The 142,029-nt window shown below is 49.7% G+C and overlaps 4 protein-coding genes across 4 annotated transcripts; 1 reads left to right on the top strand and 3 right to left on the bottom strand.

Moving 5' to 3' along the window:
* Nucleotides 1–20,689: 20,689 nt before the first annotated feature.
* OGDHL (oxoglutarate dehydrogenase L) lies at nucleotides 20,690–45,330 on the top strand. The gene is made up of 23 exons (XM_068548941.1): nucleotides 20,690–20,757; nucleotides 21,969–22,173; nucleotides 23,953–24,123; nucleotides 28,060–28,162; nucleotides 28,592–28,707; nucleotides 28,854–29,008; nucleotides 29,719–29,865; nucleotides 31,597–31,687; nucleotides 34,137–34,316; nucleotides 34,461–34,589; nucleotides 35,479–35,658; nucleotides 35,934–36,086; nucleotides 36,657–36,759; nucleotides 37,299–37,427; nucleotides 38,490–38,640; nucleotides 39,699–39,826; nucleotides 40,783–40,961; nucleotides 42,383–42,454; nucleotides 42,567–42,692; nucleotides 42,798–42,870; nucleotides 44,244–44,407; nucleotides 44,591–44,745; nucleotides 45,207–45,330. Exons 2-23 carry the CDS (start codon nucleotides 21,970–21,972, stop codon nucleotides 45,328–45,330), a joined length of 3,033 nt encoding a protein of 1,010 aa, XP_068405042.1. The 5' UTR covers nucleotides 20,690–20,757; nucleotide 21,969.
* A 20,229-nt stretch (nucleotides 45,331–65,559) lies between these two features.
* C7H10orf53 (chromosome 7 C10orf53 homolog) lies at nucleotides 65,560–74,851 on the bottom strand. Its single transcript, XM_068549121.1, is given in 3 exon segments — nucleotides 65,560–65,624; nucleotides 66,277–66,396; nucleotides 74,755–74,851. Coding segments are annotated over 3 exon segments (282 nt in total).
* Nucleotides 74,852–83,905: 9,054 nt separating this feature from the next.
* Nucleotides 83,906–133,689, bottom strand: CHAT (choline O-acetyltransferase). Its single transcript, XM_068548940.1, has 15 exons — nucleotides 133,540–133,689; nucleotides 130,936–131,038; nucleotides 127,824–128,015; nucleotides 126,929–127,047; nucleotides 125,343–125,396; nucleotides 121,601–121,781; nucleotides 119,526–119,703; nucleotides 102,572–102,741; nucleotides 98,306–98,406; nucleotides 97,300–97,428; nucleotides 94,258–94,380; nucleotides 91,150–91,291; nucleotides 90,934–90,996; nucleotides 85,922–86,059; nucleotides 83,906–84,175 (listed from the first exon to the last, which is right to left on the bottom strand). The coding sequence occupies exons 2-15, from the start codon at nucleotides 130,999–131,001 to the stop codon at nucleotides 83,906–83,908; spliced, it is 1,926 nt and encodes a 641-aa protein (XP_068405041.1). The 5' UTR covers nucleotides 131,002–131,038; nucleotides 133,540–133,689.
* A 2,027-nt stretch (nucleotides 133,690–135,716) lies between these two features.
* Nucleotides 135,717–137,303, bottom strand: SLC18A3 (solute carrier family 18 member A3). The gene has a single exon (XM_068548939.1). The coding sequence runs from the start codon at nucleotides 137,301–137,303 to the stop codon at nucleotides 135,717–135,719; it is 1,587 nt and encodes a 528-aa protein (XP_068405040.1).
* Nucleotides 137,304–142,029: the final 4,726 nt, after the last annotated feature.

Below are 142,029 nucleotides of genomic sequence, written 5' to 3'. Positions count from 1 at the left end.
AGGGAAAAACCTACAACCAAGAATCCTCTATCCAGCAAGGCTCTTGTTCAAATTTGACAGAGAAATCAAAAGTTTTACAGGCAAGAAAAAGCTAAAAGAATTCAGCACCACCATACCAGCTTTACAACAAATGGTAAAGGAACTTCTCTAGGCAGAATAGAAAAGGCCACAACTAGAAACAAGAAAATTACGAAATGGGAAAGCTCACTGGTAAAGGCAAACATAGAGTAAAGGTAGGAAATCACATCCACACATAAATATGATATCAAAGCCGGTAATTGTGAAAGGAAGCGAGTACAAATGCAGGACACTTAAAATGCATTTGAAATTAGGAGATCAGCAAGTTAAAACAATCATGTTTACATATAGACTGCTATATCAAAACCTCATGGTAACCACAAGGGAAAAATCTACAATAGATATACACACAAAAAAGAAAAAGGAATCCAAGCACAACACTAAAGATAGTCATCAAATCACAAGAGAACAAAAGAGGAAAGAAAAAAGACCTACAAAAAAAAAAAACAAAAACAAAACAATCAACAAAATGGCATACATATCTATAATTACCTTAAATGTAAATGGATTAAATGCTCCAACCAAATGACACAGATGGACTGAATGGATACAAAAACAGACCTGTATATATGCTGTCTACAAGAGACATACACAGACTGAAAGTGAGGGGATGGAAAAAGGTACTCCATGCAAATGGAAATCAAAAGAAAGCTGGAGTAGCAATACTCATATCAGACAAAATAGACTTTAAACAAAGATTGTTACAAAAGACAAAGAAGGACACTACATAACTATCTAGGGATCAATCCAAGAAGAAGACATAATAATTGTAAATATATATGCACCCAACACAGAAGCTCGTCAATATATAAGGCAAATGTTAACAGCCATAAAAGGAGAAATTGACAGTAACACAAAATAATGGAGGACTTTAACACCCCAGTTACATCAATGGACAGATCAACCAGACTGAAAATCTATAAGGAAACACAGGCCTTAAATGACACACTAGACCAGATGGACTTCATTGATATTTACAGAGCATTCCATCTAACAGCAGCATATACACTTTCTTTTCAAGTGCACATGGAACATTCTCCAGGATAGCTCACATGATGCAGGGCCACAAAGCGAGCCTCAGTAAATTTAAGAAAACTGAAATTGGGCTTCCCTGGTGGTGCAGTGGTTGGGAGTCTGCCTGCCAATGCAGGGGACACGGGTTCGAGCCCTGGTCTGGGAAGATCCCACATGCCGCAGAGCAACTGGGCCCGTGAGCCACAATTACTGAGCCTGCGCGTCTGTAGCCTGTGCTCCGCAACAAGAGAGGCCGCGATAGTGAGAGGCCCGCGCACCGCGATGAAGAGTGGCCCCCGCTTGCCGCAACTGGAGAAAGCCCTCGCACAGAAACGAAGACCCAACACAGCCAAAAATAAATAAATAAATAAAATTCAAAGTATGTTTAAGAAAACTGAAATCATATCAAGTATCCTTTCCAACCACAATCCTATGAGATCAGAAGTCAACCACAAGAAAAAAACTGCAAAAATCACAAACACATGGAGACTAAACAATATGCTACTAAACAACCAATGGATCACTGAAGAAATTAAAGAGGAAATGAAAAAATATACCTAGAGACAAATGAAAATGAAAACACGATGATCCAAAACCTATGGGACATGGCAAAGGCAGTTCTAAGAGGGAAGTTGATAGCAATACAAGCTTACCTCAAGAAACAAGAAAAATCTTATATAAACAAGCTAACCTTACACCAAAAGCAACTAAAGAAAGAAGAATGAATAAAACGCAAAGTTAGTAGAAAGAAATCAAAAAGATCAGAATAGAAAATAAAGACTAAGAAAACAATAGAAAAGATCAATGAAACTAAAAGTTGGTACTTTGAAAAGATAAGCAAAACTGATAAACCTTTAGGCAGACTCATCAAGAAAAAGAAAGGGAGGACTTCCCTGGTGGCGCAGTGGATAAGAATCTGCCTGCCAGTGCAGGGGACACGGGTTCGATCCTTGGTCCGGGAAGATCCCACATGCTGCAGAGCAAATAAGCCCATGTGCCACAACTCCTGAGACTGTGCTCTAGAGCTCAAAGCCACAACTACTGAAGCCCGTGTGCCTAGAGTCCATGCTCCGCAACAAGAGAAGCCACCACAATGAAAAGCCTGTGCACCGCAATGAAGAGTAGCTCCCGCTTGCCACAACTAGAGAAAGCCTGTGTGCAGCTTTTAATTTAATTTTTTTAAAAAGCCCAAATCAATAAAAGTAGAGATGAAAAAGAAGTTACATCTGACACCACAGAAATACAAAGGACCATAAGAGACTACTACAACCAACTATATGCCAATAAAATGGACAATCTAGAAGAAATGGACAAATTCTTAGAAAGGTACAATCTCCCAAAACTGAACTAGGAAGAAATAGAAAATATGAACCGATCAATTACAGGTACTGAAATTGAATCTGTCATTACAAAACTCCCAACAAACAAAAGTCCAGGACCAGATGCATTCACAGGCAAATTCTATCAAATGTTTAGAGAAGAGTAAACACCTATCCTTCTGAAACTATTCCAAAAAATTGCAGAGGAAGGAACACTTCCAAACTCACTCTATGACGCCACCATCACCCTGATACAAAAACCAGACAAAGGTACCACAGAAAAGGAAAATTACAGGCCAATATCACTGATAAACATAGATCCAAAAATCTTCAACAAAATACTAGCAAACCGAATCCGACAATACATTAGAAGGATCATACACCATGATCAAGTGGGATTTATCCCAGGGATACAAGGATTTTTCAATATCCACCAATCAATCAGCGTGATACACCACATTAACAAACTGAAGAATAAAAACCATATGCTCATCTCAATAGATGCAGAAAGCTTTTGAAAAAATCCAACCTCCATTTATGATAAAAACTCTCCAGAAAGTCAGCACAGAGGGAACATATCTCAACATAATAAAGGCCACATATGACAAACCCACAGCTAACATCATTCTCAACTGTGAAAAGCTGAAAGCATTTCCTCTAAGATCAGGAAAAAGACAAGGATGTCCACTCTCGCCACTTTTATTCAACATAGTTTTGGAAGTTCTAGCCATACCAGTCAGAGAAGAAAAAGAAACAAGAGGAATCCAAATTGGAAAAGAAGAAGTAAAACTGTCACTGTTTGCAGACGACATGATACTATAGAAAATACATAGAAAATCCTAAAGACGCTACCAGAAAACTACTAGGCCTCATCAATGAATTCAGTAAAGGTACAGGATACAAAATTAATACACAGAAATCTGTTGCATTTCTATACATTAACAACAAAAGATCAGAAAGAGAAATTAAGGAAACAATCCCACTTACTTTCCCTTTAAAAAGAATAAAATACCTAAGAATAAACCTACGTAAGGAGACAAAAGACCTGTACTCTGAAAACTATGAGACACTGATGAAAAAAATAAAAAATGACACAGATGGAAAGACACACCATGTTCTTGGATTAGAAGAATTAATTTTGTCAAAATGACTATACTACCCAAGGCAATCCACAGACTCAGTGTAATCCCTATCAAATTATCAATGGCATTTTTCACAGAACTAGAACACAGAATATTATAATTTATATGGAAACACAGAAGATCCCGAATAGCAAAGCAATCTTGAGAAAGATAAACGGAGCTGGAGGAATCAGGCTCCCTGACTTCAGACTATACTATAAACAACTACAGTCATAAAAACACCCTGGTACTGGCACAAAAACAGACATATAGATCAATGGAACAGGATAGAAAGCCCAGAAATAAACCCATGCACCTATGGTCAATTAATCTGTGACAAAGGAGGCAAGAATATACAGTGGAGAAAAGACAGTCTCTTCAATAAGTGGTGCTGGGAAAACGGGACAGCTACACATAAAAGAATGAAATTAGAACACTCTCTAACACCATACAAAAAAATATACCCAAAATGGATTAAAGACCTAAATGTAAGACCAAATACTATAAAACTCCTAGAGGAAAACATTGGCAGAATACTCTGACATAAATCGCAGCAATATCTTTTTGGATCTGTCTCCTAGAGTAATGGAAATAAAAACAAAAATAAATGAGACCTAATTAAACTTAAAAGCTTTTGCACAGCAAAGGAAACCATAAACAAAATGGAAAAAGATAGGGCTTCCCTGGTGGCGCAGTGGTTGAGAGTCTGCCTGCCAATGCAGAGGACACGGGTTCGAGCCCTGGTCTGGGAAGATCCCACGTGCTGCGGAGCAGCTGCGCCCGTGAGCCACAATTACTGAGCCTGCGCGTCTGGAGCCTGTGCTCCGCAAGGAGAGGCCGCGATAGTGAGAGGCCCGCGCACCGCGATGAAGAGTGGTCCCCGCTTGCCACAACTAGAGAAAGCCCTCGCACAGAAACGAAGACCCAACACAGCCATAAGTAAATAAAAAAACAAATACTTAAAAAGAAAAAGTAAAAGTCTATTAATTAAAAAAAAAAAATGGAAAAAGATAACCTACAGAATCGGAGAAAATATTTGTGAATGATGAGACCAACAAGGGATTAATCTCCAAAATATACAAACAGCTCTTACAGCTCAATATAAAAAAAAAAAAACCCAATCAAACAATTGTCAGAAGATCTAAATAGACATGTCTCCAGAGAAGACATACAGCTGGCCAAGAGGTACATGAAAAGATGCTCCACATCACAAATTATTAGAGAAATGCAAATCAAAATCACAATGAGGTATCACCTCACACTGGTCTGAAAGGCCATCATAAAAAGTCTACAACTAATAAATGTTGGAGAGGGTGTATAGAAAAAGGAACCCTCCTACACTGTTGGTGGGAATGTAAACTGGTGCAGCCACTATGGAGAACAGTGGAGGTCCCTTAAAAAACTAAAAAATAGAGCTACCATATGATTCTGCAATCCCACTCCTGGGCATATACCCAGAGAAAACCATAATTCGAAAAGATACTTGCACCCCAATGTTCACTGCAGCACTATTTACAATAGCCAAGACATGGAAGCAACCTAAATGTCCATCAACAGATGAATGTATAAAGAATACCTCTTTATCCAATATTCCATCGTATATATGAATGAAATAATGCCATCTGCAGCAACATGGATGGACCTAGAGATTATCATACTAAGTGAAGTAAGCTAGACAGGGAAAGACAAATATCATATGACATCGCTTATATGTGGAATCTAAAAACATACATACAAATGAACCTACAGACAAAACAGAAATAGACCCACAGACATAGAAAACACACTTATGGTTACCAAAGGAGAATGGGGGAAGGGGGTGCGGAGGGATAAATTAGGGGTCTCGGATTAACAGATACACACTACTATATATAAAATAGATAACCAACAAGGACCTCCTGTATAGCACAGGGAAGTATACTCAACATTTTGTAATAATCTATAAGGGAAAAGGATTTGAAAAAAAAAAAGATATATGTATATGTACGTATAACTCAATCACTTTGCTGTACACCCAAAACTAGCACAACACTGTATATCAACTATACTTCAATTAAAAAAAAAAGTTAAGCCACAAAGTTGGTCCCCTTTAAACATCCTTTTTATTAACAGCCTTACCCAGGGTCTAATTTTTCTGAAGGATTCTAAATGTTACAGAGAGCAGTGCTTCTCAAATTGAATGTGCATATCACCTGGGGATTCTTTAAATACAGATTCTGATTCAGTAGATCTGGGTAGGGGATGCTAATAAGCTCCCAGGTGATGCCAATAAGCTCCCAGGTGGTGCCAATGCTTCTGGTTTGTAGACCCCACCCTGCAGAGCAAGGACACAGGCAATGATGGAGCCCAATTCCTGGAAGATGTTGAACACTTGTGCTCCTGGGTCTCTGAGCTCAAAACATAAGGCCTGTTCCTAAGGTTTCCTTAAAGGTCAGCAGAGCCCCTCTTTCTAGCTGTGATTCACAGTGTGAATAATGACAAATACCTCCTTCCCTCTCCTGGGTCAACCGCTGAGAGTATGCTGCAAACTCTTTTTTTTTGGTGGAGTTTAAATAATGAGACAATGTCTCTATCCAACCATGTCTCAATAGCTCAGTTCTTCCTTATGAGATCAACCTGAACACAACCTAGAATGGCACTGATTATTCCCTAGGGTCACCATCTCTAAACCACACACTTCATATAATACAGGACACCATCCCAATCTTATTAACTAACCTCAGCCCATACTTCATCCTTGCTTCCACTGGAAGTTATTTTTACTGCTGTAGTTTCTAAGTCACTGTGCTTAGAGTTGCCCAAATCTTTTCCAGGAAAAAAAACAAGGGTTAATGAGCATTTGGAAGCCAGGTTTCTTAACTTCTGTTATAATGCAAAACACAAGTAAACCAAGTGGCATTGCATTCATAATTTGTAGATTTACTGGAGTTTAGGGGTCTGGGATTAGGCTGAACCTGGCAGGCCAGGACTGGGGTGACTTGTTCAACCCTGTGATATTTAAGGTGACCTTGGAAAGTTTGTTACATAATGGGAAATGTCTTAGAGATATTCTTTTTTTTTTTTTTTTAACCCGTCAACAGATTATTGAAAAGCAAAACAACGAAGTGTTATATACAACAGAATAAACCACAAAGATATATAACGTTGTGGATGAGACTAAGTGAAAAAATAAGTCCCAAAAGGTCTCATTCTGCATGATAGCCTTTTCATAAAACTAAAATACCCTTCAAAAATTAAAATAAAAATATAAGGATTACATATAAATGCAGGAAAAAACTATAAAAAGAAAAACAAGGGAATAATGAAACATGGTTGAGCATAATAATTTTGGGAGTTACAGAAACAGGGAGATAGGGTGAAGGAGGCAGAGACTATATGGTTAGAAATAAGTTTTTGTCAAGGTCTTAGCTTTTAGTTTGCTTTTCACAATGTTAAAAATAACTAAATTGGGACTTCTGTTGTGGTCCAGTGGTTAAGACTCCGTGCTTCCACTACAGGGGGCACAAGTTCAATCCCTGGTTGGGGAACTAAGATCCTGCATGACGTGTGGTATGGCCAAAAAGTAAAATAAAAATAACTAAATTAAATACCCAAACAAAGAGTTTGCCAAAATGAGACTGTGTTATGAACCAAGGATTGTGATTAATCCAGTTCTGTACACCTGAGGTCCAAATAAAGAAAACAGATAACCATTTATGATCCACATTAGGGAAAACACAAACACACACACACACACACACACACACACACACACACACACACCACACTAAACCTAAGTTCTTTGGGAGCATATTGTTTCTTTTTGCTTTTTTTCTTTCCAAGAAGAAGCCTAAATACTTCAGCATTTGGGAAGAATCCCTTACTTAAGGATCTCACACATTTCACCCAGAAATTAGCTAAGAGTGCTGTATCTCCTTTTGCTATTATAAGCAGCTTATGAATAGCAAATAATGTGTCCTTTTGAAGATGAATTTTCAGCTAAAAACAAGATTAAATGGCAAGGTAGCATTAGAAACAATTAGTTGATCATAATGTACATTGAAGATTCATTCAGATCAATTGCATGGAGTAGATCAGTGTCTATCTGACATCTGGAAGCAGAACTTGGGTGATGTTGTCATGGCCAAATTGTCATCATTCTTTTTTTCTAATCACTTTTGCATTGTATCAGGAGAGTCTCTTCTGTGTGTTCAGTAGCACAATTCCTGTTGGTTACTAGAGGTTTAAGGAAATGAGAACATTTTAATATTCAGATCCTACATAGAATAAGATGTTACCATTTAAAAGCCTTAAGAAATCTGTAGATGGGGATTAAGGAAGCAACAAAACAAAGATTCCTTAGAGATATTCTTAAGTGAGAAGACACTCTGCAAGTTGTGAAGACAATCTAACCACAACTGTGTTAGAAGTTTGAAAGCTATATAAGGAATAAAGATAGAAAGGAAAACTCTAAATGATAAACTCAACTAAGTGGTTAAGTTTGAGTGAAAGGATATGAATATTCTTCCTCTTATAATTTTTTGTGCTTTCAAACTTTTCTATAATGAGTATTTACTGACATCGCAATTAAAAAAAAAAATCTCGACTCTAAAAAGCAACTCAGTTAAGAGTGCCTGCCTTCTAATTTGTTAACCACTTCAATGTTATTTCTTTCTGTTTTATTCTTTTGGTTTCTCTGTTTTGCCTTCTCTGCATAGTCAGGGCTGAGGGCTCTATGAACCTGCTGAGAGTGACCTATACATTCTGAAACCACCATGAAGGCAGGGACTGCTTGGGTCTCTCCCCCCACTGAGCTCATAGTAGTTCTCCAAGGGTAATGAGAAAACACAATTCTCTTGGCCTCAAAGAATATTATGGCCCAGAGGGGCATGAGGCAGGGCTTCCTAAGAGGTAGTAACCATCTCTCAGAGAGGCATGAGGGGACCTGGGGACACCTCCAGGGGCCTGGAATGCACACCTGACTCTTCCTCCATCACGACCCACGCCCGCAGCCCAGCTGATCCCACTCCCATAATACTCTGCCACGGGTTGCTCTTCCCGAGGCCCCACTGGTACAATTGCAGTTCACAGAGGCCTTACTGGTTCTTTCCCTGATTAGGGGGCTTTCTTCTTGCCTCTGCCTTGTTTCCTACCAGTCCTCCACCACCTTCCGGAATGATTTTTTTCTAAAAACAAATCTGACCATGTCCCCTACTTGAACCCTGAAGAGGCCCCACAGAGCTCTGAGGACTCAAACATCAGCTAGAACCTCAGAGGCTGTTCCCTCGGGCCCGTCTGAGGCCTCCTTTCTGACTCCTGCTCTGGAGCACTAGATGCCCCACCGCGGAGCACCACCCCCCAACCGTCTCCCCAGACCTGCCCGACTCTTACTTGCCCTCCAAGCCTTTGCCCACAACACTCCCCTTCACGCCAACATTCTTTCCTTCTTGTCCAGGAAGCCCTCCCTGATACATCCGTCCTCCACCCTAGTCCCCAAGAGGGCGAGCTTGACGGTCAGGCTGTTTTTTTCTCTGCCTGGGAGGGACCCCCATACCCAAGTGCTCACCTGGTGTGTGGGATTTCAAGCTGCCTGTCTCCATCTTACAGGAAACTGTGGCCCCTCTTGAGAGAGTCGCGGCTTTCCCTCGGCGCTGGCCGTGTCTCCCCACATCAGGGGCCTGGACTGGATTTCCCGGGATACTCCTTGATGAAGTTCATCTGGAGTGGGCGCACGCCCGCCCCCCAGGCGCCCATTTCAGCAAAGGATTGGCGCCTTCCTGCCCCCACCTCCAAAGAGCTCGGCGCCCTACAGTTCAGAACAAGCGTGGCGCGGGGGCCGGCTCTGGCGGGAGAGACGTGAGGCTGCTTAGCCGAGCGTCTGCAGCAACGCTGTGCCCGGGCTCAGAACCTCCTTAGACGGGAGTTCTCGGCCGGGCGCGCTTGGTGGGGGCGGAGTGAGGAGGGGGAAGAGGCGGACACGGAAGTGCGGAAAGGGTCTTTTTTAGCCCAGACGTTGGATCCTCCCTGAGGCGCACCGCGGGGCCTCACCGCCAGGGGGAGCCCGAGGCCGGCCCCACGCAGCGCCCCAGCGGTCGTGCGGGGCTCTGTCCCAGGTCCCCGCTGCTGGGTCCTCGTGCAGCTGTGTCCTGGGATCGCGTCCCTCCACACGCGTGGGGAAGGGATATCTGGCCCCAAGCTTCCTTTGAAGCCTCCCCTCCCTTCTCTACCTTCTCCAGAACCCGCGCTCCAGAAAGCGACCCTGCATCCCTTAAACAGCCAGGCAAGGTCGCCGCCCCAGCGCTTTCCCTCTTGCTGCTTCTTCGTGCTCACCAAGTCCACGGTCTGTAAAACTGTCACGCATGGTTCAGGGCCCCAGCCCAAAGGCCCTCTTACCTCCCCACCCCATCCTACGAGGGACTCCCCAAGCTCCCGCTTCCACCGACTGATATCGGCTGGGCCACGGAAGGCCAGCTCGCAAGCGGCATCCCTGAGGTCACCCGGAAAGACAGTGGTTTGCCCGCCAGAGGCCTACCAGGCGGAGTCTACACCCAGTATGGCAGGTGCGGTGGTGATGATGAGTGGGTGGGCTGGGAGCCCAGCTGTCGGCACAGGCTCCCCACGCCCTCTGGACCCCCCCAGGAGGGGACTGTCGCAGGACCTTGCCGAAAAGGACCCTGAGGAGCAGAAGCTCATCAGACCCGGAGAGCTGGGACAGAGGGACCTGAGGTGCAGATGCTGCCTGTGAGGTGACCGGACAGGTATGCCTGAGCCAGGCACAGCGGCAGGTGTCAGAGCCTGGAGGGACAGCAGTGCCTGGAACAGATGTTTCCGTCCTTCCAATAAGCAGGCTGTGATCTCCCGGGGGCTTGCTCTGGGAGGAGGCTGCATGGGTTTGGGGACTGAACTTGCATCTGCATCCAGCTGCTCCAAACAAAAGCCCAAATCACCCCAGTCTTTGTGCCGGCTCCACCTGGCCTGGGTCAGAGTGTAAAGGGCCAGCTGGAGGAGGAACTGGTGGTAATGCAGAGGCTTGGCAGCAGCGGGTCCATCTTCCCAGGATGAAAACTCTGGCCTGTCCTCTGGAAGTTGGCAGCCAAGTCCCAATGCTGGGAGCAAGTAAGGTCTGTGGGAGGCAGCTGTGACTGACTGTGGGGAGCTTGTTGAAGTGCTTCTGGTGAAGCTGACCCCTCCAGGCCTATGATCAGACTACTGACACATCACCGGCTTATCAGAGGAGGCCTGTTCTCCACTTTAGGGAACCCACAGACAATTTTTAAAAAGCCGTAGATCTTGGAACCACTTGTTTTTCTTAAGGTGGTAAAAGTTCCCCTTTTGGTTTCTTTTGGGGGTGATGAAATGTTCTAACTTGATTGTGGTGATGGTTTGCACAACTCTGGGAATTTACTAAAAACCATTGAATGGTACATTTTAAATGGGTGACTTGTATGGAATGGGAATTATATCTCAATAAAGCACAGCCCAGGGATAGAGCCACACAAACATGCCTGACTGAGTTTGGACAAAGGTATAGAATCAATTCAATGGAGGGAGGATAGCCTTTTCAACAAATACTGCAGGAGCAATTGGGCATCTGTAGGCAAAAAAAAAAAAAAAAAAAAATGAAGCTCAACCTAAGTTTTACCCCTTAAACAAAAATTAACTCAAAATGGATGATGGGCTTAAATATAAAATGTAAAACCCAAAAACTCTGAAAAAAATATAGAGGAGAAAATCTTCAGGATCTAGGGCTAGGCAAAAAGTTCTTAGACTGAAAACCAAAGCACAAGCCGTAAAATGAAAAATTAATAAATTGGACTTATCAGAATTGAAAACTTTAGTTCAATGTAAGACCCTGTTTTGAGGATGAAGAGAAACTACAGACTGGGAGAAAATATTTGCATACCACATATGCTCAAGGACTAGTATCTAGAATATATAAAGGACTCTCAAAACTCAACAGTTAAAAAAAAAAAAGCAATCCAATTAGAAAGGGGCTTTAAGACATGAACATTTCACTGAAGAAGATACACAGATGGTAAACAAGCACATGAAAAGATAGATGTTCATTAGCTGTCAGAGAAATGCAAAATAAAACCATAATGAGATATCACTAGAAACCTATCAGAAAGAGTAAAATTTCCAAAAAAAAAAAAAGTGACAACACCAAATGTGGCTGTAAAAGGGTAACATAAGGGATTCTCCTGGTGATAGAAATGATCTATATATTGGCTGTATTGATAGAAGATGTCGATACCCTGGTTATGATATTGGTTTGCAAGATGTTACCACTGGGGGAAACTGGGTGGAGTACACAGTATCTCTCTGTGTTATTTCTTACAACTGCAAATGAATATAGAATTATCTCAAAATAAGAAGTTTAATTTAAAGTGTTCCTTTTCCATATCACTGATTTTAATAAGTTTGCTATAAAACAACCATGTACAAAAAAAAAAAACCATGTACATAGATTGTTAAGGTTAATATGAATGTACCTTGAGAATGAATGATCCTACACTGATTCTGAGCTATTGGAACCTGAATTAATGAAGCTTTCATCTATAGATCACCACCCACCAAGCGCCAAAAGGAGAGAGTTTGGAGAAGGTGGGAAGTTGAACTTCCCTGGGGTAGAGGCTTGTCTGGAGAAGTCCTTGGGTGCTGGGGCCTCCTGGGTTGTGCCCTCTCTAGGAGAGGGTGTGAAGCATGTGAGAGGGCAGCCTGGGGCATGGAAAGAGCCAGGGTGAAGAGACAGGAGGCCAGGCTGTAGCCCGATAGGGTAGGGGGGTCCCTGGAGGAAGAGAACCAGGCACGGCTTTCTTGACATAAGAGTAGCTGTTTTAGGCCCAAGCCATTTTGTGATCTAAGCCTGGCCCCAAGCTTGCCCTTGCAAAAGAATAGGCCTCTGTATTTAATGATTTTAAAGGAACAAAGAATGTAAGAATAAGCAGCTATTACCAGACCAGGGAAATGACTTAACCATATTGGAGACAATAAATCAGTTGTAAAGGTTCCCAGTTCTGTTTCAAAGGTAAAGATTAGCCTGAAGCACATCCTTGAGCTATTTTGCAGGATCCAAGGATCCAAACCCCCTCAAGCACTCAACCACCAGACTAACTAGACCCTAAGGAATGACCATGCTGACTTTTGCTTACCCTCGTGATATCAATCAACTAGAGCCCAGACTCTGTTAAACTTTGCCTCAATTCTATGCTGAATTCTCCTCTGCTCAATCCCCTTCACGAATATGTATGCCCCCTTAGCTTAAATCTTCCCCAATTTTGCTGTTCTGGGAGACATAGCTTTGGCAAATATCCCTGGTGTTCTCCTTACTCATTACAAGTAATAAAATCCTTCCTTCCCCTGCTCTTTGGATTGGCTGTGTCTTTTGGCTCCACATCCACCAAGAGGCAAACCCAGTTTTTGGGTAACAAGACTTCTTCATCTGGCTGTGTTCTGTAACCCTGTGCAAATATCAGCACCTCAGTCAGTGTTCAGCTTTTAGTTCCACTGAATGAGTGTTGGGACTGGAGCTGGAAGTCTCAGAGTTCTACACTGATATTTCTTTATTGATACACAGAGTGTTACTCTGCCTCCATCTACATCTATATGTGACCTCTGCAAGTGGCAGTTTCCTCATCTCTCAGTTGTTGTAAAGAATATATGGGATGGGGCTTCCCTGGTGGCACAGTGGTTAAGAATCCACCTGCCAATGCAGGGGACACAGGCTTGAGCCCTGGCCCAGGAAGATCCCACATGCCGTGGAGCAACTAAGCCCATGAGCCACAGCTACTGAGCCCACGTGCCACAACTACTGAAGCCCGCGCGCCTAGAGCCCATGCTCTGCAACAAGAGAAGCCACTGCAATGAGAAGCCCACGCACCACAACGAAGAGTAGCCCCCGCTCGCCGCAACTAGAGAAAGCCCGTGCGCAGCAACAAAGACCCAACGCAGCCAAAGATAAATAAATTAAATAAATTTAAAAAATAAGAATATATGGGATGACACCTGTTAAGTGCTTAGCACATAACCTGGCACTGTGGTGGGAGCAATAATCATGGTGGGAACAAAGCGAGCAGTGTGAAGTCTGGTCAGAGGCCACAGACAGAGCATGGCTTGTGTTGGAAAAAAAATCGTGCTAGAGGAAACACCCAAGAAAATATATCATTATATACTTGCAGTCATTAAAACCAGGTTTATAAATATTTTAGAAGGTGGGAAATGCTTAAGTTGTCCTGTTAAGTAAATAACATGTTATCTCAACTGTGTTTGTAAAAGATGTATTTTTAAAAGTGAAGATAAAATCTACCCCAAAGCTAACAGTATTTGCCTCTGAGTGATGATCTGTCCTTTCGGAATCTCTCTTCAAAATAATAATATAATGAGATGGGAGAGGAAAGAACAAAAGAAATGTACTTGTCAACTGTAAGCAGACTTTAACGAGGAGCTGTATGAGAGGGTAAAATGGGGCCATCCCTACCCAACCTGGGGATAGAAGGAGCCCTGACCCAGGAGAAGCTGGAATTGAGGGAAAACCCTGGAGTCCTGAGTGGTTCTCAAATTAAGGAATGGAGCCTCCAACAAGAGCACTGTATTCATTTCTAAGGCCACCGTAACAAAGTACCACAGACAAGGGGGCTTAAACAACAGAAATTAATTTTCTCACAGTTCTGGAGGCCAGAAGTCTAAGATCAAGGTGTCATCAGGGTTGGTTTTTTCTGGGGCCTCTCTCCTTGGCTTGCAGATGGCCACCTTCTCCCTCTGTTTTCACATGGTCTTACCTCTGTGTGTAAAGATGTCTGTGTCCAAATTTCTTTTCTTATAAGTACTTATAATGCCCACCCTAACTACCTCATTTTAACTTAGTAACCTCATTTTAACTTAATTAAGATCTTTAAAGATCTTATCTCCAAATATGATTATTATGATTCTGAGTACTGGGCGTTTAGCATATGAATTTGGTGGTGGGAGACACAATTCAGCCCATGACAAGTGTTAATTACCATATGGCTAAAACATCTATAAACAAAGTTAAAAGACAAGTGACAGACTGGGGGAAATAAATATTTTCAGTATTTATGACATACCAAAGTATTCTTATCCAGAATATATACAGAGTTTAGATGAATCAATAAGAAAGATGAAAACAACCCATTAGAAAAACGCGCAAAGAAAATGATTAGGCAATTCACAGAAGAGGAATACAAAATAAACATTAAAAGGTTCTCAACTGCACTTACCAGTTTTATACAAACTAAGACAGTTTTTTTTCATCTATCATAGTGGCACAAATTAAAAAGACTGATAATAACAAGTCTTGGCAAGGATGTAAGAAAGTGGGAACTCTCAAATGTTAATGGGGACACATATTGGAATGGTCTTACTGAAGACAGTAGTTATTAAAAATTAAAACATCCATATCCCTTAACCCAGTGTTACACTTCTTCTAGGAATCAGTATTGCCAAAATAGTTGCACACGTGCTAAAGGATATACGTGGAAGGACTTTTTTTTTTTTTTTGCTGTAAATGTCTGTTCAATGTAAAAGAAGTTAAATATAATCATTACACACCCCTACAATGAATACAATATACCCATTAAGAAATAGGAGGTGATCCTACATGTACTGAAATTAAAATAAAGATCTTCAAGACAATTGAAAAAAGGAAGCAAATTGCAGAACTACAGTCTAGTGGATGCATTTTATGTTTTTATAAATGTGTATTTGTACAAGTAGACTTAGATAAATACACAGACAGTTTCATACAGATGTTCACCCAGCTGTGGCCAGTAATTTCTGGAGGGGGAGAAAGGTGAAGCTGAGGCAGGTGGAAGGGAGATTTTCACATTTTGCTCTGTATCCTTCTGTATTATTTAAATTCTAAAGTCTATACAACCAGAACAAATACAAACTTGCATGCATGTTCTGTCAGAGAGAGAGAAGAAAAGGAAGGTTTCTGCTTCTGAAGATCTTTGCAGAGCCCATAGCCATGCCTCGGGGCTTCTCAGTCTTCTGAGAATGGCAGACATCCTCATGGGAGTCTTAATTGCCCCAAATGTTTGCTTTAATCAATGTAATTAGCAGAGCATCAATTAGGCTAAAAGGCTCCTACAGCAGCTGCTTCCCTTCACTGCCCTGCCCAGCCCCTTCAGCGACTCAGCTTCCCTCCATGGTGTGAGTCTCTCTCCATGGCTCTGTGTTTCCTCTCGTGACTCTGAAGACCGCTGTGGGCAAATGGGAGGTTCTGAAGCCTATTGATTTGCTAGGGTTTTGTTCCTGCCTGCTGTTCCATGTCATACTCTTCATCTTTCTTAAGTGGCTCATTGGTGGCTCCAACTTGTATACTTTTTCTGTTGTTCTCCCCAACCTGCATCTCCTGTTTTGCAGCTCACTAAGAGGTTCCACTGTCCCCACAGTCACTAAAGCCAGAAATCTGTGAGTTATCATTGCGCCCACCACTCATGCCTGGTCAACCATTAAACCCTATGGAGCTGACTCCTAAATGTCTCTTAAATCTGTCCCTCTCTCTCTACCTCTACTGCCAGCCAGTGCATTATTGCCTCTCACCTGGATATATTTTTGCTCTCACCTTTTACTACTCCATCTTCCCTCCAGTTGCCACAGAAATCTTTCTAAAAAGCAAATCTGACCACGTCCCTCAGAGCTTAAAATCTTGCTGGTATCCAATATCCTACTGAATAGAGTCCAAACCCCTTGACATGGTAGACAAAGCCCAGTGTCACCTGGCCTAGGCCACCAGTTCCCTGTGTGCATCCAGGCAATTACCATTCCCCTGGCCCTGCATACAACTCCGCTTTTGCATATGGTGCTTTCCTGCTGGAGGTCTTCTGTGCACGTGTGTTGATTTTTTCTTTCCCAGCATCCACTCCTATTTCTTGTGCTACCTGCATCCCATGAACCATCTGCCTTTCTTCTCAATCCATGTGTGTTTCATATGGGTGGCTCCAGGTCCCCTCTTCCCCCCTTCAGGCCAAGCCAGATCATTTAGCATCTCTCTTCTTGGAATTTGAATCTTGAACATCATAAGAGCCTTGAAGAGTCAGTCCATTTCTGGCTCAGCCCTGCTCCCTGAGACTAATTTTCCAGTTTTCCTGTGATTCTGAGTTGTCCTTTAGACAACTTTCCCATCAATTCCTTTTTCTGAAGCCAGCCAGATAATTTCCTGGTGCTTTTAATCAAAGAACTCCCAATGAACCCAGCCCTTCTGCATCAGAGAAACTCTTACTTATCCTTCAGGGTCCAAGTTAAGTGTCCACTTACTCCTTCATTTATTCATTCAACAAATATTTACTGAAAACATGCTGTGAGTTGGGCACTATGCTAAGTGCTGGGGATACAATAGAAAACAGATATGGTCCTTGGCCATATGGACTTTCAAATATCTCCAAATAAACAATTCTTTTGGAGGGAGGGCTTTAGGTGCAGGATAAAGTTAATTATATTAGTCCATTCTGGCACCCTATCAGTATTGGTATGGACAATCATTTAATTACCCCATATCTGCATCCCTCAATCCCCTCCCCCAGGCAACCATATTAATGTGTTTGATATGTATTTGAATGTGTTCAATATGTATTTGAATGTGTTCTTGTGAAATGTATGTTGTAGTTTTATGGGCCGGTGCTTTTAATTAACACCAAGAGTATTACGTTACATATTTCTTTTAGTTTTCTGATTTTGTTCATGAAGCATGGTAGCATGCATGAAATATTTGAAGTGAGATAATGAGCCTTAGAAGCAAACGTTAGGATTTTACCTTTTCCTTTGAGTGAAGTCATTTGAGGGTTTTGAGCAGAGGGGCAACACGATTTGAATTGGTGTTCTACAAGGAAAACTCTAGTGTGTTGAGATTAAAATTCAGGGGTGCAAGTGTGGAAGCAAGAAGGCCGGTTAGGGGCTGTTGCAGTAATCCATGGGAAAGTAGATGGCGGTTTGAACCTCGGATGCATATGTTCCTCTTCCAGGAACTCTTGTATATAAACAAGAGAAAAATGCAAGACAAGTACAGCAGGAAGCCCCCCAAACTAACAAACAACATGAGATACAAATCATTGATAAGCAGAGAAATGTGGATTAAAACAATGATATGACATTGCATCTGTTATTCTGGCAAAAATTATATGACCAGACACTGCCAAGAGTTGGCTGGGATATGAAGATTTAAAAATTCTCTTGCACTGTTTATGGGAATGCAGAATCAAGAAGCAATGTAACACTGCTGAGTCAAGTTAAGTATACACAAACCCATGACCCAGCAATTCAGCACCCTGTTATATATTCCAGAAAAGTTTCCACATAGGTTCTTAAGGGAATGTATAGGAAGGTGTTCATTGCAGCAACAAGGAGGTAAAGGCAGCCTAGGTCTCCATAGTTTGGACAATGAATGGGTAAAATGCGTATCAGGTTTTGTGATAAGCACTTAATATGCATTATCTCATCTTTTCTTCAAAATAGCCCTAAGACTGGGACTTCTAATAGTATCTGTAAATACTGTTTACCGTCTGTAAAACGGAAACTATCCTTCCATACACAGAAACGGACACTTTTTTCTGGTTCACTCTCCTTGGTGTTTGGACGAGAACCCCGGGGTTCAGGGGCTCAGCAGCGTGCCAGGTTTCCCAGACAGACGGGGTCATCTCGCCTTGCGGTCTGCAGGATCTTCGCTCTTCCAGGCCCGGGAGCCCTCCTCCCTGGGCCTTCAGCACCGCGGACAGCGCCAACGGGGCAGGGCTGGGCGGGGCGTCCTCAGAGACGTCACGGCGCGCGGAGTCTCCCCGGCGCGCGCTCGGTGGCTGCCGGCGCCGCCACATCACGTGACCCAAGTAATTGGTACACCTAGTCGCGCACCGACTGCTCGCCTCCTCTGACCTGCAGCCTCTGGACCTCGCTGCCGCGCCGACCCCCACTGGCCCGGTGAGCGCGGCGGCCCCTCCCTTCCGGGTCCCTGCGCCTCCTCCTCTCCCGCTGTGTCGCGGGAGGCCCTTCTGCTCCAGTCTCCTGGGTCCCGGGGCGCCGCAGCCCGCAGCCCTAAGCCGGGCCCGGGAGGTGGGAGGGGAAGTGAGCGTGACCTTGGCTCCGCTTTTGTTTGGCCGAGGCGTCCCCAAGGACCCCCAGCCCTTCGCGCGCATCCGACCCTGCGAGTGCAGTTCTTGTGAAGTGTTTTGCGTAAGGGAGCGAAGCTTTTAACGGTGGGGTTTCAGGCATCAGCGTGGTTTCTCCAGCCCAAAGACTACAGACTGTCCACGCCTTTCGTGGCCTGGGGAGGGGCCTGCTGCTCTTCGCCTTCTCAAGGAGCCCTGGCTGCGGAGAGCAGCTCTGGGGATGGGGATGGTCTAGCGTTATGTGCTTGGTGGGACAGGCAGGCAGCTTCGAAGTCTCAGGACCTCGTAGTGGAGGCAGGGGGCAGGGCCTTTATAGACGGTTTTAACCGCGGTTTCCGCTCACAGATGGGGAGACTGAGGCCCTGAGGGAGGCAAGACTGACCTGAGGTGGCAGCCAGCCTGGGAAGTGCTTCTCCTTCCTGCAGGGAAATGTGGGGGGATGGGGTGACCCTGAGGTCCCAGCAGGGTGCCATGATGCCCCTCCACCATGGGCCCTAACCCATCCCTGCGCCCCCTGCCCATATATCCTGTAGCATATTGGAACAGGCCCCTTTTACCTTTGTGCTTTTCCCACCTCTGGCCTTTAGCTCAGGCCCTCCATCTCTGCCAAGGAAATAAGCACACCCCCTCCCTACCCTGCTTCCTACCTCGGAGTCTGCTTCCGTGGCCGCCTCTTGGGTTCAGTAAACTAGAGGTGGGGTTTATTCCTGAGAAAAGCCCACCCAGTTCCCAGAACTTAGGGCCATCGTAGGCCTGCAGGAGCACGAGTCCAGGCTCTGCTGCTGCCCAGCTTCAAGGTCTTGGGATCTCTACAGTGGGCGTATTGCAGAGCAGCCCAGATAGGGCCTTGCGTGTGGGAGACTTAGTGGCCAGGGATGTCTGTCGTTGTTATGCTTCTGAGGGTGGTGGTGGGGATGGTACTGACTTTATCTCCAGAGAGGAGACCACTAAGAGCTGCCCAGAGCAACCTGCCTGTTAGTCCACTGGGGGCTGGGCTGGTCAGGGGGTGTGCACGGTGCCTGACCCTAACTCTTCCCTTTCACCTGTGTAGGCAGGACCTGGCAGGGCAGGCTTGGGCTTTGGCTCCAGATACTGAGGTTGACTCTGTCCCCAGCCCTCTAGGGCTCCTGAGTCCTCAGGCCCTGCTGGGATTGGGGCAGGGGGGGCTGGCTGGCTGTCCTTCTGTCAGGCTGGGTGAAGGCCACAGCAGTGTCCAGCGGCTGCCCAGATTATTCAGTGTTTCTGAAACACAGTGTTCCTGCACCAGGCCAGGCTGGACACAGCCAGGCTTGTCACTACCCCCCGAGCCATTCCATTCCCCTGCAGGGGTGGGTGCCAGCAGAGAGAGCAGCTCTGGCTGCAGCCGTTGGAAGGAGCATTGGCGTTAAGAGAAATCTGTGTTTACATCATGACTCTGCAGTGAGGAGGGCACAGGCTCTGGAACCACAGAGCCCTACCACTCACCAGCTTAGCCTCTCTGTGCCTCAGTTTCCCTATTTGTAAAATGGTGCTAATCCAAGTGCCCACCTCTTGAGATTGTTGAGAGGGTTAGATGAGCACAGTGCCTGCCCCTGAATCAGTGCTGACTAATTGTGCTCTTATTTTTATTCCCTCAATGGATGATCTTGGTGTCTGGTTTTCTTTGCCTTAGGATGGGGATGTTAGAGTCTCCCCACTGGGTTGTTTAGATTCTTCTGACATTCCAGGCCAGTAGCTCCTGGGCCCTATGGCCATCTGGGGTGGGGGGGGGGCAGCAACCCTGTATTTGCCCAGGTCTCAGGGACCATCAGAGGGAGAGCAGGGGTTGGGATCCAGGCCCTCTGACCCCAGAACTCAGACCTTGAGTCCCCACCCAGCACCTGGAGAGGTGCCACTCCAGGAAGAGCCAGCCCCTAGCAGCCCTCAGTAGGGCCTGGTGTCACTGGCTGGCGGGACATGCAGCTGAGCACGTGGAAAGGAAGCTTGGGGCACTTGAGGCTCAGGTTCCAGCTGAACCCACCTCCTTCCTCCCTGCAGTGTAATATATTTTTGCTTTTTAATTTTCCTCTGTTCAGACTTCCTGCTGGTTGCCCTGAGGAGCCCACTGTCCCTCGCTCAAGGAGACCGCCTCCCTGCTCTTTGCCTCACGTAAGTCTGGAGGGAAAGAGGGAGCAGGTGGGCTAGGAGGGCTGTGCCTTGCCCTGCCTTGGGGCCTGACCCCTTGTAGAATAGAAGGTCCAGCCAGCTGGTTCCGGTGACTTGTTTGAGCTGGGGCGGGGCATGTGCCCTGTGAGCTGGGCATATCTGGCCCCAGGAGCATTGACTCAGGGCCAGGCCCGGGCCCAGGCAGAAAGGCACACTTTCTGGGACTGAGTTATGCGGGGGGAAGCAGGCCCTCCTGCCTGCATGGCCCCTGGTGGGGTGGGCCTGGTGCTGCACCCTACTCACAGGCTGGGATTCTCTGGGCAGAAGGGCGTTAGCAAGTATTCAGGGGGAGCTGTCTGTGTCCAGGCAATGCTGGGGAAGAGGAGGGGGCTCTGCTTACAGTTGTGTTGGGGGGTGATGTAGAGGAACAGAGATTCTAAGAGGAGCCTCTTATCCGAGGACCTCTGTCTTCTGGGGGGAGGAGGAAGCCCCTCCCCCCCCCCCACCTCCCCATATGTACACACGGACTCCTGAAAGCCCACTGTTCGGGCATTTTCCCTGGGAAAGAGCAGGTGAGATTGCGGGGGTGAGATGAGCTCCAGGCTCTTTTTCCTCTCCATCCTGAGTGGGCTTCTAGCCTGTATGTACCCCCTGAGCTGTTAGCTGTCCTGAGTGTAAGCTCTGGGCAGGGTATGGGAGCCAAAGAGGGCAGCTGCAGCTGGGAGCTTGGCTGGGCAAGGTGCCTGCCTCTGGTCTGCCCTCCACTGTCCCCCAGTGCCCTTCCCTTCTCTGAGCCTCAGTCGTCCCCGATGTGAAGTGGGGCCATTGAGGCCCGTGTCATTGGCCTTCTGGCCTGGGAGGACATGCTGGGCCTATACTGCAGTCAGAGAAAGTCACAGGTCCCTTTTGGTCACAATGACTAGAGACCCAGCAGTGCCATGGGCCTCGAGATAGTGCAGCTCAGCCAGACCCCTTCCGGCCTTTTCCTGACCGGGCATGGAGCACCCAGTCCCTGGAGGACTCCGCTGCCTGAGTTCCGGGGTGTTCAGGTGGCCTGGCTGACTGTCCCTCTCACCTCTGTCTCGTCACTGCCTAGCCCAGGGCCACCTGCCCAGTAGGCCCAGCAAATGCCATATGAGTGGATGAGTGGCTGCCAGAGCCTCCTTCCATCCCAGTCCTGTGGTTTATGTCTCTCCCTCGTTGCCTGTGTCCAGAATGAGTCAGCTGAGGCTGCTGCCATCCCGGCTTGGGGCACAGGCCTCGAGGCTCCTGGCCACGCATGGCGTCCAAAGGTTCAGCTGGTACAGCAGGTCGTCTGGGCCACCGGCCACCTTCCCAAGCAGCAAAGTTGGAGGCGGCTCCAGTTACATGGAGGAGATGTACTTCGCCTGGTTGGAAAACCCCCAGAGTGTCCACAAGGTTGGCACCCCAACCCTGCCCTCTGTGTAGGAGAGAAGGTCCTGGGGCTGGGCCGTGGAGAGGGGCTTGGGGAGAAGCAACTTGCCTGCTGTGTGACCCCGGGCAGGTTTCTTTGTCTCTCAGGTCTTCCCTCATCTTTGTGAAAGAGCTTGGTTCTCATATTGGGTGAGGAGAGTCCATTGCTGTCCTGTTGCTGGACCAGCCAGTGGGTAGTGGTCTGGCTTGAGAAGCCCTGATAATGCCCTGCTCAGTCACACCTGGTCTGAGACCTGTCCCTGCCCCCTTTGTCATGCAGTGCCGTCTCCAGATGGCCTCTTGTTATATAGTTAGGAGCATAAGTGTTTACATATATACTAAGCTGATAAAATAAGTACCCACTGATGGTAAAAAAAAAAAAAATCAAAATCAGATGCCAGGGCAAAAGTGAAAAGCGTAGCTGCTCTCTCTCCTTCACTCACATGCCTCAGAGGAAAGTAATATGTTCACATGATCCAAAAACAAAAAGTATTAAGTTCTACAGTGAAAAGCCTTCCTCCCATTCCATCCCCTATCTGCTCAGCTCCTACCTGTCTGTTCCCCAGTCTATTTTTAATTTCTTCTGTATCCATTCAGATAAACTTATTGCAAACATAACTCTGGATTCTCCCCCTTTACACAAAAAGTAACATGTAACATCCACTGTTTTGCCCCAGGCTTTTTTCACTCAGCATACATCTCCAAGATTTTCCATGTCAGTACCTCAAGAGCCTCATTTTTCTTTTTCCCAGCTGTATAGTATTCCACTGTCTGGATGGATGTTCCACATCCATCCCCAGGAACAGGCATCTGGTTCATTTCCAGTCTCTGGCTGTCATGACCGGTGCTGTACTGCATCATCTTGTACATTCATCCTCTTGCACGTGTGCAGCTAACTGTGGGATAAATTCCCCAAAGTGGAATTGTTGGGTTAGAGGGCATCTGTGTACCTGATTTTGATGGGTGTTGCCAAATTGCTTTCCACAGGGCTTTTACCACCTTATTCTCCCACCAGTACTGTATGAGGGGCGTAGAGGAAAGCACTTTTGTATGTGTTCTGCTAGAACATGGAGGTGCTGGTGCATGTGCCCATCTGCTTTTTGTTTCTGCATGAATAGTAGCAAAGCATACATCCTCTTCTGCTGTGTTCACTTTACAACATATCTTGGCAATATTCCACAGCCACAATAATAAATGCATCTTTTTAAAAAAAGACTACATAATTTTCCAGAATCTAAATTTACCATCATTTATTTAACCAGTTTCCTATTGATCACTGCTTAGATTGTTTTTACGTGGTCATTTTTATAAACTGTCCTGCAGGGAACATCCTTGTACATGTAGGCACACCTGTCCAAGTACATCTATAGAATAAATTGCTGGCAGTGGAATTCCTGGTTCAAAAGATACATGCATTGGAAATGTTGAGGGCCTGCCTGCCCTTACCCTCCACAGGGCTGCCTCCAACCCACAGTGTGTGAGGGCATGTTTCGCCTATGGATAGAAGCCTGTTTCATACCTAAAGCCCCTTGATCACAGCTTATAACCTCCCCCACCCACTACCAAGCTGGGTGCTGGAGAGATCCAGAATTTGGGTGGGGGCTCTGGGCTGATTGAGAAGGGTATTGTCAGCAGGGTCCTGGGAGGGCCCTGAGAGCTATGGTGATGAAGGAAGACTGATGTCCCCTAGGGCCCCAGCCTGGGCCAGCCCCCACTAATCCCAGGCCCTAACCTGGCTGTTTTCTTGCTTCTGCCCCTGCCCAGTCCTGGGACAGCTTCTTCCGGAAAGCCAGTGAGGAAGCCTCTTATGGCCCGGCTCAGCCCCGGCCCCTTTCTGTTGTCCCTGAGAGCAGGCCGGCAGTGTTGAGCCGGACCAAGACCAGTAAGCTGGTGGAGGACCACCTGGCTGTGCAGTCCCTGATCCGGGCCTACCAGGTGAGCGGCTGGGAGGGTACAGGCTCCTGGGGTGTGGCCAGGTGCTGACGGCAAGAAGACTAGCTCAGCTCCAGCGTCAGTTCAGAGAGCTCTTCTCCAAGTCCTCTCTTGGTGGCTCTGGCCCCTCCTCCTGCTCTTTGTCACATTACCATTCACATCACTTACCACCCCCTGTATTTTTTGTGTGAAGTGGTTTCTTTGTGGTCTTTCTCATGGAGTGTTATCTGTCTCCCACACCACTCTGCCCCAGAACCTGGAGAAGTACTTAGTGATCAGTTTCAGTGAGTGTTGAATGAAAGGTGAGTAGATTGCCCCTTGTTAATGTCTGTTTTCTCCTCTTGACTGAGCATTCCAAGAGGACAGGGGCTGATGTCCAGCAGGTGCTTAATTAGTGTTTGTGGAATGAATGAATAGTTCATTAAGCAGCTCTCCCCCATCAGCTGCTCTGTCCTGGAGACTTAGGCTCCCCTCTGCTGGGTTCCCAGGCTGGGCCCTTGCTATATCAAAGAGTCCTGATGATGTTTCCTATTCTTGGTCTTGACCGAACAGGACTAACTGGAGGGCTGTTCTGGGTGTTCACTCCATAAAAATGTAATCATTTGGGATCTGTCTGGGAATCCGTGGCAGGAGGTATTTCATAAGAGAAACTTGTCTTGAAGACATGCAGAAGGAAGGGTAGGGGCATCCTGGGGTCCTTGGCAGAGACTCCATGGGAGGGTGCAGCAAGCCGCTGCAGGAACTCTGGGGAGAGGGAGGCCTTAGCAAATGGAAATGGCGCCTTTCCTCTGAATGACGCACTCTGTGTGGGATGGCAGCTGCCCGCCCAGCTGTGCTGGGGCGGAAGAGGAAAGGTGCACAGGACTGGGCTCCCTCACTGGCCTCAGGACCCATGGATCGTGGGCCACCTGTGAGTAAACAGCAGTGATTGTAATTATGTTTTTCTTGGCTGGCTGAAAGAGGCAGAAAGTGATCTGACCGTTGACTTTGAAAAAGGACAAGGAACATAAAACTCTGTATGAAATACAGGGTAGCATTCACAGTACGGCCTGGGCCTTATCTTCTATATACAATCCCAGCTCTGCAGCAGCTCTTTGTTCTTTCACTGGCCAAGACCAAAGCACTAGGGTCCTTCCAGCAGGATGGTCTCTGGATTCAGGAATGTTACTCCGTACTTGCGTGATAAAAATCTGCCTGGTAGTGAGCACCTACTGGGTGGGCTGTAGCCCCTCACAGGTCACTTGGAGGCTGAGCTCTGGTTTGACTCATCTGCACATAGTACTGAAAAAAAACCCAGGCTGCTTCTTATGCATGTTTTCAAGCATATAATAGGTAGAAGAATTATGTAGTGAACCCCCATCAATACAGGGCCAGTCTTGATTCATCTTACCCACCTCTGGCTCCACCCATAGGCCACTGATTATTTTGAAGCAAATCCCAGACTTCATATCATTTCATTCATTGAACGTTTCAGCATGTATTTCCAGAGGTAAAGCCTCCTTTAAAAATATTCAAATAGGGCTTCCCTGGTGGCTCAGTGGTTAAGAATCCGCCTGCCAATGCAGGGGACACGGGTTTGAGCCCTGGTCCAGGAAGGTCCCACATGCCGCGGAGCAGCTAAGCCTGTGCGTCACAACTACTGAGCCCGCGTGCCTAGAGTCCATGCTCTGCAACAAGAGAAGCCACCGCAATGAGAAGCCCGTGCACCGCAGCGAAGAGTAGGCCCCACTCGCCACAACTAGATAAAGCCCGTGTGCAGCAAGGAAGACGCAATGCAGCCAAAAATAAATAAATAAAAATAAATAAATTTATAAAAAAAAAAAAAATTCAAATATACCATGATAGTATTATCACACCTAAAAATAGTAATAATCCTTAATGTCATCAAATACCCAGTTGGTATTCATGTTTGCCTGTTTGTCCTAGGATTTCTTTTTACTGCTTGTTTGAATCAGGATCCAAATAAAGCCACAGGTTGTGATATGTTGACATGGCTTTTCAGTCCCTTGTACTCTGCGGGTTCCTCTCGATTTCTTTTTGTGTTTCTTGCTTTGTGTGTGTGTGTGTGTGTGTGTGTGTATAAGAAACCAGTTTGTTTGTCCTATAGCGTTTTCTCGAGTCTGGATTTTGCTGATTGCATCCTCATGGTGTCACTTCATCTGTCCCTTTGTCCCATGTAATTTCTGTAAATTGGTAGTTAGATCTAAACGCTTGATCCAACATAGATTTGATTTTTTCTGTTGTTGCAAAATCAGCTTCCTGGTGGTGATGGGCACTTCATCAGTTAGCAGCTAAGGATAATTATTTCCTGGACACATTAAGTCATTGGGAGTGGTAATATTCTAATTCTTTCTTTCTTTGTTTATTACCTGAAATACTTCTATCGTGAGAACCTTCCCTTTGTCAGCTCTGTTTATCCTGAGGTACAAATTGTATAGGGAGGGCAGGATCAGTGCTTGATTTTTCCTTTTGTTGATGGATTTTCAAAATTATGACATGGTTTCCTAGCATCCTCCAAAGACGGCCAATAAAGGTTTTTCTTCTTTTTCATAGTGTGATATGAATGCATGAATTTAAACATATTTAATGAGTTTCAGTCTGCTATAGATATTATCCTTTTTGTTGCTCAAAATATGTCCTTATTCCCAGCCCCGGTAGTGTTTGAGCACCCCTTTGCTATCTGGTAGGACAAGATGCTTTGAGCTCATCTCGCACATTTCTGTCCAGCCAGTTCTCCAGGGAGTGAGGGAGTATTTACTGCTGTTGGTTTGGTCATGACTTCTGGGTTCTTTTGATGGTTAGAGCCAGGAAATATGTATTTTTTTAGAGATACCATACTTTATGGGTTTATACTGATGCTTCTATATACATCAAATGTAGGACTTAGTGTTTGTCCTTGACCTCATCAGTCTTATGTCACCATCTCCTTTTAAAGATACCAAAAATAGAGATTCTCAAAGACAGCAATACAATGACTTACTTGATTTTCCCACAATCCACACATGACAGTCTGAGAATACAATTCTAGTACTACCACTGCTGATTGGTACTATAAATGAATTTATGATCTTTTTATTCCTGCAGTTCTGTTTGTCTTTGGGGAATATTCTGTTAGTCAGTTGGAATAGTTCCTCTCTATGTAGTTATGCCACCAAATGGATGCATTAATTCATTTGTTTTGTCTTACTTTCAATTTTTAAAACTTAATTTTGTTTTATAGTGGTATAAAATATTTATAAGATTCCAAAGGCAAATGGTCAATGCAAGATATATTCTTAAAAGTCTAGCTTCTAGCCCTGCTGCTCTGCCCTATTTTGTCCTTTCCCCGTAGGTAATAATTTTCCTTATTTTATAGTTTTCTTATTTTACTGTATATTGTTCTAATGCATATATTTATTTGTAGACATGCAAATATATACAAATATATGCAAATGCATGTGTTTACTTTTCTCTTCCCTTTCTTAGATAATGGGTAGTTTACCACACGCACTTTTCTGTAATTTGCTTTTTTGCTTAATAATAGTTTGTGGAGATGACCTCATAGTAGCAGTTAGGAATTTTCCTCATTCCTTTTAGCAGCTCTGTAGTATCCCCTGTGTGGATTTCCCGTATCCATTTGCCAGTCTCCTGTTGATGGACATTTGGGAAGTTTTTAGAATTTTGCAATTACTAATAGTACCGTAGTAACTACTTTTGTGTGTGCATTCTTTCCTGTTTTTGAAAGCTGCATATTGTGCTTTTAAACAGAGTTGAGCTCCTGCCACCTTAGTGGCTATGGTGGGGCCTCCTAGGCAACTATTCAGTGGCTGGGTGCTGGAGATATGTGGACACTTGAAATTCTGAAGGGGGATTTGAGGGGCCAGGGCCCAGAATCTCAGTCTTGGTGAGGGTCTGTCCAGCTGCGTTCCAGCTCCGCCCCGACCCTTTCCCCTTCTCCAGATCCGTGGCCACCATGTGGCCCAACTGGACCCCCTGGGCATTCTGGATGCAGACCTGGACTCCTTTGTGCCCTCAGACTTAATCACCACCATTGATAAATTGGGTGAGTCGGTACCCTTTCCTGTTGCCCTGGCGACGCCAGAGCCAGCCGGTGCCTGTGCCCAGTGAGGGGCTCTGAGCCTACAGTGCCTCTGGGTCTTGGGTTTCAGCAAGCAGCCTGGGAGGCTTTCTTCTGACCCTTGCCCAGCTATGCATGGTGTCCCTGCAAGGGAGGTCTCCCCATCTTCCCTAGCTGGTGTGCCACGCTCAGCAAGCTTGAGACACCTGTCCAGGCCCACCCTTATGGCGGCAAGCTAGGCTCTGACTCATGCCCTGTGCCCTGCAGACAGAGGGCCTTTGAGCTTTAGGCTGGACATGGCGGGAGGGTCCTGGGGGCACTGTTGGGAGGTCTGGGGATACAGCTGGGCCCCACCTGGGCCTGACCTCCCTCTCTCCTCTCTGCTGCCGGGGCTCTGCCGTGTGTGCCTCCTAGCCTTCTACGACCTGCGGGAGGCTGACCTGGATAAGGAGTTCCAGCTGCCCACAACTACCTTTATTGGAGGCTCTGAAAACACCCTTTCTCTGCGGGAGATCATTCGGCGCCTGGAGGTGAGCACAGGCAGGAGTGTCGGGCACAGCCGATGAAGCTCTGTGGCGTGCGATAGAGGGAGGGAGGGCGCTGCCTTTTCTGTTCCAGATCCCGGGGCGGTCGGTCTTCTTCTTGGTTCCTCGTGGAGTGCTCCCCTTTCCCCCAGAACACATACTGCCAGCACATCGGTCTGGAGTTCATGTTCATCAATGATGTGGAGCAGTGTCAGTGGATCCGGCAGAAGTTCGAGACGCCTGGCGTGATGCAGTTCTCCAGCGAGGAGAAGCGGACCCTGCTGGCCCGGCTGGTGCGCTCTATGAGGTCAGGCTCCCAGCACCACCCCGGGCAGCCTGAGTGGCTGGGGGGCCTGCTCCAGGCCCTGGCTAAGAAGCTGGGAGGGTGCCTGGTAAGGGAAGGCAGGGCTGGATGGTGCTCCAGGAGAACATGACACCGAACGAGGGTGGAAGTGGCAGAAAGATGTCCCTGTGTGGAGTGAGCGTAGCAGCGCCTTCCTGCAGGTGGGGCGCTGCCTGGCTCTGCCCCTGAACTTCTCTGAAGCTGGGTCTGCCCAGGGCTGCGGGGGCCTGGAGGAGCCCCTGGCCCAGCTGCTAGGAGTAAAGTGGCTCCCTGAGCAGTGACGTGTGGGCTGGAATTTGAGTTGAGCCGTGAGGCATCTTTGGGGCATGAGGAGAGAGCCCCAGGGCATGTGTGTGCCGGAGGGCAGTGGGCTGGGAGCAGGGGAATGGCTAGTTGGAGCAGTGTGACTGGAAGGGGAGGAGAGGGTGGTAACTGGGAATGGATGGAGCCAGAGGTCTGTTTATGGTGGGAGGACCCTCAGCCTCCCCGCCCCCCCCCCCGCCCCGACCTATGCGCCTTGCTGGTAGGAGCATCATGGTGTCTGTGCCAGGTCCTGGACTGTGCAGAGGGAGGTGACTTGGCAGCTTCCTGTGTCCTGGCATCCTGCTCCGAGCCCTCGTGAACAGCCCCCAGGAGCCCAGCCTCTCCATCCTTCCCCATCTCTCCCCAAGCAGGTTTGAAGACTTCCTGGCCCGGAAGTGGTCCTCGGAGAAGCGGTTTGGCCTGGAGGGCTGTGAGGTCATGATTCCTGCCCTCAAGACCATCATCGACAAATCCAGCGAGATGGGGATCGAGAATGTCATCCTGGGGATGCCACACAGGTGGGCCCTTCTCCTCCCTGCCTCAGCTTTGTGCATTCTCCTTCAGGCCCAGCAAGCTGAGGTGGATAGGCTTTGAAAATCAGAGCAGGGGTGTTGGTGGGACCTGGGGATAGAGGCAAAGTGGTCTAGAAAGTTATCAGAGGCCCTGGGCCCTGGGCCATCACAGAAAGCACGTGGCCAAAGCCACATGGAACCAGGCTCTCGTAAACTCCGTTTCTCTCTCACCATGTTGCTGTTGTCCCCAGGAGTATTGAGGTTACAGAAGAGGGGTATATCATGCTACTTGAGGTTCCTGTGGACAAGGAGATGCGGAGGGGCACATCCCAGGGAAGTGAGGGCAGAGCCTGGGCAGGTGGCCTCAGGTTCGCATCCCCTGGTGGGAGGTCTCTGGAGGTGAGCCGAGGGTCTCTTTCCCTGGCTGCGAGCTGGCCACACATTTCCCTGTGACTTTGATAAAGACTTGGAAGGCTGGTCTGGCCACTGGGCAGTTACCTCTGAGGTGGAGCCTGTGGGCTAATGAGGAGTACAGCCAAGGTGGCCACGGGTCCTGCTGAATGGGCTGGAAGAGGACGTGCTGAGCAGTCTGGGGGGCAAAGCCCCTGCATTTCCTGTGCCTGTTTCCAGCTGCTCACAGGTGGGCCAGCCCCGGACTGCATCAGCACCAGGGGCATCAGGATGCAGTGTGAGGAGGGTCCCCACCCTGTGGGCTGGCCTCCTGGGAGCCCGAACTTTGCCACACAGCCTCCGCGCTCTGGGGGTCCCAGAAATGCCTGGTGTCTGGTCAGAGGGTCGTGCAGAGCTGGCCCCGTGGTCTGAGGAGGCATGGGCACATGTGGCTTCAGTAGAACCGTGGGAGAGGATGGTGCTGGGCCGTCAGGCAGCTCTGGGACTGGGTGGTGGTGCTGGGCAGGCTCCTGGCCTGAGGAGGGCTCCGGAGCAAGGGCTGCCCTCGGCCAGGCCTCCGTATTTGGGGAGGGGCCTTTGAGGCCGGAGTCTTTGCCCAGAGGGGCTGAGGATTGTTCATAGGGCTCCTGTGGTCCCACAGCCCTGCCGCCGCAGAGCAGGAGAGGGGCCCGCTGGAAGAGCGCTGCCCTTCTGTCACTGGGCCGTGTGGGGCTGGAGGTCAGGGTGTGAGCAGGCCTGGGGCTGGCGTCCACTGGTAGTGTATGGGGAGCGGGTTTGGAGTCATGTCCTGTGCCCCCATCAGGCTGGTGCCCACCCCTGAATAGATTGCCCCCGATGGGAAGTTCAGGCTGGACTGGAGAATCCCTGGGCCTGGCTGCTTTCCTCCCCCCGCCCCTCAGTCCTCACTCAGCTCCTCTGGACAGGTCCTCTGGTGACTCCTGATCTTAGGGGCAGTCCAGTCCCCTCTTCCCTATGCTTATCACTTCCACATCACTGGGCTGGGGTGGGGAGCCATGTGTGAGCAGCTGTGATTCGTTAGCAGCTTGGGGTCAAGGTGCTGGGTTGGGCTCAGCTTTTGGTTGGGGAGAGGGGTGAGTAGACACCCTGCCATGAGGCTGGGTGGCTCCCTGCTCGCGAGGGCCTCCTGAGTCTGAGTTGTAGGGGGGGATGCCTGCCTGCCCAGGGGGGCCGTCCAGCTGGATCCACTCACACGTCTTGTAGATTGAGGCGGGATGAGAGGGCGGGGCCTTCCAGCCCCCATGCTAATTCTGATAGGTCCCAGGTGGGCAGGGAGCATGGTAAGAGCCCTGCCCCCTCTGGCTCCAGGGGCAGGCTGAATGTGCTGGCCAACGTCATCCGCAAGGACCTGGAGCAGATCTTCTGCCAGTTTGACCCCAAGCTGGAGGCGGCGGATGAGGTGGGTGCCAGGCCAGGCCCCAGAGCCTCTGGAGAGCTGGGTATTTGGGAGGTGGACTGGAGAGGGCCTGGGCCAGGAGCTTGCAGGCTCAGACAGACCTTGAGGTGGACGGACATGCAGAAGAGTGGGAGAGAGGCTGGGGGTGTCTCTCTGAGGCCCCTAAGGTGTTTTGGAGCCAAGTGCTATGATCTCCAACAGCTGGGAGAGCCCTCAGGTAATCTGGGCTAACCTCCCTCTTTCCAGCTAGGGGGACTGAGGCCCAGAGAGGTGTGCAGGGAAGTGCCTGAAGTTATTCAGTTCAGCTCATGTGGCCATACCTCTGTGCCCAGGGTCCTGTCTACCTGCCCTGAAGGGCTGCCTCACTCACTTGTTTGACCAGCACAGCGTTGGGAGGTCAGGACGGTTTCCTGTGCCCACCGATGAGCAGAGAGAACATTCTTCTGCCCTCACCCCCTTCCTGGCACGTATACGTGTCATGTATGCCTCACACCCCACGCCTCTGCCCATGCTGGGCCCTCAGCCAGATGGCCTTCCTCTCTTCTGCTCTCTGCCTGTTTCCCAGCCCTGCCCGTCTTCCCTTCTAGTGACTTTCCTGGTCCTCCAGGCAGCAATCCTGTCTCTCCCTCCTCTGTGCCTCCTTTCCCAGCAGATCCGTCTCTACTCTGGCCTTCTCCATCGCGCGCACGTGCGTGCGTGTGTGTGTGTGTGTGTGTCTGTTTTCCCTTCCAGGCTGGTAGCAGGGTGATGGCAGGGACCTCATTCCCGAAGCCCCAGGACTCAGCACAGGTGCATGGTTTGTTAAAATGAACCACATTAAATGACTGCTCCAAAATCATCTAGCACATTAGGCCAGAGCAGGACTAGAATCCACATCTGCTGGCTCCCAATCCAGAATCTTCCCGCCATCATGTTCATTTTGCTCAAGCACCTTCATCTCTCTGAGCCTCAGTTTGCTCTTCTGTAAAATGGGGATAAAACTTCCTGCCCCCAGAATGGTTGTGAGGAATCAGAGACGACATGTGAGTAAACTGTAAAACCTGGCCAAAGGACACTTTAAACAAATTTACTTTTTTTTTAATAGAAAAAGAAATGTGAGCATCGTTTGAAGAAAAGATTACACAATGAGAGTGTTTCCCTTCTGAGACCCCTTTCCTGCTCCCCATAGGCTCTGCTGTGTTCAGTTTTTGTGTTAAAGTGTGTACTTCCAGAAATGTTCCATGCAGTGCAAACACACGTATGTGTCCAGTACAGCTTTACTTGTAAAAAGCCAGGGGAGCAGCTCGTGATGCCGCTGGCCACCTTGCTGTTTTCACTTAACGAGCTGTCACTGTTTCAGAGCTGCACACAGAGCTCCCCGAGCTTCGAGTGCCCCTCCGGTTTCTGCTGTCTCCCGTTGATGAGCATTAGGTGGTGGAATGAGTGTCTTTGCACACATGTGTGCGTGCAGTTTTAGATGGTGTCCGAGAAATGCAGTGGCTGGAGCTGAGGAGGTAGGACTGAATTGCCCTCCAAAGAGCTTGCAGACAGCAGCGAGCCCACACGCTGTATGCGAGGGTCCCAGGCCTTACTCTGTCCAACCTTTCCATCTTTGCCAATGTGATAGGTCCAAAAGTCACTGCATTTGAACATATTTCTCTGTTTCGAATTTGAGCGTCTTTTCACATGTTTAAGTCATGGGTGCCTTTTTCTGTAAATTCCTTTTCCTGGCTTTTACTCATTTTTCTATGGGTTTTTTGGGCTTTATCTCACTGATTTGTAAAGGTGCCTTATGTATTGAAGGAGTTAGCCCTTTGCCTGCATTTGTCTGATAAATATTTTCCCAGCTTGATTTTTTTCCCCTAATACTGTGCGTGGATCTTCTTCCCCCATGGCAAGTATATTAGATTTTAGCTGTCTTATCCTTTATGGCTTCTGAGGTTTGTACATTGTTTAGGAAGACATTCCCTACTCCAAGATCATAAAGTATGTCATGTTTTCGCCTGATACTATGGCTTTGTCTGTTGCGTGTACATTTTTGGTTACTTTGGTGTAAGGAGTTAGGTACGGGTCCTGCTCCAGTGTGTGCCCAGAGGCCTAGCCCGTGGTCTCAATGCCAGTTAAGAGCCGCCCTTCATTTCTGTGCCTTCTCTGCTGCTGGCCGGCCCCTTCCTACGGGTGCCTTACCCCTTCCCCACTCTGCCATCATTAATGCGGAGAGCATGGTTGTTGATAATGTGGAGGGGCTCCGATAAGGGAGCCAAGGCCCAGGGAACCTGCCTCCCTTTCTTAGGCCAGCCTGGAGGGCAAGCAGGGCATTGTGCTGGGTTTGGGGGAAGGATGCAGGTGTGAGTCAGGGACAAAACAGCCTTCCCAGGGAGCAGAATCCAGGGAATGTCCCAGCGCCACTGTAAGCTTGCATGTCTGGGATGGGGTGGGGGGGAGGTTCATCACGGGCCACCTCAACCTTCAGGGCTCTGGAGATGTCAAATATCACCTCGGCATGTACCACGAGAGGATCAACCGAGTCACAAACAGGAATATCACTCTGTCGCTCGTGGCCAACCCCTCCCACCTGGAAGCTGTGGACCCCGTGGTGCAGGGGAAGACGAAGGCAGAGCAGTTCTACCGCGGGGATGCTCAGGGCAAGAAGGTGAGCTTGCCTGGGCCCTGAGGTCCTGGGTTCTGAGGGGTGAGCTCCGAGGGGTAGGCTCTGAATCTCTGAAGTCCAGGAGCAGGGCTGGGCTGCGTGGGCTGGGGCATGGGGGCCCCTCCTGGCTTATATCCTGCCCTGCAGGTCATGTCCATCCTGGTCCATGGGGACGCCGCCTTCGCTGGCCAGGGTGTGGTCTATGAGACCTTCCACCTGAGTGACCTGCCCTCTTACACCACCAACGGTACCGTGCACGTCGTCGTCAACAACCAGGTGAGGGCCTGGGCTGTGTGCTGGGCCCTGTCAGTGTCATCCATCCCTGAATCCAGGCAGCACTTTGAGGGGAGGAGTGAGGCGGTTCTGGGTTTAACCCCCCTGCTCTGCTACTTACCAGAGTGTGACTTCAGGCAAGATGCCTGATCTCTCAGCCTCGGTTTCCTGGTCTGTGGAACTGGGAGGTGTATACATCTGTCTGTGTCTGTCTCTGTCTCTGTGTCTCCCTGTCCTTCCCTCTGCAGCCCCCTCCCCCCATATTATATATGTGAGAAAGCAGTAAGGACAGAAGAAGATGGGTATAACCAGCACCTAGCACCGAGGCTGGACATGCAACTAGATGCTGCCTTGAGCTCCATGTGACCCAGGCAGTCTTAGAACACAACTCTCACAGCCTTTGCTTTTAAAAAAGGTAGCTGTGGTTAATAACAGCTCTTCTTCTGAGCCTGTAAAGCCCTGGGTTGACTACCTTATTCGCATATTAAGTCATTTAACCTTCACAGTATAACCCTGTGAGGTAGGAATTTAATGAGCCCTTTTAATCGATGAGGAAACAGGCTTTGGGAATTAAGTACCTGGCCCAAGGTTGTACAGTTAGTAACTGGTGAGGCTGGGTTTTACCCCAACTTGCGCTCCCCACTCCCACTGTGTAAAAATGATTGCAGGAGAAAGAGCAGGCACAGTTCCCCTGGTGTTACTGCCGTCCCCGTGGGACCCGCTGCTCTGTCTGATTTCGAGGTCATCCACTGTTACCCCCGTCATGTCCCCTGCACCTCCTGAGCACACCCGATGGACCTCGAGGCAAAGGCGCCCCTCCCCTGGCCCCCTGGCCCTCTGGTCTCCCAGGCGGCGGCTGCTGTCTAGCTCTCAGTGCCTCCTGCTTCTGCAGATTGGCTTCACCACGGACCCCAGGATGGCCCGCTCCTCACCATACCCCACCGACGTGGCCCGTGTGGTCAACGCGCCCATCTTCCATGTGAATGCAGACGACCCAGAGGCCGTGATATATGTGTGCAGTGTGGCGGCCGAGTGGAGGAACACCTTCAATAAAGACGTCGTGGTGGACCTGGTAGGTCTGGGGGACTGAGGTGGAGGTGCTCGGACTGTCCCTGCCGTGGCACGTGCGCCGGGTCTGCAACATCTTTGGTCGTCGGGGCTGAGCGGCAGGTTTCGAACCGCTGAGCACCATCTCTGCGGAGGCCTGGGGGTGGGGCGTTTGGTGATGGGTCATAGTGGGGGCTGGTGAGGCCTCACGGGATGTGGCCTGCCAGATGTGCCCCAGCTGTGCAGTGATTGTGCCAGCCACACCGCCTGGGCGCGGGGACCCACCCTCTGTCCCTGCAGGTCTGTTACCGCCGGCGTGGCCATAACGAGATGGACGAGCCCATGTTCACGCAGCCGCTCATGTACAAGCAGATCCACAGGCAGGTGCCTGTGCTGAAGAAGTATGCAGACAAGCTCATCGCCGAGGGCGCAGTGACCCTGCAGGAATTCGAGGTGGGCCCCGTCAGTGCCTGGGATCAGCCTTGCTGGAGCTGAGACCCTGAGGCAGTTGCTGATGTCACCAGCCCAGTGCTGGGCACTGGCGATTTATAGAAGAAGCCAGTATGGTCCTTGTCCCCAGTAGCCCCCAGGTATCAAGGGGGCAGAGGACCAAAGACGTGTACAGCCTGTGGGATGCAGTGAACGCTGCAACGCATGGAAGCCCATCCTCCGGCCAGAGTCCAGGAAGGCTTCCTGTAGGAGGTAGCCCTGAGCCGGGTTTGTCCCTGTAGTTATCTGTGGATGTGCTTGTCCTCCCGCCTTCAGGGAGCTCTCAGGGCAGGGACTATGAGTCTTTCCTGCATTCCCCGAAGTCCCTTGCTGAGTGGAATCACCTGAACTCTTTCCAGGATCCCCCTGCACTCTGGGACTTTTATCTCTGGCCTTAAGGTCCCTGTGGGCCAGTGGGCAGACATTTCCTCTAGAACGTGGTGAGAGGGACCAGGGTTTATGAGTCTGGGTTGACTCAGCCTCTGGCTGCCCAGGGCATCGCTGCCTGAATCCAGGCCTTCACCCTGATTTCAGGAAGAAATCGCCAAATATGACCGGATCTGTGAGGAGGCGTTTGGCAGGTCCAAGGATAAAAAGATCCTGCATATAAAGCACTGGCTGGACTCCCCGTGGCCTGGTGAGTGAGCAGCGTGTGGCTGAGAGTGATTTGCCTGGGCCCTGGGCTCTGGCACTGGGACCAGGACTGGAGCGATCCTGAATGAGGGCAGTTGCTGCCCAGCCCAGAGGCTGCGGGCTTTGTCCCTGAGACCTCTGAGGCTGTGTGGGGCTGATTCCTGCAGGTGGGGTAGGCGGGAGTAGAGGGAGATAGCGTCGCCCTCAGGACACACGTGATGAGCTGCTTCCGGGAAAGGGCTGTGGGTCAGGGAGGGTGGACGGCAAAGAGGAGTGGGCCCTGGGGGAGGGGTGCTCAGCGGGCCTCTCTGGGGCGGAGCTAGATGGCTGTGACCCTGGGTCCAGGGAGGGGCCTCGCAGGCGCCGGAGGGGAGGATGTTGGGTGGGTGCTGTCAGCTGTCCCAGTTCCCCAGGATGGGCTCAGGGTTTGAGTGCCGCTGGGGTTAAGGGAGAGGTGGGCCCCTGAGTCCTGGGGAGACAGCCTGGCCAGGGGAGCTGAGGCCCCACTGCCACACACAAGTCACAGAGCCTCTGCCCTCTCAGGCTTCTTCACTGTGGACGGGGAGCCCAAGAGCATGACATGCCCAGCCACGGGTATTCCAGAGGACATGCTGACCCACATTGGTGAAGTGGCCAGCTCTGTGCCCCTGGAGGACTTTAAGATCCACACGGGTGAGGTTGCTCTGCAGGCTCCAGCATGGGCCACTGTCCCAGACGTCGTGCCCCAAGGGAGATGGCATCAGGAGTCAGGGAGGCCTGGCCCTCATCTTGACTTGGTCTTGGGTAGATCAGCGGAGCCCTCAGTGCCTCCTTTGTGCCCCATGAGGTGCCTGTGTTAACAGCTCCTCTCAGGGTGAGCAGATGTGGGTACCACGCTCCCAGCTGGGTGCTGGTGACCAGGCTTCTGTGGGGCATCTTGTGTTTTCCCAGTGCCTTTGCCGGGGGCATCCCTGCATCAGGCAGAAGGAGAGCAGGGAAAGAAGGGCTTCCCATGGAGGGGGCGGCTGGGCCTAGAATGTTGGGCGGAAAGAGTGCTGGGCTGGGTGGATGACAGAGGGCGACCCTGGGCTAGTAGGTGGTCACTGGCTGCGCCTCTTGGCCACGATGGTGGCCATCGTGGCCTCTGCTCAGGCAGCCTGGAGGGCCCCCGCGATGGTAGTGGGGCCCCTGTGCACCCTCTGAGCAGCCTGTGGGCGTTCCAAGAGGATTCCTCCACATGTGCGTGGAGGCCCAGGTGTCTTGGGGCACCGGCTCTGTGCAGTCACACGGGGTCTGTGTGGGTGTAGGGCTGATGGGAGCCCAGCCTGGGCCGGGTGCCTGGGCTCAGATCCAAGCACCTTCATAGCTATGTGATCGTGAGTAAATGACTTCCTTCTTCTGAGCCTGTCTTCTCATCTAGGGGTGGGGGAAGTTGGCACCTCTCCCGTGGGCTTGTGAGAAATGTCCCTGAATCAACGAATGCAGCGTATGCATGTGGCGGATGCTCGCCTAATGGTGCCTGCTCCTTCCTGAAGGGAGGGAGGCTGGTGGGGATGCGGGCTCAGGCCGGCCCGGTGTGTTGGCTGGAGTAGTGATGCTGGAGGAGGGGCCTCCTGCGTCCTGCCGGGGCCCTGCTCGGTGGGAGGGGTGTACACGGAGTGTATACACACCCGGCCCAGGTCCCAGGGACTACGGCTGTCCCAGATGGGGTGGCCAAGCCCCTGTGGCCCTCAGGCTGGCCCTCCCCTCCCGCAGGCCTCTCTCGCATCCTGCGGGGCCGTGCGGACATGACCAGGAAGAGGACAGTGGACTGGGCGCTGGCAGAGTACATGGCCTTTGGCTCCCTGCTCAAGGAAGGCATCCATGTGCGGCTCAGTGGGCAGGACGTGGAGAGGGGCACATTCAGGTGAGGGTGGGGGGCTCTGGGCCCTAGGCCCTACGGGCATTAGCCTTGTGCCTGGGGGGAGCTGAGAGCTCAGCTGTGCTGGGGATCTCTCACAGTCGGCCCAGGGCCTCTGGAGTGGAGTGGCCCTTCCTTCTCTTCCTAGACCTTGTCTGGGAAGCCAAGGAGGTGTTCTCAGGTAACTCCATCAGCACGCTAGCCCCCACCCTTGGGCCAAGCTGTCTGAGGGCTGCTAGGCCTCCTCTCTGTCCCCACGGGGCCAGCGTGCAGAGCTGACTGCTTGGCCCAAGCTGTTGGTTGATGTCAGGCCTTGTGGTTATCTATGGTCCTCAAGATCCTTTGTTTCTCTTCTGTGAACTACTGTCAAGCCAGCTCCCCGCCACCATCTTGCTTGTTCGCAGTTGGGTTTTGAGTCCAGATGAGGGACTTTACACTTGCCGGTTGTCCTCATTACGTTTCCTCTGTTTGGGACCCCAGATGTTTGGGATCTCAACTCTGTCTCTGCTATGTTAGTGAGTCCTGGAGGTGTGGCTTCCAGTATTCGACAGGCCATCTTTCCCACGTCCCACTCCCTCATCACTGCTGGCCCTGCTCCAACCAGGGTACAGAGGGCCACTCCACTGCACCCTGAGTTGGCATGTCAGTCCTCACAAGGCTTGGGGTTTGGCCAGGGGGGCCCCCCTTATGCACAGGAATTCCTGCCTCCTGTAAACCTGGACAGGGCAGGTGAAGGTGGTAAAGGGGCTGGCAGGATGGGCAGGGAGATGGTGCCCCTGGGGTGTGGCCTCCTAGGGTCTCAGGCTCCACCCAGCATTTGGGAGGTCGGCAAGGCAGGTCTCATCGGATCCCTCCTTAGGTGAGAAGCTGAGACTCTCATGCCTGTGCTCCAAGACCCCCAGGGCATGTGTGAGGGCACCAGCGGGAGGGGAGGCTGCCCGGAGGAGGGACCAGATCGCTCTGGCTTTCCACGGCCTTCTTGGTGTCGCCATCCTGTGGGACTTTGCCTGGTGTCCTGCTCAGTCCGCCCGCCACCCATCCCTTCCTGGTCTGTGTCTCTGCAGTCACCGGCACCACGTTCTCCATGACCAGGAAGTTGACCGGAGGACGTGCGTCCCCATGAACCACCTCTGGCCTGACCAGGCCCCCTACACTGTGTGCAACAGCTCCCTCTCGGAGTACGGAGTTCTGGGTGGGTCAGAACTCTGCCTGCAGGACGGGCGGGCCCTGAGATGCTTGGGGACCAGAGAGGGTCTTGCACCTCAGGGTGTCTGTTTTTGTTGTTTTGACCGTGGTCTGGGGCTGGGAGGGGCCGAAGAGGCTCAGAGGCCCCTGGGTGGACCTGAGTCCTCGGACAGCCCTGAGGGACAGTGGTTGGGCTGCCCCCACCTGAGGCCACATCAGAGATGAGGTCCTGTCCCATCTGGCCCCTCAGAGAGCCCAGATGGTGGGGGGGGGGCACTCTGGCCTGGGTGGGAGCTCTGGATACCAGAGCCTGTCCCTGGGCAACAGTGGGCCCAGACAGAAAACCCCATCGAGTCCACTGAGTGCTGCTGCCACTGACCGGCCCTGAGCCTGGCCTGGCCACCTCCACGTTCCTGACCTCTGTCTTGCCCTCTGTGCCACCACACCCAGCAGCCCCGTCTCGAGGCCCCTCCCTAGACTCTGGGCTCCCCAGACTGCCCCCCTGCACTCTCCCTTGGCTTGACCTTTAGCTGGCCTGCTTCCTCCCTCCCCGCTTCCTCCCAGAAGCGGGAACCCCCCGAGACTGGACACCGCTTCCGGGGAGCTGCCTCTGGGGCTGTTCCTGCCCATTCCCCTCAGCAGACCCGCCATAATTGGGGGGCCCCTTGGCAGATGGGCCCTGCCGCCTCCCCAGGGTGTCTTTGGAGTTGACTCCTGGCCTACATAAGGCTGAAGCTGGCTGTACTTGAGGTCAGGGCTGAGAGTGGCATCTCTGGGTGTGTTGTCGGCGGCCAGGAAGGGAGATCCTGGCCTTTGGGCGCCAAGGAGTCCCCGGGCGCTTCTGTCCTGCTGGGAGGGACGGGCGGGGCAGGCGGCACGTGGGAGGAAGGGCTGGGTCTGGCCGGAGCCACCACCACTTGGGGACCGCATGTGGTAGGCTCTGCCTCGGCGTCTCCCGTTTAGGCTTCGAGCTGGGCTACGCCATGGCCAGCCCCAACGCCCTGGTCCTCTGGGAGGCGCAGTTTGGTGACTTCCACAACACGGCCCAGTGCATCATCGACCAGTTCATCAGCACGGGCCAGGCCAAGTGGGTTCGGCACAATGGCGTCGTGCTTCTGCTGCCCCACGGCATGGAGGGCATGGTGAGGGCCGCGGGGGCGGGCCCTGGCCGGCCTGGGAGAGGGCGGCTAGACCCTTGGCCACTTGCAGAGTTGAGGGGGGGTATGTGCCTCCCAGTGCCCCGGAACCACATGGGTCTGCAGGGTGGGGCCTGCGTGGGTCTGTGTCACCGCTGCTGAAGTTGGCGACACTACTGTTCTAGCAGTAGACGGAACGGACATGCCTGAGTGCCTGCTTTGTGCCGGGCTCTGTTTAAAACCTTCTCTGCGTGTTAACTCCTCCAGTCCTTACAACAACTTAAGGAGGTGGGACCTGTTCCCACTTTCCAGATGAGGAAACTGGGGCACAGAGAGGTGGAGTAGCTTGCCTAAGGTCACACAGCTAGTAGCTGGAATTTGAACCTATGCTGTCGGGGGAACCACATGTGGGGGAGAAGGAGGATGTGCAGGCCCTCGGGGAAGGGAGGAGCAGAGCATCAGGAGATGCCACCCTGGTGGGTGTGTAGCCTGACCAGGTGGAGTGTGGGCAGGGCTGTGCTGGCTGCAGTGGATGGCCACAAGGACCCGCTCAGCTTGGACTGCTCGTGCGGTCAGGGATTGATCAGTACTGCTCAGAGTCAGGTCTCCCTGTGCCGTGCACTTTACACGCCGTGTATAATCCTGTGGCATCCTCACAGCTGGACCAGGCAGTCAGTTCTGTTCCCGTTTCATGTGCGAGGGAGAAGGCCTGTGACTGCCCACGGTCTTCCAGCTGTAAGGGTGGCTGGCATCTCACTGGGTGGAGCTTGAGTCAGGCTGGTTGCGGAGGGTTGGGCTGGCCTGGCTGGTGCCTGTGGCCATGAGTCCTTGGGGCATCCCCACTACAGGAGGAGCAGGTCACCCCGTCCCACGAAGAGCCAGCTTGGAGGGCAGTGCGGGGGTTCTTGCTGCTCTTATGGAGCAGAGCAGCCACGTGGGCAAGGGTAGGCGTAGCAGTCAGACCTGGGTTTGAATCTGTCCCTTTCTGGCTGAGTGACCTTGAGGTTGTTTCTTAATCTCTTTGTCCCTGGCCTTCTTCATCTCCATCACAGGGCTGCTTTCACAAGATGAGAGAATAATCTGTGTGGGGTCCGCAGAGCTATGTCTGGCACACCACGGGCACATAGTAAACAGTCACTGCTGTAGGTCAGAACGTTCTAGAGAAGAGCGTCTTGGCCTTTTTGCTTTTTCCTTCTGCCCCACATGTTCACACATGGTGGCTCTGGCCGGACCCTCATCTGAGGGTACCTCCCTACTCTTGTCCCACATTCCTGGCGCTTTCCTGTGGTTGAGACTCCAGAGTGAGGGCATCTCCTCCAAGAAGCCCTTTAGACTCTCCCCCAAGCCCAGGGTCCCCGTCCTGTGTGACAGATCCCCAATCCCCCCCAAACTCCGGCCAGCCTGGGCCATCTGGCATTTGCTTCCAGGGCCCGGAGCACTCCTCAGCCAGGCCCGAGAGGTTCCTGCAGATGAGCAATGACGACTCGGACGCCTACCCCGTGAGTGTTGCCCGCCCTCCCCCAGGACAGGACTGCACGCTGCTGTGCCCAGCAAGGCCAGGGTGTGGATGCCACAGGCAGGCCACCTCCCAGCCGCGCCCTGCCCCTCCAGGCGTTCACCCAGGACTTCGAGGTGAGGCAGCTCTATGACTGCAACTGGATAGTGGTCAACTGCTCCACGCCGGCCAGCTACTTCCACGTGCTGCGCCGCCAGATCCTGCTGCCCTTCCGCAAGCCGGTGAGCCACCCGCCCTGGTCGTCACCGTGACCGTACAGGGGCCAAGTGCAGGGCACCCTGGCCAAGCAGGGGCGGCTGGCAGCCGGGCACGTGTTTCCCTTCCAGCTGATCATCTTCACACCCAAATCTCTGCTGAGGCACCCAGAGGCCAAGTCCAGCTTTGACCAAATGGTATCTGGTATGTGCCTGGGCGTGTTGGGGAGGCGGCTGATGGGGGACCTGGTGGCCCATGTGTGGCCTCTGCTCCCGGGACTCTTCCGTTCTTGCCTCTGTCTGTGGCTCTGTTGGCCCTGCAGCAGCTTCTGGCACGATCCCCACCAGCAGCTGGGTTGGGAGGTTGGTGCAGCGGCCAGATGGCTGAACCCACTTGTGTCACTTAACGCAGAGCACCAGGGCCAGAGGAGTGCACTGGGGCCCCGCAGCCTCCCAGCAGGGCCGGCCTGGCTGCGCCGGAAGAGCTTAGAGGCAGGACGCCTGGTAGAGGTCTGCTAGTTCATGGGACACTGAGTATCAGTCACTCATCCGTTGTTTTCTCTCATGAGCCAGACAGACATTTCTGGCCCTGGTGAGCCAGCGCCCCCTCCAAGAGCTCTCAGCCTCATTTAGCTGGGAGTCAGAGGTCAGATAAAGCACCCGAAGGACCAGGTTTTGGAATTGAGACGTGACCCAGTGGAGGATCAGGGAGGAGCAGGTGTGGGGCCCTGAGGCTTGGCAGAGCAGAGCTGTCTGGGAAAATGGTCCTGGGTTGTAGGCGGAGGGGCAGGGGCTGGCCAGGAGGACCTCAGTGGCGTGGACAGGTGCTTGTTCTTCACGTGTGTGTGTGTGGGCATCCCCTCAGATGTGGCTGGTGGCTGAGCCAGCAGGGCAGCGCTCTGGCATTGGGCTGGACCGCCTGGGCTGAGTGCCTAGTACTGGTGGGCCCTGGCAGCCAGTGACCGTCTCTGCCTCAGTGTCCTCATCCGGGTTGCAGGGACTCTACAGTACCTTCCTCAGAGGTTTTTGTAGTACTTTTAGTTTGGCGGCTGGCACGTGGCATGAGCTCAGGAAGGAAAAATGGATGGGACTTGGGGATGGAGGTTGAGCTCTGGGGCTGAGAGAGGGAGGACTGTGCAAGGTTCGCCTTCCAGCTTGGTGACTGGGTGCATTGAGTGTGCCTGGGAGGTAGGCATGGCTGGATGGGGAGCAGGTTTGGGACAGTGACGCTGTCAGGAGGGGATGTGGCATCACCTCTGTCCCCTTCAGGGGCTCTCCCCATCATCCCCAACCCTCCCCCCCCGCCCCGCCCCATCACCTTATTGTTGATGCTCCCAAGGCTCTGCCCTTGGCTCCAGCCGCTGTCTCCACCCCTGTCCCTATGACGTCTCAGAGTGTCCTCTGTCCCCTGCTCCATTGTTTGGCTCAAGAGGTTCCTATTGCAGCCACAGATCTAAATCTGGGGCTTGTCTTAGTGGCCAGGGAGAGCCTGGAGGTGCCAGGGATGTGGACCTGATTCCCAAGCTGCTCTGGCCCCTCTGGGAGCAGACGCCCCTGCCATGCCCTGTTGGTCCGCAGGGACCAGCTTCCAGAGGGTGATTCCTGAGGACGGGGCTGCGGCGCAGGCTCCTGGGCAGGTGCGGCGGCTCATCTTCTGCACGGGAAAGGTGTACTATGACCTGGTGAAGGAGCGGAGCAGCCAGGGCCTGGACCAGCACGTGGCCATCACACGCCTGGAGCAGGTGCGCCCGAGCCCCTCAACTGCTCAGAGTGACGAGCAAGGTCATATCGCCAGCCCCCTGGCTCTGGGCAGTGTGCCAGGGCTGGGGCCAGTGAGGGAAGCGGTGGCTGCTCTCCTGGGGGCCTGGCCGTGCGCGTGCCCCCCTCCCCCTAGCTATTCCCTTCTTTCTCCCTGTCTGTCCCAGATCTCTCCATTCCCCTTTGACCTGATCAAGCGAGAGGCAGAGAAGTACCCAGGCGCAGAGCTGGTGTGGTGCCAGGAGGAGCACAAGAACATGGGCTACTACGACTACATCAGCCCGCGCTTCATGACCATCCTGGGCCGAGCACGGCCCATATGGTACAAGGCTGGGTGCAAGGGGTTGCCCGCCATTTACCCCGCACGTCTGCCAGGCCTGAGGCTCTGGGGGCTTGAGGCCCCATCCTGGCTCTGCCTACCCCATTTGCTGTGTGACCCAGCACTGGCCGCTGCCCTTCTCTGGGCTGCATTGGAAACTGAGGAGTTGGGCCCCATAGTCCTTGCTGGCTCTGTGACTGTCAGTGACAGATCAGCTTCCCCATCAGGGATCCTCTCTAATATGGCCTTATGGAGGGGAAACCTTTGTGTTTGTTCTGCAGCCAGAACTGAACTAGAGAACCTCCTGCGTGCCTCAAATCTCCTACCTTTGATCTTAGGCCAGTGACTTGGCCCCTTGGAACCTCAGGCTCTTGGTTTCTGCAGCTGGATTAGGCCCGGTGCAGTCCTGGGGTAGCAGCAGGGCCAGGCTCAGCCCTCCCCTTAGCTTGACTCTCCTCCCCCAGGTATGTTGGCCGAGACCCAGCAGCTGCACCAGCCACAGGAAACAGGAACACTCACCTGGTGTCTCTGAAGAAGTTTCTGGATACTGCCTTCAATCTCCAGGCCTTTGAGGGCAAGACATTTTAGAGCCTGCCTGGGTCTTGCTGTGGGGTTGTTGAGGACACCGGGGACATTAGGGGCTGGCTGGCTCTTCTGCCCAGGAGAGGGACTGTCAGGGGCCCCAAGATAAAACATACCCATGCAGTGATTGAGGCCAAAGAGTAGGTACCGCTGGCTTCGGTATTATGCCACCTTGGGCCTTTGTGTTTATTTCAGAATCTCTTACGGCTGAGAAAGCCAGAGGGGTCTGATGGACGGGCTGTAGTTGTAGAGTGTTTCCCCAGCCTCCCGGGTCTCTCTGGAGTGTTTGTGTGGCTTCTCCGTCTGTGTTGTTCATGCCTCTGCAGACAGCCAGCCACCCAGGAGCCCGTGTCTCTGGTCTCTTTCTCCCAGCCTGGTAGATTTGACTGCTGCTCACCTTGTCCTTGTTCGTCTGTGGATTCAAGAACTGTTCTCTTTTGTGCTCTTAGAAATAGAGATTTTAGCAATAACAACCAGGTGAAGCAAAACCATGCCAGCTGATTTATACGTGCTCTGTTTTATGGGGTGTGTCATAATAAAATATGTCAGCTTCTGTGTGAAATACAGCCAAGGCTCACATGTACCAAAGTAGAAAACCAAATAACAGAGAAATTAGAAAATGCTTAAGGCAGACTTCCTGTTGTCACTTCATGTTGTAAAGTTGGGGGAAGAGACAGATGGTTTAGAGACGGTAAGGGATGGGGAGAAAGAAAAACGAAACCTGTAGGGGATAAATATCTGCCTCCTGTGGCCAGATTTTCCTTTGAGCACCAGGCGATGTTTGCAGATCTGTCGGCATTGCCAGTCTTTAGCCTTTCGTTGGTTTTGCTTCCCTGCAAAGATGCTGGGGAAGCAGCAGCACAGGAGGGATGTTTTGCTTTCTGCAAATCATTTATTCCCTGCTCCCCTTCTCAGAGCACTTCCTCTGTGCTAGACGCTGGGACCCAGGGTGAAAGAAACGTGTGTCTTGGAGCCCAGCAGGGGAGATGGGTAAACAGTTTACAGTTGGCCCTCCATATCCCTCCCGTGGGGGGTTCCACATCCACAGATGCAAAAATACTTGGGGAAAAAAATTCCAGAAAGTTCCAAAAAGCAAACTATGTTACATGGCATTTACATTGTATTTACAACTATTTTCCTGGCATTTATACTGTATTCGGTATTGTAAGTAATCTAGAGATGAGTTAAAAGTACATGGGAGGATGTGTGTAGGTTGCATGCAAATGCTATACCATTTTATACGAGAGACTTGAGCATCCGTGGAGTTTGGTATCTTCGGGGAGGTCCTGGAACCAATCCCCCATGGATACTGAGGGACTGCTGTCATTCACTGAATTGTGGGTTATGTTGGAGGTAAGTGCAGAGGGCTGTGGAAGTCAGGGAAGTCTCCCTAGAGATGATGGTGTTTGAAGAAAGAGTTCTACAGGACAACTGGGAGAGATGAGCCTCTTATAGAGCAGACCCGGAAATACTGATCGTGGGGTTAGGGTGGGGCACCCTAAAGAAAAACATCAACCTGAAGTTGGAGGATAGGGTGTTAAAATTCCATCTGCTCAAGTACAGCTTATTGGGGTACACGCTGAATCACACTGCAGGAGTGTTCTAAGTGACATAAAGTGAAAGTAATTATAGCTGCCACTTATAGGATGTGTGTCCTGGGCCCTCTGCTGGGTGTTTTGCATATATTACTAAATATTCTTTAACCTTCACCATGGCTTTGCGTGCTGGGAATATGCCCATTTTATAGATGAGGAAATCAGAGTTCACATGAATTTGCAAATAATTTCATGTGAACCTTGAAGTTGAGGGTCACTCGCCAAGTCGACTTGGCCTCTGTGAGGCTACACTGCTTCCCTTGGGAAATAACCTCTTCCCATAGCATGTATTCTTGGCCCTGTGGAAATCTAGCGGTCTGGGGTCTCTCCCTGCAGTTGGGCTGTGGCAGTGAGCGGGGATGCATCGCATGAGGTGCCTGGGCTCGTAAGGAGCCCTCATGCTCTGGAGTTGGATGGTTGGTGCGTCCTGCCCTACTACACACTGCGCCTTCCTCACGCTCTGTGTAGGGAGGCTGCAGACAGGCTGGTGGGGACCAATTGCTGGGGTCGCCAAACTGAAGAAAACCAAACACATGAAACGAGGGCTCCAGACTCTATAAAGATAATAACTAACACTGGGAAGTAAAATGGAGCTCATGGAACAAAGGCTTTATATGAACTGTTATAACTTCAGAGGGCAAGGAAGATCTTGCTTCTACGGAACAGTAACAGACTATTAAAAAAAAAAATCAGATGTTTAGAAAATACCAAATATTGCCAAAACAAAGACCTCAATAGATGGGCTGAATGAGTTCTTTCATTGTAAGCCACAGAAATGACCCCTGGAATTTGTACGTAGGAAGCCTGGGAGACAGCTCATGGGGTGGAGGGATGTGACCCGAATAGATCTGGGGATCTAGACAATAGAAACTAATGGAAAGCCTGGTCCATGCTGTTCTGAAGATGAATTCTTAGATTTCTAATCGTGTTCAGTCATTTTGTTACTATCCTTAAGAGTTAAATTCTAGGAAAGAATGTCTGATTTGCATTTCTTGGGCCATCCATATCTTTCTTGGAGTATTTTGATCGACAGCCTATCCAAGACTGTGTGCAATGAATGGAAGAGGAACTTGAAAATAAACTTGGGGTGTGGATTCCAGGAGGTGAGAATATGGATGTTGGGCAGAACAAACTATAGATGCCCCCTCTACTTGCTCTGCCACGAAGTAGGTGTGAGAACAATAACAGCTGATATTTATCAAGTACTTACTATGTGCCAGTCGCTGTTCTTGGTCTCTTCCACCTAATTACACCTCTAAATTCTCACTGCGCCACGTGAGACATGTATTACTTTCGTGCTACCCGTTAAGATGTTGAGGCTCAGAGAGGTTGAGTAATTTTCCTAAGGTCGCATAGTTGGGATTCACATCCAGTTGGTTGGGGTCTAGTGTCCTTATCCTGAGCCACTGAGCCGCAGTTACCTCTGGACTCAGGTGCTTCTTCATAAGGTTGATTGAGAATTAAGTGAGGCGGTATGGACAGAGCACCAGACACAGTGGTCAGTCCATGATGGTTGTTCAGTGTCTAACCACGTTGGTCAGTGTGGGTCCAGTTGGGGCTCGTTGGGTTTTCTCCATATGTGGGGAGTGAGAGGAGGCGATGTGAGCTGTTTTTCCTTTGAATAACGAAGGAAACTTTCAGAATAAGACGGAATTCTCAAAAATTGGAGGCCAGAGTTGAATTGTGTTACAAATTATGTCTCCCATTCTGTTTGTCACCTCTCTTTCCAGCTGAAGTGCAGAGTGAAAATAACTCTGCAGTCATTTCCTTCTCAGAACTGCTGGACCCAAAAGAAAGGTCAAAGAAAACAGACGCTGCTGCTTTACTGCAGAGGATCTTAAAAACCAAACTTCATCTTTTTCCTGATGGGAAAAGTAATATATGTCCTTTGAGTAATAAAGAGACATTCCAGATAATAAAGCATAATAATCCCTAACATTTATTGATGGCTTCACAGTGTGCCAGGATCTGGGCTCTGCTCCTTATGTTCTTTCATTTTTATCCTCAAAATAGTCACATGAGGAAGATGTTATTACCACCCCCATTTTATAGAGGAGAAAACTGAGAATTGTGGGGTTGAGTAATTTCTCAGCCACACAGATCCCAAGAGGGGGATTAGCATTTACACCCCGGCTCTGAATCTCCACCCCGAACTGTGCACATTGTGTTGGCGACAAAGAAAACAGCCATCTTTTTTTTTTTTTTTTTTTTCCTGTGTCCCCATTCCATAAGTTGACACACATACTTCACTTTGGCCAACCTTCAAAGCATTTTCTCAAACGTACATGTGCCCAGGGTTGTGTTCAGTAAAGAGATAGGGGGTGGGGGACATTTTTTGCTGGGATCTTACAGCCTGTAGAAATATGTGCTTGGACCACCAAGGGCGCCATCCGGGCTGCGTCTCTGCACGCCAGGGCGGGCATCACTCATGCTGCGAGCAAATCAAGCCACCTGGAAAACAACAATCACCACGACAAACTGAACAAGTTGGGAGATGGAGTGATTTTCCCAAACATATCACTGTTACGATCGTTTTTCTCAGGAAAGACTCCACGACATATACTCCTGTTTCTTTGGCAAAAGCCCTAACATGTTCTGACACCTTCTCCACGTCTGATGAAGTGAGTCCCGGTGTTCCTGACCACCTGTGCTGCCTCTCTCCCTTCCCCACCAGCACACAGCTCGGCCACGCTGTTTTCTGAGCTTCATCTGGGTCACGAAGGCAGACTGGGCTTGAGTCCTGACTGCCCAGCAGCCTTGTGGCCAGGGGCAAGTTGCTTCACTCTCTGAAACTGTTTTTAAGGCTCCAGATAGCAGGCTTGGTAGCCGGGCAGTCTGCTGAGAACTCATTAACATACATGAAGAATGAGGCATAGTTTCCTAGCTCAGAACAGCTGACCCAGGGAAGCCCTGCAGCCTGCAGCCCATCTTTTGTCTGGAATTGAGACAAGGAAGAGGAGTTTGCTGCCTGAGGAGAAAACAGGAAAGTGTGTGCTTCTGCCAGGAGGGTGAGGTGTGGGGTGATGGCGAGGGCCGTGAGGAAGACTGAAATCCCTTCCTGGGAGTATGTGATAGAAGCCCTCTCCCCTCTCCCGAGGGAAGCTTCCATAAATCCAACTTTGTGCGTGGCTCCCTCTAGGCAGGTGGATTTATTTGGGGGCGCCCTAAGAGGAAGATGAGGTGAGTGCCAACAGTCGGCTCCTGCAGGGGTGAGGGTGGTGATTCAGGTCCCAGACTGGAGCGGGGGTCCCCAGAGCTGCAGCGAGCTGCCTCAGGTCCCAAAGGCCCTCCAGCTGCTCTGAGCCGTGGCTGGTTTAATCTTGGTGAGCACCCCTGTTGTGTTTGGTGGCTGATCTAGTGAAAAACGTTTTGGTTCCAGGTGACAGGAAACCTAACTCACACTGGCCTAAGAAAAGCCAATCACACTCGCCTGGGCGGTGTCGTGCTCTGATTAGCCGGACACGAGTTTTCAGCTGCAGCAGAGCAGAGTTTGGCTTCCCAGTGGAACCAAGAGTAGGGGAGAGGTGGAGCCCTAATGACAGGGCTGTTCCTGGAAGAAGGTGGAAGGGAAGCTGCAGAAGTGAACAGCCACTGCCCACCACAGTGGCCAAAGGAGAGAGCCAAGTCTTCTGTGCTCCACGGACCCAGAGGTTTTCCAGCTACCAAGAACCCAGGGAGACAGTTTTCTCTAGCAGGTCAACTGATCCCCAGAGGGAGATGCTAAGAAATTGTCAGCAACAGTTTGTACTAAGCACGTTTCTCCAAGGCATTTAAGCAATTTCCAACATGCTTTGTTAAGCGAGAATGCCACACTGCCCCTTCAGTAAGGGTTGATTGCTGGTATCTGAGCCTCCTGTTGTCGACCAACGTGTCGTTGAGAGCTCACTGGGTGACGCTTGCTGTGCGCCAGGCTCTGGGGCAAGAGGCACAGAGAATTGAAAGAGGACATGGCTGCTGCTTTGAGGAGCTCTGTGACCCTCTTAGGAGACAGACACATGTGGATACAAGGTGCCAGGCATTTGTTCAGAGCCAGTGGAGGATGAGGGCTGCAGGAGACTAGAGAAGGGAGCCCACCAGGCTGTTGGGAGAGACAGGGATGAGGAAAGATGAGCAGCCATTTGAGTCGGGCAGCATTTACCAGGTGAAGTAGGGCATGACAGGAGTGCAAAGGCTTATAGACCGGGAGGGCCTGGTCTGGTCACTTAGGGCTGTGGAGCGGACAGTGGGCAAGTGGAGAGGTGAGTGAGGCCTATATCATAAAGGACTCTGATGCCCGGCTGAAGAGTTTAGGCTTTATCCTGAAGCCATGTAGGGATGTTTCAGTCCGGGTTCAAGCTGTGAGCCACAGAGCTGACTCTGGCTGAGACAGATTCAAAAGAAAATGTGAGAGGGGAAGCCAGGGAGCTCAAAGAATTGCCAGGAAGTCTGGGAACGCAGGCTGGACTAAAAACTGGGACAAGGGGACTTCCCTGGCGGCGCAGTGGTTAAGAATCCACCTGCCAATGCAGGGGACACAGGTTCGAGCCCTTGTCCGGGAAGATCCCACATGCCGCGGAGCAACTAAGCCAGTGTGCCACAACTACTGTGCCTGCACTCTAGAGCCCGTGAGCCACAACTGCAGAGCCCGCGTTCCACAACTACTGAAGCCCACGCACCTAGAGCCTGTGCTCTGCAACAAGGGAAGCCACCGCAATGAGAAGCCTGCGCACCACAACGAAGAGTACCCCCTGCTCGCCGCAACTAGAGAAAGCCTGCGCACAGCAACGAAGACCCAACACAGCCAAAAATAAATAAAAAAATAAATTTATAAAGAAAAAAAAAAAAAGAAAACGGACAAGGGGAGCCAGAGGAACAGCTCAAGTCACACAACAAAACAGGCCTGGGAGGACCCCATGGCTGTGGCTGCTGAAATGGCAGCCTGCACCACATGCCTCATTGGATGCTGGATGCTGTGGTTGGCATGACTGCCTGGATGACTCCAGAAACTGGGCTAGCTGCCACAGCTGGAGCCACAGAACACCTTATCCATTCTCTCTTCATTCTTGTGCCAAGAGCTCTAGAGTCAAGGTCTGGGGAAGGTGCATCCAACTGCCCAAGTGTGGGTTCCTTGCCCATGGCAACACTCGACTTCCACCAGGGCCCATATGCGGAGAGACCCCCAAGCACACCATAATGATGGACAGCCAAAAAAAACCCATAAAATATGCACAGGGAAGAAACAGGGTCTGATTTATACTTTAGAAAGATTATTTCAGCAGCAATGTAGAGTGGTTTTCAGGAGGAGATAATGGAGACAGAATAACAAGATAAGAATCTAGTGAAATAGTCTAGGCAAGAGATGTTGAAATCCCAAACTAGGGCAGAAGCACTGGCATTGTAGAGGAAAGGACAGATTAGCGGTGTTTCAGAGGCAGAAACAAGCGAAGATGTCAAAAGAGTAATTGGCTGTCTCCAAGTTTCCAAATTAAGTAGGTTATTGATCATAACTTTAATTATCGAGAGGAATACAGTTGGAGAGATAGAGTTGGGGAGCAGACGTGTTAGGTTTACTGCAGGTTGTCTATGGACATCCCATTGGAGATGTTCAGGAGATGTGGGACAACTATTTGTTTTTGTTTTTGTTTTAGTTACTCAGCTTCTATCTATTCTGGAAACAGATCCTCTATTTTCCTTTTGGGAAACTAACCTCTCTCCCACACAGTCCTTTTGGTTCCAATAGGATTGAGTCCCCCTCCTCTCAGTTCCAGAAATGAGCATGACCAACCCAAGTCAACAGTGATTAATTCAGAAATGGACACAGGACTCAACCTGAGCCAATGAGAGTCAAGCCCTGGGGCTTTTGCTGGAACATTTGGGAAGGTAAAGTTTTCTTCCTGCTAGGGCTGCTACGCAAGTGAAAGGTCAGCCTGAAGCAGCTTGTCATCTTGTCACTACTTTGGGTCAGCTTGCATGAGAATGAAGCCAATTCCAAGAGATGGAGACAGAGTCTGCTGTCACTGATTGAGCACTTGTATCCAACCAAGCTTGAAGCTGTACATGTAGTTTTCAGTTAGACAAACCAATGTACTTCCGATTTTCTTAAGCCAACTGTATTTGGCTTAAGACGTTTGAAGGTAAAATTTCCTAACTAGACCACTGGAATTTGGCATCTGGCACTTAGCAGAGAAATCAGGACTCGGAAAGGTGTTGGGCAATTATAGCTGAAGCTGTGGATGTGACCTTAGAGAGTGAAGGGAGAAGAGGACCATGGACAGAACCATGGGGTGAGCCAATATGTGGGCGCTGGTACAGAAATACATTTAGAAACACTTGTAAATACCTTCGCGGTTATAAACAAACAAGTAATACTGGGACCCTTGTTATAGAGTGCTAATGCTTGTAGCAAATTGAGAAAAGTTTTATTTAAGACAGTTAAAAACACCACACTAGTTTTGTTTTTTATTTCTACAGAAAACTACTGAGACACGATTAGATGTTTTGGAAGCATTTTTCAAAACCAGGGAAAATAGATGTCTCTCTAAGGACAGTTCCCAGGAAGGCATACACTATTCAAATGCCATTGGGCTGCCTGGCATTAGTGCCAGCCCCCTCCTCACTTCAGAAAGTACAGTAATCAACAAGTAGTTTGGGATATTTTCCCATTGTGAATTGTGGTCTTTAGTTCACTTAACCCATTTCCCCAGTGATGCTGAATTCCTAATGAATATTTAAACGACTGGAACATTTTAAAGACAAGAATCAGTCAAGCCTTGGAGCCTGATCACCGGCTGCTCTGAGCCTCCTTTGGTGTTATTTAGGCTCTTACTTAATTTTGGTGAACTTTGAAATTTGTTGCACAAGCCTGGTTTATTTTATATGACACTTTAACTAGATTATTGTTGTCATCCATTGTTGTTGAAGTAGACTCAAAGGAGGTCGGTCTGGGGAAAATTACAAAAATAGCTGGAGTCTCATTCCAGCAATGGGAGGGGGTGGAGCTGGAATGCTTAGGCTTAGGATGAGGGTTTAGCCCGTAGAGGAGGGCTCAGCTTCCAAACTCAGCCACCTCTCAGCTGTGTGAGAGAGCCTGGTTGAGTCCCTCGCCTCCTCTGAGACTCAGTCTTCCCACCCAGTAAGAGAAAGTACTGTGAAGGGCTGTATAAGAGTCTTTTGAGGATGAGATGAGATCAGGTGCATCAGGAGGTCAGAACAGTGTATGGCACTTAGCAAGGGCTCAATAATTGACAGATGTCAGTAAAGGAGCTCAGTTTTTGCCTTTTCTTATTTTTTATCGTATACTAATAAAACAGCAAGTACTCATTTTTTAAAAATCAAATAACATAGAAGTATATAAAGTAAAAAGGAAAGTTCCCCTCCTATCCATTTGCCTTGATCGCAGGTGACCCTGGGCAAGATTCCTGACATATTTTTACTTGTGCAAATGTGTACACACACTATACACAGACTGCACAATTGTTCACATGTATATGATGTGGACATCTTTACAAAACCAGCACCTATAGATAGATATAGATAGTATCTCATTCTTTTTAAAGTTGTTCAAATAGTTCGGAGAGAGGAGGTAACTGACTTTTTTTGGTAACGGTTTTATATGTGTATAATTCACATGTCATACAATTCACTCATTTTAAAGTGTACAATTCAACTGTTTTTGGTATATTCACGGACTTGTATAGCTATCACCACAATCAATTACAGGACATTTTCATCATGTCAAAGAGAAACCCCACAGTCTATCAGCCCTTCAATTCTCCACCCTGCTAGCCCCCCAAGTCCGATGCAACCACTAACCTGCTTTCTATCTCTATTGGTTTATTTGGACATTTCATACGAATTGAATCATATAATATGTGGTATTTTATAATTGGCTTACTTCACTTAGCATAAATGTTTTGAAGTTTCTTCCAAGTTGTAGCATGTACCAGTACTTCATTCCTTTTTATGACCAAACAATATTCCATTGTATGGATACATCACATTTTGTTTATCCACTTATCAGTTGATGGACATTTGGGTTGTTTCCAACTTTTGGCTATTATGAGTAAATGTTATGAATATTCATGTGCAACTTTTTTGTCAACATATGTTTTCATTGCTCTTGGGAGAGGAATTGCTGGGTAACTCTGTGTTTTAATTTTTTAGGAACGGTCAGACTGTTTTCCAAAGTAGCTGCACCACTTTACTTTCCCACCAACAGTGTATGAGGGTTCTGATTTCTCTATATCCTTACCGAAACTTGTTGACTTTTTGATAATAGCCACCCTAATGCGTGTGAGTGATACCTCACTGTAGTTTTGATTTCCATTTCCCTGATGACTAATGGTGTTGAGCATCTTTTCATATGCTTGTGTCAGCCATTTGTATATCTTCTTTGAAGAAATGTCTATTCAGATCCTTTCTCCATTTTAAAACTGGGTTATTTGGTTTCTTTTATTATTGAATTGTAAGAATTCTGTATGTATTCTAGATACAAGTCCTTTAACAGATGTACGATTAAAAATCTTTTCCTCCCATTTCTGTAGGTTGTCTTTTCACTTTCTTGATGCTATCCTTTGAAAGACAGAAGTTTTTAATTTTGATGAAGTCTAATTTATTTTTTGGTTTTGTTGCTTGTGTGTTTGGTGTCATATCTAAGAAACCATTGCCTTATCCAGGGTCATGAGGATTTACCCTTGTGTTTTCTTCTAAGAGTTTTATAGTTTTGGCTCTTACATATGTGTCTTTCATCTATTTTGAGTTATTTTTGTATACAGTGTGAAGTCAGGATCAAACTTCATTCTTTTGCATGTGCTGTCCTGTTGTCCCAGCACCATCTCTTGAGGTAACTAATTTTTGGATCTTCCTCCATATACTGAATTCTCTCTTTAGTTCAGAGAGTCTTTCAGTTGATTCTTGTTTCTTGTGTTGTCAACAGCCCTCTGCTCTGCTGTGATCTGGTTTCTCTGTCAATCTAAACCCAACTGCTTTATTTTTTAAACGTTATTTATGTAATTTTTATTTAATGTTATTGTATAATAAAATATACAAATTTAAATTTAAATACAAATTTAAAAGGTAAAAAGGGTGTCTAGTGAAGCAGTCTCCCTCTCACTGCTGTCTCTCCGCTACCCCAAGCGTGTTTCTTGGTATTTTATGCAGATTCAATGTACATACATATATTCTTTCTCTTTTTTTAAAAAAAATTGTTTATTGATTTATTTTTATTTATGGCTGTGTTGGGTCTTCGTTTCTGTGCGAGGGCTTTTTCCGGTCGTGGCAAGCGGGGGCCACTCTTCATCGCGGTGCGCGGGCCTCTCACTATCGCGGCCTCTCCTGTTGCGGAGTACCGGCTCCAGATGCGCAGGCTCAGTAATTGTGGCTCACGGGCCCAGCCGCTCCGCGGCATGTGGGATCTTCCCGGACCAGGGCTCGAACCCGTGTCCCCGGCATTGGCAGGCAGATTCTCAACCACTGCGCCACCAGGGAAGCCCTCTTTCTCTTTTTTTTTCACAAATAGTAACAGTATGTACTTTTCTGAGCCATATTTTTCATGCCTTTTTGGACTTAAATAATATATCTTGGTGACTGTTTCATAACAGTGCTCCAAAAATATCTCTCGGTCTTTTTACAGGATGCACAGGTTTCCGCTGCTTGAATGAACTGTGGTTTATTTAACCGATCCCTTGTTAGTGGATATCGGGCAGCTTCCAATCTTTTCTTATTACAAGCCATGCTGTAAAGAATTTTTGTTCATGTAGAAATTTGTATTTGCAGATGTATATATTCAGGATAAGAGGAATCTATTGAATCAAAAGAGATATGCTTTAAATTTTTGACAAATATTGCCTGATACCTCTGCAGACATTTTATCAATTTACACTGCTGCCAGCAACGCATGAGTGTCTATTGCCCACATCCTTGCCAACATGGACTGCTGTCTCATTTTTTTGATTTAATATCTCATTTTTGATTTGCACTGATCTTATCATGAGTGAGGTTAAACATCTTTTCCGTGTTAAGGACCATTTATATTTCCTTTTCTGTGAATTGTCTGTTCATGTCCTTTGCCTTTGTTCTGTTGGGTTGTTAATCTTTTTCTCATTGATTTGTGGAAGCTCTGTATAGATTAAAGATATGAGTTGAAAATGCCTTTCCTTATCTGTATTTTAATGTCATTTGCATTTTGATGTCATTTGCGTTTTTTAAAACACAAAATCGTTTTTATTCTTGTTGAGTTAAATTTATCCATTTGTTTGTCTATGTCTTTGGGTTTTGAGTCATACTTAGAAAGGCCTTCTTCACTTCAAGTTTAGAAAAGTTTTCAAGTATATGACTTTATTTACTACATCTAAATGTTTGATCCATCAGGAATTTATTCTGGGATAAGGTTAGGGGAATCCAGCTTTCCTCCAGATGGCTATCCCATTGTCTAACAACATTTTCAGAGGAAGCACTCTTTTTTACTAATTTGGAAAGCCCTTTATCATACCCTACATTCCTCTGTTTGTCGATTTCAGATTTCTATTCTATTTTTGACTACTATTGCTTGTTTATATTTCAATATAAACTTTAGAATCAGTTTTTCTTGTTTCCAAAAAATGCTGTTGGCATTTTAATTGGGCTAACATTACATTTCTAGATTAACTTAGGGAGAGATGATTTTTTTTTTTTTTTTCCTTGGCCACGCTGCTCGGCTTGCGGGATCTTAGTTCCCCAACCAGGGATCGAACCCGGGGCTCCGGCAGTGAAAACACCAAGTCCTAACCACTGGACCACCAGGGAATTCCCGAGAGTAGATATTTTGTGATGAGTCTGCCTCAGTATTTAGGAGGAGGAAGGAGATACGAGGAGAGGGGCTTTTGAACTACCTAGAAACGTTCCCAGACCTACAACACTCAGCTCGTCCCAAGACCTGGCACCATAATCCTTCAGTGATGACTGAGACCCCTTTAATAGATACAGGAGATGTCTGGTGAGCATCTACTTTGTGCCAGCATGTGGCTGAGGTTTCTAGTCACCCCACATTAGCTGTACTCCTCATCTTCTCTAGTAATAAGGTGTTTTAGTGCACGTTGCTGCTTGGCTGAACATCTTCATTTCCTGGTCCCTTTTGGCCATGTAAATGCAGGATCATATGGGGCTTCTGAGAATTCTTCTTAAAGAGAAGGGCAAACCCTTTCTATTGCTCCTTCCTCTTTCTGGCTGCTTGCAACACAAGCCAGATGGCTGCAAATCAGTAGCCCTCGTGGACTAGGAGGCTCCGTGCTAAGATGGGTGGAGCGGTGAGGTGGGTGGATTCGGGATCTCTGGTGACTGAGGAGCAGCCACGGTCTGGACTTCTGTGTTAGTCAGGATTCTCCAGAGACACACAACCAATAGGAGATATCTATCTATATCTATTTCTTTATCTATATCTATATCTGTTTATATATATGTGTGTGTGTGTGTATATAGCGAGAGAGAGAGAGAGAGATTTATTATAAAGAATTGGATCACATGATTATGGAGGTTGAGAAGTCCCACGATCTACTGTCTGCAGGCTGGAGACCCAGGAAAGCCAGTGGTGTAGCTCCAGTCTGAGTGCAGGAGAAGAAGATGTCCTGGCTCAGAAGGTCGGGCAGAGACAGCAAATTCTCCCTTCCCCTGCCTTTTTGTTCCATTCAGGCCCTACGCCGATTGGAAGAGGCCCATCCACAGTGGGGAGGGCAATCTGGTTCACTCAATCTAATGATTCAAATATTAATTTCATCCAGAAGCACTCTCATAGACACTCCCAGAGTAATGTTTCAGCCAATATCTGGGCATCCCGTGTCATGCTGACACATGAAATTAACCATCACAACTTCCCCCTTTTAACTGGTTTCAACCACTGTTAGTTTGTGTTTTCCTTCGATGTGCTGCTGAACTTGACCCCACTCATCCAGAGCACAGGGGCAAAGAGCAGAGAGCCTCTTCCTGGATGAGCTCAGCCTGTAGAGGAACAGGGAGAGTGGGGAGAGAAGCAAGCCAGCATCCTCCATGTGGAATACCACACGGTAGGAAGCGCTGGGGGCTGCACCTGGTGCTGTAGGCGGGAGTGGGGTGGGGGCAGGGAAGGCCTAGAGGAGCACCTGATAGGTGAGTGGGAACCTGAAAACTGAGCAAGGTCTTGTCAACCAGAGAACAAAACAGGGACATTCCGGGAGGTGGAAGCAGCACGAGGAGAAAGGCAGCAAAAAGAGAGACGTTTTGCATTGAGGAACTCTGAAAAGTTTGGGGTTTCCGATCTGGGGTATCCTACACCAGATTGCCCTGTGTGTAGGATAAGGTCTAGGTCAGTGGTAGGACTTAAAAGGCATGAAAAAACATAATGAATTTGGGGAACAACTTGTAGCACAATAGTTACAGTAGTTCAGAAATATACTTCTAAGTTTAAAATAAAAGTTGAAAAAGAAGCACTTTATAAAAAATCATAGGCGTGGTTCTCAGTCTAGGTTTCCCTGTTCAAAAACACTTGGGGCTTCCCTGGTGGCACAGTGGTTAAGAATCCGCCTGCCAATACAGGGGACACGGGTTCGAGCCCTGGTCCAGGAAGATCTCACATGTCGCAGAGCAACTAAGCCTGTGCGCCACAACTACTGAGCCTGCGCTCTAGAGCCCGCGAGCCACAACTACTGAGCCCCCACGCCACAACTACTGAAGCCCACACGCCTAGAGCCTGTGCTCCACAACAAGAGAAGCCACTGAAATGAGAAGGCCATGCGCTGCGATGAAGAGTAGCCCCCACTTGCTGCAACTAGAGAAAGCCCGCGTGCAGCAACAAAGACCCAATGCAGCCAATAAATAAATAAAATTAACAAACAAACAAACAAAACACATCAGTAACAGCAGTTCACTTAAGCGCGGGCTCACTCCCCTGGAGAGGGGCAGTACATCGTGTCAGAATCCACAGAAGGGGACTTCCCTGGTGGCTCAGAGGTTAAGAATCCGCCTGCCAGTGCAGGGGACACAGGTTTGAGCCCTGGTCCGGGAAGATCCCACACGCCGTGGAGCAACTAAGCCCATGTGCCACAACTACTGAGCCTGCACTCTAGATCCTGTGAGCCACAACTACTGAAGCCCTCGTGCCACAACTACTGAAGTCCGCGCACCTAGAGCCCGTGCTCCACAACAAGAGAAGCCACTGCAATGAGAAGCACACGCACCACAACGAAGAGTTACCCCAGGTCACCGCAGCTACAGAATGCCTGCGCGCAGCAACAAAGACCCAACACAGCCATAAATAAATAAATTAACTAATTAAAAAAAAAAACAAAAAAGGAATCCACAGAAGGTGTCTGCAGGTCAGACATGGCCGAACTCTGATACATTCTCAGGGACATGTGCCTCCCTCTCCAGCCCCCTTTTCCCTCCTCAAGAATCAGCACTTACTTTGCCAAGTAAGAACACTTGCATTGTTTTTTATCCAAAGTAAAAAAGCTAATCATGTAAGTGTGTGTTTTTATTAAACAGATATATATAGAAAGGCAAATAATTTTTATATGCCTAACCCAAAGGCTGCCTGGCTCTTCTTAGCTCATGAGTACAAGTGAAAGATTAGCAACAGAAGTGCAAGTCTGTGCAGCAGTGTCCTGCCATGTGGCTGAGGACAAGTCCACACTCTCTTTGTCTGGACAGGAGGGTGGGGGGGAACCCCATTGTCTCCCACCTTCTCCGGGCCTCCCCTCCGGCTGGCTTTCCTCCATATTGCCTGGAGTCACCTCCAGCAGGTTCCGGGCCCACTGCCTTCCAAAGCCTCTGCTGCTGCTGTGCCCATCTTGGGGGCCTGCTTCCTTCCCCCTTGCTCTTCTCTCCAGCCCAAGAGTAGACACAGACCGGGAAGAGTAGATCCCTCCCTTAAGTCCCCACATCACAGCTCAGAAGTCCAGAGCTTGCTGGAGGCTCTGGGATAGTTGGTCACACTCATGAGTTAGGCCACAGGATACTTTCTGGCCTAACCTCCAACCTACCTCCACGCTGCGGAGACCGGCTTCGCTCATGCTCCAGGACAATGTCCAAGCCCTCTTAGGTTCCTTGGAATCCAGGCCCAAGAACACGAGGCCCAGAGGGAAGAAGCATCCCAGCTCACCTGTCTGGGGATAGCCTTCCTGCCCTGCCCAGGATGACGTAGGGAGGGCAACTCCATTCCATTCACAGGGGAATCCCGCCCTTCCTACAGGGATGTGCTCTTGCCCTAACTCCACCGTAAGACCACTCTTCTCAGAGTGCTGAGGGCTTACGTGGATGGGAATCACTGAAGCACATGATAAAATGCAGATCCCTGGGTTCCATTGCTGACTCAGAGCTTGGGAATGGAGCCCAGAAACTGCCGACAAGAGATCACAGTATCAGTGCACCCCTGGAGTCAGAAGTCTTTGGTCTTAAATATTATATATTGAGGGTGTCAGTAATGCAGGCTAGCCTGAGCTTCCCCCAACCTGTTACTCCTGCATGAAGAGGGGCTTGACACTTACCATTCTTCTGGGTCTCAGCTCTTGACCTCTTCTAAACAGCCGCTCAAACAGGAACACACACTTTCAAAAAGCTCTGTAACCATGCAGGCAAGTGTAGTCCAACACCTCTCTTGGAGAAGGAACATACGCCATCAGGAGACATGAGTTGGGGGGTGCAGTTCTGCCTACAACTGGGTCCCCTCGTACCTGATCACAGGGAACAGTAAGGATTTTTAGGGGCCCAGCTTCTCAAATGTCTTCATTTCAGAGATCAGTAAACAGAGTGTTTGTTTGCTTTTCATTTGCATAACCAAATGGTTTCACTAGAACAGAGTAGTGGACACACACCACCATCGTAGACAGGAGGGCTATGGGCCTCATGGGAAGGGTGACCTTGTGATTTACAGGGACAATTACATCCAGACCAAAGGAGTAAACTGAAGGGGTCCCAGGTGAACAGGAACAGATGGTCATCCTGCTAATGGGCCGGGCGCAGTGGTTTTTGTTCTGTGGTTGGCACTGTGTTTTTCCAAAACATTGAGCCAACACTTTAAAACCAAGAATTTCAAATAAAAATCCAGATTTCTGGCTCTTCTGCGAAAACTGAGGAGATTGGTACCTCCAGGCCCGCCTCCTCCTGCCCAGCAGCGGCGTTGCTGGAGCTGAGCGGTAGCTCCCGTGACGCGTGGGCGCCTGCTCCGCAAGGCCATCATAGCTCACTCCCCGTGGTGTCCCCCGGGGGCCAGGTCCAGGGGCGGTCACTGTGCTCTTTGTCCTGCTGTTTCCTTTTACCAGCTTAGTGCCACTCAGCCTGCTCCGTCCCAACTCTGTGGCCTCACAGAGGGTGACCTCTGGCCCCCATGGAGGAGAGCTCGGGTCTCCACCCCAGTCTCAGAGCGTCAGCTCACAGCCAGGACTGGAGCCCCTGATCACACTACTGTACAAGTAACCACAAATAGACACTTTCGCATGAACTGTTCAAGCAGCTTGGGAAGAAAATTTCTCTGTGCCTTATGCCAGCGACCTGGGGTAGCATTTTCTCGTTTTTCACCTGGATCTGGCCAACTGCGTGTTTCTTCGGGAAACTTGGCACTCACAGGGTGTACACACGTTGTCCCTTGAGTTGTTCCCCGCCATGGTGCCCACAAAGCGCACAAGCTGGGGGTGAATGTTTGACGCGGGGGGATTTGAGTGTCAAATCCCAGTATATTTGCTTCTGAGGGTGTTCAGAGTCCTTTGGGGTCCTCCCCATCCTTTCACTGCTCAAATGTCCCAGGAGCTTACCTTGGAAACTGATTTTTGACGCAGTTCTCTTACATATGGCCTTGTCACAAGTTTTGTTTGTCAAGGTTTTGAAGGGTGAACTCACCAAGAGAGCAAGTACAGCCAGCAAGGCCCCAGGCAGCAAGCTCAAGGTGACCCCTAAAAATCTCCATTCTTTTAAAAATTTTTTAAACTAGATGAAAAAAGCTTAGAGATTCCAAATTTCATCAAAAAACTAAGTTACAGCTATGCTTCTAATTTTATTCTGAAAAGACACTTTCTTTACACGTTCCAATAGGGAGGAAATTGATTTGACGTCTTACAAAACTTAGATGTGATTTAATTAAGTGGCACTTTAAAAGCATTAAAAGGCATCCAAATGCCTAGTTTGTTGAAGCATGGAGTGCTTTTGCCTTCAGTTGGGAGCAAGCCATGTTTCCTGTGTCTCTGCAGGGAGATATCTTTTTAAGAAGACGTAAGAGGGAGGCAGAGGAGAAGGATGAGGGCACGTTTCTGCAGACCAAAAAATGATTACATTTCCAAAGACAAAGCTCTTCTAAATGAATGACAGAGAAGAGCTAGGTTATATAGACAGGCGACCTCTATGCCAAATTCTTGATTTTATTTTAAATGTTTATTTGAAAAGTACCCCCCTCCCGGACACACAAACACACACACACACACACACACACACTCACACTCATATGCAAAGTAAAAATCAATTCCACCATTGAGAACATTTACAAAAAGGAAGAAATGATAGTCCTGCAGGCCTCCTCCCTCCACTCACCCCACCCATCTCTCCAAGCCTACCGCCCAGAGGTAACCTTGGGGCTTTTTCCAGTGGTGCTGATTCATATATCATTTCATTCTGATCTAACTTGGAACACAGCGCCCTGGGCACAGGATCTCCTAGAAGCTTTCTGCACTTGGTTTTTTCTTAGAACCGTGTGCAACCTCCCCTTACCAGCCCTTCTGCTCTGGCCGTGGGGGAAAGGAGAGCAGGTTGGGTGTATGGGGGCGCTGCTCTGAGACAAAATACAGGCCAGGGTGGAGGGTGTGTCAGAGGAGGGCAAGGTGGCTGCAGGGTAGACCCCTTGTACCAGTTAACTTTGGGGTCCTGGAGCCTGAGGAGCTGAAGTTACCACACCAAATGCAGATGGTAAAGCCTGCAATTTTATATCCCAGCAGAAGAGCTTTTGGCAGTGAAAGTAGGAAGCACCATTCAAGCAGGAAGAAATTTCCCTGGTTCAAGATGAATGCTTAGACAGTCAGCAAATGTTTTGGTCACATGGGAAGAGGTTCAACATAAAACGTTAAGTTTAAAAAAAAGATACGTAATTGGATACATACGGCATGATCCCAAATTGGTGAAATCCATTTCTATGTATGTCTAGCTCTTAATGAACATTCAGATATAAATGGAAGAAACCCCAACTGAAATAAACCAAAATGTTATCAAATTTATACTTTATCTTTACCTGTAGTTTTTCATTTTACTGTAATGAAAATGTACTTCTTTTGTAGTGAAATGTTTATATGAAAACAAATAATAACTTAAACTGATCTTTGAGGAAAAGGGACTAAATCCAGGGTTACTAAAGACGTGTGAAAACCGGCACCAGACACCGGGAAGAAGACTTGTTTTTAGCCTCAGGTTCTCAGCAAAGATGATTAAATATTTCCAGCATCCTAAGTGATTCGTAATCTCTGAATGAAATCTGATAAAGTGAAACTTGGGCTGAAAATGAAAATTCTATCTCCTATTTCATCACGTGCGAGAAAGAACTTGGCCAAGTGGTTTCATGGAGTACCAGATGCCTTTGCAGTTCTGGGGCGCAGGGGGGTTTGAGGTTCCCTGGAGCAATGGGAAGGATGGCTCCCCAGGTGCAGTGAGGCTGCAGGGAGCAGGGTGGCCCCGCATCCCTGCGGGCTGTGCACCCAGAGCCAGCCGCTGCCTGTCACAGGCCCTGAAAGCCCTTCTCTTTCAAACACGGCGCCCCGAGTCTTCTGTGAAGGAATCCAGCTTTCTTCTGTGATGCCTTCTTACCATGACCTCACGGTTAACATCATTAGATCAATATCTGCATTTCTCCCTTCTCCTTTACTCTACAGCTAAGAATGCATGCTACAGTTTGGTGCAAAGATCCTGAAAATAAAATGAACGTCATTTTGACACGGCTGAGGTTGACACTGACCATAGCTAAAACCCTTCTTTAACTCCGCTGGCTGTGTTTTCCTCCAAGAAAAGAGACAGGGAGCCACTTTCCGCTTCTGTCCCGGCCTCTTTCGGGCCCTCTTCAGACCAGCCTGTTGGATTGGCTAATGCAAAAGAAGGCAGATCATTTTCTTGTTTTAAAGGAAAATAAATGAAGATTTGTCATTAGGTAATTATATATTACAATGTTAAATATTATTCTGTTGAGAGCAAGAAGTAAACCTGTAGGAATAGGCAGGTTTCCAAATACTGACATTAACTTCTGGTTCAGATTTTCACAGCCCACTATTCTCCCTCCCACCATCCCCCTCCTGCCTTATCCTTAATTCTACCTCTTCCTAGCTCTTCACTGCTATAGAGTGGAATCTCTGATGCTTCTGGCAGCTTTGCGTTATTAGCAAGGGATGGCGCTTTGTTATTAGATTACCTTTTATTATTTCCTTCAGCTCAACGTGTACCTGATATTGGAGGGCTCTCCCTATGGGTTGAGATTGAGAGATGCTGCAAATGGTGTGGTTTTATTACTTTTGCGGGCCCCGTTTCCTTGCAGTCAGGTGAGAAACCTGGCTGTGCAGGCTGAGGGACAGGGGGTGTTGCCTTGCCTGAGCCCAGCATCCACGGCCTGGACTGGCCGCTTTTGCTTGTACTGCAGAACGGCGGGAGGCACCTGCTCTTCTGCTGACTTCAGATGCCTGTTCCAATGAAGAGATCAGTAGGCATTTAGTACGGCTCTCCTGGCCTCTTTGCACAGTGGGTCTAGTTTACCATCGCCTCCTAGGGAAATAGATATACTTTTCTTTTAGCCAGCTTTATATACAATGTCATGTCATATAAGACAAACATACGGCTTCCACTAGGAGAGCATTTCCAAAGGTCCCAGCCTTTATAGAGTATTAGTGGATTGGGAAAGCTTTTACTTTGAGCAGAGTGAGGCATGCATGATGCCAGCCTGCTGAGCCAGAAGCTCTCTGAGGCAAAGAAATCCATAGAATGTAGCTGATGATGCCATACACTGCCGGCATATCAACTCTGATTGTCTTAGCTAGCCTAGATAGAATAATCAAACAGAACAAAAACCATTTTCAAGGTAAATAATAATAAAACACACATTGTTAAAATGAAAAACAACAAAACAACCTATTCTCCCTATATTTGCACAGTCCCATTTGACGTCTAGAGCTGAAACTTCATTTTCTTTCCATCCCTCTTCTGTTTCCAGCGTTCTGGGAAGAAGCCCAGAGCATCAAGCACTTTACTGTGTATGGTTTAGGATGCGCTCATTCATGTGCCACAGAGCATGGGGCTTTGAGTAAGAATTTAAAACTCAGAAAGAAACCCAATTTGAATATGGGCAGGACACATCGACCACTTCAACTAGAAATGGAAGTGTCCCAGAGAAGGCAAAATGCTGGTGGGAGGGGCTTACCAAACTCCAAGTCTTTGATGTTGCAGTGGAAGACAACTTCTCCATTCACCATGAGTTCCACCACATTCCAGTCTTCTATCTTCTCTAGGATGGTCTGGTGTCCATCTTTAGCCAACACAGCTGGAAAAGATGGGGAAGGATGTGGGTGCCATGGGGACAGATGAACCTGATATGCAGGTGTCTTCATGGATGGCAGCGACTGGTCTGCTCTCCAGTTGTTCATGGCTGTAACTCAACATCCCTGGTGGGTGCCCACCTGGCACTGGCCCCGATGTGCCCTCCCCTTCGCTGGGAAGCACAGCCAGAGACCTGAAAAACTTTGGTTTTGGTTGTGATTTACCCCAGAGCCATATGATCAATGAAAATATGAGCTTTCTCTAGGAAAAGTTTTTGAGCCTTTCTTATAGAGGTGATGCTCAATGTTGGAGGGGATATACGGAATTAGGTAAAGTCTTACCCTGATGATGGAAATACAAATTGGTCACTTTTCTGGAGGGCAATTTGGAAGTACATACCAAAAGTCTCAAATGCCTCACAAAAATTAGAATTAAAAAATGATTCTAATCTCTGGCCCAGGAAATTGCACTTATAAGAAAGCTCCCTAAGGAAAAAATCAGAAATACAGACTTTTGCAACAAGATATTCCCTTCTGTACTACTATAATAGCAAAATACTGTGAATAACTTACATGCCCAATAATAAGAAGATGGTCAAGTAAATGGTGGCAAATGCATATGATGAGATTTTATTTGGACATTTCAAAAATGTTTATAAATTTTTAATAGCAAGAAAAATAATCATAATATAAGCAAAAAATCAGGGTACATGTAGAATATATATTAAAATAGGTATTCAGGGACTTCCCTGGCGGTCCAGTGGTTAAGAATCCACCTGCCAATGCAGGGGACACGGGTTTGATCCCTGGTCTGGGAAGATCCCACATGCCGCGGAGTAACTAGGCCCGTGCGCCACAACTATCAAAGCCAGTGCTCTCTAGAGGGCACGCGCCACAACTACTGAGCTTGTGCGCCTAGAGCCCGTGCTCCGCCGCAAGAGAAGCCACCGCAGTTAGAAGCACGTGCACCTCAATGAAGAGTAGCCCCTGCTCACTGCAGCTAGAGAAAGCCTGCCCACAGCAATGAAGATCCAGTGCAGCCTAAATAAATAAATAACTAAATAACTAACTAACTAACTAAATAAATAAAATATGTATTCAATGCAATTAATGTGTATATATTAGGAAAAAAGAAAATATCCAGTGATTATCTCTCTGTGGTGAGATTATGAGAAACTTAAAAAAAAATTCTTTTAGCATATTCTAGATTTTCTATAAAAATCAGGGAAAAGAATTTTTTAAAGCTAATGGACTAAATTTTTATTCTCCCCTTTGGAATCTGCATTTTGGTTATTACTTACATTCAACAGCTCCTTTTCTAGAGATCAGCTATGGGAAAATTGTTAGATTTATTCTCTATTGTGGAAATGCAAGGGTATATGGGTTTAGGAGAAGTGATGTGCATGGAACAGCCTGGAGCTCTGTTTTCTCCAACACATTTCTCCCCATGTTTCCTGATACGTTCACCCTATAACCTCAGTGTTAGAGTTGGTTCACTAAATCACCACCTTTGGCAGTCTTCATTCGTTGGTGAGAATTGTGGTTAGAATGGAAAAAGAAATCAGATGGTGGGCATGTTTTTTAAAGTCTTAGCATTTCCATCAGTCCTATGTGGAGAAAAGCAAACAGCTATGTCAGTTAATTGCATTTAATTACAGAGACAATTGCTGTTTCAAAATGTTGCCATGTCCACTTCTTCATCTTTCAATCAGTTCAAGAACATCCAGCCCCAACTGTGAACATTTTAATTGCGTGATTTTAATTTCACTTCTGGAAAGGAACTTCAAAAAGCAACTCAGCGAGGATCTCCATTAACAAGATAGTGCTCCTTGGGCACCCAGTGGTGGCCCTAATTGTCCTTGTGACTGACTGCTAACACCTCTCTCTACAGAACACCGGCATCTTTTTCTCTGGCGTATTTATGTTATTGTATCCTATTTAAGTGTCTTGTTCTTAAACATCTTTAGAGGAAGGCACTCAGTTTGGACCAGAGACTTGTTTAAATGAAGCAGTCCACTCAGTTTGGAATGGCCAGTGAATCGTCCAGGGAGGCATAAAGGCAGTTTGTGGGCAGAGATTTCTGGGGATCAGATACTCCCCCCAGCAGCGCCCCCTCTGGAGAGGGGAGTTATAGCCAGAGAGGGAAAAGCTGCAAGCTGGTAGGTAGGAGGCAATTTGGCCTCCATGACCTTGGCTTTGCATGGTGTCTGAAGACGCTCCTGGGACATGTACTTCAATTTGACTGGGAGAAATCAGGAACAAAACAGCTTCTCCATGCCCACTTTACACCCCACTTCTGGGGGGCAAAGTGCTACCTCTATTCTGATAACACACAATACCAGCTCTCTAAATCCTGGGGGTTCTGCAGAGAAGGGTGCAGGTTCCACCTGGGGCCGGTCCCTGTGACCACAGTGTAAGGGAGGAGGGGCTCTGTAGAAGGAGACCCGGGAAGGTGTGTACCCCACAGCCTGCTATGGCCCTTTCCCTGCAGAGCACATCGCACCAAGCCTCATGTAACATCTGCGTTTGGGGTTTGTTTTATGAGAACAGCAGCACTCTTTCGTGGCAAGGTTTACCTAAGAAATAGGGTTTAATCCACCGAATAACCCACCCTATGGAGGTGGCGGCAGTGCCAAAAATGGGAATATGCCTCAACATCTGAGCAAATGAAGCCCTACAGGAAGAAATCCTCTTCAACAGAGCATGTCAGTCCTCACTTTGCCTTACAAAGCCCCGTGTCTCCTTCACTGACCACAGTACGTCCTCCCCGCACCCCCACCCCGGGCCTGGTGTTAATACAGCTTGTTGAATAAACAAGCTCCTAATGGCGCTGGGCACCTCCAACGACTCTTTTGGACCCCGAGTGACGTAAATCTGAGTCTTATTAAAGCGATAAGCCACCTCCGAGTCTACTTCATCTACTCATCCTCAGGATACCTGTCTCCTTCTCACCACTCCAGGATGTGTTGAGCCCAGCTGTAGGGCGGCCAGTGCAGGCCTAAGGGATCAAACTCGGAGAAGCACCAGAATTCCTGCAGCTCATCCAAATGCCACCGCTCTACATGGAGGGCCCATTTTTTTCCTAGGAGCTGCTATGGGTTGTCTATTCAAAGAAAGGTCAGATAAATATACTCCATGCAACAAAGTCTTTGCAAAGGCATTGGCTAACTCCAGCATAAATCAACCAGAATCTGTAAGGCCACCCGCAGAAAACCTGACTCTTTGAAGTGGCATCTCATTCTTCAAGGGGGATCTGAGTGAGCTGGAGGGATATGGAAAAGTCTCCCTCTTCTCAGTACTGGTGGAATTGTGCGCCACCTGCAAATGATTTACATGCTGCTGGTTAGGAAGTCAAGGCAAACAGACAGGCATCTCCCCCTCCTCTGCTCGGCACAGATGCAAAGCCAATGACTATTAACGTGTGTAGCTAATGCATAGCTAGGGACAGGAGGATGGCACACAGAGCAACTTAGCTAAATAAGGATGGATTCTATTCTTATGAGTCTTTTCCTTTTTAGCAGGTCATTTGGCAGACTTAAGTACAGCAGGCAAGAAACAACCATGGCGAGGGAAATTAACACTTCTTGTTAAGCATTAGTTAGTTTAATTTCATCAGTATTGAGGCCATAGTCAGGACATTTTTGCTAAGCTATTATAATTCATGGGTAATAAAGAAAGAAATAAACTTTTCAGATTGCTTAAGGCATGGTAAGTTCAGGAGAGATCAGGCATATTTCCAAAGCCAGCAGGGTTTCGGGAAATGATAAAGGGCTATGATTTTTAAAGAAATGCACAGAACTCAGAGGCAGATTTTACAAATGAGAGCCTGCAAATGCACCACTCTGTGCTTGGTGTGATGTTAGTTGGGTCTAAAGTGATGGGGGGAGTGTTGAACAGAGAAAGGGGAGCAGATGCTCCCTGCTTTGCTTCTGTTAACACCCCGGCATTTGCCACCAGCCCTCAGTAAATGTTGGCTGCCAGTATTATATGAACTACCATTCAGGGATATACAAAGCTAACTTTAAAAATCAACCACCTGCTGATACCTTGCAATACTCAAGTCTCCTTCAACCGTAAAAATTCTCCCCTTGATCCTCTTAAAATACGCCTTCCCCTCCCCTACTGTGGGAAGAGCTGCCTGGGCTCTCTATTTCCTCATCTCTACCACTCCTTTACCTCCTGCAGTTGGAGCCTCTGCCCACCTTCTCCTGAACTTGCATCCTCAGAGGCGAAGACCCATTAGCACATTCAATGGCTCACCCAGTTCTCCCCCACCCTTCCAGCAGATTCATGCTCTGACCTATCTCCTTTCTGGCTTCTTAAAACACTTGTGCTGGTAAAAACATATTTTAAACTCTAAAATTTTATCAGATTATAAATGTAACGCAGACTGATGAGTTCTTAAAAACCTTAAAAATTACAGAAAAGTAAAGGACATAGATTTAAAAATCGCCTATAATTCTTCCCCTCCCCCTCCTTTTGTCTTTTTCAGTGGAAGTGAGCTCATAGTGTACATAAAATTCAGGAATATGCTTTATTCCTTTAACACAGTGGTTGTGGCAATCCAGCCCCATCAGTGCACACAGATCTGCCGTGTTGCGTTTCATGTGACCGATGTACAGCAATATATCCAGTCATTCCTTTTTCCGGTTGTTTCCAATTTTTCAAGATGACCAAGGAATGCAGAAAATCTTCATGGGCATGTTTCCATGTACATGTGCGAGTTTTTATATATTTATGAAATTGAGAAATGGAGTAGCTGGATTCTACAGTATACAGTTAAATTTTAAGACACTGCCAGGTTGCCCCCCAGAGTTACTGTGCCAACTTCCCCTCCCATCACAGGTCTTTGGGAACACTCTTTCTATGTCTTTCATCAACCATGGATTTATCTTTTTCTAGAGATAACTCCTGCTAACAGTTTGGTGCCTATTAGCTATTTTCTTCTTGAAATCCTCATCTCACTTGCCTTCTGTACCTCCAGGTTCTCTCCTACCGCTGCAGCCCTCAGAGGGACCACTGCCCATGTCCTGTGGTCTGCCTCGTTCTGACTTCCCTTGCTTCTTCCACAGTCTCACCTTCTGTTGTTCCAGCATTCGCTCCATGCAGGTTCATTTTAACTAGTATTTATCAGTCCTTCAGATATGCCAGGCACAGTTCCAGACTCTGGGACACAGCAGAGAACGGAACAAACAAGAATCCCTGAGCCCCTGAAGCATTCATCCCGGTAGGAGAGAAGGATAACAAGAGAAATAGGTGAAATATATGTTGCGTTGGGTACTAATGAGCGCTAGGAAGAAATAAAAGAGGAGGGAAGGGAGATAAGGAAGAGGGAGGCTGAGGGAAGTGTCGACATTGTCAATGGAGATGCTCAAGGAAGACCTATCTGTGAAGGTGACTTTTGAGAAAGACCTGAAGGTGAGAGAGTAAAGAGAAAAGACCAGGGATTTCCCTGGTGGCCCAGTGGTTAAGAATCTGCCTGCCAATGCAGGGGACACGGGGTCGAGCCCTGGTCCGAGAGGGTAAGTAGCAACAGGGGGAAATGAGGTCAGGGAAGTCATCAGGAGCCTGGCAGGTCACTGAAGGTGCAACCAGAATGCTCTCGGAGGCAAGGGCCATGCTCTGACTCAGGTTTAATGGCAACACCTGGCTTTGAGAACATACTGCAGGGGACAAGGTGGTCACAGGGAGCTCAGTGAGGAGGCCAGGGCGGTGATCCAGGCAAGAGATGACTGACGGTGGCTTGGACAAAGAGGCCGAGGGTGGTGGCAGGGAGGTTAAGGCGTAGTTGAATTCTGTCGGGATACTTTGAAGATAGAGCCAACAGAATGTGCTGCTAGACTAGATGGGGAGTGTGAGGGAAAGAGAGGAGAGAAAGATGCCTGCAAGGTTTTTGGTTTGAGTAGGTGAAAGAATGGCGCTGCTATGAACCGAGATGGAAAAAATGCAGGAGGCACTGGTGAGTATTAGGAGGCTGGTTTAGATATTTTGGACATATTGGCCCGAGATGCCTATTAAGCATCCCAATGACGGTGAGAGGTCCTGACTGCAGATATATGATTTGCAAATCTTTTCTCCCATTCTATAGATTGTCGTTTCACTTTCTTAGTAGTGTCCTTCGATGCACAAAAGTTTTTAACTGTAATGAATTTCAGTTGTTCTGTTTTTTGTTTTGTTGCCTATGCTTTTGGTGTTCAAGACATACTTGCCAAATCTAAGGTCATTCAGATTTGCCCCTATGTTTCCTTCTAAGAGTTTTTTAGTTTCTAAACTTAGACCTCTGATCAATTTTGAGTTAATTTTTATGTATGGTATAAGGGTCTAACTTCATTCAAAATATATTCATGTAGATATCCACTTTCCCCAGTAGAAATTGTTAAAGAGAATGTTCTTTACGCATTGAATAGTCCTGACTCTCACGACAAAAGTCAATTGACTATAAAGGTGATGGTTTACTTCTAGACTCTCGAGTCTATTCCATTGGTCTATATACTTATCCTTATGACAGTACCACACTATTTTGATTACTGTAACTTTGAGTAAGTTATGAAATCAGTAAGTGTGATACCTCCAACTTTGTTCTTTCTCAAGATGGTTTGGGCTAGTCTCAGTCCCTTGAAATTATCTATGAATTTTAGGATGAGTTTTTCCATTTCTGCAAAAACACCACCATTGAGATTTTGATAGGAATTGCATTGAATCTGTATACTGCTTTGGGAAGTATTGTCATCTTAACAATATTAAGTCTTTCAATCCATGCACATGGTATATTTTTCCATTTACTTAGGTTTTCTTTGATTTCTTTTAGCAATTTTTGTAGTTTTCAGTGTATAAGATTTGCACCTCCTTGGTTAGATCTCTTCATATGTGTTTTGTCCTTTTAGATGCTATTGTAAATGGAATTGTTAATTTCCTTTTGAGACGGTTCATTGCTAGTTACAGAATTACAATTGATTTTTGTGTGTTGATATTTTTAAATTACTTTAATTACTTTTTGGCTGCATTGGGTCTTCGTTGCTGCACGTGGGCTTTAGTTGCGGCGAGCAGGGGCTATTCTTTGTTGTGGTGGCTTCTCTTGTTGTGGAGCACGGGCTCTAGGCACGCAGGCTCAGTAGTTGTCGTGCACGAGCTTAGTTGCTCCGTGGCATGTGGGATCTTCCCGGACCAGGGCTCGAACCTGTGTCCCCTGCATTGGCAGGCGGATTCTTAACCACTGCGCCACCAGGGAAGTCCTGTGTGTTGATTCTGTATAGTTAAACTATGCTGATTTTTTTTATTAGTTCAAACAGTGTTTTTGTGAACTCTAGGGTTTTCTAGCCAGACACTGACTGGATCTGCAGCACAGCCCCCTGAACCTCGCCTCCCATCTCCATCCTCTTAGGGAGTACTGTTACTTTTACTTTAACCCACCACCCCTTTAAGGCCGTCCTGGTCCAAGCTACTATCATCTCTCCCCTGGACCACCACAACAGTCCCTTGTCTCCCTGCTTCCATTCTTGGCCCCCTCTAATCTGTTCTACTCACAGCAGCCACAGTTTCATTCCCCTGCCTAATACTACACAGCCCTGCAGGATCTGGCCCCTGTCCACCTCTCTAGCCTCATCTTCGCATCAGTTCAACAAATACATAGGTCATTTGTTCATGCTTCCACCCTTTGCAGATATTAGTCCCCCTGTCCGGAATGCTCTTTCTTTCTTTACTTGGTTAGCTTCTCCTCATTCTTTAAAGCTCAACTCAGACGTAATTCAGGCAAGTAAACCTTTCCAGATCTCTGCCCTCTCCCCTCCAATTATGGCCAGTGGCAGGTCCCACTATGATTACGCTCCTGTGTCAGAGCCTTGGCACAGCTGTCAGTTAGCAGTCAACAATGACACAGTCACTTTAAGGACACGTATCATGTTCACCAGTGTGTCCCCAGTACCTGGAAGGGTGTCCAACACATATTACTTGCTCAGTGAAGGTTTGTTGCGTGAATGGATGATCAAGGGACAGACTCTGCCATTTTTCAGCCACGTACCTTGGAAAGGTCACTTAATATTCCTGCTTCTCAGTTTCCCAATGTGTAAAGCAGGGTACGTAATATTTTCTATCCAGGTAATTTGCATTTACTACCCAGCACCCAGTGGGCTCACAGTGTATGTTTCTTCCCGCTCTAATATTGAGGCAGCAGAAGCCAGAGGAAGATGCTAAAACATCCTGCAGCTGTGGGGCTTCGGGCCGACTTTCCAGAGGAAGTAGCACTCGGTCTAGGTCTGAGGAATGAAGGAAGTCTAGGCAGAGGGCACAGCCTGCACAGATGCTCAGAGGCTGGGGTGCACCTGCGCGCACTCAGCTGGGTGGCCCTTTGGCGCTCAGCTGCCTACCTAGCAGGGCCTCCAGGCGGTAGGTGCGGTGCTCCACTGACAGGCCGACTGAGCTGTACGGCCCCTAGGGCATGATGACCGCCGCGTTCCTGGGCATGGCCGGGCCTCCTGCAGGGGCAATACGGGGCAATACACACTGCTAGGCAACTGCTTTTCAGGCCCTTGGGAATGGGCGCGGTCGTGCGTGGGTGGGAGGGGCCACGGAGGGTGGGCGTGGAGCTCGAAGATCCCCTGCACCCCAAGTCCTCTGCCAAGTGCCTGGCGTAGGGACTGGGGGTGAGGAGTCTCCCTTCTTGAACGCCTGCACCAACTACTGTGTGCCCGCTGCTGGTGCGCAAAAAGGCCACTTGCTCTCGTAACTGGCGCAGCCTGGTAAACATGGAATTTCAACTTGGTATGGCAAGTGTTAATGATAAATAACAACAATAGCCAGCGTTTACAGCTAGTTACAGAAAGTATGTGTCAGGCGACAAGCTAAGCACCTTCCATGTTATCTCGTTTAATCATTTTACCGTTTCTATGATATAGGTTGTAATTTGTATTTACAAAACTGAGTGTCAGAGGTGCCAAGTAACCTTCCCAGGCAAGTCAGGAGTGTGGCATGGATTGGAAACCTTTGTAAGGTATGCATAGATGTCTTTTTATTTATCGTGCCTGGGGTTTGTTGGGACTCTTAAAACGTTGAATTTAAATCCTTCACCTGTTTTCGGAAAATTTTGAGCCATTTATCTCTTCACATATTGCTTCTGTCCCATTTTCTCACTTTTCAGGGACTCCAGTTAAATGTATGTTAGACTTTCTCAATGTATTCTCACTGTATTCCTGCTGTATTCTTCGCACAGTCTCTTCTCTCCTGTGTTTTTCTCTCTTTCTTTCTTCCATGCTTCTTTTGAGATTGTATGTATGTGTGTATTCATGGATTGATTGATTGATTCATTCATTCATTCATTTTTACCTGTAATCCATTTTACTCATTTTTCTGCAGTTGTGTCTTAAATACTATCAAAGCCATTAATCTGGTTATTTCAGTTATTTATTTTTCAATTCAAGAATTTTAGTTTGGTCCCTTTTCAAATTTGCTGTGCCACTTTTTATAGAGTTCACTTTCTTGCCAAGTTTTTCAGTTCGGCTTTATCTTCTTGATCATAGTAAAAATACTTGTTTTATAGTCTGTGTTTGGGAATTCCACTCTCTGGAGACCCCATGTGTCTGTTTCTGTTGTTATTTCTGCTAGTTTCTGTCATTTTGTCTTGTCTCCTAGAGTGCTTGGTTTACTTTAATTGTGTACTGGACATTGTACTAGAAAAATTATCTGTAGAAATAATTTGAGGCCAAGAAAGATGTTATTTTCCTCTATAGATGACTTTATTTTTCACTTCTTGCCAGGTCCTGGTGGCACCAGCAACCCAGAATCATCTTAATACAATTTCAGGGCTTGAGATTTTCTGAGCCATCCAGATGGCCTGAAACTGGGCTGCAGTCCATGTGGAGGTTGGTTTATTTATATTTTTTCCTCATTTCTGTGGTGCAGTCTTTTTGGATCCTAGCCCAATGAGGATTGTACCAAGGTTCCCCCCCCTTGGTGGTGTTAGACTCCAATTTTTGTAAGCGTAACTCTGCAAACTCCAAATTGCATCTCATCTTCTAGGTTGCCTATTCAATATCACTAGATAGTTCCAGAGAAAAAGTATCTCCAGTGCTATGCTTACTCTCATCCTCTTCCTGATCTTAATCCAGTTAGCTCTTTTCTGATTTTCAAGAAGATATAAAAAAACATATGTGACAGATTTTTAAAGATGTCTTATGTAGGAAGCATAGTCTGAATTAAACTCTACCGTTATCAGAAACAGAAGTTCACCCATTGAGAATTTCGCCGGAGTTGCATTGAATCTAGAAATCGATTTGGGGAAAACTGAATCTTTCTGACGCCTTCCTATTTATTATATTGAAATACCTCTCCTTTATTTAGATCTTCTTCAATGTCTTTAAGTATAGTTTATTATTATCTGTGCATGGCTCTGCATGTCTTTTGTTAAATTTATTGCAAGTTTCTATTGTAAGTCATGTATTTTGCATTGTGATTTTATTGCTGTATAAAATGAAGTTGACTTTTATATATTGATTTTGTATAAGCTACCTTGACCGTTTCTTATGATTTCTATTAACGGTAGATTCTTTTGAGTTTTCTATGTAGACAATCACATTGTCTACAAACAATGATAATCTTATTTACTTGAGTAAGCCTTTTTTCCTTCTTATTGGACAGGCTAGAACCTCTAGTGAAATGATGAATAGAAGTGATAATACTGCCTATCGTCTCCTTACCCTGATTTTATTTTAGTTTTATATTTTAAATATTTATGTATTTATTTTTGGCTGCGTCGGGTCTTAGCTGCGGCACGCGGGCTTCTCTCTAGTTGTGGCGTGCGGGCTCTAGAGTGCATGGGCTTAGTTGCCCCGCGCATGTGGGATCTTAGTTCCCCGACGAGGGATTGAACCCAGGTCCCCTGCATTGGAAGGCGGATTCTTAACCACTGGACCGCCAGGGAAGTCCTGTTACCCTGATTTTAAAGGATAGAAAACATTTCCAATATTACCCTATTTAGGATGATGTATATTGTATGTTTTTGTAGATCTTTGTCAAGCTAAGTTCTTTTCTAATTCCATTTTACTATGAGTTTTTAAAAATTATGAATGACTGTTGAATTTTTTGAATGTATTTTAGTGATTTAAATGATTAGAATGATCCTATTATTTTTATTCTTTAGGCTGTTGATGAGTAAATGACATTTAGATATCTTCTAATATTAAAATACTTTGCATTCTTAGATAAACCTGAATTGATCATGGGTGTATTATTTCTTTTATATTCTGTTAGAATTTGTTTGCTAGTATTTCATTTAGGATTTTTGGATATATATGCATGAGTTAAATGGGCCTGTAGTTTTTCTTTATCATATGTCCTAGTCTGGTTTGGATATTAAAGTTTCACTGGCTTCAGAGAATAAATAAGGGAGTATAGAAGAAGAGGGAATATCCCTTTATTTATTTTGTATACAACTGAAATGAGCACTTCTTAGAATGTTTGGTAGAACATGTCTATAAAATTTAATGTTCTTGACACCCCCCTTTTTTCCCCTGAGTGGGAAGACTTTAAATTATCATTTTGGTTTAAGATTTATAAGACTATCCAGAAATTTTATTTCTTCTTACATCAGTTTTAATCAATTATATTTTTCTAAGAATTTTTCTGCTTTTAATCTGTTTTTAAGTTTATTGCCGTAAAGTGGTTGATGTGTTTTTGTTATCCTTTTATCATCTACTTTATTGTAGTTATGTCAGTTTTTTATTCATAATATTATTTATTTCTGACCTTCTCTTTTTATTTTATTGGTTTTACCAGAGACTTGTCTATTTTGTTAGTCTTTTCAAAGAAGCAACTTTTCCTTTATTTAGCTTCTCTATTGTTTTTTGCTTTCTCTTTCACTGAGAGCTGTTTTTATCTTTATTACTTTCTTTGAGTTTACTCTTCCTTCTGCTTTCTTTGAGTCTACTGTTTGGTCCTTTTTTCTTACTTTTAAAGTTACACTTAGCTCATCAATCTTGAGTCTTTCCTCTTTTCTGATGTAAGTATAAATTTCCCTCAAAGCATCACTTTTGCTGTATCCTGGAGGTTTTTTTTTTTTTTTTTTAAACTTGACAAGTGGTAGTTTCTTTTTTTTTTTTTTTAATTAATTAATTAATTAATTAATTAATTAATTTATGGCTGTGTTGGGTCTTCGTTTCTGTGCAAGGGCTTTCTCTAGTTGCGGCAAGTGGGGGCCACTCTTCATTGTGGTGCGCGGGCCTCTCATTATCGCAGCCTCTCTTGTTGCAGAGCACAGGCTCCAGATGCGCAGGCTCAGTAGTTGTGGCACATGGGCTTAGTTGCTCCGCGGCATGTGGGATCTTCCCAGCCCAGGGCTCGAACCCGTGTCTCCTGCATTGGCAGGCAGATTCTCAACCACTGCGCCACCAGGGAAGCCCCTATCCCGGAGGTTTTGATATGAAGTATCTTTATTATCATCCTGCTCAAAGTATTTTAAAATTTCCATTATTATCTCTTTTTTGACCATGAGTTTTAGAATGGTGTGTTTTCTGGATTTTGTAATATTCTTAACCATTTTCTCTTTGAATAGTGCTTTCCCCCCACTGTATCTAATCTCTCCTTTGTGAACTTCTATATGTATCTCTCCTGTATTTTTATTTTTTTATAATGTTAAACACATCTATTTCATGGTTTCTCTTTGAGTCATCTCTTTTCTCCAGCCTCTGTGATATTATTCACCTGTTTCTTTTATCTGCTGCTTTCTCTCCTGTGAGCCATTTCTTGTGCTGTTTGTATTTTTTGACTGTGAGCTCATCTTTAATGGAGTGGTTTCCCCCTGCGGGTTTGGTGTGTCCAGGGTTGTGGAGAGTGGTTTTGTACTTGATTCTGCTGAGGCCCTTCGGATCTTACTAACCCAGGCAATTTAAATACATTATTGGCTTGGAATTCCTGCTTTACAGATAAGGTGTATACACTCAGATTCTACATCCACATGTGGCATAAGCTTATAATTAAATTTCTCATGGATGTCTTTTTTCCACCATCTGCAGCCCTGAGTGAATGGCATGGTTCCTTAATGCTCCCCTGGGCTGATGGAAGGAGTGTTTCTAGTCCTTTTTAGAAAAGTGTTGGGACACCCCTCTGAGGTTCTGGTTTTGTGAGGGGTGTTTAGCTGTATCTCCCACCTTGGCTGGGCTGAGGTTATGTCCTGTCAACTTGCAGGGGTGGAAAAGCCCACTATCAACCACTGGAGTCTGTGTCTGGTCTGACATACCTTTAGCTCCCACTCACTGCTCTGTTTTGAACAGCCTTTTTTTCTGGGATGTGGGGATTTATTTTCTTTCTTTTGAAGTTGACTATATGTTTAAAATTTCCTTCCTCTTTGTGTGTATGTTTTTATAGGTAGAAGGGGCCCTTCTGTATCAGCTCAGCCTGCCATTTTGCAGCTCCTTAAATATAAGAAATAGAGACCAAGGACAGAATCCTGGGTCCAACGATATAAAAGGAACAGAAATAGGAAGTGAAATCCCACAAGGAGATGGAAGAAGCAGTAAGAAAAGAACAAGGAGAGAGCTGGTCCTTAGGAAACGAGGGAGAACAGGGCTTTGAGAAAGGTGAGGCCAGCTTTTCCCCCAGATGCCATACTGTTCATCCTGCAGACTCAAGAGGCCTCTTTGGAAAGAAAACTCAGAGAAACATAAAAGCAGGGAGACTGCCTGAATTTATAAAGGGAAACCAAGGTACTGGTTCTCTCTCTACCCTCAAGAAGAACTGCTTAGGAGTAATTTGGAAACTTGTTGCTCTTGTGAACCTAGGAAGGACTCCTCCTTACATTTTTACCTGAATGTACCAATGGCTACCTCTCAGGACCTTCAGAGACAACAAGGAGGGGGTGGCATTATTTTGCATGTTGGGGGTTGGCTTGCCTGTTGGTACTCTTCTCTGTCGCCTATATCTTGTTATTTTGGGGCCACGTGTGATAAATGTGATCAATAAGAACAAACCCACATTACTTTCCTCCTGTTCCTTCCTATCCCCTCCATTGCTCCTGGAATATTCTTAGCCATTGTCTTTTTGGATAATGCTTTTCTGCATCCCAGTCACACAAATTCATACACTTTAAGGTTCCATTTGGGCTTCTATTTGAAGGAATCTCAGTTCTGGTTCTGTGGATCCTTGGGGCTGTGGAGGGGATGTTGCAGCTGGGAATATACCTGTGCAGGGTGCAGGGCTGTGCAGGGTGTAGGAACCTGTGTGCACATGTACTTGTGAGCCTGCAGTAAGGATGTTAAGTTTTTACATCACTTCTAAGTTTTCGAACAGTGACCATCTTCTGTCATCTTGCTACAACCCTGGAAATGGGTAGTGCTGAAATCAACACCCCCCTTTTACAGGTGAGGGAACTGAGGGCTAGAGAGGTGAAAGTGACATCCCCAAAGTCACTCTGTCTCTAACAGCAAGCTAGAGATAGAGCTGACCTCCAGTGTAGGCACCCCACCTCTGAGCCTGATGCTTTTCCCTCCACTTCATTCTGCTTATGCATGTTCGTGCAGGCTTAAGTGGAAACACCCATCTCTACACCCAGGTTTCTGCCAACCTGATCACAAACATCCCGTGAAGCCTCTCTGCCCCTCACCCCCACCCCGTGGTGGCATGCCACACACTAGGAGAGACTAAGTTCCTTCCTCCCTTTTCTCTCCCAACCCCTGTCTTTTAGACATCTGCCACTGCTGCTGTCAGACCTCAGAGGCGAATGAATTGTTGACCCAGCTCACAGAATTTACTACAGAATTTTTATAGCATTTCTGGGTAGAAACAATAGCCAACACCATCTTTCTTGGCATTACTTTTTATTGAATACAGACTTACAGTCTTTAAATAACTTGAATATAGTGCTTTCAATATACAGTTCTTTAGTCATACATATATTTCTTTAGAGCACAAAACTGTAACCTAAAATTGAAAGGCTATAAATACACATGTACATATTGCCATAAATCTAGAACTATTTTATAAAAATAGAACTCAAATATCAACTTTATATATTTTGGAAACTTAGCAATATTGTAAGGTGGCCACATACATTTTTATTATGCACCACTGTCCCCCAAATGTCTGTCTCCAAGTTTCATTTTCCATCCCTTTGGGGACACTTGGAACAGTCTCCTTTACCAGGGTCCCCGCAGAGATGCCCATGGCCATGGCTCAGCATTGCCTTTACATAAAGGCTCAGTGCACCCACCTGTTCTTGGAGGGGGAAGACCAGCTTCCAGCCCCTTCCTCAGAGGGAGGAGGTGTTCCCTCCAGCCAAACGTCTGCCATCCACACATGGTTGATACCTGAATATACAGTCAGGTTCCTTTCCCTACGCTCAGAGAATGGCAGATATGAGTTCGGTTCTGTCAAATCAGTGTAGAAAGTTTGAAACAAACATCACCTGAACAATGCCTGCTGGGGTAACATCATCCTGACAGCGGGCACCGGTGCCCACCTGCTTGTGGAAAGTTCTTTACACACGTGATATACAATCCTGACAACCTCACAAGGCCAGGACACTCTTGTCCCCATTTGATGATGGAGGCAATTGAGTCTCTGGGCTTTTAAGTTTCTTGGCCAAGGTCAGTGGGGCTGCCTGATCCCCAAACCAGAGTTCTCTGCCTGCCCAGAAATCCATGGAGAGAAACCAGAAGAGAACTCGGATCTTCACTGTGGTCATTTGATGAGAACAGATAAGTGGCTTTGGGTCAACTTAACAGCAGGTGGACAGCAGTTCCCCAAACATTCCCAGAACTCTTGGGCTGCACCTTTCCAGGGGGAGCAGGAAGGTGGACGTGTGAGGGAAGGAGCATGGACCTACAGACCAATAATTTTGAAGGGCAGTGCCAGAATCTCCCAGATCATCCGATAGAAATCCTCAATCTAAAACCAGGGGTTGAAGGAATTCACTACACTGGGCTGTTTGTGTTACAAAGAGCCCAGTAAAGGTTAAAAGGCCCATCCCATCTCAGCCCTGCCCGCTTCCATACAGGGCAAAGTGCAGAGAGTTGGTGCAGTGGTCTGAAGAAGGGACACGTGCAGTGTCCCTGGGCCAGTGCGGAGGGCTCAGAGTGATACAGAGCAGGATGGGCAGGGGCAGGGAGGCTTTTCCAGAAAACCCCGCAGGGAGCATGGCAGAACTCAGCGTGACGGGAGCCCAGCTCTGCACCTCCCCTGGACAGAGGCAGGCTGCCTCAGCTATTTGGAGTTTTGATTTTTCTGGTTGCTTTCCCATAAAAATATGCCCCAGCAGAAAGTGCCTCTCACATCTCCTCCACGATCACAGCCTCCCCAGACAATCTCACCTCGGCTCTGTGGACTGTCTGCGCCTCTGTCAGGGCTGGCTCTTCATGTGGCCATTCCCTCCTCCCAACCCCGCTCTCTGCCAGCTGTGCCCTCAGCCCCCAGGCCAGTGGAGAGCCCTGCTCTGGGCTCCTCCACACGAGTTTTAGGCAGAATCCCTAGATAACATCCTCCACATAAAGGAGCCCAGCTGTCCAAGGGTGTCCTGCTTAGGCCGCTGAGATCATATTCTGAAATTAACGTCACAGTGGTTTTCTTAAAAGCCTCTCTTCAGAATGAACAAAACAAAACAAATAAACAACAGCAGCAGAAAACCCCCGAAGCATCCCTCTCTCCTCTAAAAGACAGATCACCTATCAGGGCATGTTTCTTGTGAAGGCGGGCGGGAACGCAACCAGAAAAAATGCAAGTGGCAGGACCCCTGGGGAAGTGGTCCCTGCCACGTCCCCGGGGGAAGCAGGGAGCAGCTGCTACTCCAGGGCAATGGTAGACCATTTTTTTTCCCTTTTAGACTAGCCCGACCAGATTTTCTGAACTCAATGGAAGGCTGCTTCCGGGAGGCAAAAGGAGAAATGTGTCTGCAGGCCCAGATCATTATATTTTAAATTAACTTGTGCTCTGTGTGTGTGTGTGTGTGTGTGTGTGTGTGTGTGTGTATGTCGGGGGCTGGGTTAGTGCTTACAGGACTGTGTGTCTCGGGGCAGGTCACTCTGAATGCCATGATCGGACTGCTTTGAATCTGAAAACAAAGCCCCCTACTCCTCCCAAAAAGACACAAGGTAATGACCTGGAGTTAGCCTCTTCCTTTGTGGTTCATTTGGGTACATTGCACATAATAAGGTGACTCTTTCGTTGGGCAGAAACATCACCTGGACACGCTAGGTCCTGCTGGGAAGCAAACCAATATTAAGCTTCCATGGCCATGGAGGGAAGGCAGTGGTGCCTTCCCCATCTCGCCCAGGCCACCTCCGGGCCAGGCTGGTTTTATTTCCCAGTGCACAGGCCTGAGGGCACCTTGATCAATAATGACAATTCCCATGCATCATGAGGGACGCTTTCCTCCTAACACTCCAGCTTTGTGTGATGCCTCAGTGTGGTCTGTGTGTTGGGTCCAGAGTTACAGGGGAGCTACAGAAAGCTGGGGTAAGGGTTGGGACAGGGGTTCAGCAGGGTCTGGCAGCTGCAGAATGCTGGGTTTGGGGAGGTGAAACCTAGTGGCAGCAGTCAAGGTTGGTGCCCCTGGCTGGGCCTTGTTACTTTTTCCTTTTTCACCAGTGGCTTGCCCGTGGCACACGATGGCTGACTGCAGAGGCCTCTCATTTCAATGAGGCTTTCTTCCACAGCTTTTGCAAACTTGGTTGAAGAGGTCTCTTTGCAGCCATGGAAGCTGGAGATGCAGAAAAGGATGCTCTCTGGCTGGGGGTTGTAGCAGGCGCCATAGCCATTGGGTACCACAGGACCATAGCAGCAAAACATCTCCATGGTGGTGGGCACCTGGAGGAGAGGACAGGTCAGAAGCTGCTTGTTCTGAAAGTCTGCTACAAAGCATGGCGTTCCAACAACCCAGGGGCTTCGATGGGATATTTGCTTCTCTTTGACTATTTTCCACCTGGGTGTTTGACTGAATTAACCACATCAACTGATTGCTTCATCATGGATGGCCACAGCCAGAGTCGTCAAAACAAACCCATCTAACTGCATGAAATCAGAAGAGGAAGGGCCATAAGGCCCTCCCTGGTGTGAAATCTGCTCTACTTGTGAAGTCAGAAGCTCCCAGAGTGACCCGGTGCTGGGTCTCAGCCGAGTCTCTCCTTCACCTGGGGGCTGTTTGAATCACCGAGGCAATCAGAGCAATTTACTAAATGGTACCCTGGTGGCACCCAACAGTTAGATGGCTTCCCATAGGGAGTAATTTATGAACTGCAGGAAATCTGGCTCGTCTTCTCTGTCAATTTTTCCCACATCCTTAATTACTGTCAGTATTGCCTGGCTGGTCTGATTTTCTCCCCACAGCCTGGCCACGCACAATTACCCAGCACTGGGCGTTTCAAAGATTGCCATCAACTGGAGTTTTAGTTATGTACCTGATATGTTTTGAATTCAGAGGGCAGAGATTTTTGTAATTTGGATCACAAACCAAGAAAGTGTTTCTGAAGGCATTCAAGCCATAAATGTTCATTCCAGTTGGAAAAAAGAGTCACCACACCCTAAATTAATTTTATTAGCTGGCTTTAGAGGGAAAATAGAGCACATTCTTGAGCAGGTGCAGGGTGGGGTTTGCTTTAAACCCACAGGCTCTGTGTGCTCGGGCCTTCAGAAATGACACTGGCCATTTTAATGGGGCAGAACAAACCATTAGTCTTGCTAATAGAGTCACCTCATTGTCAGATAAATTTGCCGTGTAACAGCCGAAGGCCATAAAGCCGTTCCGAAGCACTTTTTGCCCATGGATGGTTTCCTGAAGAATTTATGTTGTTGTGTTCTGCCCTCGTTTATTCACGTCTGCAAGCTCACTGCCATAATGCCAAAATGAAATTACTGAGTGGGCTTTTATCCTCAAACACAACTTTATCAGCCCTTTTTATTGCCCACGTCCAGCTTTTCACAGATGAGGTGGAGTTTTAGTAAATTGACATTCGCGGGGGGGGCGGGGGTGGGGGGAATAGGTAATTTCTCCCCTAAATGGCTGCCTTTCTCTAATGGATTGCATTCTGTTTCTGTGTCAGTGGTCCTCCAACAGAACAAGCCTGTAGCACTGGTTAGGAGATGCTGGGCCGGCAGTGGCCCCTTAGAATGATGGCTGTGACCTGATTGGAGGACCCTGTCCGTGCCAGGCGCTGGGGTGGGCTTTCCACTGATATTGTCGCATCTGCTTGAGCCAGGACTTTGCTGTGGGCCTGTGGGCTTCTGCGGGCCTCAGAGCCTGTGGTCACCATGGTGGAACACCACGTCTCAGGCAACATTGGAAGGAGTAAGCCTAATGGTTAGGGCACCGGAATGGGTGTTCTCCCATCCTGCCCACCTCTGCTAAGGTGGCATTCGTGATTATGCCCATTTAGAAGGTGGGGAGACCTGCACTCTGAGCGTTCAGGTCCTTCTGCTGAAGGCCACACAGCTCACTGGAAGCAGAGCCAGGGCTTGCCTGACTCTAAAGCAGCGGGCTGTAGACACCGAGCTCTTTAGAGAGCCCACTGCTTCCACTAAGTGGCTTCTTGGGTGACGGCCGTGCTAGGGCTGTACCTGGCTGGTGGAGAGGACAAACCGGTTGCTCATCAGGTATGTTTCATCCGTGAACATCTCGGGCAGTTCCTTGCACACTTCCCGAGCCAGCTCCCGCAGCCCCAGCAGGTGGTTGTCAATGGCCATCCCTGTTATGGCCTGGGTAGTTGGGGACAAAGAACAGGACATGAGACATGGGCTCCCCCTCCTCCCCTCCTCTCTAGTCCGAAATGCTAATGGGGACTAACTGCTCTCGCCTACCCAGTACTTGCTGCAGACCACGTGTGTGGGTGACCGCCCAGGACCGACCACTGTACTACACGGCCTCTGCTCCTTGTGCCCTTGTGCATTTCTACGTACACAGGATGAGCCAGAGCAGGTTGGGTTCTAACACAAGGATGCCTGAGTTAAAAGTCAGTGAGTCTGAGTCCTCCCAACAGCATGGTCCCTGCTGGCGTTCACTGTGTGTAACTACTCCATGCTCTAAGTGGAAAGAGTGGGGCCGGCTGGGCCATCCCCAGTACCTTCTCAGGTAGGGCAGGAATCTGGGCAGGAGCATGGGTGCTGGGCCCCATCCAAGCATGGGGAGGGGTGCCCCGGGCTGTCACTGACTCTCACCACAGACTCTCACCACAACCAACACTTCATACTCCAGCAGGAGCCCAAGGAATGAGGGGTAGAGAGCACTGAGGTCTGTCCCTGAGTCTTGGCTGCTGTTTCATAGGCTCAGAATCAATTCAACTAAACTGGATTCGTAATCTAAGAATAATTTTGAGACAGGAACTAGACAGCTTAGCAGAGGCTCAGCTCACATTTTCAAGGGTTTTTGGATGAAGAAAGGGTTTTTCTTTTTGTCACAGGTATTTGAACTCTTATCAAAGGACAAGAGAGGGACTTTCCTGGCGGTCCAGTGGTTAAGACTTTGCCTTCCAATGCAGGGGGTGTGGGTTCAATCCCTGGTCGGGGAGCTAAGATCGCACATGCCTCGTGGCCAAAAAACCAAAACATAAAACAGAAGCAATATTGTAACTAATTCAATAAAGACTAAAAATGGTCCATATCAAAAAAATCTTTTAAAAAAAGGGGGGGTAAGAGAATAGCAGTGGAAGCAGTGGTAAGAGAATTTCTATGTAGGAGGAGCCCAGGGGTGGTGGTGGTGTGGCTGGAAGTGAGGCAGTGAGGCCAGGGCACTCATTCTTCATATTCCCCACTGGAGGCTGCATGCGTAGCATGCACATGGGTTTTGCTTGGATTACATGCTTATTTGGGGCAATTTGGGGGGCTGATGGAGACATGGGGGCCACATCTGGCCTCTCGTATTAACCTCTGGATCAACATCAGGGTAATTGTGAGTAACTCTTTGGGGGTTTCATGGTTATGTAAGATGGCCACTTAGCTGTTAACGCCCCACATAGGAGGAAACCTCCCATCACAATGAACTTTGTTGAGGTTTACAAGTCACGTTTTGGAATTTGACAGCTGTTTTCTTTCAGTTGAGAATGAATGCATAAAGATGACTCAGAGGCCCCAGTCTCTCCAAATGCACCTAATTATGGGCTGAAAAGACATGTTATACAACCACCGCTCACTTTAGACGTGCCCCATTAGGACAGAGGGGAAGAACTGTGAGACAGACCAGCTATGAAGTAGATGCACTTTAAATTTCTCTGGTTGCCTCTGTTTAATGACTGATTTGTGTAGATCTATCAAAGCAGCTACTCTGTGCAGCAGCCAATCCACCCCTGTTTTCACCATCTCTGAAGTCACTGTAGCAACTGGGGTTGATTTAACAGGTTGTTTGGATCACAGCCATGAGTAGTAACGAGTAAAATGACTCAGCATTCAGTCTTTCGTTCATTCAAGGGATCTTAATTGAGTACCTACTATGTGCCTGAGCAGCTGCTAGAGAACAAAGCAGTCGCAGACTCAGCCTCACGGAGGCTTAGGTGTGATGGGAGACAGATGTTAACCAACCATACAAATAAGCTTGTGATCAAAAACCAAGTAAATGCTAGGAAGGAAAAGCATAAGGTGCTGTGAGAGTATGTGATAGCGAGTCTGGATCACATTTGCTCCTTTCCCTGGAATTTCCTTTCTCCACTACCACTACCAAATATACTTGCCAGATATATGGAGGTTTCCTGGCTTCCTCCCTCTGTCCCTTACCCTGCACGGCCAACCAGGTACCAGATTTACCCACAAAGCATCTTTATAGCTCTCCTCTTTCCATCCCTTGTCTCTTTCACTTAGTCGTTTTCACCAACTTAAAATAGTTGAAATAACAGAAGCCTATGGCAATGCTTTGGAGGATATTTTTCTAAATTTTTCATAAAAATTTAAATCATTATCAAAGTTGTATATTTATAGTTAAAAAAAAAACCCCAAGTAAGCCAAAGGCTTATGTCGCTTTGCCAGCACTGAGTCCCACTCCACAGAAGCAATCACTTGGAACCCTTTTAGCGACTGACTTTCTTAGTTCTAAACAACATGCTGAGACTGCCGTTACTGCATTTTTCAGTTTTCTTATTATAGAAGATGAAACTTTGGCTCTTTTATATCCCCACTCCCCAAATACACTTCTACTCTCCTATGCTCCCAAATAGAGTTACATTTGGACTCCTTGTTGCTTGATCAATATTCAGTGTTTACATGGTTATAATTATGCAGGTATTCACAGTTGAGTCCTGTAGTGTATTAGGATTGTATTTCCTTTCTTATTCAGTTTTTTGTTTTCCCTAGAAATGACAATTTGTAAGTAATTAAATTATGATTTTCCCACTTGTTTACCTTTCTATGTATCTGTAACTAATTGATTCCTAAACCCTTAGCTGGAAGTGTAAAACTTCCCTTAATACATTAAAATGTATCAGATAATTTATCAATTTAATTTCTCCTTTCAGTTCTTGCTTCTCTGTGGACTGATTGTTCTCTGGGTCTGCTGAACACCTGTCAACTTGGGATCTCCCTTTACTCTCATCCTCTTTCTCTACCTCTTTCTTGTGTTGAATCTTCTGATGTTTGAGCTTATGACTTCCCTTTTTGTGCTTTATTCTCTTACATTAGTGGTCTATATCCTCCAATAGTTTTACAAGAAAGAGAGCTTAATAAGTAAAAATTTTAAGACCTTATCTGTATAAAATGTCTTTATTCTAGCTTCAAATTTGATAGTTTAGCTGGGTATAGAATATGCATTAAAAATCATTTTCCCTCAGAATTTGAAGGCATTGTTTCACTATCTTCCACCTTCCAGTGATGTTAAGCCCAATTACGTTTTTATTCCTGATCTTTGTATTTGATTTTTTTTCCTCTCAGACTCTTTTTTTTTTTCATACCAAGGAAATTGGACAACACTAAGGTCAAAGGAGGAACTGAGGGGCTAACTGCTTCTCATATAGATCATCAGCGAATCCTCTTCTTTTCAGCTCCACATGCACTCCTACTTCTGGTGGAGCCTCCAATACCTGAGCCGTTCTGAGGTTCTGCAGTGCACTTCACTGGGCTCCTGGGTCTCCCTCACTGTTCGCTTGGGTTTCAGCTTTCTCTGGTCTGCTAAGTCAGATGCCATCTGTTCTACTTTCCATTCTCTTTGCTCTAGTGTATTTATGGCTTAAAAAAACACCCCTTTGCTGATGTTTTTGAGGGTTTTAGAGGGAGTGACAGTAAACCCTTGTGTTCAGTTCACCATGTTTGATCAGAAGTTTGTGTCTTCCTCTTCAACACCCCCTGCCCCTGCTCTACGTCAGTCCTTTTACCAGCTCCCCCTAAACATTATATAGGTCCCTAATTCTGTCTCTTGGCAGACCAGCCCACGCTCCAACCAGTCCTTCTACCTTGTCACCAGGGTAAGCTTTGTGACAGGTAAATCCAGCATCATGAGCTTTCCTGCTTTTCTGTCCTTTGCAAGCTGCACACATGGAACTACTTGCTTTTCCTCCAATATGTCTTATTCTCTCAAGACTCTTTGCCTTTGCACATGCTGTTCCCTTCTGGGGCCATCCTTCCCTTCTATACCCACCTGACAAGCACTTCTTCATGCTTCAAGTCTCATATTAAGCACCACTTCCTCTGAAAAGTCTTCCTGGCTTTCCCAAGCAGAAGAAGGAGCTTGCTCCTCCATGTTCTTTGCTACTTCCTGAAGCATGTAAGGCCTCTTCTCCCAACTACACGGTACACTCCCCAAGCACAGGGCTTCATTTTTTATTTCCTAGTACCCAGGGCCTTGCCTGGCATAAAGCGGGAAAACAAAGGATACCCACTGAATACATGACAGTGAGCTTGATTTTCCCCAAACAGAACAAACACTTAGCTACTCCGATGAATCAGGGACCTAGCAACTGAATTACAGAAAAGCCTATATTGGCTAGTTCTAAAACCCAGATACGTGTTGTGCTTGCTTTCAAGTATATAGAGTGCAATCAGTCAACTCCTTTTCATAGATTATATGATCCTTCAAAGACTGTATCAGAATGATTTGCAATTACTACATTGATCACCAGCCCAAGTAGTAGCTTATTCTCTGTTTGTATGCAAATGATGGCTTTGCAGTGCTAGAAAATATATTATTTCCCTAAACTAGGGAAACATTTCCCTTACAATTTCGATTTCACCATTAACTTTCAGCAAATATTTTTTTTTTATTCACAGGCAGTATAAGTAAATACATGGAGAATAAGAAGACAAAACTAGTCCTGAGTGGGAATAAATACCGCCTCATCTGAGATTGTGCCAAGTGTGCAAACCACCACACATCTGACTCTCTTGTATAAATTGTAAAGTGCTATACATGTTGGTGCTATTATTATTGTTGTTGTTGTTGTTTCAAAGCCCATTCACTGTATTCTTGTAAAATCCGTGTAAAAACCAGGAGTGGTGTGTTACCCGGGTTCTAAAAATAAGAAAGAGGAGGCCCTGAGAGGTGAGGTGCCCTCACCAAGTCGCTGCACAGGTGGTGGCCCGGCTGTCACCCAGAGCCCATGCCGAGGCCCCAGGTCTGGGCACAGCCCACAGTCCTGAGCTGAGGCGAGGTCACTCACCATGACTGTGTACTCGGTCTGGGCTCGGATGGCATCCTTCAGGAGCAGTAGCCTCTCTGAATCCTGTAAATGGACCAGAGACACAGCGCATGGGGCTTTAAGAGGCTGCTCAGCGGCAGACAAGCTAAAGGAGCTGGTTGTCTCGGGGCCGAGAGGACAGGCGGTCCACAGCCGCCTCACTGGTCCCCCGAGACTCCTCGGGCCAGCAGGACTTACCGGCACGGTGGCCGTGTGGTCAGTGATGGTTTTCACAAAACGCAGCGCCTCCAGAGTGGCTGATCGAATGTTGTCCACCCGTCCCTCGCGGAACCGACGGATGGACGCGCTCTCGTAGGTGGGCACGAGTCTCCTGTGGAGCCTGCACGGGATGCAGGAGGAATGGCAGACGGTGCTGCCTTCTCAGGGAGTCATAAACGCTGAAATAGCCTCGGCTGCCCTTACTTTTACAATCCTGCCTTCGCTCTGCACAGTATTTCATTTTAACGCTAATAGAATTCTGGAGGAGATTCCCCAAAGATGAATGTCGGGGAGCCTCGGATATGAAATGCTGAGCACACTTTCCTGCGTGGGTGATACTGTGTGGATATAAAATAAGGAAGACGTGACTGGTAGTTTTTTAAAAGTCCCAGTCTGGTGGGAAACCTAGAGTTTTCTGTGAGATCCAATGAGTGTTTGATTAATAGCACAGCATGGACTAATTCATCATTCGCACTCTTGAGGGAATCCTGTTTTATTTAAAAACAATTCAAGCATGACCTATGGATCGAGGCAGGGAGGGGGCCTTAGTGGCCGTGGGTGTCAGCCGCTGCAGAGGCTCACCGTCCAGGGGCAGCAGGGCTTCCAAACAGACCCATGGGCACAAGGGCTGTGCCTCTCTTCCCTCACGTCTGTGACCAGAAGAGCAGTGGCTGCTGTCCCCACCAGCCAGAGCAAGTCTTTTCCCCTTGCACACCAGGCTGGCACATGCCCTTCTCACCAGTCAGGAAAGTTGTTGGTGTTGGGGTCAGGGAGGGGAAAGACATAGAACTCAGAGACGGGCAGTGACACCCCGAAGTCACACAGCAAGTTGGGGCCCTGTATCTTGGCCTCCTCGGGGCATGTCTCTCCCACCCTGGGTGAGCTCCAGGAGGAGGGAAGGCCGAGTCTGATTTGGCACAGTGCTTGGCACCATATGGCTTGCCAAGCAAATGGCATTTTCTGTACACTTATGTCTCATTTCTCCAAGACTCTGGCAGGGAGCTCATTTCCTGTATCTCTCTAGCCCCTGGGGGCAAATGCCATGCCGAGCACAAAAGTAGATGCCATCACTGGCTGGTCGCTGATCAACCCCAATTTAGGTAGCTTCCAGATTTCTGCTGAATCTAGGAGCAGATTAAAAAATATCTCTTTTGTTATAGCTGAAACTCTGAAGAATGCATTCCATGGGCAGCAGGTCATATTTTGCCTATTCAATGAGCCCGGGAGCCTCTGGCCACATCTATTCCTGGCCATGTCCAGTGACAGCAAAGATCCCTGGAGGGTGGAGTTGGGAGGCTCTATGCAGTGTCCACCAGCCCCTCTGGGCTTTGGATCTGAAGCTCTGAAGTGCTTGCCAGGGGGGTACCAGTGCAGCAGTGCCCCCAATTATGGCACCAGCAGGACACTGACCTCGTGGCCCATTTTAGCCAGATGCCATCTGAGTATCAGAACGGCATTGATTGCAGTTCCAGAGGCCAGGTCCTGCCGGCGAGGTCTCCATGTCCTGGCGATGAGCCCATCCTCGTGTGGGGTGACGTCAGCCTGACAGATGACAGAGTGGCTGCACTCCCTTCCTCATGAGTCACAGCCCCCTGCGTGGGACACTGGGCTCTGGGATGCTGCCTGCTCGTTAGTGACACCTCCTTGCCCTGGCTTTCTCCAAGGTCGCTTTATGCCTCCCCTGGTTGCAAACCGAAAGCAGGTTCTGGTGGGGGCATGGTGCTATTTACCGCCCGTGCCAGTTTCTGAGCTGTTGCTTCTGCAACGCTGAAACCAACAGGGACCAGCCCTGTCTTGAGGAAGATCTATTTTGCATTTTACTTTTCGCCTCCTATAAAAGACCAGTTAGGCTCCCAACCCTGCCTTCAACCCTTACCTCCCTACGCTGCATCCCTTCCCCAACACACAGCTACCATTATAGAGATTTGTCTAAACCACACACCTCACTGTGCCACCCTGGGCTAAAACTCCTGCAGTGTCTTCTCATGTCTGTGACAGTCCCTGATGCCTACTCTGTCCCAGGCGTGCAAGATACCCAGAACATCATGCCTGGGGGAGACAGTCTAGAAAACAAAGTCAGCAAATCAATGAACAAGGGAGTCCACATGAATAACGACTGCCATGAAGGAAAAAGAGCACAATATGCTGTGACAGAGAACTGGGTGGCAAGGGGCCCCGAGGTGGCCTCTGAGGGCTGACACCTGGGCTGAGACCTGAGCGGTGGGAAGGAGCTGGTATGTGAAGAGCAGTGGTGACAGGTGGGTGGGCAGAGGCGGAGCCAGAGCAAAGATCTGGAGGCAGAAGAGAGCTTGGGGGCAGGGCCCCAGGTAAGGCTGGTTCACAGGGAGCCTTTCAGGGAGCTGGACTTTGTTCTAAGCGTGAAGGGAAACATGGTAGGTGATAAAGACTGATTTGCATATTTCAAAGTTCATGCTTCATGAAGACAGGATTATAGGGGACAAGAGTGGAAGCAGAGACCCCCCCCCCAAGGCATGCTACAGTTGACCAAGCACTAGATGATGGGGGCTTGGAAGGGGCCGACGGCAGTGGAGGTGAAGGGAAGAGGATGGAGGGTAGACATTTGGAGGAGAATTGACATGGGGATGAGAGGAATGAGAGACAGAGACAAATCAAGCCCCAAATCTTTGACTTGACCCCCTTGCCGGGGCGGGCAGGGTGGGGATGCTAGTTCCGTTTCCTTATCAAGGCCAGGAAACGTGGAGAGGAACAGGTCACAATAATACAGGGACCCAGGTGGGCTGGGTGAGATCAGGAGGAGAAGCAGCCTCCCTACCTGACGTCCTCATCCCCTGCCTGGCCCTTGTGAGTTCTGCGTTCCTTCCCTGTGAGCTCTGTGCCCCTGGGCCATCGCTCGCCAGCTTCTTGACTACAATATCCTTCTTTTCATTTCTGAGGTTGGACTCACGCTTTGAAACCCAGTTAGGTGACACCTCCTTCCATGCAGCTTGCCCTATCCTCTAGGATACTACCATCCTCTAGGCCCACAGAAAGTCATCTCTCCCTCCAAGATGCTTCTAGGCTCTAGAGTAGCTTGTCAGCCAGCCCACCTTGGCAGGCTGTACTTACCTATAGAAGGCCAGCTGGAGGGCCACCTGAATAAAAGCATCGGGGCTGCACTTCTGCTGCTTAATGAATGTTTTCCCATAGTCGTCAAATTTATAAACGATGAAGTCGAGATTCTTTACTATTCTGTGGAAGAAAAAGAAAAGATGCATTCATCACATGCAAAATAGAATGCACTCACCACAGGGTCTAACGAAGTTTCTCGATCCTGGTCTACGTCCCAGCACGCTAGATATCCAGTGCACTGTCAGAGACAGGCCTTGACGTTTGGAAGTGGCAGAAGGCATGCCAAGCAGGGTGACTCTGAGCTAAAGCTGAGGCTTGGCTGGGTAGGGCAGTGGCCCTGCTCTGGGGGTAGGAGAGGTGGGCCTGGCTGCAGGGAAGGACACGGAAGCACGAGGGACATTTGCATGGGCAGGGAGAACACCGCCCACAAACAAAGTCCTAAAAATTCATTGCCCACAGAAGAAGGCCTGAAAGAGGCCATGCATCTGATCTGTTTGGGAAGGTGTGTCCAGCATCCCTATGGACTCTTTTGGCATCCCGGCCATCCTGCCAGACCTGCAAATCCCCTATGTCCAGGGAAAAGCCCGTTTCTCTGATGGCTGCAAGCAGCATCTCCTCGCTGAGACTCGTCCCTGTTGTGCTATGGAAGAAAGGTCTGGAGCCTGGCCGCTGGTCACGGTCACCACAGCAAGAGCTGCTCATCTGGGCTTTGCTGGTGACTGAAAACCCATTTTACCCAGAAAGTGCTGCTGAGCCTCCCCGGACATGCGTAGGTCTTTGCTGCTCACGAATCGTTGTCAGAGCAGCAGGAAGAGTCCCTGAGTCCACACTGAGACCTTTCAGCGCTGGTCTCCCCCAACGCCCACCCTCACATATTGACCAGTCTCCTCCTTCACAGTGAGTCTGGGGTCCGGGCTGACTGCTGCCTGAAGCGACATCCAGCAAGGTCCTCACCACCCGTCCACCAGCCGCGGGTGTGTGTGTGCGCGCACGCAGAGCCCTGGGTGGGCAGCCCTGACCCCCCTCCCACACTCCCTCAGGATTTGCTGTTCCCTGCCTGCCTTGCCTTGAATTATTTCTCCAGCCATGTGAGCTCAGCTCTCGGTGGGCCATGCCAGGCTCCGGGGACCCATCAGGACTCGGAAAGGGCCCAGTGCTCACGGGAACTCACTGCTCAGTTGGGCCTGTTGACCCACCGTCCCCCAACAGGCTGAGCTTACTGTCACCACAGACACCTGGGAACCTCTTGTCCAAGCCCTGGCCATCAGATCTTACCTGCCTTCCATGGCAGCTCAAGACCCCCTTCAGCTCCTCCTGCTTCCCCACCCACATGCCTCTCTTGGCTTTTCTGGTCCTCCAGAAAGGGAAGCTGGGGGTCTCGGGACTGCGTGACACCTGCTTGAATCCCTGAAAGTAAACGGGCTCCTTCCTCGGCCCAGGGCTCACCAGCCCACCAGTTCACTCTCCTAGCAGCCTGTGTGTCCCAAGAACAGCCCTGTAGGGTTGAGATACGAGCACCGCTTTACAGATGAACACCTGAGGCCTCTCCTCCTCCCTGTGGAAAGCCATTCAACCTCCCCAGCAGCTCGCTGTGGACTCATCCTCCCCAGCCCTCGGCCTCTGAGCCCGGCCACGTTCTGTCCTGCTCACCTGTGCTATTCCCACAGTCTCCTCGCTGGCTCCCCGAAACCCCATGCACAAAATCCTCCGGGGGGGGGGGCTTCCCTGGTGGCACAGTGGTTGAGAATCTGCCTGCCAATGCAGGGGACACGGGTTCGAGCCCTGGTCTGGGAAGATCCCACATGCCGCGGAGCAACTGGGCCCATGAGCCACAACTACTGAGCATGCGCGTCTGGAGCCTGTGCTCCGCAACAAGAGAAGCCGCGATAGTGAGAGGCCCGCGCACCGCGATGAAGAGTGGCCCCCGCTTGCCGCAACTACAGAAAGCCCTCGCACAGAAACGAAGACCCAGCACAGCCAAAAAAAAAAAAAAAAAAAAAAAAAAATCCTCCAGGGGCTCCTCACTGCTGCAGGACGGCTTCCAGCCCCCATAACATAAGGACATGAAGCTCTTCACAATGTGACCCTGACTTCCCTTTATTGCCCCAACTCTGGCCATTCTCTCACTTGCTGACCTCCAAACCAGCCTGATCTCTTATGAACCTATCTCTCCCCCAGCTGCTGGTACCACGAACTCCTAGTCATCCTTCAAGGCCCAACTCTGTAAAGCCCTCGCTCAACATCCTGGCAGAACCCAGCTCCCGTGTCCTCTGTGTGTTCAGGTTCGAATGCCTCTCTCTGGTTTTGGCGCTTATTGCATCTGATATTTTTGTGTTGGGGGTCTACTTCCTCCACTAAAGTATGGAGGGCAGGCCCCGTGGCACATTGCTCTCTGTGTCCCCAGAGCCCTACCAGAGGCCTGGTACACACCAGAGCTCTACACATGTTTGATGAATGAATGAATGAAAGAATGAATCAATGTACTCATGCTCACTTATTGAATGAGGGAATGAACGACCAAAGTCCAGATCTAGTTGCCATCCCGTGGCTCCCAGCACACCTTGCCACTGTCAGCGAGGGCTCACATCCATCCCTGGCCCTCCTGCCTAGGTCCCGTTAGGGCCAGCATGGCCCTTGGGAAAAAAGGCCCCTTGTCAAGTTGCAGTGTAAATTCAAGCAAATTGAAATAGCTTGGATTCAAATGACCTATTCAAACCAGTTGTTTATGACTCCCCTGAAAGCAGAGGATGATTTCCCCGCCTTGACTCTGCTCAGTCAGGTGAAACCTGCAGAAAAAAATAGCTCCACGTTTGCATTTTATGGAAATGATGGATTCTTCAGCAAGGTTATTTCCCCAAGAGTTATAACTCCCCTTTAGTTTGCTTACATTTCCATGAGGGGGTGGGCGGAGGCAGGTGAGAGGAGGCAGAGGGGCTGGGGTCTTTGGAAGCTTCCAGGGTGCCTTGGCAGCTGGTGGGGCGGGGGCATTGTAGGATGACCCCCAGAGCATCACCCCCAAAGACCTGGGATTCTCCTTACTGTTGAAGTTTTTCTGCTGAGGAGGCTAAGAGGCCTTGAATTTCCGGGGAACATTTCCACCTCAGTCTCCTGGGTGCTGGGAGCTCGCTGACCGAGTCGGCTCGGACCATCTTCTTGCTGGTCTTCACCCTGCAGGACAAAGGGGTGACCTCCTGTGGCCCGCAAGCTGGGGGGCTGCGGGCAGCTTGTTTCTTTGTGCTGCAGTCATCTTAGCTGGTGGAGTTTGATTTGCCCCCCAAACCATGAAAGAGCTGAACAGACTGAAGCTCAGAGAGGCCACCTAAATTAGTGAGTGGCAGAGCTAGGATTCCATCCGGTTCCACCTGACTCCAAAGCCCAGTATTTCTTTCCACGTTTTCCATTTGACCACGCTACACCACTAACTCTTAAAAAACACTCGGGGACAAATGGAACAAGCAAATTGTGTTGTTCTGTTTACGAGGGCAGGTTTGGGTTTTCAGTGATCCTAAAGAGTTCCTAAATCACGGAAGAACTTATAGATTCAGGGAGAAGACCCTGGAAGGAGAGAATGAACAAAATTGTGAATGGAGGAAGGAACCTGGTGTGTTTAAGGGACACAGAAGTACTCAGTCTGTCCAGGATGGGAGTTGGAGAGAGAGACCCAGGCCAAGGGAAAGGAAAGAGGTGCAGCTCAGAGACCTCCCCTCTGTGCTGGGTCAACAGCAGGCTTAGCCCTGACTCTGGACAAGCAAGACATCGACCTGGACTTCCCTGGACCAAAGCAGATGTTCCTTTAAAGCTGAGAATTCTTGGCCAAGCCTTGCCCTAACTGCCCCTAACCTGTTGCTCAGTCTGCCCCTTCTGTCCATGACCGATAAAGCATATGATGCCTTGTTCAGGTTGGTTTTCAAATTCATCTTTTGCTAAGACACTTTCCAGACTAGCGTGGCCCCCCAGCGGCCGCCCACATTTAGCTTGGCGGCTGCTTGGCAGTCTGGCTTTGCCTCCTCTGGCTCCTCGGGAGGGGCTCTGCTCCCAGACTCACATGTGCTTGAGCAGATGCTCCGTGCACTGCACCAGGACGATGCCGTCGAATGGGGAGTGTTCGCACACCACGCCACACGTGCCGTCTCGTCCCACCACAAACTGCAATAGGAAAGAGAAGTGAGTGGACCTCTGGGACAGTCAATATTTCAAACCAGCCCCTGGGCCCCAGGTCAGGAACCCCGCATTCTCCCTCTGCCCCCACCTCTTGGGGGAAACTCTCCTCTAGGGACACCAAAGCACATCATTTCCTGAAAAGAACGCTGCATGCAATTGCCGTGGCCTGAGAGTATGGGAGCCTCAAGACAGCTCTAAACTGTATGACCTCCTTCCCAGAAATGCCCCAGGCAGTGAAGGTGGAGCCCAAAGCTCCCCGGCTCAAGTAGCCCAGCGATTCCTAAGAGCTCACGCCGAGGCTGTGCACACCCTCCTCCGGTCCTGGACAAGCGCCTTTGGCTCCTGTTAGCCCTGTTTCCCCTTCACGGTACACATCAGGGCCACCATCCTGGTCTGCTTTGTGTGATTACGTGTCTGATGGACCCTGTGTGTTTGGCCACCACTGATATTATTCCCAGGATCGCCCCATAGTAGGTGCTTAATAATTTTGTTACATGAGTAATGAAAGATAATGATCCATTTTGGATGGTGTGCAGATTCCTAGGGAGAAATAAAATATCCCTTGATGGGAGTGAAAGAAAGGTGTACGAAAGATGCCCCATTAACTGCTGCCTGGGCTTCAAGTCAGGGACCCTGATTCCAGTTCTGCGGTTGCCGCCTGCCAGCTGGGAGAGCTTTGACAAGACACTTCAACTCTCTGGCTTCAGTTTGCTCTCATTTAAAATGGATCCAATAAGGCCCAGTTCACCAGATCGATGTGAGGCTTAGAGAGAAGGCATAAGAAAGGCCCACGGGAACTGTGAAGATTACTTATGATTTTTATGACTATACAGAGGCTGGATTTAGTTGACTTGGAAAAGGGACATACTCAGTATGTACAAAAGGACTAGGAGAAAATAGTGAGAAGAATGAAATCTGATTCTTAAAGCATAACCCGAATAAAGTGGGGCTGCCTTGAGGTCCACCTCAGCACAGCATCACACTCAAGAGGTACTAGCCTGTCATCCATAAGCAAACAAACCAACAAGCAAACAAATAAACAAGCTGCTGAAATCTTTATGAGACCTTCCAGGGAACTGTGGCACAGCACACCTCTGAGCTGTCTCCCTGTCTCCTCCAATCTCATAGCTGCCCGAATCCTTTCTCCCATTCTTCAAGCAAACGCACTTCCCACAGAGTTTCCCTCAAGATTCATCCCTTGCAGGCTCTTTTCTCTCTCCCTTTGTGTCCCCTGCCTTTCTGTCCTGAGACTCGCTCTTGAACTTTTCAGTTCACGTTCATGGAGCCTGTCTGGCTTTTCCAGCTCCCCTGATAATCTGTCCTGCCTGCAAAAAGAGCCCAGAGATGGGCACGGTCATCCACGTGAGGCAGGCGGGGAGGGCTGTGCCCACTCACACACTAGTGCTTTTGTGTCCCTGTCGCTAAAAGAAAGGGAGGAAAATGTTACCATTTAAAAACCACTACCAAGGCTTACTATGTTTCAGGTCCTGTACATCCATTGTATCATTTCAATCCCACAGCTGCTCCATGAAAGATTACAAGCCATTAGCACCACTGGTGGAGGCTAAATAGCCAGCGCAGCAGGGAGAGAACTCAGCAGAAATAGAATCAATATGCAAACCAATAAAAAGGATAACCTGCAGAATGTAGGGGACAGAGAGGGAGAAAAACAAGAGGCGGCCTAGAAATGCTTACCAGTGTGAGTGATGCTAAATCAAAACGTAAAGATGGTTGCGTGCTACTTAATATGGTCACTGTGAAAGTGCAGGGGCTTTACAAATAAGATTAGATTCAGGATCGGCGTGCTGGGGTAAAAGAATGGGGGACGGGAATGAATGGCCCAATCTTCACCCTCATCTGTGTATTTTTCTCCAGGCCAAAGTGAATGTCTTGTTTCTGGGCTGATGTCATGTGAATGAAAAATATATGAACAGGGACTTCCCTGGTTGCGCAGTGGTTAAGAATCCGCCTGCCGATGTAGGGGACACGGGTTCGAGCCCTGGTCCGGGAAGATCCCACATGCCGCGGAGCAACTAAGCCCATGCGCCACAACTACGGAGCCTGCGCTCTAGAGCCCACGAGCCACAACTAGTGAAGTCCGTGCGCCTAGAACCCGTGCTCCGCAACAAGTGACGTCACCGCAATGAGAAGCCCGCGCACCGCAACGAAGAGTAGCCCCTGCTCGCTGCAACTAGAGAAAAGCCTACACACAGCAACGAAGACCCAACACAGCCAAAAATAAAAATAAATTTAAAAAGTATATATATGAATGGTTTTGTTTCATTTTATGACTTTTCTTCTGTGGAGATGCTGGGCTACCCTACTCCTCAGGGATGAAGGGAGGTGTATTGAAATGGCCAGGCCAGGGTGACGGAAATTCAGAAAAGCTGACATCTTCAGGCATCAGACATGATTCTTTTTTTTTTTTAAATTGGAGTATAGTTGCTTTACAATATTGTGTTAGTTCCTGCTGTACAGAGAAGTGAATCAGCTACGTGTATACCTATAGCCCCTCTTTTTTTGGATTTCCTTCCCATTTAGGTCACCACAGAGCACGGAGTAGTTTCCTGTGCTGTACAGTAGGTTCTCATTAGTTATCTGTTTTATACATAGTAGTGTATATATGTCAGTCCCAATCTCCCAGTTCATCCCACCCTCCCTTTCCCTCCCTTGGTGTCCATATGTTTGTTCTCTACGCCTGTGTCTCTATTTCTGCTTTGCAGATAGGTCCATCTGTACCATTTTTCTAGATTCCACATATATGCATTAATACACGATATTTGTTTTTTTCTTTCTGACTTACTTCACTTTGTACGACAGTCTCTAGGTCTATCCACGTCTGTACAAATGACCCAATTTCGTTTTTTTTTATGGCTGAGTAATATTCCATTGTATCTATCAGCGGTCCCCAACCTTTTGGGGACTGGTTTCGTGGAAGACAATTTTTCCATGGACTGGGGGAGAGGGGGATGGTTCAGGCGGTAATGGGAGCGATGGGGAGCGGCAGATGAAGCTTTGCTCGCTCCCCCGCCGCTCGCCTCCTGCTGTGCAGCCCGATTCTTTTTTTTTTTAAATTAATTAATTTATTTATTTTTGGCTGTGTTGGGTCTTCGTTTCTGCACTAGGGCTTTCTCTAGTTGTGGCAAGTGGGGGCCACTCTTTATCGCAGTGCGCGGGCCTCTCACTATTGCGGCCTCTCTTGTTGCGGAGCACAGGCTCCAGACACGCAGGCTCAGTAGTTGTGGCTCACGGGCCCAGTTGCTCCGCGGCATGTGGGATCTTCCCAGACCAGGGCTCGAACCCGTGTCCCCTGCATTGGCAGGCAGATTCTCAACCGCTGCGCCACCAGGGAAGCCCAGCCCGATTCTTAACAGACCGCAGCCCGACACCGGTCCATGGCCTGATACCCTAGTATATATGTATCACATCTTCTTTATCCATTCATCTGTTGATGGGCATTTAGGTTGCTTCCATGTCCTGGCTATTGTAAATAGTGCTGCAATGAACATTGGGGTGCATGTGTCTTTTTGAATTGTGGTTTTCTCAGGGTATATGCCCAGTAGTGGGACTGCTAGATCATAAGGCAGCTCTATTTTTAGTTTTTTAAGGAGCCTCCATACTGTTCTTCATAGTGACTGTATCAATTTGCATTCCCACCAACAGTGCAAGAGGGTTCCCTTTTCTCCACACCCTCTCTAGCATTTATTGTTTGTAGATTTTTTGTTGATGGCCATTCTGACTGGTGTGAGGTGATACCTTGTTGTAGTATTGATTTGCATTTCTCTAATAATTGGTGGTGTTGAGCATCTTTTCATGTGCCTTCTTGCTGAATGTGTTGAGGATTTGTTTGATGGGAGCCCCTCGTATGCCCCCACCTTACAGTGTGTGATGGGAGATGGGGAATGAGCCCCAGGTCTGACCCAGAGGCCCCCTAGGCTGGGCTGCAGGAAGGTTAGGGGGTTGGAGCTGGGTTTGGCCACTTGCTCCTGAGAAGAGTTCTGGCCAGTCCAGGGCCTGACACCAATGGCACATCTCCTCCGCTCCCTCAGCCCCAGATGCAGCCTCCTGGGCAGCAGAGGCCAGCAAGAGAGCCTGCTGGATGTAAGCGTGAGGCGGCTCCGGCCACTGGCCCTGCCAGGGGGAGGCTTACCTGCAGGGACTTGTCGTACCAGCGGTTGGCCCCATTCTTGCTGCAGCCTCCGCCGTGGAGGAGCTGGAGTGCCCTGTTGGTGTCGCTGAGCTCCATGCCTCCCGGGGCATCCAGGCACACCAGGCAGATGCAGCGCTCGATCATATCCAGAGAGTCCCTGTTGGTGGAGTCTGCAGGCAGGCAAGCACGGCCTTACTTAGCACCTGCCCTGCCCCGGGCCTGGGGTCCCCTCTGCAGAGCCCCACATGCCACAGGCGGACACACGTATGGACACCCAGATCTTGAGCCAGGCCTGAGTCCCCCACCACCCCGGGGGGTGGGCCGGGAAGTCAGCCTGACTGTCCTGAGCTTCTGTGCTAACCCCAGGGACCAGCTCACCCTCAGGGTCCCTGCAAGAGTCCTGCCCTTCAGCTGTAGCCAGTTCTGCCCCCAGATGTGTGGTCACTGGTCCTTCCTGCCAGGATGAAAAGGGGTGGTGTGGGACCTTCCCCGTAAACGTTAGATCCTCAGGCCAGCCTGTGCCAGAGAAGGAGCTCCAATTCCCCCATCCAACGGCATCCTCCACTCACACCTGCGGGCCACATCTGGCACATAAGCAAGTTCATTTGTCCTGAACTATGATTTTCAAACATCAGTTGCCAAAAAATTTTAGTCAATTTCACATGAAAATCGGAAGTAAGGGAGTGAGGGTGTTGCTCTCCCAGCCCCCTCCCACCACCATCACCCCAGCTGTTGCTTCCACGCAGAGGGTAAGTGGAAGGGCCAGGTTGCCCCTTAACCTATATCCAGATGAGATCATTGGGGCAGTCTCAGGCACACAGAACGCATCTAAAAGTCACTGAGTTGTGCAGGAGACACGTCACCAAGGGAGTCTGACTTCTCCATGGGGGACACTGGGTATGGAGTTCCTCCCGGAATAGAGCTGGGCCGGCCAGATGGGCTGCCCCAGGCAGCTTCCTCCAATAGGCACAGGAAGATTCACAAAGCCTGCCCAGTGGGACCTGACTGTGTGCTGCTGTGTATCCCTTCTCCCAATCAGGAGTCTTTACTGTGGTGACAGTATTCTTTCTCCACCATCCCACACAGGGTGTGTGGGCATCAGGACCCGATGGCGAGGGCTGCACATCACCCAGACCTCCTGACCTCTGAGCTGGATGAGGTGCAGGGTTACACCCTTCCCCCAGCCCCAGTGTGTTCTATGCATGAGAAGATGGAGTGCCTGTTATTTGGAAGCAAAGGGGCATTATGTGGCATATTCCAATATCCATACCCCCTTTAGTCATCGAACACCTGGTTTTTAACTTGGCACAGGGACGAGCAGAACTACAGCTACATTTCCTGGCTTCTCTTACAGCTGGGGGAAATCGTGTGTTCAATTCTGCCAACAAAATCTAGAAACACTATATGACAGCTTCCAAGAAACCTCCTTAAATACAACTAGCACATGCTCTTTGCCCTTCTTTCCACCTTCCTCCGTCCTGCTGCCTGGAACACAGGTGTGATGGCCAGAGCTCTAGCCTCCGTTTTGGGCCAGGAGGCTGTGGGCCACAACCTCGGGGTGAGATGGAAGAATCCTAGCCACTTATCAGCTCTGGAGGGCTCAGTTCTGGTATACGTGAGAGAGAGAGGAAGAGAGAGAGAAATCTCTATTTTTTTTAAGCCACTATTATTTTGGGTTTTCAGTCACATGTGGCCAAATCTAATACTAACTTATACAGTCTGGTTACACTGGATTCACATCTTCACACTGCAGGAATTACCTGGAGCTGAGAAGCTGCATCCTTGGTTTGCCCCAGTCCTCTCTCATTTATTTAACCCTCTTGTCCCTGCAGGTATTTAAGTACAAGATCCCTGTCCAGAATGCTATTCTCTGTGTCAGAGAGAAACACTCTGGGGGCTGAAGATCCCTCCAAGAAGGCAGTCGAGCCCCCTCCCAGCTCCCTCCTGTCTCAGCATTGACGCAGACCCTTGGGCGGCCCTGGTCCTGGGTGCTGGCCCTGCTCTTTCCTGCAGTCAGCTCTGCGCCCCTCGATTCTGAGCCTGGACACGCAGCCCTCTGCTTCTGCAGCCACAAGCTCCTCTCCCCTCCTGCCCCTCCCACTGGAACCCCAGGGACTGCTGAATCAGAACTTCTCTTTTCAGAGCCCTCACCCCCACCGTAGTCCCCAGCTCTGGAGCCTTCTTTCCTTCCAGAGCCTGAAGCCAAGAAATATACCCATCGTGTGTCATAGTCGTCTGGATTCTGCCTTCCTGAAGTCCAAGGAATGTGTGGGAGCAGGTACGGCTTCCACACCCTCAGGCTCAGGTCTCCCCGTGCTGTTCACCAGCCAGGTCCTGCCCATGGGTTGAGCTAGGCACAGCAGCACCTTCCCCAGTCAGTGGGAGGCTGATTACACAGCTGACGCTGCCAGTGAGGACCACAGCCGGACTCTGCCCATCCTTTCCTCTGTCCAGTTAGGGGCCTGGAACGGCCATCGAGAAAGTCCTGTCTGCTCCTCCCTCCTCTTGGCCTCACCCCAGGCTCTCTGGGCTGTTTCCCTTCCTGGCATAGGCAGCCTCGAGTGAGGCAATCCCTGAGACCCTCCCCTGGGTCTCTTCAACACCTACTGGGCACACAGATGCTAAGGCCACCTGTGCAGTCCCCGCCTGTGCAGTGCCAGGGTGATTTCTCCAGGTTCATGAGAGGGGTCCACACACGTCCTCGAGTGACAGGAGTCTGCAGTCCCCACTATCCCCTTCCTCCCTCCTCTTGCAAATCCTGGGGGAAGGAGATGTCTCTCAGAGGAGACCTTCTACTCTGGGAACGAGGCTAACCAGCAAGCCAGCCCATCCTCGGCCCTTCCTTCCCCGCTTCCTGTCTAGAATATGGATTTGGGGGGCACTGGGAGCTCAGGATCCCTCCTGACTCCTATGGGTCCAGGATGACTCATCACCTTCCACGTGGCCTCTTGGACTTTCCTGCCTCATCTGATCCACTTCAAGGTTTTGGGCCATGCCCTGGGGACCGAACGGCAAATGAGACACCATTGTGGTGGGGGTGGGCTGGGTGGGTGAAGAACTCCCCTCCCCCCTTCCTTAAGTGTGATACAGTCACCACGTCACCCTCTTCGACCAGAAACAACTTCTACGGCCCACAAGGAAGGATCCAAACTTCTCAACATGGCTCCTGAGCTCCACTGCTGGCATCTGCTGCCCCTCCGGGTCGCCTTCCCTGAATCCCTGCATGGACCTCACAGGAGCCTCCTGTCACTCCCGGTCACCTGCGCACATTCATCCCCTCACCGTCACGCAAGCTGCCCGCCGGATGGGGGCCCTTCTCCTTCTCTGCCTATCAAAGCTCTACTCGTCAAATCCTCCCAAGCTCCCTAACCCTCTCATGGTACTGACCCTGCGCCCGGTGTGGGTGGGAGCAGCCCAGAGAGCCCCTGCCCTCCAGGACGCCTCACACCGGGAAGAAGCTGGCTCGGCTGCCTGCTCAGGGCCGATGAGGACCCTCTGCTCTCTCCACCAGGCCGGCCTCACACGGAACCTGAGCCCAGGGCTGGACCAGCCACCTCAATAACCGCCACCTCCTACCGCACTGTGCATGACCCTACAGTGCGTGACCCTGTCGCGCCCCAAACCCCTGTCACCGACAGTCCAGCTCCAGGAGCCCTGATCTGGCCCCCTCTTCCCACGCCTTTGAGCTCACAGAGAGCAGGGCCTGGGTCCCCAGCCCAGGTGGGCACAGGAAAGTGTCCATGGCTGGCAATGGACTTGAGTGTGCATGGATAGGTGAGGCTGAGATCTGTGGGCACAGCTCAGAGAGGGAGCTCAGAGGAGCTCAGCCAGCCCCTTGAAAGTCAGGAAATTACTACCTTTGGGGCATGGAGCTTCATGGGATGGAAGGGACGGGGGAGAGATGGAGACAGGAAAGGGATTCCTCACTCTCTGCAAAGCTTCCCACCCTGCCCCCCTCTGCTCCTGTAGGAGTCCCTGCCGATGGCCATGGTGCCTGGCCCTGCACTGTGTGCTATTCTGGGGGTCCTTTGGGATCAGGGTGGCTGGGGACTTCAAAGCATGGGAGGCCTTGGCTAGGCCTGGGTCTGATTCAAATAGGTGGAGAGGAAGGGAGATAACAGTGCTGGAAAAGGCTCTGAGGCTAGGCAGTAGACACCCAGGTTTGTGGGTGGAGCTTGTCAGTGATGCCTAGTCGCTTGGGGTGGGCCTGGGCCTGGGGACCATGGGCAGCCCCGATGTTACACACGTTGGCCCATGTCTCAGTGAGCTCTGAGAGCCCAGGCTTGGTATTTGCCTATGAAACAGCCCCAAAGCCAGTGTGGAGTGGGCAGGCTGCAGCTCCCCAGGAAGCCCACGGCAGGCCTGTCCATCTCGGAGGCTGGGGAGCAGGTCTGATGCAGCCTCTGTGCAGAAGAGTGGGAGTCTGGCACACTCCTTCCCAGCCGGGTGACTGGAGGCTGGCAGCGAAAAAGGACAGCTCCCTGGGCATCAGTGCCGCAGCCACCTCCAGGCAGGAGAGAGGGACCCCTGAGGAGGGGCTGAACTATCACCACTGCGTGCAGGTTGAGCAGGGCCCCGGAGCGCAGCACCAGCCAAGAGGAACTGGGTCCTAGCTCATTAGACAGAGTGAAATGGGAGCAGGACAGCAGAGCTGGGATGCCAGGTCGCCTTGCAAATGAACTCCCTGCATACAAGCAGCTGATCGGTCAAATGCTGACAAGTTTATCGTGTAAGGCAGAAAATGAACTACACCCAAACTCATCCACTATGACTCTGGCCCAAACGTAATGGAAACACGGGGCAGTGGGCTGGAGGCACATGGCAGGAGCCATTTGTCTTGTGACATCCTCATCGAGCACACGGAGGCTCGCTTAATGTGGTAAATCAATCTTCCTCAAGGAGCCCCTGCTTAATAGGTAGAAGTCGGAGTTGAGTAATAGGAGGAGCTGCCACCCATGCCTGGGGAGTTGACAGCTTCGGCGATGCAGAAATTCCAGAGGCCATGAGGCCTTGAAGGGCCCTGGAGCTTCTGTTAGAGGTTGAAAGCATCCAGACTGTGACTAAGGTGAGCAAAGATGAAATGAACACAGCACCTCTGCCTCTAGAGGGCTGCAGACCCCTCAGGTGCTGCTCCCCAACACACCCACCTGTGCACACGCACATACACAGACAGACGCACAGCCCTCTGGGATCTATTCCCTGGGAATAGATAGTCTGGGAGATGGAGGCACTGGGTTCCTTCTCAGACACTTAGAGCTTCTAAATATCTGTCAATCACATCTGAGCATCTTTCCTCCCCAGATAAAGGAATCATAGCTCCTTTTGGGAGGGAAGTCTGCCATCACACCTGTCAAATTCTTCTCTACTCTATGGCTTATGGGGTGATCTTTATACTCCCAGCCCCTAGAAGCTATGAGGAGGCCGACAAAAGTATGTCCAAGCTATATTCTATCTACAAGAAACTCACATCAAATATAATGATATAGGTTGGGTGAAAGGAAATGGAAAAGGACACATCCAGCAAATATTAATGAAAAGAAAGCAGGAGTGGCTATATTAATATCAGATCAAGTAAACTTCGGAGCAAAGAAAATTACAAGAGATGTTGAGGGATATTACATAAAAAAAAGGGTCAGTCTACCAAGAAGACATAGCAATCCTAAATGTGTATCTACCAAACATACCTCAAAATATGTGAAGCAAAAACTAACAGAACTGAAGGAAAAATTGACAAATCCACAAGTGTATTGGAGACTTCAACACCCCTCTCTTGATACTTGACAGAACAGCTACAGAAAGTCAGCAAGGATATAAAAGAACTTAACAACACCATCAATCAACAGGATCTATTGATGGAACACTTCACCCAACAACAGCAGAGTGCACATTCTCTTCAAGTGCCCATGGAATATATATGCCACTGTAGACCATATCCTAGGCCATAAAACACCCTCAACTAATTGAAAATAATTGAAATCATACAAAATGTGTTCTCTGACCACTGGAATCAAGATTTTTAAAAACAGTAGAAAAATAAACGTTCCAAACATTTGGAAACTAAACAACACTCTTCCAAATAATCCACGGGTCAAAGAGGAAATCTTAAAGGAAATTTTTTAAAAAAACATAGAAATAAATGAAAATAAAAATACACCATACCAAAATTTGTGAGACACAGCTAAAGCTTTGTTGAGAGGGAAATGTATAGCACAAATGCTGACATCAGAAAAGAGGAAAAGTCTCAAATGAATAATATAAGTTCTCACCTCAAAAACTTAGGGAAAAAAAGCAAAATAAACCGAAAACAAGGAGGAGGAAAGACATAACAAAGAGCAGAAATCAATGATATTGAAAACAGGGAAAAAAAAGAAAGAAAATCAATGAAAAGAAAGCTGTTTCTTTTCAAAAATCAATCAAATCTCTAGCAAGACTAACGAAGAAAAACAAAAGAGATAAAAGACACAATATCAGGGATTAAACAGGCACATCACTATGAATCTTGCAGATATCAAAAAGATAACTTTTCAGAAATACTATGAACAACTCTACAGACATAAATTTGACAACTTAGATGAAATGGACCAATCCCTTAAAAAGTATAAACTACCACAATGCACCAAATATGAAACAGATAATTTGGAGACCCTGTAATTATTAAGGAAATTGAATTTGTAAGTTTAAACTTTCCCCTCCCCACCAAAATCTCCAAGCCCAGATGGTTCTAGAGAATTCTACCAAGCAGTTAGGGAAGAATTAACTCCAATCTACACAATTTCTTCCAGATAATATAAGAGGTGGGAACACTTCCCAATGTTACCCTGACACCAAAACCAGATAAAACAGTATACCACCACCGCCACCACCCCTAAACACACGAAAAAAACAACCAACTACAAGACAAATAACCCTCATGAATATAGAGACAAAGATAGTTAACGATATATCAGCAAATAGAATTAAGCAACATATAAAAAGAACTATACACTGTGACTAAGTGGGGCTTATTCCAGGGATGCAAACCTGGTTCAATATTTGAAAATCAATTGATGTAATCCACTGTATTAACAGACTACAGAAAAATCACATGATTATATCAATGGATGAAGTGTAAGTGACAAAATTCAACATCTTGTCATGATAAAATCTCAGAAAACTAGGAATAGAAGGGAATTTCCTCAACTTCATAAACAGCATCTACAAAAAAATCCTATAGCTAACATCATACTTAAGGCTGAAAAGACTGCATGCTTTGCCCCTAAGATGAGGAACAAGAAAGAATACCCATTCTTACCACTGCTATTCAACATAGTACTGGAAGTTCTGGTCAGCACGAAAAGGCAAGAAAAGGGAATAAAAAAAGAAACATACAAGAAAGAAAAAACAACTGCCTATTTTCATATGACATGATTTATCTATGTAGAAAATTATAAGGAATCTACAAAAAAAAACCCACGTAGAACTAATAAGTGAGTTAGAAGTTCATAAGGTACAAGATAAACATACAAAAATCAATTGTATTTCTGCATACCAGTGACAAGGCAGGAACACCAAAATTAAAAATACAATGTGATTTAAATCATGCAAAACAAATGAAGTACTCCAGTGTAAATCTAACAAAACCATACAGGACTTGTATACTGAAACTACAAAACACTAACGCAAAAAATCAAAGATCTAAGTAAATGGAGAGACATACCGTGTTCACGCATTGGAACACTCAACAGGGTGAAGATGCCAATTCTCCCCAAATTGATATACAAGCTTAACACAGCTCCCATCAAAATCCCAGCAAGACTTTCTGTAGATATAGACAAGATTATTCTAAAATCTATGTGAAAAGGCAAAGGAACTAGAATAGCTAAAACAATTTTAAAAAACAATAAAGTTGGAGGAGTCAGTGTATCCAATTTAAAGACTTATCACATAGTTACATAGCCAAGAATGTGTGGTATTGGCAGAGAGATGAACACATAGATCAATGGAAGTGAACAGAAAACCCCAAAATAGACTAACACAAATATGTCCAATTGATTTTGACCAAGGTGCAAAAGTAATTCAGTGGAGGAAGAATGGCCTTTTCAACAAATATTACTGGAGTAATTGGACACTCATAGGCACCCCTCCTCTAAAAAGCTTGGATAAAAATCTCGTATATTAATGCATATGTGTGGAATCTAGAAAAATGGTACAGATGAACTGGTTTGCAAGGCAGAAATAGAGACACAGATGTAGCGAACAAACGTGTGGACACCAAGGGGGGAAAGCGGGGCGGGGGGGATAAACTGGGAGATTGGGATTGACATATATACACTAATATGTATAAAATAGATAACTAATAAGAACCTGCTGTACAGCACAGGGAGCTCTACTTCGCTGTATAGGAGAAACTAACACAGAATTGTAAAACAACTATACCCAAGTAAAAAAATATTTTTTTAATCTCATATCTTATAAAAAAATTAATACAAAATGGATTGTCAACTTAAATGTACAATATTATAAAACTTTTAGAAAAAAATAGGAGAAATTCATCTTTGGGATCTCGGGCTAGGCAAAGAATTCTTAGAGTTGATGCCAAATGTATGATCCATAAAAGGAAAAATTGATAAATTGGATTTCATCAAAACTAAAAACATTTCCTTAGTGAAACACCCTGTTAAGAAGATGAAAAGATAAGCTACATATTGGGAGAAAATATAAAGCCACATATCCAATAAAAGGCTAGTAAAGAATATAGAAACAATTCTCAGAACTCACAGTAAAAAGAAAACCCCAAAACCCAAAACCTGAACCCCAAACAATCCAATTAGAAAATGAGCAGAAGACATGAAATGATATTTCCCAAAAGATGAGCTATAGAGGGAAATTAGCCATGAAAAGATATTCAACATCATAAGTCATAAGAGAAATGTAAATTACAACTATAGTAAGATCACTACACACCTATCAGAAGGGTAAAAAAAAAAAAAAAAAATAGTGACAATCCCAAATGCTGGTAAGGATGCAGAGAAACTGGATCACTTATACGTTGCTGATGGGAATGTAAAATGGTACAGTCACTCTGAAAAACATTTTAGCAGTTTCTTGAAAAATTAAGCATGCAAGTATCATATGATGTAGCAATTTCATTCCTGAACATTGTTTTCTGAAATGAAAACTTATGATCACACAAAAACCTATACATATATGTTCATAGTAGCTTTATTTGTAATAGCCAAAAAGTAGAAACAACTCAAATATCCTTCAATGGTTATATCACTCATTGTGATATATCCATACTGTGGAATGCAGTATGAACTATTCACACATGCAATAACTTGGATGAATCTCCAGAGAATTATACTGAGTGAAAAAGCCAATATCAGAAGGTTACATACTGTATGACTCCATTTATATGACATTCTTGAAACAACATCATAGAAATGAAGGATAGATTAGTGGTTGCTAGGGGTTAAGGAGGGATGGGGCTGGAAGGGAGGTGGGTGTGGCTATAAAGGGAACAGAGGGATCCTTGTGGGGATGGAAATGTTCTGTATCTTGACTGTATCAATGTCAATGTCCTGGTTGTGATATTGTAAGATTTGCAAGATGTTACCATTCGGGGGGAAAATGGTACAGGCGAGTTTATTTCTTACAAATGCATGTGCAATTATTTCCAAATAAGTTTAATTTAATTTTTTAAAAAAAGTCAGGAGCCAAGAATTTCTTTCCTCTGGGTTCTAGCCACCTTTCCCACAAAGGCAGATTTAAAGAGCTATCATACTTCCAGAATATAGGGGAGGGGTGGTGAGTGGAGAAGGTCAGGAGATACAAAAAAACCCCAAAACCCCTTAGCTGCCTTGTAACCAAATATCATAGTGCTGCTCAAGAAATGGACAGTGAGGGCCAGAGAGATGGCACCCAGTGAGAAATGAAAGAGCACAGGTGCCTGGAGTGTGTGCACACAGAGCATGTGGTATGTGGGGACCCTGGGGGAGGCAAAAGAGCACCCCAGAGTCAATAAGGGTTAGGGCTCCACACAAGGACTATAGGCCATTCAGTCTGAGGCCATGGGCCACTGTCACTGACTGCAAGGGCAGTGCCCATCAACAGGTGTCCATTTTCAGTTCACCGGATTTTTCCAGAGAGGTTGTGGGCTTGGGCAAAACATCCCCAGAGTGTTTTCCCCAATCTAATAAGAGTTATCCCTTAGCGATCACCCTCTGTGTGCCGGGCACCAAGCCACCAGCTTTGCATCCCCTTGGTCCTATCCACGGGTGGGGCTGCTATTTCCACATCCTGGCCTAGGAAGCCAGGCTCCAGGGGACAGCAGTGAGGCACAGGTCAAGCCCAGGCCTCTTGCCTTGGACCACATGCCTCTGCCTGCCTGGATGCTCTCATCCATAAAAGCCTTCATGCTTCCACTGTGGGAGGGAGGGGTTGGCCCCAAGAAACAGCATTCGGCCTCAAGAGACCAGGAGGTATTTCTGGGCCAGTTAAATCAGACATGCTGTTATTGCTAACGTGCAATTGTTTTTCAAATCAGCAGACTTACCTATCTCTGGATGACAATATTTAAAGAGCAAAATGCCCCATCCCGAGGGGTTCTTGTAAACCATGACCGAGGAGGCCTTCTGCAGACACAGCTACCTTCTGTCAGTTCCCTCCTTGAAAGCAGTGGCTCAGCTCTAATTGGCCGCTAGGGATAAATACTTACGGGACTGTGTAAACGGGAGGCATATGCCTCCGAAGTCTGCTCGCAGGTTCTCCACGGCAGCACCCATGCAAGCCAGCGGGCTGCGGTGGGTGAGTGGGGTGGAGGTGTCTCCGAGCTGGCTATCCTTTTCCTACAAATTGACAAGCGCTGTAGTCTTCCAGACTCAGGGCGGGATGTCTAATTAAATTTCCAGACCAGGATAACGGTGTTGGCTCCTCCTGGGTTCGGGAAGGCCATAGCTTTGTGTTGGGCGGGGAGGGAGGTCCTGAGAGGATGTGCACGGCCCTCCTGAGGCCTGAATCCCACCCCTGCCCACCCGGCCCCGCAGATCTCAGGCTGGGGAGACAGATGTTCCCTATTCAGTCCTGGCTCCACCGCCCACCACCTGCAAGGGTGGGGACTCCCTCGAACTGTGGGAGACACAGCCTCCTCTGCTCTGTGGGGATGAACTTCTCACCTCACAGGCTATTATGAAGACTGATGGCAACAAGGGACAGAAAGCGCCCAGGACAGGGCCCAGCACCAAGGGGAACCTCCACGCACAGTAGCCGCTGATATATGAATAAGTGGGTCCCAACCTGGGCTACACCTGTGGGTGCTTTAAGAATACAAATCCCTTGGCCTCTCTCCAGTCCCACTGGAAAATCACCAGCACCCAGGAATCTGGGTTTTTTGGGGTTTTTTTAGGAGCTCTCTAGATGATCCTGATATTGTCAGCTAGACCCAGTCCCACCGACCTCAACCCACGTGGGTTTACCTCTAGTCCCACTTGACACAGGAAACCCTCCTGGGCTATGACATGCAGAGGGGTGAGGCCTCCAAACTCCCGCAGGACTCCTGATGGAGACCCTCCTTTGGTTTTATCCTGTCCACTCTTGCCCTAACGATTCTGCTTATTCTGGTCTCCCCAGCAAGATGGCAGGCCTCAGGGGCAGTAATGGTCCCAGCAGGTCTTGTAGCCCTTGGCCTCCCCGGAGGGCACTCCATGTGGGCTGTGCCCCACTGGCAGTTACTGGACCTCCATGAGCTCCACCCTCTTGATGTCATGGCAGAGGGTCAGGGGCTGGGCAGCCTGTGGGTTCACAGAGGTAGCCATCCTGGTTGGGGGATCAAGGGACCATCTCTGGAAAGAGAGTGGATTGATGAAATCAACTGCCCCTCTGGGTCTCAGCTGATCCTGTGAGAATTCAGGGGTGGATTTTGTCTGAGTTCAGGCTCCTTGGTCCAGGCCTCCATCAGGACAAGCAGAGCTCAGCATGGCTAAAGCCTCCTGCTGGACAGTGCCAGCCTGGGCCCAGTGCCCATGGACTGGGTCTCTGCCTGCGTCCCAGGAAGGGAGGTGGAGCCCTTGGGACTTCAGCTGAGATACCCCGGAAAGCTCAACCCATTTCACAGAATTAACTGTGGTTTTACTGTGAGCCAGAAAGACCCCCAAGCTTCACAACCACAGCCAGCAGCTGCTCCTGGAACCAGGAGAGAGGCTTCCCCGAGGTTAGGGCTTTGGGAGCATCACTTGCAACAATGACCACCATCCCTGGGTCTTTCCCTGGCACTCTCATCCCCTGCTGTTCCAGTGTCCCCTGTGTGGACACAGCCCTCCCCCCTCCCCCTCTCCTCCTTCCTGGACTCTTCACGGTGACTGACTGGCTATTCCCTTGTGTTGTTAACCTCTTCTGAAAGTGTTCTATTCACCTTCTGCCTCAACTGGAGTGTGGCATCCCCTGAAGGCCCGCTTCCCTGAACCACCTCCTAAGAGACTGTTGTGTCTCCTCACACTCACCAGGGGGCCAGATTGGTAGGGGGCTTCCCCTTCTCTGTTCCTGCTCCTAAATGACTCCTCCTCCTCCCTTTCCCTTTGGAGCTGCAGCTGTTAGGCTTTCATCCCTCCCATCACATCCTCCTCCTTGCTGCTGGGCTCCACTGACTTCTTCACAGTGTCCGACCATGATGACCTGGGCTCCTGGCTCATCTTCTTCCTCCCCATCACCACTCTGGCCATCCTTCCAGTAGCTTGGATGTCCCCGTGTGTGTGACCTGGCTGGCATACTCCTCTCTCAGCCCCTCGACCTCTCACTTTTGACAGTCTAACCTCTGTACCCACTCCCACCATCACATCTGGGGATGTACCTCTATCAGGAGCCAACCCCCTCTGAAGCCTAGTTCAATCGTGCCGCACCCTGACCACACTCTTGACTCCTGCTTCACACTCTCTTACCTCCCACTGCAACACGTCTCACCTCACTGACACCCCCAAAACCCTTGGGTCCCACTGCCTATTTCAACTCTCTATCTCCCACCCCTGTCTTTCACTTCCCTCCTGTGATGGGCTGAACTATGTCCCCCCAAAATTCCCAAGTTGAAGTCCCTGTACCTCAGAATGGGACCGTATTTGGAGATGGGGATCTTTACAGAGGTAATTAAATTAAAATGAGGTCACTGGGGTGGGGCCCTAATCCAACATGACTGGTGTCCTTATAAGAAGAGGAGATGAGAACACAGACATCCACACACACAGAGGGAAGACGATGTGAAGACACAGGGAGAAGACGGCCATCCATGAGCCAAGGAGAGACGCCTCGGAAGAAACCAACCCTGTTGACACCTTGATCTTGGACTTCTAGCCTCCAGAAGTGGGGGAAGATAAATGGTTGTTGTCTAAGCCCCCCAGTTGTCGTACATTGTTATGGCAGCCTGCGCAGACTAACGAATCTCCTTACTCGGTTCAGATTCCAACATTATAGTCATTCCCCTGCCACACCTGCCCCCCACTCCCACCATTATGCTCACCAACCTTGGCTGAACCCAGCAACCCACCTTCTCCTTGCCTGAACCTCAGGACCTGAACGCTATGGGTGGGGTGGGGGGAATGCAAAACAATGCTAATTAATTTCTTCTGAAATGTATGACCCCAAGCCCTCAAATACGAGCTCGACACAGTCCAGGAATCTTAGCAAGTTTCCTGAGTAGGCTGTCTTTCCCACTTTGCAAGAGGCTATTTCATGTATTCTCTTCTGCCTCCAGCGTCCCACCCTCGCCTCTCTCGGTGCATAGCCGTGGTTCTGCGCATCTGAGGCCAGAAGCCTCTAGTCAGGAACCTCCTCTTATTCCTGCCACCACAGCCACATCCCCGTGGACCTCGGGCCCAGATTCTGTTTTCCCTGTACCAGTCAAAGGCCTCTGATTCTCTGGGTTCCATTTCCTTTTGCTTTTGCAAGAATTCCACCCCTACATTTGTCTCCTCTCTCCTCATTAACAATTTCACTTCCTGGATTACTTCCATGCACTTGCCTCTCCTACTAAAAACACTGCCCTTGAGCCCCATCCTCTTCCCACCACTCCCATTTTTCTGCTCCTTCTAGTACCAAAGTGTCTGAAAAGAACCATCCACCCTTCGAGATTCTACTCAGTGACCGTCTCATCAACAATTCCCTCCTGCTATTGGATGGCTTCCATCAGCATACAATCATTCACCCTTCCTAGTACTCTAGTCTGACTTTGGTAAAGGTCACGGATGACTTAGGGTTGCTAAGCCCAGGGTCTCCTCTCTGTCCTGTTCTTCCGCAAGCTCTCAGCAGCATCCCACGTGGTCAGCGGCTCTCGCCTTCCGTCTTGGATTTTCGTGACTCATCTCTTGGTTTCCTCTTGACTTCACAGGCTGCTCTTTTGCAATCCCCTTTGCATCTTTCTCTACCTGACCTCCAAGGCCCCATTCTTCCGTTTCCAGATGATCTCATCCAAGTCCGTGACTTTAAATATCACTTCTGTGCTGATGGCTCTCAAATTTATATCTCTGTACCGACCTCTCCCTTGAGCACCAGACACATAGGTCTAACTTGACTCAAGGCGTCTCAGCCCTAACATACTTGGAAAGGACTTCTCCATTCTGTTGCCACTTCCCTCACCTGGTTCTCATCTCAGTGAATGGTACCGCCATCTACTCAGTTGCTCACATCAAAAACCTAGGACTCTTGCTCATTCCTCTTTTCCTTATTGTCACTTCTAGTTTGAAACTTATCTAGACCCCATCCATGTCTTTCCATCTTCACTCTCCACTCTAGCCCAAGCTGCCTTAATCTTTCATTTTTACACCAAAATTGTATCCTAAGTGGTTTCCCTGTTTTCCTTCCGTGGGAAGGGGCACTCCAGAGAGGAGAGTTCTGTGAAAGATTGGCTTCCCGCTGTGCAGATGACACAGTCAGTGCTAACTGGATTAATTAGATTTCCAAAGGGAAGGCATGTATGCGCCCCCTCCTTTCTGCCGTGCTTCCTTTAGAAACAGCACTTCCATTCAGAAAGCCAGATCAAGTGTCATTAACAAATTAATTCCGATTAGCGCACCCAAGCACTCAGACCCCAAGGCAGTCCCGGTCAGTTCTGCAGAGAGATGGCTTGGGCCTGGCCTGCTAATAAAGTGGGAACCGTACTGGAAGCAGAGGCGATTCTTTTGATGCCTGTCTCTTTCCCTGGAGGGGAGAAGAGTGGGATTTGATTACACCATGGTCTGCTGAGGGAATCAACTCACTTTCAAATCATAAGTTATTAATTCCCCCACTTGGCAGTGAGGTCGGTGAGAACAGGGTCAACTCTTACACCTCCCTGTGACCCATGCAGCCTCTGATTTAAGACCAAGCACTTGTAGGTGCCCAAGAATCGAATGAAAGAATAATTCATTGGTAAGTGGGAAATGTCTGGGACCCAGTATCCTTAGTAGTCCTTCATTCTTTTATTTAACAAATATAATTGGGGACCAACTGTGTTTGGGACAGCAGATTCAGAAGTTAAACCAGGTAAGGGCCCTGTTCTCCTGGACCTTATAGACTTGGAGGGTGGGGCAGGACAGATAATCAGCATGAATCAAACAAATAAAAAGCTGACTTCAGAGGGTGAGAAATGCAATCAAGATGAGAAAACAGAAAAAAAAAAAAAAAAGATGAGAAAACAGGACAAGGGGACAGAGTGTGCTGGGGAGAGCTGGGGGATGCTCAAGGAGGGTCTAGGGTGGGGCACCTGAGCTGAGTTTGGGATGGTGCAAGGAGCCAGCCAGCCCTGGGGGAAGAACTTTCTAGGGAGAGGGAAGTGCCTGTGGCCATACATCCAAGCCCCACCACCTTCTCATTCTCTCAGTACATTTAGCATGGCCACCTTTTCCGGCCAGACTGCTCTCCTCATGGTACTGCAGTTGGTCTGCTTGCCTGGACACTGTCCCTCCTTCCTGCCCCTCTCACTCATGTCACAGGGCTTTGCTCAATTCCCACCTCTTCCTACAAAGCCTTTCAAAAGCCTCCCAATTAGAAGGGCTCCCTCCCCTCTCCGAAGTCCTGGAGCATTTATTTGGCACCTGCTGGCTCTACTGCCTTACATGGGTAGACACTGCATTACTATGTACTTAAATCTGCTCCCTCATCTGCCATCCCTTCCCCGATTCCTATCGAAGGGGCTGCTCAGGGCCAGGGGTTCATCCTCTCTGTCCCTTACACTCCCTAGGCCTATCCCAGGTCCTCAGCTTACAGACACTCAGGGGGTCTGAATGGTCACCTGGCTGCATCAAAACCTGAGGGGCAGACAGAGGCTCACAGAAGTGTCACCCCTCATCTGGGAATCTCCAATGTAAGCAAGAAAGGAAAGCTCTCCATCCAGTTTCTGAGAATAGGGCTCGCTTTGGGTTTGAAAAGTAGTTTCCAGAAGGATGATTTGAAAATTTTAAGGCTCTTCCTGGATTTCTTATGGGAACGCTCAGAAACTTTCATAAGAGCAGCAGCCTGAAGGATAAGGTCAGCTTGAAGATGAAGAGTTCCGGGACCATGAAATCACAGGAAGGAGGTAGCCAACCACCCTCCCAGAGGTGGGCTCCATCCCAAATCCCTACCTGACAGCTCTCCCAGTGACTCAGACTCTTGAAATGAGTACCATCCCTGCCCACCAGTAAAACACAACTGCTTCATTGCAGCTGGCCTTCATCCAGCTCATAACCTTCCCTCCCTCAATATTCCTGGACATCCTCAGATTCCAGGGCTAGTCAGCCTCACCCAGAAAGCTAGCACATTGTCAGATGAATTACAAGGGTACAAAAGGTGCCTTCGGTTTCAAGGCACCGCGGCTGACAGTAGGACATGCCATCGGTCCTGGGTTGGAGGGAGGCCTGAGCTCCCCATGCTATGGCAAATGGGGATGAGGCATGGCGCCCGACCCTGGAGGGAGGGGAGCCGATGGGCGTGAGGATGAGATGAGCGTGGAGACGCGCTGGGCACTGCTGCTAACCTTTCACGAGGACCGTCCTGGCCTCAGCCCACTCGCTCCTCCCGTCTGACGTCAGCAGGCCGATTGGAGGTAAGCGTTCATCCTCGTTGGAAGCCATTCTGACTATCTTTCTCAACTGAGTGAACAGATCCCCCTCACTGAGACGGCGGAAATTAATCACAACATCCAAGACAAAGAACTGTGGGGGAAACAGGTCAAAGACGTCACTCAGGGCGGCCAGCCCAAGGCGTCAGGCCCTCCCTGAGCCTCCACACGGGAGCAGGGCGGGGATGCTCGGGCCCATGGTTCCCAAGGTATGTGATGGTTCTGAAGAGTCATAATGTAGGGACCAGCCCAACACTGCCGACTGTGCTGGCCTCCAAACTGCCCCAAATCAAAGAAGGTCAGATTAAACTTACTAAAGAAAGCTTGTTTCTGTAGTTCCTAGATTACATAAAACCATTATGTTTGTGGGGAATTGAGTAGAAATGGATACAACTGCTGTTGGAGGGCTGTGTCAATCAAAACTGAAAATGTGCACGCCCTATGATTCAGCAGTTGCTCTTATAAATACATACTCTAGCCTAAGGCTTAGAGAAATGTATACTCTTGTGCCCGGAAAGACATATAAAGGAATGTGCATATCAGCCTGTTTGCAATAGCAAAGCGGTACAGAGAGCCCACATGTTCTCCAGTAGGGGAATGGTTAAGTAAATTGTGGTGTACTCGTCCAGTGCATGTCTATCCAGCAGTTAAAAGGAATGAACTAGCTCTAGGTACAGCTACAGGGATAGATCTCAAACACACTGGTGAGTGGAGAAAAAAAGCAAGTCAGCAAATAATATGCAGAGGAAGATTAAAATGGAAAAACAACACACAAAATGCTCTACGCGTACGTGTACACATACACATGTGCACCTGCGTGTGCTCTGTGTGTAAGGCTTGTGAGCTGTCGTTCAGCAGTTTTGAAGCTAGAGCCTCGGGCATTGTAAAGGGTTTTATTCCAAGCCCCAGGTCAAGAACGCTTGTCAGCTGGTTGATGTGAGTGCCTGGTCCCACACGCTGAACAGCATACAGGTGGCCTGGCTCAGGGTGGGAGCCTGAGAGCGCTTCTGGAAGGGATGGACCCTAGGGTGCATGGGGGCTGGGAAGTTCTGGGTTTGACTTTTGAAGGAAGATGGAGAAAGGTCCTTGTTTTGTGGCCGGCCAGGTGTCAGGTGGGCTTCGAACCTGGGAACGGCCATCCTCCAATGGCAGACTTAGGGCTCCCGGCTTAGACTGAAAATGTCAGATGAGCCCAAGAAGAAAACACTGTAGAACAAATATCAGGGGAGTCCCCAGGGTGGGTGTCAAACTTGGGTTTTGACAGAAAACAAAACAGCTTTTAGTCAGATGGAATATTTATGTGGAGCCTCAATATATAGAATATACTGTCTGGTGTCAGAAGTCCTCATGCCCGGCCCGTCCCCTGGGCCCCCACGGACTCTTTTTTGTTCCCTGGAACCCAGTTTGAGGACCTTGTGGGCTTGTGACACTGGCAGACCTAGGAGGACTTCTCACCCTTGGACAAGCCACTTAACCTGAGTCTCGTTTCCTCATCTGTCAAATGGAGATTCCAAGGCCCCCTTGGCAGGGTCATCGTAGGATCAGATGGGATGAACGGAAGTGCCAAGCCCACAGTCTGGACATGGAGGTCCTGACAGTCAGTCTGTAAGCTGTCTGTCTGTCTGTATGTGGTCTCCAGGAAGGCCACGGCCTGGGTGACTGCATGTGGAAGGGCTAAGGACAGGCTGGGTCTCATTAACGACTCTCAGTCCATCCAGGCGGTTCTTTGAACCTGACCTGGGTGGTCAGGACTGAAATGGGAACCCACTGAAGGCATTCTCAATTGATGACTCTTCTCGCTCTTAAAATCCAACCAGCGGAGAGAAATGGGACTGACCAGGAATCAAGAGACCCCACTTTGGGGCCACCCTGCCCCAGCTCACCGCGTGACTCCGGGAGGGGGTTGAACACCCTCGGAGAAGCAGGAATGCATGAGCACACGTGCGCCCCTCCCCAAGCCTGAGAGGCTGCAGCAGCCAGGGGCCACCTACCTGGTTGCAGCAGGCCACGATGACGTGCTCAGGCTCCGGCATGACGCTGCTCTTCTGGGCCACCAGCGTGTCCTGGGTGTGGCCGGGGAGCCGGTAGGAGGAGAAGAGCCCGTAGTATTGCTTCATACAGAGCGGCTGCCCTGACAGCTGGCCCTTGGCACAGTCAGTGGGGATGGAGTGGCTGGAGGGGCGGGAGGGAAGGGAGGCAGGGAATCAGAGTTGATTCTACTGTAACCTGATTAGGCAAAGTGGAGCAGATACACCAGAACTGCACGACGATGGCTGTCAAAGAGCTCGATTTGCCACTTTCTAAAGTAGTGGAGCGCCCCGTGGAGCCCCTCGGGGTGTGCTCCGGCCTCCGTTAGTCTCCCTCACCCCGGCCTCATGCACTACGTGTGCGCAGGCGCGGATCTGGCCATTTCAGCCCTCTGGGCCTTTGCTTCTGCTGCTCTGCTTGGCACGTTTTCACCCTCACTCCTGCTCTCAACTAATGTATTTAGAAAACTCCCTCTACTCTTTTTAGAGGCTACTCCTTCATCACCTCTTCTAGAAACCTCCTCTGAGTTCAGGGTGGAAAGTTCTCTTTCTCCTGTGGTCTCAGCGTGTCTCGTGTACTTTCTTCCTTCCTTTTTTCTCCTCCTCCACTTCCTCCTCCTCCTCCTTCTCTCTCACTTTCTCTCTTTCCCTGTCTTTCCTCCTTCTGTCTCCTCCTCCTCTCCCCACCTTCCGCCTTCCCCTCCTCTTCCTCCTTTTTCTTCTCTCTCTTTCTCTTTCTCCCCTCCCTCCTTCCCTTCCTTCCTTCTTTCCTTTCTTCCTTCCCTCCTTCCTCCTTCCTTCCTTCCATCCTTTCAGCCAACAAATGTGACTGAGCAGTCTCTGGGGCCAGGCACCAGGATCTGGGCATATAGCTGCAAACAAGACCTGAGTTTCTGGTTCTAATGGGGCGCAGGTCTGGGGTACGTAGTGGGGCAAAGACAGCAAGCAGGTAGTGAGACAGGGTGATGAGACAGTGACTGGTGGGGCAGAAGGAGCGACCAGGGACCTCAGGGAGGCCAGGGAGCCTCACTGTGGACCAGACCTGTGAGCTGAGCCCTGAGGGTAAGAAGCAGGTAGGAGGTGTGCTGGGTGGGGTGTCCCAGGGCCCTGCTGCTCCAAGTGTGGGTGTCGGACTGAACTGTAATGACCAGCTCACGACAGGGTGAGTGTGGGACTCCAGAAGGAGCTTTCAGAAACTTGTAACAGGTTGACAGAGGACGTTTGTGTGTGTTGAATCTAACAATAAAACAAATGGTGTCGTATTTTGTACCTTTGGGCATTTTTCTGCTAATTCATTTCTGCGGTGTTTTACAAACACTTTACTAAATTAAAAGAATATATTGGTCCTTCACCATAGATCATTTGAGGAACACTCATCCAAGGTGAAAGGAAACCAGTGCATTGAAACTGAGTAAAGAGATGGCCAGAGAGGTGGGGAGACTTGTGAGTCTCCTTGGCAGTGGAAAGGTGGTACCATTTCATTCTTGGGGCAGTGAAAGCCCAAGAAGGCAAGAGCTTTCAGGGGCAGGACTTGATCTGTTTTGCTTTTGTAATGGCCCTGGTTCTGTGTGGAGAATGGGTGGAAGTGGGTCAAAGGAAGAACCAGGAAGGAGGCTGTGGGCTGCTGGGAAGGTGATGGGCCTGGGGAGGGTGGTGGGAGGAGGGGAAGGGAGGCACGGGAATGGGTTCTGGAGGGAGAGTGATGCGCCTGCACTTGGACCAGGGAAGCAGGCGAGGGAGAAAGACACCTCAGGTGACTTCTAGGGTCCTGGATTCGCCACCGAGGGTGTGTGGTGTGTTTACTGAGACGGCAGGACAAGGTGAGGGTCCAGCTGGGGTGTGGGGAGGGACCCCGAAGGCCCACTGGGGATGACTCAGCTTGCAATGACCGGGAGGCACCCTGGTGGGGACGTCAGGGGGTCGGATAATGGAGTGTGGGGCTCATGGGGACCGACACAGCTGTATTTCGGGCTGTTGATGTGTCTGTCTTGCCAAACGGTCTGAGAACCTTTTGAAGACAGGGATGGGGCGTTATTTCCCTTTGCCTTCCCAACATCAATTTGCAAAGTGAGCAAATGAATAAATGAGTAAACGAAGCGTCTAAAACAGGCGCTTGGGCAATGGCATAAATTTCCAGCCTTGTGACGTTTACGGTGATCACACGTGGGAACCTTCACATGGATGTGTATGGGTATGCATGTCTGTGTGAGTGTGCCCACATGCATGCACACAAGCGCGTGCACACACACGTGGGGTTCTGGGGTCTAGGCTGTCAGCGATGGAAGCGTACAAGGTCGTGGGTGGTGCCCTTCCTCCTCGGCTGTCCAGCTGGACAAGGTAAGGGATGAAGCTCTCTGAAATCAGAGAGTCGGAGTGTCAGCAGCACTGAGTTCTGGGGGATGGCAGAGCTCTCCCAGCGAGGAAGACAGACACCAAAAAAACACCACGAGTAACAGTAGCCGGAAGGTCTGGTGACCCAGCGAGGGCATGGTACGGTGAGGAGTGAGCAGACGGAAGTCCAGGAGTGTTTGGTTCAGAAATGCATGGAGAGCCTGCTGTGTGCCTAACTTAGTGCTGAAAGCTTTGAAGGCGTCATCTTATAGGACAGTCACAGAAGCCCCAAGAGGCGGCTACTATTATTATTTCCATTTGACAGACAGGGGTCTATAGCTAGGAGTGATTACTCACTCAAGATCGACACGTCCTGTGTTGTGGGTGTCAGAATTCAGACTCAGGTCTGCTGACCCCAGGGCCCAAGCCCGGAGCTACTCTGCACTTTGGGTCTGGGGGCCTGCCCCCTCCTCTCCAGGGGAAACAGCCCTACCCTGGAGGGGCCGCAGGTCTAAGCCTCCCCCGCAAGTCTGGGTAAGACTGGGTTGGATCAAGTTAAAAAGTAAGTGAAGTTTGCCCCTGTGCCTTCCTCACTCTGCCACCTCCTGGCTGTGTGACCACGGACAAGGCCCTTAACCTCTCTGAGCCTCAGCTTCCTCGTCTGTGCAATGGACACTGCTTTGGACCCTTCTTTCTTTCCAGCATCTGATGCCCTTATATTACCTGCCTCTGGGGACTCTGAGGCCCTCTCACGGGGTCCCCCACGCCCTCTCACTCTCTCTGCTGCTCCTGGGCACCTGGTGCTTGGCTGGAAAAGGGACTTTCCTCCTAAAATCAGTGATGACCCACTGTGCTTATGCAGCTCTCTCCATCTGTCAGGACACCTTTGGGTCCACTGAGTCAGCTCACCCATTTCTCAAGCTTGATGGGGTCGAGGAAACAGGCTCAGAGTGGGGAGCCCATTCCTTTCAGGTAGTGAGTAACAAGGCTGAACTCACCATCACCGCGCTCCAACAACTTTTCCTTCCCCACCTTTTGATATGCTCTCTATATTCCTGACACACTGAATCATGGCATGTGTGTATATAAGACGTATGCAGGGAGGGGGGCATTTTAAAGAGATCATGGAGGGATCGTGCTTACCCCGGGCAAAGTAACCATTAATGGCTGGGCCAGCTGGGTTAGAGGTCATTCTGATGCTCAGGAAGTTCAGGGGGGTTGTTTGCTCTGTGATGGGAGCCCAGAACACAGAGCTGGAAAAAGGCAAGTTCCCTGCCCTCTGGGAGCTCCTTGGCTAGTGTGGTAGGGAGACAGATGGGTCAACAGACTGTGCCAGAACAGGGTACTACCCTTCTCAGGCTGGGCTCCGTCCTACCTGTCCAGCAGGGCCTTGTAGCTGAGCACACCGGAGATGAGGTTGGCTGCAAACCTGCAGAGAGAGATGAGGCCTTAGTTTCTCCTCTCCAGGGCCCAGGCTCCCTCCCTCCCTCCATCCTTCAAATCCCTTCCTCCCTCCCTCCCTTCTTCCTTCATTCCTTCTTACTTCTTCTCTCTCCACCTCCCTCTCCCCCTCCCTCCCACCTCCTCTCTGTCTCTCCCAGACTCATGGACCACCCACCAGATGTCTGGCCTTGATGGTACACTAATCAGGTGGGGTTACTGCTGCCCTGCCCCTACCCCCATGCTGTCAGTCCTTCACAAACTTTGGATTAAAAATGGTCCTGAGGAGAGAACGGGGGGGGAGGAGAGGAAACTGGAAGGTGAATGAAGAGGAGGAGGAGGAGGAGGGAGAGGAAGCCAAGAGAGGCCACAGAGCAGGCAAGAGGAGGTTGGACAGTCAGGGATGGGGTTCTTCCAGGTGAAGGCCTGTGCTGGGGCTGGACTGGGCCAAAACCCCGGGGTTCTGGGAAATCCAGTCTCCTGGGAAAAGTCAGTCATTTGGTCCCCTTAATGCTAAGGAAAAGGAAAGTGGGTGCTGGCGTGGGGAAAAAAGGCACCAGACAACCTTACCACGGGACCCTGTCATCTTAATAGCCCATGGATGATGAGCCTGGCTTAATTGCATCAGGAGGGAAACGTCCCCTTCGATGCAATTTTGAGAACTGTTTCCAGAAGTTGTTCATCTATCCACACACTTCCTTCTGCCCAGGGAAGGCCTGGCTGCAGGGGAAGGGGGAAGACTGCCCCTGGCCAGCAGGTTGGTCGGGCTGGTCTTGGTGAAGAAGGAGGGGGGCGGGGGTCTTCCAGCATAGTTGAGCCCTGCTCAGAGGCCGAGGTGGGCCCTGCCTCTTGTTTTTTTTTTTCCTCCCTCTGAACTGTCCCCATGCTGTGCCACATTTGGGTCTTGAGGCCAGAGACCTGGGTTTGGCTCTGAGAGACTCCGGCAGGGAGACCCTTCCTCCCGACCTGACCCTTCTGTAAACGGCCCCTCCCTTGTCATCAGTGGGCCCAGAGGCCATTCCAGGGGCTCAGTGAGCTCTGAAATTGCAGCAGATGGCAGAGACTCTGGCGGTGGCTGGCGGGAAGAAACCACTTCCACTCCCTCAGAGCCTCTGTCCAGAGCTGGGGGCTGCAGGGCAGCAGAGGCCCTCTGAGATAGCCTGGGGCCGTGGGTCCCAGTAAGAAGCCCCAGCCTCAAGCGCTGGCAGGATCAGAGGCTACAGGCTTCCTCCCAGGGCCTCAACCAGGCCCAGACTGCCATGGGGACACCTGGGGGCCCGTGACCTCCCCACCCCACCCCAAATAGATACATTCTGAGGAAGACCCTGTGTTTGTTACCCACGTGCCGCTTGCCTAACCTCCTTCTGACACCATGGCCTGGATGCCACTGTCTCAGGGCCATTCGGCCTCAGAAAGCTCAGCCGAGGCACGAGTTTCAACCTCTCCTTCCTGGTGCTGGTGCCAGGCCCCCTCCTCCAGGCAGACTCCCAAGCTGTGAGCCCAGGAGCACGGTGGCCTCACCTTAGCTGGTCATTGGTATCTTGGAAGTGCTGCCGGGCAAAGATCACAGCTGGGCTGGAGTTGACAGGCAGGGCCAGTCGGTTATTAAGATACATGTCATTCAGCCAGTACTCAGACACCTGCCAGGGAGGGTGGGGAAGGGTGCCATTACCCGCAATGGCCACACACATCTCGCCTGTGGAGCGCACCAGTCCCATCCTGGCAGCCCCAAGGGAAAATGGGGACCTTTCACTAGATCATGTACTTTTTTCATTCATTCATTCATTCCACAAACATACGCTGAGCCCCGCTTATGGGCTAGGGCCTGTGTGCTCCCTGTCTACCACGCCTGTCCTTCAGCTTTGTCCCATTCTATCTCCTTTCTTCCATCCCAGTGTTCATCCTGGTTGTTTACTGCTTCATCCATGTCCCCTGCCCATTCTTATGAGTGTCTCATTCCTGCCTTTCACCTCTCTCTGCTTCCCTGACCTCACGCTATCCTCTGCTGCTCCCATCGCTGTTACTCATCTGCCTCCCCATTTCTGTCCCCCATCTGCCCCCATCTCTGTCCCTGTCTGTCCCCCATCCTTATCCCCATCTGCCCCCATCTCTGTCCCTGTCTGTCCTCCATCCTTATCCCCATCTGTCCTCCATCACTGTACCCTGTCTCTCCCCATCATCCCATCTCTATCCCCATCTGCCCCCTCTCTGTCCCCATCCCTATCTCCCACCCCAATCTTGTCTGTCCTTCACCCTTGCTCCTTACTATCCCTCTGTTGTCTCCCCCATGCCTGTCCCTCCATCTGCCCCATCTTTGTCACCTACCTGCCCCTCATCCAAATCCCTCTGTCTCCATGACTGCTTTCTGCCCCCTGCCCCATGGGTTCCTTGTTTGCCCCCTCCCAGCAGCTCTTACCCAGCTGGCTGTATTCTCCTGCCGTTCCAGGAGCTTCTGCTGCAGGGTCTCACCGAGGCCACCAGGAGCCCCAAACCGCTGCACGATGGCCTGGCTCCTCCTGAATTGCTCCTCAGGCACCAGGTGCTGCATGCACCGCAGGTAGGTGGCCAGGGTCTGCTGCAGCGGGGGCACGGGGAGTTTGGGCAGCCCCTGGAAGAGAAGGTTCACAGGCTTTGGTTCCTCTTCTCATGTGTGGCCCATGCCTGTCCCCAAATTGACCCCCTGTGTCTATTTCCATCTGCCCCATCTTTGTTCCCTATCCTGGGACTCACCTGTTGCCAGGGCTCAGCTCAGCAGAATTGTGAACTTAGGAAGCTCCTGTTAGCTTTCTCCCACACCCCAGCCTGGCCTCTAGGAGGGGACAAAGTGCAGAGGAAAAGACCTTGATGCTGACACCAGACAGACATGGGTTCATGCCCCGACCCTGCTGCTGACCATCTGTGTGATCTTGAGCAAATCACCCCTACCTCTGTGCCTCAGTTTCCTACCCTGTAAAACAGAAGTAATAACCTCTATCTCTCATAAGGTCAAAGAGATCACGAATATGAAAGTGCTTATAAACCATGAAGAATGAGTGTAAGATGAAATGGTCCTGTTATTGATATTGACTGCTGGCCACTCTTAATTTAGGACTTGTTCCCAGCTGGGGCTCCACAATCCAATTGATCTCCGGACCCAAAGGGTGTGACTCTAATGGAGACATTTGGACAGTTGAAAGGTGGTGTGAGGTATAGTTCACTGCTTGCCCTAATGACCAGAATTCTGCATTATATTTCCTGGGAAGGTGACTCATGCACTGGGCTCCTTAGTAAATCCCTCCCAGTTATGAAACACAGGGAGGGGCATTTAGCTGCATGTGGGTATGGGGCGCAGGTAAGGGGGAATGCATTGGAAGTTTTTCCACCCTTAATCTCTCCAAGCCTCAGCTTCCTCCTTCATAGGCCATAAATAACAATTCCTATGTGAGAGAGGCACAGAGAGCATTAAATAAGAGAAACAACTGGCCCCAAATAGGCACATCATAAAATGTTATGATATTACTATCCTTATCCCTCCAGATGGATTCCTAAGAGAAAACCCATAATACCTGGGGGCCCCCAAAGTGTCTCAAGAATCTAAGTAGAACTCCCCACCCATGTCCTCCTGATCTGGGCTTCTCATTTTACGAGCTCTGTCACCCTGGGATCTTGTGTGCGTTCAACAGTGTTATGGCTTAGCCTGGGAAGGAATTTTTGTCCCATTTTCAGATGAGGAAACTGAGGACCAGCAGGTGAAGAGACTAGTCCAAAGTCATCCAGCCATTCGATGGCAGAGCCAGGACCTGAAATCAGTCTCCGCTCCCCACCACCGACAGCCCTTCTGCTCCTTCCTCCTTCGTCGTTCTCTCCCTTGCTCCCTTTTCCATCCATCCTTTTCCTTCTTCCTCACTCAGCTGGTCACAATCGGAAACCAGGACTTTTCATACTACTGCTTAAACTTTACAAAGCTGGCAGATGGTGGGCTGCCTTCTTTTCAGGGGTTTCTCCTCTGTGGGGTGGTGGGGTCAGTGAATTTCCACCCCGGCCAGGCTGTGGAGTGAAGGGGGTCCATTGAATGCTTACCTGTGCTCTGCTCCCGCTGCTGCAGGGACTGAAGCGAGCCCCCATCCCCACCCCCGGGAGGTCTGGACAGGCGGACCCCAAGTGTGAGTGAGCCGGAGCGTCTGCGCTGATGAGGGAAGGGGCTCTGCCTGTCTGAGCCTGTCTCTAGAGTTCACTGCCCTAGGGGGAGGGAGGAGGGTGTCAGTGCCAACTATGGACTGCTCCTGCCCTGGGGAACCCTTGAGGACGGGTCCGGGCAGCATTCCAGGTTGCTCAGCCCACTCCCAGAGAGCCACGTCCAGCCTCCCCACCAAGCTGCTCTAGTTCCCTCTTCCTTCTCTTGGGGTCTTGGGGGTCTGTGTGGTGGGTGAGTGGGGAAACATCTACAGAAAGCGCAGTCCAGCTGGTGGCTTGGCCAAGAGTGTCAGCAGATCTGGCTGGAGCCCCTGCTAGAAACAGGCTACCCTTCTTCGGAGCTCTGACAGTGACTCAGCCTGGGTCATGGGGAATCAGTGATGGGTAAGGAGGAGTGAAGCAGGAAATCTCTGCTCAGATGTCTCAGCCCCCTGGGGCTCTTCCCAGACTCTCGTGGGCTTCTGGCCTTGCCTGGGTACAGAGGCAGGGACTTGTACAAATGAGGGTCTTTGGGCTCTGGGGTCTTAGATCAATAAACATTTCTGGGCAATTTACGTGAGCCGGGGCTCGCATTTCTGGGCTGGACTCAGGGGCAATGGAGATACAGAGCCTGCTCTCAAGGCAGCCACAGTCCAAAGTGAGGGACGTGCCACGGACCAGAGGCAACAACAGAGGTGTTTGTCAGGTTGTTTTTCTGGACAATGTGGTGAGCAACTTCACGAGGAGAAGCCAGAAAATCCTGATCAGATTTTCAAATGAAGCCCTGGGGTTAGGGTTGGGGTAAGGAGGTGTCAAGAAGACAGGAAGAGCCGTGTGCAACAGCCTGAAGATCAGATGTGTCGCTGTATCACTCTGGAATGTGGGTTGAGTATGGTGGGGAGGGAGGATGCCTGCCCAGGGAAGGGTGGCATTGTCTCAGACCAGTGGGGAAGACGGCGCCTAAGGCTCCAGGGCTGACAGCAGCTGGCGCTGGGATGTGACAAGGCTTAGAGTAGGGAATTCAGCCTCATCCTAAGGCAGTTCCACTGGGCTCACAGCCACTGGAGGTGGAACTTGGAGAGAGGGGAGGCCCTGAGAGAAAAGAGAGTGCCTGGCTCAGGTCAAGGGCTCTCCCTGGCCTTGGAGGTTAGGAAGTGTGGCTGTCAGCATCCCCTCAGTATTCCCTGATGCCTCTCCCACCCCTCCAGGCCTCCCCGGGCTCCCCAGCAAACTTGGGGCAGGGCTGCAGCCTGGGTCTCCTGCCCAGGAGAGCACAGAGCTAGGGGTCAGGCAAGAGTTGGGGGTCAGTCCCACTCAGGACTGTTCCGGAAGCAAGAGTTTGTGAGTGGGGAGAGAGGGATCCAAACATCACTTACAGGCTCCTCGTCACTGCTGGGACTTTTTGCTGCTGTCTTAGGGGGCGTTTTTTCGAGGATGGGCATCTTGGTGACTCCTGATTGGGGAAGCAGAGGTGTGGACCTGGGGACCAAGAAGCAGAGAGGCATCAATACAACAGCCACCTAGACCGGACCCTTCACTTCCCACAGCCTGGCACCCTGCCCCTGCCCTGTGAGGAGGCCAGAGCTGGGCAGCAGTGTTCACAGCCCTCCCTGTGGGCCTGGTCCCAAACTCCTGACCTCCAGACCAGTGCACACACTGACCACAGTGTCCTCTCTGACTCCAAATAGGAGAGGGTGGGGCCTGAAATGAGTCGCCAGTTGGCACCTGCTCCACAAAACTGCTGTCATCCAGCCTCAACTGGCCACCCCAGAGCAGCGTGGGAGAGAGCAGGGCTGGGTTTGCTCATTCCAGATCCATGAGGGGTCACTGGCAGAGCACTTGCGTTGTTCCTGCCTGGGACCCGATAGATATGTGCTTTGCAGATTAAAATCTCTCTTTCCCACTAGACTGTGAGCTTCTCCAGGGCAAGACTACACCTGCCGTGTTCAGTGCTTCACCTCTGGGCCTTAGCCCTGTGCCTGGCATGGAGTAAAATCAGTGTTGGGTAGCTGAGTACAAGGAATGCATGCGCACATGAATGAATACAAGGTCCTCTAAGGCTCTGGGCTCCAGGAGACACTCTAGGCTTATCGGAGACTGGCCCGTGGCCAAGGCAGGGAGGACCCTGCTGGATGGGCTGTGACTTAGGCAGTCTCTGGTCGGCTGGCTCCCAGTGTAGGTGGCATGAGAATGCTGAGGGAGATGGTACAGGGAAGTTAGGCAGCCCAGGCCCCTAGGGGTCCCCTGAATAGGCCTGTAAGGAGGTGGATTAATTCTGAAGGTACAGTAGAAGTGAGCCAGGCCAAGAGGGGCAAAAGCCAGTTTTTAAGGCTAGTGGGGCCCAACCTCTACCCTCAGGGCCCAACCTCTATCCCTAAGCATAATCCTGCATAAGCATAAGCACCCACCCATGGTGTCCACTCATCCATCCCCTATTCTCTCCCAAGAGCCTAAAGCTAAGACTTAGCCCATTTTACCCCCAGGCAGACACAGTGGGAGAGGGGGGTTGGGTGCAAGGCACAGTTGACCCTAAGACACAGCATCCAGAAAGATAGATAATCCCGGCCCAGGGGTGGAGGAGCCTGGGGTTGCCTGGTAGCACTGGGCAGAGAATGTAGAGTCCTTGCGGACACTGTGCCACAGCACTCGGGACTAGGTGGTCCCCAGACCGGTGAGCGCCCTGTAGCATAGGGGCTGCCGCTACCCACTGCAAAGCAGAAGCAACGGCATCCAGATGAGAGTCGATCCCAGCGCCACGGGAGTTTTTTTTTTTTTTTTAAATTTTATTTATTTATTTATTTATTATTTTTGGCTGTGTTGGGTCTGCATTTCTGTGCGAGGGCTTTCTCTAGTTGCGATGAGTGGGGGCCACTCTTCATCGCGGTGCGCGGGCCTCTCACTGTTGCGGCCTCTCTTGTTGTGGAGCGCAGGCTCCAGACGCGCAGGCTCAGTAGTTGTGGCTCACGGGTCCAGTTGCTCTGCGGCATGTGGGATCTTCCCAGACCAGGGCTCGAACCCGTGTTCCCTGCATTGGCAGGCAGATTCTCAACCACTGCGCCACCAGGGAAGCCCGCCACGGGAGTTTTGAGGGGGCGAGTAGGGCAAGGGCAAGGTGGTAAGGGCCCTATAGACAATGCAGCCAATGCCTCCTCTTGCTCTGGCCCCCAGCCAGACCATAGCAGGAAGATACTAGTCAAGACTCAGAGACCCCATGTCTTGCAGAGGCACAGGAGATTGAAGTAGGATGGTTTCATGGGTGCCAAATGGGAGGGCCTTGTTCCTGCTGGCCAGCTGCTCTTCCTCACTGGCCCGTGGGCTGGCGCCTAAAGGGTGTATTTGTGTCGGTATCTTTCTACGTCAGTTTGGTGCCCTCCACTCCACACTCCCACCAGCCTGGCTTCTGAAGCCTGCCTGGAGGGGTCTCTGCTTTGCCCTGGAAGCCGAAGCCCAGCTCAGCCCGGGCACCACAGGCTGCCCGCGTGCTCCAGGGGCTCCCTGCCACCCGGCTTATATCTGCCACTTGCGCCCATGCCTGCACCCCATCTCCCGCCTCCGTGAGAGAGTCGGAGAGAGGCAGGTGCATGCCAGCACTTCAGGGGGTTGGAGTGAGACCTGCAGACCCTCCAACTGGGCACGGGAAGTGCAGACCTTGGCACTTAGCAGATGGGGGTTCAGAAGTGTGGACACACACGTGAAGCCGCGAAGCTGACAGTCAAGGCTGTCCAAGCCCTTTCCCCCAACTTCGCACCATCCAGCTCCCCGTCCCCCTGCCCCCACCCTGGGTGGAGAAACACCAGAGCCACAGAATCCCTCGCTCTCCTGGCCGTCCCCCGACGGCCGCTGCCCTTCGGGACTCGGAGGACTCCGCGGTCTCTGGGGCCTCCCGGCCCCGGCGCGGTCCCTGGACGGAGCCTCCCTCCGCTCCCGGCTCCCCGCGCTGTGCTCCCCGCTCTGTGCTCCGCCAGACCAGCCCTACTCACCTGCTCTCCTCGTCTCTGCTGCCTCGGCCGCCGCTGCACCGCACCCAGCAGAACTAGGGGCTAGAATGTGAGCCGGAAGGGATTCGGGGGCGCGTCAGCAGTGCGGGGGTGGGGGCCACCGCCTCAGTCGGTGGCAGAGCCTCCGACGTCGCCGGGTCCCCAGGCCTCGCGACTGGCTGCGAGCGAGCCGGCCGCGCCAGTCGCCTCCCCTCTTTCCTCCTGTTCCTCCTCCTTCCCCTTTCTCCCTTTTCCTCCCTCCCCACAGCCCCACCCCTACCTCTCACCCACTCCATCCTTTGTCTCCCCCACCCCTGCCCCGCCCCACCACTCCGCCGCCTTCCGGGATCCTACCTCCCGGCCCCCATCCCGTGCTCTGACGGCTTCCCGGACGATCTCTCGAAAAGGCAGCGGAATCCAGGCCCGAGATGGGGGGTGCAAAACGTGGCCCCGCCCGTGCCCATCGCCCTCAGCTCAGCCTTCCCCAGTCCCTGCGCTCCCCTAACCCCTTTATCCTAGCCGTGGCTGCCTCTGCAGAACCCTGGGGAGGGTTGGGTCTGGATAAATCTGTGCCCTCCCCACTGTCTAGGGCAGGCTCAAACCTTATTACAACTCCTTTTACAATATAATAATAATAATAATAATAATAAATAAAAACAACCTGTTTGTCGATCACTGCAGGTCCTTTTCTATTCCCACTCATCCCGGCTGGCACTGCGGGGAATATGCAGGATACAGACCTGGGGATGCTTAGTGACACACAGCCAGAGGCAGACATTCCTCCCAGACAATGCATTCCCCCCCCACCCCATATAGATCCTTACCCACGAACACACACAGACACTCACAAAGAGAGACCCTGCTCAGACAGACACACACACAGCCGGACACACAGAGTCAGAACAGATGTGCACACACCAGCAGTACAGACCCCCACAGACGTTGTCTAATACACAGGCGTACCCCAACACGGCGACCTCTCCATGCCGGAATCCGAGGACTCTGCAGCCCTCAGGAGGCCGCAGGTTGCAGGACTGGGAGTGGTGCACACACGCTGGTCTGGGATTCTGGGGACCCCCACTCAAGGTGGGGAGACTTCTCTGACAGCCCTGGGCACTTGCTTGCACTCAGGACCGGGTAGGGTGGGGTTGGTATCAGCTCTCACGCTATCATTCTCTCCAGCCCTGACTCAAGCCCGCATAGCTGGGACACAGCGGACACATCGACAACTGTTCCTCCACTCCTCGTAGGATAGAGTCCAGCGGTCTAACGAACACACACACATCACACACACGCGTCTAGAGAAATCAAGCCCTTAAAGATGCGGCCGGTTTTTTTTCAGCTGCCCATAACAGTTCCACCCCTATTCCCTTTCGGAGACTGGACGGGGCAGGTTGCCAGGCTCGAAGGGAAGGGAAGCTTGGGCGCCTAAGAGCTCTGTCTTAGACTCAGGGTGTGTCCTCAAGGGGCGGGACCAGCGCACCCGGAGGGAGCGGGTCCTCAGGCTCCCCCGGGCGGCGCCCTGGGGGCGCTGCGCTAGGCCTGGGTGAGGGAGGGGCTGTCGCGGGCTGAGGCCGGCCTAGGCACCAGGGTGTTCGTGGGTGAGAGCCTTGATGAGTTTGCTTCTTTCGTATCTCCTTTTCCAGGTAGCAAAAGAGCAACAGGCTTCCTGCGTGCCCGCTGGACTGAGACCTGGATTTGGGTTAGACCCAGCTCACCCTCCCATTCTGCCCTGGCCCCTTGCCCGGCCGCCCACCCCATCAGTAAAGAGACTCGGTCTCGTACAGATATAGTTTATTGATTCGGCCCGGAGGCACCGCGGCGCAGCGGGCCAAGTTGGCACTGGGAGGAACGGAAGGAAGGACAAACAGAGGCACGGCTCTACATCGGGGAGCCCCGAGGTGGCGACCCGCGCGCCTCTTCGTCTTTGCCAGGAGCACATCAGTTCACGTGCCTCGGTACTCCACGCCCCACTGGAGGAAAGGGAGGAGGACACAGAAAGGGTCATAGAGAGGGGACTCGGGCAGGGGAAATCAAGACAGAGGAGGGGCTGGGGTACTCGCTGGAGAAGGCGGGACCTGAGCCTGAGCTGGCCAGTGTGCTCACAGAGCAGCCACCTTGACCCGGGGGTGGGAGTGGGGTGGGGAGTGGGTGGGTGGCCTGGAGGAGAAGCGGGGCTGCTAGCTGCGGGTGTAGTAGTCGTAGTCGTCCTCGCATGCGTCAAAGGGGCCTGACGGGCTGCGAGGCGCGCCTTCCCGGTCGGACAGAGGGCGCTCCCGCAGGCGCACAGCATCGTATAGACCCTGCGGTGGCTCATCCAGCAGCACATCGCGCTCGGAGCGGGAGCGCTTCAGGCGGCCCACGTTGCGCAGCAGCAGCAGGACGGGCGCATACAGCAGGTTGGCCAGGCCCATAACAAGGCTAAGCTGCTCAAAGCCAAGCGAGTGCACGATGTGGCCCGCCACTATGGGCCCGAGCGCATAGGCCACGCAATAGGATATATCGGCAATGGCGTAGACGCTGCCATAGACCGAGACGTGGCGCACGTCCACAAGAAAGGCGAGCGTGGGCAGCAGCGCCGTGTCCACCAGCGCAATGCCGAAGCAGAGGCCGCAGAGCGAGACCACTAGTGGCGCGAAGGAGCGGCAGGCGGGCACCAAGCACGAGCTGGCGCCTATCACTGCCAGCCCGAAGGCGCCGTACAGCCACTGCAGGTGGGGGTAGCGCGCTGCCAGTCGCACTGTGAGGTACACGCCTAGCACGTGCGGCACGAAGGCCGGCAGCCAGGCTATGCCTGCGTCCCACTCGGACGCCGCCATCGTGTGCTCCATCCACGTGGCGATGGTGGGCTCGAGAAAGGCGAGGGGGATGTTGCAGGTGGTGAGCGCGCCTGCCACCACGGCGATGTAGGGGTCCAGCATGAGGCGGTGGATAGGCGTGCCCACTGGCAGGTTGGCCCGCGCCCGCGCCGCGGCGGAGAAGGGCTTGACCACGACCAGCAGCAACAGGGCGTCGAGCAGCGAAACCATGGCGAGCACCAGAAAGGGCGCGGTCTTGCCCACGAACTTGTGGAGGAACCCCCCGAAGGGCGGCGCCACTAGGCTTCCGAAGCTGATGAAGGCCAGCGCCAAGCCCAGGGCACGACTGCGCTCTGGCTCCTCAGGATACTTGTCGGCGATCATGGCAATGCCAGACGTGTCCGCGAAGGCCGAGCCGAGACCCTGCAGGCTGCGCGCGGCGAAGAGCGTCGCGTAGTCCTCCGCGAAGGCAAACATCACTGTAGAGGCGAACAGTACGCCCAGACCCATAAGCAGCGGCAAGTCATAGCTCATGCGGTCGATGAAGGTCCCGCTCAGGGGGTTCACCAGCAGCTGCAGGATGGCCTTGGAGGCAAACAGCACCCCGATCTTCACGTCCTCGTTGTCGGTGGGGTATTGGGGCTGCGCGGTAGACCTGGCCGGCATCGCGGCCGTCGAGGACTCCGAGGTGTTGACCGTGTCGGCACTGGCATTGGCCGGAGTGGGCGGCGGCAGGGTGGTCACACACACTTTGGAAGTCAGGGTGGGCTTCTCGCTGGCCGAGTGCACGTAGTAGGGCACGATGGGCACGATGACCATGTACAGCATGTTGTCCAGGAACAGCGCCACGCACACGATGACCAGCACCAGGCGCCGCTGCCGCCGGGGATCTTGCAGAGCCGCGCCCACCGCCTCCGACAGCTTGCTGGCTGCCGCCGGGGCCTGACCCGCCGGCGCCTCGGGTTCCATCACCCGCACCCCGCCGCTCTTCCGAGGACGCTTCGGCCGGGGCCGGGCGCGCGCGCCCTGCAGTGCAGAGACCAGGGCGCGGAACTTCGGGGGACCCTGCTCGCCGGGAAAGGCAAGGACCCTGTCCGGCGAGGCGCCGCCGCTGTCCGGAACAGAGCTCGGGACCCGCCGCCGCTGGGCTCAGGGGCGGTCAGGAAAGGCGGCCGTGCCAAGGCGCCGGGGCCGGAGACTGAGCGCTCTGAGGCTCGGGCGCGCCGGGAGCCACCCCCGCAGCGCTGAGAGGCCGCCTGAGCAGGCCGAGGGGCATGCTGCTGCCGCCAGCCCGCCGGCTCGCTCGCCCCGCCGCTCTCCCCTCCCCTCGCGTCGGCTCTTGCCTCCTCCGCCGCCGCCTACTCTTTTTTTCTTTTACACTCGGGGCTGTGACGCGGCGAGTCTCGGCCCCCGAGTGGTGCCCGGGCCACTTGCGTCGCTCATGCTAATGCGACGTCGGCGGGGCGGGGGCTGGGGGCGGGGCGCTGCCGGGAGGGGGTCCTCTCCCCAGATGCGCCAAGGCTGGAAGCCCCAGAAAGGGGTCTCGGTGCGAAAGAGTACTGGCCAAGCCCCTGAGGATGGGTGCGCCGCGCGACAAGCGGGTTCTCCGCCCCCGCAGTTCTAGGACTCGTGGGGTCCGCGCCCGCTCTTCTCCCCGCGGAAGGGGGCACACAGCGGCCGCTTTCCCCCGGCCCCGCGGGAGAGGGGGGCGCTACGGGCTCCAGATCTCCGCCTTAGCCTGGATCTCAGCACGCAGCGGGTAAGGAGTCCCCGAGGTGAGCCGAGGCTACGTCCATCTGTTCTCGCAGCTGGAATGTGGAGCAGTGACTGGAGGGGCGCCGACGACAGATCCCTCAACCCTTTCTCTGGCCCCGCCCCCTGGCCCCTTCCACGCCGGGGAGGGGAGGCGCAGACTGCTGGACTGGGTTCCGACCGACCGGCCCTTCGGGAGAATGTCACAGCAGAGAACTCCTGACTGTGAGCATCTGGGGATTGAGGGGAGAAGTCGCTTCGTCCCCACCCAGGGCCCCCAATATCAGCTCTGCCCCGGCCACCCTACCGCTTTCCCCACCTCCTTCTCCTAACCAGTGCGCCCCCTTTCCGTTTTAACTGTCCGGGTCCGGCAGCTCCGCCTCTTCTCCCTTCCCGCCTCCTCACTCCCTCCCCATTCTAACTCCTCCCAGGCAGTCTTCGCACTACACCAAGCCCTCCCTCCGCTCCGAGAGGTCCCGCCCCCTTCCCAACCCCACCCCCACCTCCAATCTCCAGAGCTGCCTCCAAGTCCCGGGTGGGCTCAGGGAGTGATGTGGCAGGAGTCTACGCCTGGATCTGTAAGAGACCCCGCGTGGGTGCCGAAACCATTTTCTGGGCGGGATCCAGCAGCTTTGCTCTCAGCAGAGGCTCAAGGGGGGCTCACCTTAAGAGGGCCACACCCGCTGAGACGCCCCGTTCTCAGAAGACAAGGTGAGCCGCCCTGGCTTTGCGCTGGGCCTAATGTGTCCCCAGCGTTGACCATGGATGGCACATCGAGTCCATGTTCTGGTCTGCGGACTGGCCGGAGAGAGGCTCTGAGGCAGTGGAGGCTGGGAGATTCGTGCTGTTGAGATTACAGTTTGTCTCTTTCTTCCAGAGTCAGAGAGGATTCTTCCCATCCTTCTGGCCTCAAAAGCAAACTACCATTAGATACGGCTTCTTCCCTTACGGTGCTCCCCACTCCGAAGGAGGCATCCTGATACAGTGGAAAGAACTTGGGCTTTAGAGGCAGAGGACTGAGATGGCTCCTGGCTCTGCCACCTACTAGTTAGGGCGCCTGGGAGGAAGGGGGGGAAATCACTTCACCTCTCTATCCCTCAGTTTCTTTATCTGTAAAATGTATAATAGTACCCACTGCTTAGGGTGCCTGGCACACAGTAAGAGCAATGTAAGTGGCTGCTGTGGTTATTTTTATCATCTGTAAGATGTGTTGTTTTATCTTCATTTTACAGTTGTGGGTCTTGTAAAGAGCAGATAAAAGTTTCAGGGGTACACTGGCTTCCTGGCTAGCCCCTCTGGTTAAGCAGGCATTATGATTCCAGGCTCTGTCTTGGCTGGTAAGAGGCCCAGAAGGCATTGGAAAGTTGGCTTCTGTCCCTGAGATAGCTGTCGGATGAGGTGATGGAGACCAGCACGCCAGGGTGAGAGGTAGCAGCCTTGCCACCCATTGCCCAGTCTCTCCACCCACCCAGACACCTCAGGGAAGGAGAAGAAACTCTTTCACTTAAGGAGTTGCCAACACCTGCTCTGAAGTGGCCAAACTGTCCTCTGTCTGAGGGAGGGAAAAAGTTCCAGTATGGGGACAGGCCTGGCTCTGGATGACCTTGGGCAAGTCACAGCCTCTCTCTGGGCTCCAGCCTTGGTCTCCGTTAAGTAAGGGGTTAGGGGACTCCTAACTCGCTGCAGCCCTCAGTAGGAAATGGGTGCTGTAGAAGGGCTCTGTTGGGTGAGAAAATTATTTTAAATTTTATTTGAAGGCCGTTAGTCAGTACACACCCTCTCCAGCTCATTGCAGTCTTTCTCCAGCTGGCTTCACAAATTTACATCACCTGCCTCGCTCTCTGGTCTTTTGAGTTTGAGACCTCTGGTCCCTTCTGACTCTCCCATTATGAGGCTTTTAAAGGGACAGTCTTCCAACCTACTGAGCAATTATTATTTATGCATATGTTGTTTGCCGTATCTGATTTGAAAAAGGGGGGTTGGAATTTAAGGCAGAAGTTTTCTGTCTCGTGGCTAAAGAACAGTGGAATCTTAGAGAAGAGAAACTTTCCCAGGGACTTCAAGATGCAGATCCCTTCTTCCAGCTCTCTGGTCCACAGAATTCATGGCTGTTCCTGAGCATGAAGGCAAGTTATCTCTGGGCTCATGCCCAATTCTCCAGTCCTCTGTTCCCCTATGGTAGGAAACAGGTTCATTTATTAAGCACATCTCTGTGCCAGAGGTGTTGTGTGTGCTGCTTTATTTAATTCTCACTCAATCCTGGTTCAGTGTAGGTGCTACTTCCCCTGTCTTATTGATGAGGAAGTTGGGCATGGAGAAGCTGGGTCACTTGCCTGAGATTCCGGCAGTAGAGCCTAAATTTAAACCCAGGCCATGGGGACCAGTCTTGTCCTCATGCTGCTTCCCTATTCCTTGTGCCTCATCATGCCCCTGCTGCTCTTTGTGCAAGGTGACCACACCCTCCCTGGCAGTGCCAAGGAGAGGGGCAGATGAAGATCCATGGAAGGAAAAGAGACCAGGATGGACTGATGCCTCCCTCCAAAGCAGCAGCCCTCCACACAAAACTCCCCCAGGACATCCCCCCCAAAACACACACACACACACACACACACACACACACACACACACACACACACACACACCAGACTTCACCCAGGCAGGCAGGCAGGCAGGCAGGCAAGAAGGAAGGAAGGAAGGAAGGAAGATGGTCCAGGACCAGCTCCTTAAGGAAGCTCCAGGGACACTAAATTCTCTCACCCTCCAACTTCCAGCTTAGAAGGCAACCTCCTACCCGTGCATCAGCAGCCCCAAGGACTAGGGTGGAGGAGGTGGCAGCAGGCCAGGACGCCTCGCCTCAGCAAAAAGCTGAGCCTTGGCAGGAGGGGAACAACCTCTATTCTGGCCCTGGCCTGCGGGGAGCTGTCCAGGGTGCTGGTACCGGCTTTGCAACTTGCCAACCAGCCTCCCTCAAGGGCCCGGACCCTCCATCTTCCTGCACCTGTGGCTTCTTCTTCACCAGAACTCTTGGTAAATTCCTTCCCAGAGACTCCTCTATTTGAGCATAACTTGCAGGCAAAAGGGAACTTCCCATCCAATTCTGTTGGAGAAAATGAAAGCAATTTTTTCCCTCTTTTCTCAACCAGATGTAGTAACTATTACTAGAGAGTACATATCTAGTAAGTGGAATGAGTAAAGCAAGGAACTTATTTATAAGACACATAGATGTGTTTATAAAGTGCCAGGCACTGTTCTAAGCATTTTACAAACATTAATTCATTTAATCTTTTATCAACCTTCATACTACCTTTTTGCAGGTAAGGACACCAAGGTATAGTAATTCATCCAGTCAGAGAACTCACAAGTGGTGGAGACAGACTTCATATGCAGGCTAGCTCCACCCTCCGGCTCTCAGCCACCATGCTGTCCTGCTCCAGGATGAATGAAGATTATGTGATGACTTACTTGAAACTATCTAACTCAATGCCTGACACTTAGTGGGAGCTTAATTATTATTGCTTTGTATGGATAGAGACAGGTTGATGATTTCTGGCTGACAATCTTCCTTCTCATTTTATCCATTGCCTACAGTTGTGACCTCAGTCTGCTAGGAAAAAAAATTTTTTTCTACACCAGACTAGTGCCATAGTGGAGCTTGCTGGGGACTCGGGGAGTCCTGGTATGTTGCAGCTTGGGGAGGGGGTGGAAGGATAGCCATCTTGCACCTGTGCCTGGGTGAGGTCTGGTGTGTGTGTGTGTGTGTGTGTGTGTGTGTGTGTGTGTGTGTGTGTATTTAGGGGGGTCCTGGAGGAGTTGTGTATGGAGGGGTGCTGCTTTGGAGGGAGGCATCAGTCCATCGTGGCCTCTTTTCTGAGAAGGTCATGGACCGGGTCAATTCCAGGGCCTTGCCATTTGTTGCTTCACTGAGACATCTGGTCCCAGAGAC

This window comes from Eschrichtius robustus, chromosome 7 (genome assembly GCF_028021215.1).
Source record: "Eschrichtius robustus isolate mEscRob2 chromosome 7, mEscRob2.pri, whole genome shotgun sequence".
NCBI lineage: Eukaryota > Metazoa > Chordata > Mammalia > Artiodactyla > Eschrichtiidae > Eschrichtius > Eschrichtius robustus.
This window is presented reverse-complemented; position numbering and strand designations above follow the sequence as displayed.

Bases quoted from the DNA above. Each gene is read 5' to 3' on its own strand.
- OGDHL (XM_068548941.1), top strand. From the start codon at position 21,970: ATGAGTCAGCTGAGGCTGCTGCCATCCCGGCTTGGGGCACAGGCCTCG. The intron at 40,962-42,382 runs GTGAGGGCCGCG...ATTTGCTTCCAG, and splicing joins CCCACGGCATGGAGGGCATG to GGCCCGGAGCACTCCTCAGC. The intron at 42,693-42,797 runs GTGAGCCACCCG...TTTCCCTTCCAG, and splicing joins TGCTGCCCTTCCGCAAGCCG to CTGATCATCTTCACACCCAA.
- CHAT (XM_068548940.1), bottom strand. From the start codon at position 131,001: ATGCCCATCCTCGAAAAAACGCCCCCTAAGACAGCAGCAAAAAGTCCC. The intron at 86,060-90,933 runs GTGAGTGACCTC...CCAACTACCCAG, and splicing joins AGACCGAGTACACAGTCATG to GCCATAACAGGGATGGCCAT. The intron at 84,176-85,921 runs GTACAGCCCTAG...CCTCTCCTCCAG, and splicing joins TTGTCCTCTCCACCAGCCAG to GTGCCCACCACCATGGAGAT.
- SLC18A3 (XM_068548939.1), bottom strand. From the start codon at position 137,303: ATGGAACCCGAGGCGCCGGCGGGTCAGGCCCCGGCGGCAGCCAGCAAG.